This window comes from Mesoplodon bidens (assembly GCF_964165515.1).
Source record: "Mesoplodon bidens genome assembly, chromosome: 2".
Classification (NCBI taxonomy): Eukaryota; Metazoa; Chordata; class Mammalia; order Artiodactyla; family Ziphiidae; genus Mesoplodon; species Mesoplodon bidens.
In genome coordinates, this window is record NC_138177.1 from 169,503,495 (window position 1) to 169,609,109 (window position 105,615).

At 41.1% G+C, this 105,615-nt stretch overlaps 1 protein-coding gene across 3 annotated transcripts; it reads right to left on the reverse strand.

Moving 5' to 3' along the window:
- Positions 1-2,299: 2,299 nt before the first annotated feature.
- On the reverse strand, positions 2,300-85,470 carry ZBTB40 (zinc finger and BTB domain containing 40). Of its 3 annotated transcripts, XM_081226053.1 has the most exons (19): positions 85,337-85,470; positions 61,385-61,476; positions 47,421-48,190; positions 46,816-46,949; positions 32,830-33,022; positions 32,071-32,228; positions 28,263-28,455; positions 26,388-26,524; positions 25,780-25,981; positions 25,287-25,420; positions 23,503-23,671; positions 22,749-23,216; positions 21,759-21,965; positions 15,333-15,497; positions 12,538-12,752; positions 11,148-11,310; positions 10,356-10,442; positions 8,904-9,130; positions 2,300-7,098 (listed from the first exon to the last, which is right to left on the reverse strand). In XM_081226053.1, exons 3-19 carry the CDS (start codon positions 48,115-48,117, stop codon positions 6,904-6,906), a joined length of 3,744 nt encoding a protein of 1,247 aa, XP_081082179.1. In that variant the 5' UTR covers positions 48,118-48,190; positions 61,385-61,476; positions 85,337-85,470; the 3' UTR covers positions 2,300-6,903. The 3 variants fall into 3 exon arrangements, with proteins under 3 accessions (XP_081082179.1, XP_081082178.1, XP_081082180.1); XM_081226052.1 differs by lacking the exon at positions 61,385-61,476; XM_081226054.1 differs by lacking the exons at positions 61,385-61,476; positions 85,337-85,470 and adding an exon at positions 84,381-84,423.
- Positions 85,471-105,615: the final 20,145 nt, after the last annotated feature.

Consider the following 105,615-nt stretch of genomic DNA (forward strand, 5'->3'; position numbering starts at 1 on the left):
TCATCCTGTGACAATCTAATAATCCCATGCTCCCAAACCCACACGCACTCTTACCTGACATCTCTCTCACCGCCCCCCCAAGTCATGCATGCATGCACATTTCCCCTCAGTTCCCTGGGCTCACAGGTAGCTCTAGCCCTGGCCTCTCTGGAAATGCTAGCTTTGGTCTGGACCCTGCGTGGAGCACAGAGGTTTCAACCTTAAGTGGAGTGAAAAGCGATTTGGCCCCATGCCAGCCTCATGGGTCCCCTTCCCCACCCCATGCCCATTTTTATCAGACACTCCTGATGGCAGGTCTATGAAATCTCCCCTGGAGAGGGCTGTGGGTCCCTGGACTGACGTGTTTGATCAGCTGTTTCTGGTCTGCGCTGGGGGAACCAGTGCAAGAAGAGCCGGCAGGAGTGGTGTTTGATCAGAAAAGCTGGGAAGCTCTGGGCCCAGCTAGCTGCTGTTGGCCTTCTGCTACGCTCTCCTCAGAGGACAAAGAAAGGAGGATGTTCTGATGGACCAGCCCACAGGGAACTTGGGGAACCTGCTCGCTGGCCAGGGTGAGAGGTGGAAGTTGGGCTCTGCCTAAGCGCATGAGGGCTGGTGGGAGGAGCACTGCCCGCTCCTGGCTGAACGGCAGCAACACCTACCAAGCTCCCCAGGCTCACTGTCTGGTGCCAGGTATGTCAGGGAGACAAGTGTCTAGTGGACGTGGGACCTCTGCTCTGGTAGCACTGTGTGACAGAGCAGAGGACGGGACAGATGCACAAGGAAAAGCCTGGAGAACATTCACCAGAAGGTGAGCGCAGCTTCCAAGCCCACGTCCTAGATCCTCTCTTCTCAGTGAAAGCCTGAGTCCTGGAGTGTTTCCCAACAAAGGTCTAGGACGAGTCCACACTGAGCCATAAGCTATTTCTCTTTTTTCACCCAAACACACGCCTGAGTACCAGCTCATGGAGGGGAAGATAAACAATGAATCTGAGAGCTCCAGAGGCAAGGTAGGAAGGCTGGAAATCGTCACAAACGTAGTGCTTCCATTTCCCTCGCTCTCACTGGATGTGCTCCTGCCTGACATCCAGTCTGTGTCTTTCCTCAGACGTGACCCCTCAGCTGTGGCACCAAGGAGCTCTGAGAGTCCGGCTCCAACCCAGGAGGTCCTGTCCCCCCTCTTATCCCCGTCCACCCTGGCCTGGGACAGAGGCTCTGGGTTATTATATATGATGCAGCCCAGAGAGCTCCATGTGACCTTGGTCTGGGGCTCCCCTAGCCTCCACCCCAGGCCCTCTATCTTAGGGTACCTCAGGCATCCTCCTTTCCTGCCCTCTCTGCCCTCTTCCCTCAGGTTCTTTTAAAGTGTTAGAAACACTAACAGACACCATCTATGAAGCGTCTATACTGTTAGCCATTTTACAGATGTTGCCTATCCTCCTCACTGTCATCATTAGGGACGACTAACCCAAGGTCACAGTCTGCTTAGAGGGGGGCTGCGAAGCTCCCCAGCCCGTGCACCTTGCACCGCTCTGCTCTGCTCCTTGCAGCCAGCCCCCTGGCCCAGGCTTAGGATAACTACACCACCGGGGAATCACTCGGCCCACTTCCTAACTCTGCTCAATCACTCCTGACCCACAGCAGCACTTCACCCTCTGAACACACACACTTTCATGGCCGGAGCCCAGCTGCCTGGAACACTCAGGATTATTGCTCCAGATACGACCGCTCCAGCCCCTCTCTCCAAAGACACCACTTAGGCAGAAAGGCATAACTTCCTAAAGGCCCTGTGGGCTCTGGGCAAGGGTCAGGACTGTCCCAGGAGAAGTGAGCAGAGTCACCCCCAGCCCTGCCTCAGGGCGGACCTGAGCTTAGCGGCTGCAGTATATGATGCCCCCGCCCCTGGTCTTACCTGCAGGACTCTTACTGCAGAAAGTATGCACATCCTATCTGTGTGTCTGCCTCTCTTGTCTCCTTGTTGGCTGTCAGCAACATGACATTTTCAGCTGTTCACCATGAATAAGTTTCTGCTTATTTTATAGTTATCTGCTGAGCACTTTGTGCTTTGGGGGCAGTTGAGATTCAAGAGATAAATGAAAAGTGCTGTTATAAAGATCCCTAAGGATGCAGAGAGAGGAAGATGAAAGACACGTAAAGGTGCAGGAATGAACAAGACACGTAAAGGTTCAGGAATGAACAACCTTCCCAGTGCTAGAAAGTGTAGGGAATGGCTGACCTGTAGGTGAAGGACTTTGTTAATTACAACTAAAATTTTCAACACCAAATTTCAAACACCAAACATTAAACATTAAATCTAGGCTTTTAATTAGTACTACAATTCTGTGGGGTAAATACAATAATTTCCTCCATTTGTGAATGGGAGCTGGAAGGAGGGAGCTCAGAGAGGATAAGTATCTCACCAAGGTCACACAGTCATAAAGTGGCATAGCTGGGATGTACCGAGGTTGGACACCAAAGCCTGTCTCTGAAACCCTGCACCACACTTGCTCCCTGGGAACGAGGGTTTAGAAAAATGAGACTCCACACGACAGGAGAGTTTTTTTGTCCTTCCCAGGCCATGCTAACATGGCCCACAGGTACACAATAGCCCCTAGGAAACCAGGCCTATCAAGCCTGGTCCCATCTGACAGCTGCCCAGAACCAAAGAGAAAACAGGTTTATAGCATCACAGGCCATTTGAAACTCATGCGGCATAGTTTTTTTCAAAGTACATATTTTATTTACATATAGTGCAAGTTGAACACAAATAATGGTTTGTAATCCAATTTAAACAGCCACCGTGTGCTGGCTGACCTGGCCGGACATGTGCACCCTGTCCTGACCGCGGGTGGTAGCAGGTGTGACTGGCCTTTGTAAGGGAAATGATACAACATTTCCATGATTTGGAAGCAATCTAAATTAGCCGATGGGATAAAATTTTTTTTTTTTTTTTCAACAATGTAATCCCCGAAGCACAGCAGCTTCTCCCTTCCTTACAGGACAAGTCATAGGTGTAGCAAGTTTCTGAGTTCTGGCTGTGCTTCTGAGCTTTTGGCCCAAGTCCTACTAGCCCCAAGGTTTTCCATGGCAACAAAATACTCCTTTCAACCCCTAATTTTTCTTTCACTCCCACTTTCTCCCTACTTCCCAAGTATCCCTGCAATACACTAGGCCAAGCGGAGCAGGGCAGGGGCTGCTGAAGTCTTCCTTTGGGAGGACTGATTAAAGCATCCCAGGATTTTCTCCACCACTGTCCAACTTCCTAGTCCCAATTTAATAGAAATATTGCTTGTCCCCTAGAACCACGCTAGGTAAGGCTGGCAGTTCCTCCAACCCTTAGTCAATTCTTAGATCTCAGGCACATGAGAGTTAAATCCCCCACCCCATATTATTAATAAGTAATCAGCCTATGGTGACCGCAACATCACCTGGGGTAGAGAAACTCTTTGGGCCCATCTCATCTTTCTCCTCGATTTACACCATGAGCAGAGAACAGGGCCCTTGTCTCCCCCATTTACCCCTGTTTGACTGAATCTATTTCACCCTCAGTCCGCGACTCTCAGGGCTCTTCCCTGGGGGATGAAGCTGAAATACATTCCATGGCTGGTGGGAGGGGAAGAGTCAGACAGCTTCCTCAGAGAGGACTTGAATGACCAGGGAACCTGGCATTCACACTGTAGACTGTGGCACTTGCTGGACTCAGATTTTATAAAATAAACAAGTCTCTGCCCCTTTGCTGCACCTCAGGCTCTGCTCACACACTTGCAGTCCCATCTTCCCAGAGCGATCCTCGCTCTTGAGCCATCTACTTGCTGTCTGTCTCACTCACCAGGGATGGGCAAATGCCGTTCCGTAAGTGATCCCCACGGAATCAGACTCCAGCTTGGAATCTGTCTGCCCTTTCCTCCTCAGCAGGTGTTTCATAAGCTCTGGGAGCAGAGAAGAGTTGGGGTCTTACTGAATAAATATGCGTTCCAACAAGTCCACAGACCCTCTACACCACTGCCAGCGCCCCCAGGGTTCAGCCCTGAGGCCACAAGGGCAGCACCATGGCAACAAGGCAGAGACCACCACTGCCACATGAGAGCAAGTGATGTGGCCAAGGGGACCCCGATAACATGTCCTCCGTGGCAGCAATTCAGAAGGTCTCTTGGGCAGAAGTGGGAGAAAAGAATAAAATGGCCAAGTAGGGCTAGAAAAAGTCTTCCTACAATAAAATCCATGCTTGGGCGTCTCTAGGGAGCAGCACTGTAACAGCGCTGTTGATGCAGCAGCTTGCCGAGGTCCACTCAGAGCAGAGACGACATTCAGGGCGGACCTTTCGCTCACGTTGACCAGAACCAGCACAGGCCTCGTGCTCCTGCTGGCTGTGCCACAGGGTGAGGGTGCAGCCAGCAGCATTATCTCACGGCTCTGTCTGCTCTTGGCAAAGTGAGTTGTGAGTCTGGTGATGCTGAAGAAAACGAGTGTCCTGCCACGATCTGGGTCTCCAGCAGAAACCAGAGAAAGGGTGCCTCAGTACTTAAAAGGATCTGGAAGTTGGGTTTAAAGCTTATAGCTTTCTTTATTCAGAAGACTTTTTAAAAAGAAAAATCACTTTCCCCTACAGGTCCTCAGCAATTAATTTTTAAAATTTTGTTTTTTTTGGCTGGAAGAAGTTCTGATAACACTGCTTTTCCCACCCACCCATGCACTTTTTTTTTTTTTTTTTTGCTGTACGCGGGCCTCTCACTGCTGTGCCCTCTGCCGTTGCAGAGCACAGGCTCTGGACGCGCAGGCTCAGCGGCCATGGCTCACGGGCCCAGCCGCTCGGCGGCATGTGGGATCTTCCCGGACTGGGGCACGAACCCGTGTCCCCTGCATTGGCAGGCGGACTCTCAACCACTGCGCCACCAGGGAAGCCCCACCCATGCACTCTTATCTGCTGGGCTTGGCCTCCATGCCCTGTAAGCAGGGCTGCTCCACTCTTTCAATGGGTTTTATCTGGTGCCAAGGGGAGATTCGGTGCCATCTCATCACTTGCTGATCAAGAGCAATCCTGGTCCGACAGCTCACAGAACTGAAAACCCTTAAGAAGACAGAGACGGCCGTGGCAGAAGCAGTGAGGGCCTCACAGGGAGGCAAAGTCTTAAAGGTTTGAGCACCATCTTCTGGTCAGTTATTGGCCTCTGAAAACTTCATTTACTTCAGAATGGGACAATCCCTGAGCTGACAAGCTCAAATGATTTGCACATAAAATGAGCACACAACTGGTGGCGGGGTGAGCTGGCCCAGCTGCCTGCACAGAGCAGGATGGACGCCAGCAGACACACTGGCCAGTGTTAAGGTCCCACCTTCTGCCCTTCCAGCAACGTGTGATGGCGACAGAAGTAGCGACCATGACCCAGATCGACCCCTCCCCTGCTGGTACCTGGTGATGTGAAATGTGCTTAGAAAGAAGGGGTGGCCTTGTCTTCTGCCAGCCTGTATTTTGAGGGTGAGTGATCAAACTGGGCATTACCTTCCGCAGGGGGTCAACCACACGAGGTGGCAGGGAGCTGTGCTGGGTTGTGTGAACACGGCCCTAGCAGACTTCAACCTTCTGCCATCAGGGAAAGGAAGATAAATGCTAGTCATTCCCTCCACCTAATTGCACTTCATAATGGATTCCATAAACCATTAATTATCAGATTATATTTTAGGAACTGAAGATGAAAAAGCTTTGTAAAATTCAGACTCCAAAGGATCACTGACCTGCAGTCATAGTGGCAGCTGGAAAGAGCTCAGACAACAGGCTACTCACAGGCAAGGAAGACCCTGGCAGGAGGAAGACCCAGGGGCCACCATGGGCGCTACTCCACCTGGCGCTGGTTCACTGCTACGTTACATGTATCACGTGCTCCTCAGGGAGGGGATGAGGCCTCCAGGTTGGGTAGAAGCTTTAGGCTTTGATTAGGGAAAGGGGATTGAGGACACCACAGAAAAGCTATGGGAACCAGCCTCAGGTGCAGAATACCATGAAGAGTTTCCTGGAAAGGCAGAGACGGTTTGCAGCTAGATGGCCTCACACTGAACCTTCCCAGAAGAAACACTCCAGAGGCTTCGTTTTGGGAATGGCTGACTATACTGACAAAGTGGGACTCAGCACGGAAATGAAGCCTTCCTGCGTCAGCATGCTGCCACCGGTCCTACTGCCACCATGAGAGGAGGCTGGAAGGGTGACAGACGTGAGGAAGGGGCTGAGTGTGCTCAAGGCTGGGAATCCCCAGATGGCCTGATGGTGCTTTTCTTTTTTTTTTTTTTTTCAGTACGCGGGCCTCTCACTGTTGTGGCCTCTCCCGTTGCGGAGCACAGGCTCCAGACGCGCAGGCTCAGCGGCCACGGCTCACGGGCCCAGCCGCTCCGTGGCACGTGGGAGGATCCTCCCAGACCGGGGCACGAACCCGCGTCCCCTGCATCGGCAGGCGGACTCTCAACCACTGCGCCACCAGGGAAGCCCCCGATTTTCTCTCATTTTTAAATGGCCAGAAGGCACTGGCAGTGCCTGCAGCCCCACTCTGTGGGCCACTGTCTTGCACTGAACCGCTGCTCTGCATGCTGAGGGCTGCCAGCACATCACATCGCTCTGGTTACTCTGGTCACCGGCTCTTATCTCACTGCTCTTTCAGGCTCTATTTCAGAAGCTATACTCCACTTGGGGATGGACAGTGTCAGAGAAGCCACAGCAGCAGGCCTGCCTGCGACGGAGGGCGGTCGCGTTGGTGTTGATGACTCAGACTTGGTTTTATGAGAACCATGATGCTTCTGTCCGTTTCCCAAGTGAGACCACTTAGGTTGGTGCTAAGCTAAGATGCTCAATACTCAGGACATCGAGGGAGGAAGGGCAAAAGGCAAGTGCGGAGCATTCTCTCTACTGCGAACGTAGGACCCTCCACGATGAGCAGCCACTCACTTGGCCTCCCCACAGATTAGGGTCACGGTACCGTCTAGCAAGTCCTCCACCGTCACTGCCACAAGCTCAGAGCTGGTCTGGGATGTCTGTGAATCTGGCAATGTCACAAACACCTGCGAACCAGCAAGCTGGGTCTCCTCCAAAGTGATCACCTGCTCCGTCTGGGCCACCGGCTCTGGGGTTTGGATCACCTGAAAGGGAAACACCGTGAGGCTGCTCTGGGCAGTGTCCACAGTTGGCTCCCCAGAATTTACATGGTTTTCATCTCACGCTGTAATGATATTTATGTTTTCACCTGAGGAGAGCAGTTACATGTGCTTAATGGGAAGAGGCAAGTCTCACACCAGTGATGCACAAGAGAAGGCAGGCAAACAATTTAAGTAAGTCTGTGTGCCAAACTGCTATAATTTAGCTCAGTATGCCACCTCAGGGTGCCTGGACTCTGATTACACACCAGTGAACGCGGGCTCAGTTTCTCACACTGGGTTTTCCTGTCTTGAGGATTACACTGCAGAAGTAAGTGCCGTGCGAAAGGAATGCTACTGAATCAAAGTGGTTCGTGTCAAGCTTGAACCATGGAAATGGGAATGGTTTACCAGAAGCCTCGGGTTGCCAAAGGTGGCATGTCTGGACCTTGATCAGGCTAAGGGCCTTACTTGGAGGCTACGTGGCTACAGAGCTAATGGCTACAGGAAGGAGAACGGGCAGACAAAATGTGGCTTCTCTCAGCTCCCTCACGCAGCTCACCAGGCTGGAGGGCACTGGCTTCTCTCCTCCACAGCCCCCACACGCCCCTTCCAAATCTGCAGCATCTGTTAAAGATGCCTTTCCCATCTCAGGGAGAACTAGTCTGGTTAAGTACACCCAGTTCCTGCCTGAACCTCCGAGTTGATGTTTCTGAGCCATGGAGCTCGGAACAGCTGGATGTTTTCAATACAGAGCGCCCGCAGAGGGCACAGCAACCCTGGCTCTTGAGAGCTGCCGAGAGCAGCAAGCGCTTTCCACTAGACCCGAGTGGGCAGAAATGGAGACGCCAAGCTCAGCCACGTCTCTGCTGTAGGAGTGAAGAGACCAATTGTGATGTTCAGTAAAAAATCACCTAGGATAGCAGTTTTCAAACTGTTTTTCTTTCTTTTTCTTTTAGCAATGGAATCTTTTTTTTCGCCCCAAAGGACATCTTACCCAGAATCCTAATATATAAAAAAGATAAAAGCAGAGCTGTTCTCATTGAAATGGCAGCAGGGTTGGCACCCAGAGGCCTGGCCGCCTGTCTTGCCCTCTGCTCCCCACAGAGGCCTGTAAGAACACGGCTATAAGGGGCTGCTCTACGGGACAGGACAGGGGGCAGCCCAGCCAGCTCACAGTTCCTCTCCCGTCCATTCACAAATTACTGTCAATCAACAGAATGGAGTTTCTTTTCCCTTCCTGCCCACCCTCTCTGGAGAAGACGGGAAGGCAGTAATAGAACTAGAGACACAAAGAGGGGCTGGAGCAAGCGTAGCCTTGAAATATCAGAAGAGGGGGGCTGTTCACCCAGGTAAAGGTGAGAAGCCCAGACGTTCAAATGTGCCCTGTGCCCAGCCCAGAGGAGCTACCAAAGCACTTCAGCTGAAGGTGGTCTCAACAAAGAGCTCATCTACCCTCCTCCGAGGTTTCCGGCAACTCTCACCACATCCCATGGTGTTCTGCAGAAGGTGAGGGAGTGTGTGAATTGGGAGGAGAGGCCAATGTCATTCTGCTTTTGAAAATTCTTGTTCCAGCTTCCCTCTACTCAGGGGCCATTTCACATGTAGTCACCAGGAGGCTAGAATTTTCTGTTCTGTTTGGAAAGAGGTCCAGAGACTCTTCTGCAAGATCCTCCTGGTCATGAATGCATCACTCACGGGGCCCTTTGAGAGCCCCGGGGAGAAAGGCTAGCTATCGTGATGGGACTGCCTCCAGAGAAGCCTTAGGAGCCCCGTGTCAGCACCCTCATATCTGATGGCCCCAGAATCACCTGCACCATCTGTGAGGCGGCCGCTTGGCTTTCAGTGCCCGTCACCTTTGGGTGTTCAGCCTCCAAGTGACAGTCCAGCTGGGCCTGGGAGGTGAAGAGCTCCCCGCAGAGCTCACAGGGGAAGGTGCTCTCCGACTGCTTGAAGTGCTCAGTGGTGACGTGGTGCTGCAGCGCCCCGGGAAAGCGGAAAGTGGCTGCACAGTACAGACACCGGAACGGCTGTGACCCTGGAGGAGGGGGACAGAGGGAGTGACTGAGGGAAACGAGAGCAGGGAGGGGAGAGGAAGGTGCAAGGGGGGGCGAGGAGCACAGGCAGGTCCAGAGGCAACTCTTCAGCTCCTGTGGGGCCTGGAGCGTGTACAGTTTGGGGAGCCCTCTCTAGGAAAACGGATACAAAATTACACATACAGGATGAGGGGCAGATCTTTGGAAGGGTCCCGCCAAGTGAAAGGCTCCAAGGCACAGCTTCATTAGCATCGGATTCAGGCTAAATCTGCCTCTGCCAAAGCCCATTATTCATTCAACTGTAATGATGCTGACAATGTTTATTTCGTCAGTTCTAAGAAGCACGTTTTAACGTCTCTGAAATGGGATCCATGGCATCTTACTACTGTTACGGGCCACGGAGGTTGGGTGTAATTGTCAGCAAGTGCACTTGCACGGACACCTAAAAGGGCAGCATCAAGACTTGCAGAACGCACGTCCACAGTCTGAAAGAAAAGCCCTAAGACAGGAGCGCTGCATGCTTTAAACTCACAGGAAACGAATGGTTTAGGAGGGAGGAGGTGAGGGTTGGACGTTCAGCTACACTCCCAAAGCAGGAATCAGAAGACTAGTTTTGCTAATGCTCGAGACACCAAAGCCACCTTACCGTGCGCTCCATCACCAGTGCTCCTGACGGTGGAGGGCAGCACCGCGTGGAGTAACACTCACGCCAACAGTCTGAACTGAGAGCTACTTGGGAAGCTGAATTCTTATGTTAATCAACTTATTTCTTACGTTTCCTTTTTTTATGTATGCATACAAGAGTGCATAAAATCTACATCAAATTAAGCCCAAAGCAGCACTTAGGATAACCTGCAAACTCTAAGTGATAAGAAAGCATAGTTTAACTGGCAGCAGTTTTTCTTTCTTAACAGTTCATTAGAAGTGGTGCCTCTTATATAACTGGCATTTTAGATTTGGTAAGATATAGCAGGAACAATGATAATCATGGGTAACGCTTACGAGATGCTTACTGGCGCCAGGCCTTAAGTGTTTTCTGTGTACTAACATATTCAACTCTCACGGTTACCCTATGAAGTAGGTACTGCAATCGTCCCTGTTTTGTAGATGAAGAAACTGAGGCACAAGTTAGCTGTTACTTAGCCTGGGTTGCACAGCTGCAGATGGTGGAGATGAGACCCATCCCTGGGCAGTGCAGCTCAGGAGCATCTTGGAAGGGGCACTGACCTGAATGCTGGCACTTGATGTGAACCTGCAGCAAAGCTGGCGTGGGGAAGAGCTCCTTGCACTGGTCGCATTCATGGAACTTCATATCTGCGAAACACACGAGGAAAGAAGTGGTGGGAAAGAACAAAAGGAAGATTCTCTGAGCCTGGGGAGTAACAGGGCTGGGGGCGGGGTGATGGTTCACACTTAGCGAGCATCTACGAAGTGCCAGGATCCTGATACCTATGCTACATTAGTGCAATCTGTGGTAAAGAGCGCCAGATCTGGATCCAAGTGCCCGGATGCAGAGGGTTTTTGTGAGAATTAAAGGAGAAAACACACACGGGTGCTGAGCATAGCGCCATGTACTCAGGAAACACTTCATAACTGCGAGCTGTTGTGATTATCCCCCAATTTATCTGTAACACAGGTATGAATAATTGACTTTCTGAAGAAAAGGAAACAGGTTCAGAAAGAGAAATCACTTGCCAAGGTCACACAGCTAGAGTTAGGAGTCCCACCCTGGCCTGTGTGCCACGCTTCCCATGTGACACGACCAATCACCACCACCGAGGCTGGCAGGAGTCACACTGCTCTACGTCTCCAGTTGCAAGAACTACTGCTACTCAAGCTAGTGTTACTGATGGACTGACGTGGCACCTGCCGGTGTGCTGGGGAGGAAGAGGCTGTCACTGCAGCACACCACACTCTAGCACTAGAAGTCGGGATTTAGGGCTGGAACCCAGGATGCTACGTCACCAAGCCCCTTCCACTCATCAGCCCCCACTCCCAGTCCAGGGCACCCCAATTCACCTGCATGCTCTGCTTTGATGTGCTTCTTGTGTTCAATGGTGTTGGGAAAGGTTTTGTCACAGGAGCTGCACTGGAGTGACGAGAACTTGGAAGATCGATGGTTCTGAGCAGCAAACACGTCAGGGTGGTGGGTCCGATTGTGGTACCACAAACCAGACAATTGCTAAAAGGAATGTGGCAAATGTTAGGTCTTGGATGTTCTAGCAAGCTGGAGAGTTCACAAAGCCTCGTGAGAGAAAAGCGCTCCCAGGGAAGCTTATGGACCTGGAGTCACACCCTTACCCACCACAGTCAGTGCTGACATGCGAGGGGACGCTGGTGCTCATGGGAACAAGGCACCTGCGTATTTACTGAGGTCACCACAGGGCAGGGCCGGGGCCTTCAGAAACCCATTCCTCACAAGCTTAGGAGGGAGGTGTTAGGCTCTTTCCAGTGACGTGGAAGCTGAGGCACAGAGGGGTGAAGTGACTTGCCCAAGGTCACACGATTAGTAAACAGGAGGACCAGGATTCACACCCTGGCCTTCTGAATGGAGAATCTGTGCTTCACCACCGAGCTGTCTTGCTGCCTGTCAGAGGCCCAGGGCACAGCAGGGAAACCCGCTGGAGAGGGGCAGTGCTGTCCCTACTCCATAAGCCCCTTCTTCCCGGGTTCCAGAGCAGCGCTGCAACACTCTCCATACAATTCCATGGTTTCCTAGAGACCAAGCCCAGGTATTACCCAGCTCTGTAACCCTAACGTCACAGCACAAGGCTTGGAACAAAGTTAGCTCTCAATTTCTGTTGAGCTGAAATTAGCTGCTGGGTTTTTCTCTCTGTACTCAAATGCTATACATGCCAGCGAGGGCCATTCTTTTCTCTGTGGTCTTAGAGTTTCTCAAAGAAGTGGCTTCTTTTCAGATCTGTATGAGGTTTCCCTTCAATTACAAAGCAAACTCTAAGGTAAAAAAGCAGAGCTCTTCCCCAGGAGTTAAAAAAAAACCCACAAAACACCAATAATTGTGCTAAACAAGATAATTCCAGGTAGTGTTACACACCCCAGTGTCATTCTCACATCCCTCAACACATGGGATCAATAGGTTCTAAAGAATGTAAATACCCAGGGAAAATGCAGGATTCAGTTCAGGACAAGGCTGAAATCTAAGAGAAGAAGTGCAAGAACTCTTGGCTCCAACTGAAGCTCCCCCACTGACCCCACTCTGACCAGGTCACCACAGAGGATCTGAATAACCTATCAGCTGCATTCTTCATGAGAACCAGCCAAATGGTCATATCCTGGAGACAAGAGGTGTTCTGCAAGCCACAAACACGGGGACCAAGGGAGACCAAAGGGAGACCAAAGGGAGAGTGGATGAGGGCCCAGGAAAGGTGCCCGCAGAAGCTGAGCTCACCTGGTAGGCCTTGTTGCAGATCCCACAGCTGAAGGGCTTCCCTCCGACGTGGGTCACCATGTGCCGCTCCAGCATCGAAGGGGCGCTGAAGATCTTCCCACACGTGGGGCAGGGGTGGTACTCCTTGGAGTGCACCTCATGGATGTGCTTTCGGTGATCCTGCAGAGTGGGGAAGCTCATCCTGCATTTCTTGCAGTCATACGGATCTTCTATGTCTGGTTCCATGAGGGGAGGGAGGGGGACACCACAGGCAACAATCAGTGACAAGTGGTTTTCAGTGTGCAGCTCCAGAAGCAAGACTGTTTAGAGGTCATGCGGGGTGACAGACTCGAAGGACCAGAAATCACCGCATCCATCACCTAACTACCTTCTACCTTCATCCTGGGAGGTGGGGCTCCTCTGAGGCTTCTGGATTAACCACCTCTGAGCATTAGTTTACCTCAATTCCTCATCTTACATCTAACAAGTTAAATTCCATCTTACTACTTTCCAGGGAGTATCACCTTTGCTCTTCCCCTGCCTGCAGTGGGTGTTTTGGGGTTTTCTAATTCTCTATAGAGATTTCCCACATACTCCCCAAAGCATCACTATTTCTTTTGTCAGTAGTACAATGCAGAGGATGAATGCTTCCTTGATCCCCACTTTAGATTCAACAACAAAAACATTTTCGTAAGTAATGTTTATTAAGTGCTATATGACATGCGTGTTTTAAGTGCCTACATATATTAAATCACTTAAAACTTCCAATAACCCTATGTGTAGGTTCTACTACCAGTCCTATTTTATAGATTAGGAAAATCAAGGTTTAGAGAGTGCCCAATGGCACAAGTATGATATTGCTGAGCTGGGTAACAATCCCAGCTTTCACTCCCAAGGTCATGCTCTGAGCTGCATGCTGTATTGGACAAGGCAACTCCTCAGTGGGACCTCAAAAATAAGAACTAGCACTGATGAAGAATACATTTGCCATCCCTGTGGCAGGAAAGTTCAGTCTTTTTCTGAAGGTAACAGAAAGTAAAATGTTTGAATAATAAAATCCTTTGCCCACAGAAAGGCCCAGCCCATCAGCCAATCTTATGTGTGCACTGATCCAGGTTAATTCAGGGATCTGACATGCAGCAGCACTCGGCATCATTAACTAGTATCCCCATGGACGTGAGCTCTTGAGATCTCAGTTTCACATTATCTTTTAAGATACTCTGAAGGAATTCTCCGTAAGCAATGATGTGATCCTATGAAACAGGCAAGGAACAGTCAATGAGAGAGGGGCCTGGATGCGGGGCCTGCTTTGGGTGATCCACTCCAAGTCATGGCAAAGTGTTTTGGGTCTTCTCTATTCTGAAAATTGATAATGTCTTCCCCTTTCCTGACTTCATGTGATGCTACTGGGAAAAGGAGACTGAAGCGGAATGTCATTTAAAGAGATTGAGAGGACTTCAAAGTTGTGGCACTGGATCCAAGCCAAATCCCACTCACCTGGAAGTCTACTGCAACTGGATTTGCTGGACAACCTTGTAAACTCCTTGCGGTGAGTGGGGGGCAGCACTTTATGTTTTCCTGTATTGCCCAGTGCCCAGCCACATGCTGGGCACATACAAGCTCTGGCGAAGTGCCTTGTTGGCTGGCTGACAACAGGCTTGAATGTGTTGACAGAAAGCACATGTTTGTGAGATACTGTATTTGCCAACAGCTAGAAACTGGTGTGTGGGGAACAGAGGTAGGGAGGGGAAAAGGGAAGAAGGGTATGCAAGGTGCATGGCATGAAAAAAAAAAGGCAGGCTCTTATGGTGACAAGATGGCACTGGAGAAGGCTGCTCTTGTCACCAATACTCTCTGGCATTTATTCAGCATTTTCTATGTGGCAGGCATGGAGCTTCATGCTTTATGTGTGATATCTCTTTTATTCTCACAACAGCCCAATGTGGTAGTATTACTATTTTCTCTACCTTACAGAAGGGGCATGAGGCTTAAAAAGGTAAAGAAATTTGTCTAAGGCCTCAAAGAAGTAAATGGCAGAGTAATCAAGATTCAAGCCCAGGCCCGTGTGATTCCAGAGCCCAAGCTCTTAACCACCCTGCTGGGCTGTGCTGATCACACGACTGCTACAAGAGCAGCTGAAGATGATGTGACGTGACCAGCGGATGCCTCCTTGGCGATTTCCTGATGATGTGATGAGGAATCACAAAATCTCCTCTTCCTCCCCTGTGTGTGCTGAATGGAAGTGTGGTTTTGTCTGTATCAGTTCTAGTAGAAGGGGACAAAGATGGGGGCAGACCCTACTAACTGGGTGAATACAAGGCATTTGGAAGAGAATGCTGGGCAGAAGGCTTTTAAGGGAACATGACCAGGGACCACTCACAGTGGTACACATTAACTCAGAAAGTGTCCAGGCTGCTCCTATGGGGAAAGGCAGGTTATGACCATAAGATGAGAGTGGGAGTAGGAAAAAGAAGCTCAGCGGACAAATGGAAATATGCTGGTGCTCTGCGAGCCTGTCTGTTATAGAGATGCTTTCCTTCAAACATAATGGGCCTCCGTCAGCCAAAAAGAGCCAGGTGGGCTAAAATGGAAGACAAGGAAACAGCCTGGACAGAGAATCACACAATGACACGTTAAAATGGGATTCTTCTTGAAATAGGAATGAGGGACTCTGGCTTCTGCAGGAAAATAGGAGAGGGGAAGGCACTGAACGGGGCCCAGCTCTGGTGGAGTGATGACTCTGTTACGACTGCTGCACGCCTTCCCAGCGCCAGGCCTGGTGCCGAGTGCCTAATACCCACAAACTCAGTACATACTGTGAAAGGTGTGCAGGTGGATGGAGAGGCCATTGGCTTGCCGGAAGCCCTTGCCACAATCTCTGCAGACATATGGCTTGTCCCCGGTGTGGGTCCTCACGTGGCGGGACAGCTCAATGGACTGGGCAAACACAGCATCACAGTACTGGCACGCATACATTTTTCCTGGAAATATACATGAGTTTCTTAGAGGCAGCACTAAACATTTAGGGCATTCATAAAAACAAAACCACATTCTAAGGCACACAGCAGGGAAATATAATCTGGGACATGACAGTAAAACACGAGGCAATTTGTAATACACTGGGTGAGAGGTCTGAGCCATCCTATCAGATGGTACCTCACAAACACAGTTGATCACACAGAGGGGGTATCCGTGTCTCCCTACCCTGAGGGATAAGGACGGAGTTCTCATCACACAAGACCAGCCATCTGTTAACCTGGCCACTACAAGTACGTAAGAGCTCATTCCATTCCCAGGGAACAGATATATCCTTGAGCCCAGAAATACGTGAGTCTGGATCCCGTGAAAAACACACAGGGCAGAAATGCAACTGCACATAAAAATGACAGACATGGATTCAGAAAAGAATGACAGCTTTCTGCCAGTGACTTGCTATAAAGATTCTCTTGGCTTCTCTATTTTCTCATGCACTAATGAAAATACAATGACCAGACTGCCAGAGAGTATTAGAAAATACCGGTAAAGAGCAAGTCTGGAAAATCGGCATTTGTAAAAAAATGCTAGACCAAATGTACCTTCAATCTCCCTTATGGGCCAACAGAGAAATGGGAAAATCAATAAGGTGAGAGTCCAGACAGCCCAGATCCCAGGGCTGACCTCAACTAGGGCAATCTATCTCATTTTCATTTTTTATATGTTACACTTTGGAATAAGATTTTGTTAAGAAAAAAAGGGTTTCTTACCATTTCCTCTAAGATCAGAACAAGACAAGGGTGCCCACTCTCACCACTATTATTCAACATAGTTTTGAAAGTTTTAGCCACGGCAATCAGAGAAGAAAAAGAAATAAGGAATCCAAATTGGAAAAGAAGTAAAACTGTCACTGTTTGCAGATGACATGATACGATACATAGAGAATCCTGAAGATGCTACCAGAAAACTACTAGAGCTAATCAATGAACTTGGCAAAGGATACAAAATTAATGCACAGAAATCTCTTGCATTCCTATACACTAACAACGAAAAATCTGAAAGAGAAATTAAGGAAACAATCCCATTTACCATTGCAACAAAGAGAATAAAATACCTAGGAATAAACCTACCTAAGGAGACAAAAGATCTGTATTCAGAAAACTATAAGACACTGATGAAAGAAATCAAAGATGATACAAACAGATGGAGAGATATACCATGTTCTTGGATAGAAGAATCAACTTTGTGAAAATGACTATACTACCCAAAGCAATCTACAGATTCAGTGCAATTCCTATCAAACTACCAATGGCATTTTCCACAGAACTAGAACAAAAAATTTTACAATTTGTATGGAAACACAAAAGACCCCGAATAGCCAAAGCAACCCTGAGAAAGAAAAACGGAGCTGGAGGAATCAGGCTCTCTGACCTCAGATTATACTACAAAGCTACAGTAATCAAGACAGTATGGTACTGGCACAGAAACAGAAATATAGATCAATGGAACAGGACAGAAAGCCCAGAGATAAACCCACACACATATGGTCACCTTATCTTTGATAAAGGAAGCAAGAATGTACAAAGGAGAAAAGACAGCCTCTTCAATAAGTGGTGCTGGGAAAACTAGACAGCAACATGTTAAAGAATGAAACTAGAACACCCCCTAACACCATACACAAAAATAAACTCAAAATGGATTAAAGACCTAAATGTAAGGACAGACACTATAAAACTCTTAGAGGAAAACATAGGCCGAACACTCTATGACATAAATCACAGCAAGATCCTTTTTGACCCACCTTCTAGAGAAATGGAAATAAAAACAAAAATAAACAAATGGGACCTAATGAAACTTAAAAGCCTTTGCACAGCAAAGGAAACCACAAACAAGATGAAAAGACAGCCCTCAGAATAGGAGAAAATATTTGCACATGAAGCAACTGACAAAGGATTAATCTCCCAAATACACAAGCAGCTCATGAAGCTCAGTATCAAAAAAACAAACAACCCAATCCAAAAACAGGCAGAAGACTTAAGTAGACATTTCTCCAAAGAAGATATACAGATTGCCAACAAACACATGAAAGGATGCTCAGCATCACTAATCATTAAAGAAATGGGAATCAAAACCGCAACGAGGTTATCACCTCACAGCAGTCAGAATGGTCATCATCAAAACATCTACAAACAATAACTGCTGGAGAGGGTGTGGAGAAAAGGAAACCCTCTTGCACTGTTGGTGGGAATGTAAACTGATACAGCCACTATGGAGAACAGTATGGAGGTTCCTTCAAAAACTAAAACAGAACTATCATATGACCCAGCAATCCCACTATTGGGCATATACCCTGAGAAAACCATAGTTCAAAAAGAGTCATGGGGCTTCCCTGGTGGCGCAGTGGTTGAGAGTCCGCCTGCCGATGCAGGGGACACGGGTTCGTGCCCCGGTCCGGGAAGATCCCACATGCCGCGGAGCAACTAGGCCCGTGAGCCATGGCTGCTGAGCCTGCGCGTCCGGAGCCTGAGCTCCGCAATGGGAGAGGCCACAACAGTGAGAGGCCCACATACAGAAAAAAAAAAAAAAAGAGTCATGTCCCACAATGTTCATTGCAGCACTATTTACATAGCCAGGACATGGAAGCAACCTAAGTGTCCATCAACAGACGAATGGATAAAGAAGATGTGGTACATATATACAATGGAATATTACTGAGCCATAAAAAGAAACAAAACTGAGTTAGTTGTCGTGAGGTGGATGGACCTAGAGTCTGTCATACAGAGTGAAGTAAGTCAGAAGGAGAAAACAAATACCATATGGTAACACATATATATGGAATCTAAAAAAAAAAAATGGTTCTGATGAACCTAGGGGCAGGACAGGAATAAAGACACAGACGTAGAGAATGGACTTGAGGACACCAGGGGGCAGGGAGGGGAAGCTGGGACGAAGTGAGAGAGTGGCAATGGACATATATACACTACCAGATGTAAAATAGCTAGCTAGTGGGAAGCAGCCACATAGCACAGGGAGATCAGCTCGGTGCTCTGTGACCACCTAGAGGGGTGGGAAAGGGAGGGTGGGAGGGAGGGAGATGCAAGAGGGAGGGGATAGGGGGATATATGTATACATATAGCTGATTCGCCTTGTTATACAGCAGAAACTAACACAATATTGTAAAGCAATTATACTCTAATCAAGATGTAAAAAATAAATAAATAAAGTAGCAGTACAGCAGGGAAAAAAAAAAGAAAAAAGAAAAACAGGGTTTCTTGAATCAAGAGTTGAAATTATTGAGAAGCCCAGGACTCAGCCTTTGGCCTTCTTCTCTGTCTCCACTTTCTAGATGATCTTATCTCAGAGCCTTACATTCCACCTGTACATTGCTAGCTCCCACATTCTCTCTAGCTCCCACATTTACATCTCTATCTCCCAGCTGTCCCTAAAACTTCAGACTTATATCCACTGCCTATCAGCCTAGTTGTCCAGCTGGAGGTCCAAGAGTAGCTCAAATTTACCACCATGCCAAAACAGAGTTCCTGAGTCCACCGCCACCACCCCCGCAACCCACCCACCTATACATACACACACACTCCAGTTTCCCCCCTTTCAGTAATTGGCAGCATCATTTACCTGGCTGCTCATGCCAAAAGCCCCAAAGCCACCCTTAATTCCTCTCTTTCCCTCATATCCCACATCTAATCCATTATCAGTCCTGTCACTTCCACTTTCAACAACATTTCCCCAAACTTGAACATTTTTTTACAACCCCTCCAACACAGCTTCGTATGACCCATTCTGGATTTTTAACCTCCAAAGTGATGAGACAATACATTTGCGCTGTTTTAAGCCACTGTTCCTGGTAATTTTTTACAGCAGCAATAGAAACGAACACACCTCACATAAAAACCAAAGCCTTTACCTTGGCTTAGAAGATCCTATAAGATCTGGCCTTTTGGTTTCTTCTTTTAAAAATAAACTTATTTTATTTATTTATTTTTTTTGCTGTATGCGGGCCTCTCACTGTTGTGGCCTCGCCCGCTGCGGAGCACAGGCTCCGGACGCGCAGGCTCAACGGCCATGGCTCACGGGCCCAGCTGCTCCGCGGCACGTGGGATCCTCCCGGACCGGGGCACGAACCCGCGTCCCCTGCATCGGCAGGCGGACTCCCAACAACTGCGCCACCAGGGAAGCCCCAACTTGTTTATTTTTATTTATTTATTTTTGGGTCTTTGTTGCTGAGCACAGGCTTCCTCTAGTTGCGGCGAGCGGGGGCTACTCTTCATTGTGGTGCATGGGCTTCTCACTGCGGTGGCATCTCTTGTTGCAGATGACTTCTCTTGTTGCAGAGCATGGGCTCTAGGCACATGGGCTTCAGTAGTTGTGGCACGTGGGCTCAGTACTTGTGACTTGCGGGCTCTAGAGCGCAAGCTCAGTAGTTGTGGCGCACAGGCTTAGTTGCTCGGCGGCGTGTGGGATCTTCCTGGATCAGGGCTCGAACCCGTGTCCCCTGCATTGGCAGGCGGATTCTTAACCACTGCGCCACCAGGGAAGTCCCAAGATCCGCCCTTTGGTGACCTCTCTGACCTTATCTCTCAACCCTTTTCCCTCATTCACTGTGCTTTAGCCCCTTCTAGTTGTCTTCGGTCCCTCCAACAGGTAAGTCTCATTCGTTCCCACTTGGAGAGGGGGTGCTCTGCACTCATGATGTTCTCCTCCTAGATCTTCCATTGGTTCTGTCTCTCACTGTGTTCAGGTTTCTATTCAAATCTCCTCTGCTCTCTCTGATGAGACAAATATTAATAAATAGCTCCCAATCCCCACCCCTGCTGCTTATTCTGCTTTATTTTTCCTCATTGCAATGACTACTACCTGAATTTATATTACACATTTTTATATGGTCTGTTTTACCCGCTGGAAAGTTAGCTCCATGGGCTTGTGTATAGTTACACTATCCCTAGTGCCTGGAATAATGCTCAAGAAATTCATTCACTCAGTAAATGTTTATTGAGGACCTCCTATTGCTAAGTACTATTCTAAGTTCCACAGGTATAGCAGAGGGAAGGAAAACAAAAGACGAAGAGCTTTACCCTCATGGAGCTTGTATTCTAACAGGGGGAGACTAACTATAAACAAAATAAATTAACATGTAGATGACAGATCCTATGATAAGTGAGAGGGAGAAAAATAATGCAGGGGAACTGGGGCTGGGGCACTGAGATTTTACAGAGGGTGGTCAGGAAAGGCCTAACAGAGAACATGAGGTGTGTGTAAAGACTTGAAGGCAGTGAGGAAGTGAAGCCTGGAGATGTCTGAAGGGAAAGCATTCCAAGCAGAGGAACAGCAGGAACACAGGTCCTGCAGCAGGTGCCCTGCCGGTCAGAGGCCTTGCGAGGAGGCTGCAACGGGTAGAACAGGGCAAGCAAGGGGGAGAGCAGTAAGAGATAAGGTTGGAGAGGTATCGGGGACTTGATCATGCGGGGCCTGGCAGGCTACCCTTCAGATTTTACTGAATGAGGTGAAAGGCTTTTGCAGGGTTTTGAGCAGAGATGACCTAACGTGGTTTAGCTTTAGAAGGATCACTTGGGCCTGTGTACTGAGGACACTGTCCAGAGAAAGGGTGAGAGGAGGAGACCAGTTAGGAGGCTACAACAACAATCCAGGCGAGATGCTGGTGGCATTTGTACTCACACATAAATGCTCCAAATGATGTACAGAATCCTCCGAGTAGCCCTCCCTGACAACACACCGCCCCCACCAACAACTGCACTAGAAACCCCCACTTCATCCTTCCGTATCTCCCCGTAATGGTATTATTCCGTATCACACCTCTGATCAATGACCCTGACCCTGCACGGTAACTGTCTCTATCCTAGAGACACGCCGGACTGTCAGCTCTGTGATCCCAGGTATTCCAGGTAAATCATTTAGTGTCTGCCACTGCCTGATCCACAGCAGGTGCTCAACCAAGGGTTTTCTTATGCTTGAACTCCACCTCAAAGCCCAAAGAATTCCTGGCTTTATCTAAATTCTATAACTAGAAAGTCATAATATTATGTTAGCCAGCCTCTCTTCAGAAACTCTCACCAAAAGCATTTTACATGTCTGTGCACATATGTATTCCCAGCAACTGTGCACCTAGAGAGCCCACGTCTGTTTCTGTTTTTGATCTCTTTGAGATATATGTCACGCCTAATCCCAAATAGGTTTTTAGGCAGCTCACAGTGTGAAAGTTTGCAGGAAACGTGAAGAAATTCTCCACACCTTACCTTCTGAGTGCTTCTTCTTGGTGTGGTAGGCCAGGGCAGAGGCCTGGGTGAAGGTCATGAGGCAGTGCTTGCACATGAACGGACGGTCCCCAGTGTGAAGGCGAAGGTGGTTCTTCAGGGTAGAATTGGCCGCAAACTTTGCCCCACACTCTTCACAGGAGAACGGCTTCTCGTCAAAATGCTCCGTCAGTTTGTGGTACTGCATGCCTAGGGAAGCCATGCCAGGGACCAGAGATGCTAGTGATCAATGTTATGAATTCAGCAGGAGGATACACCCGAGCACTGTCTCAGGCCAGGCCTCGAGAGAAAGCACAGCGTGAGCCACAGGACGCCAGGCCATGCTGCTCATCAGCCCACCACCCAGCGCTCCAAGCCACCTTGGTCCCTTCCTGGCTGGGTCAGGCATCAAGTGTTCCGGGTTTATCTTGTCTATCTCCTCTCTCTCTCTTAAATAGGACCCAGTCACCCAGAAAGAGTGAAACAAAACTCACTTTTCTGTTTCATTAGGTTTGGGGCAACGGAAAACAATTCAAATTCTACATCCCCTGGTTTCTAGGACTCTTGTTTACTATCAAGAAACAAGTGATACATGGAAACCTAAAAGTCAGGTGTGAAATAGCTATTATTATTAATAGTTATTATTATTATTATTATGAATAATAATAGCCACAATTTACTGAGTACTAACTCTATTGAAGGCACTGTACTAGGTGTTCAGCTATATTATCTTAAATCTTCATAGCAATTCAAAAAAGTAGATGGTATCAGGGTGCCTATTTAACAGGGGGAAATTAAAATTCAGGGAGCTGATTCCAAAGCTCATGCTCTTCTCAAAACATTACCCTGCCTCTGCTCTATTTTCTAAGCCTTTCCTCTGCTCTGTTTTCTAAGCCTTTCCACAGCCCTTATTGCATACTGGAGGCAAGGCCTGGAATCCAAACTACAATATCTGAATTATCATCCTCTATTACTTCGCCTTCTTGAATGTACCTGAGGCATGAGCAAATTCTCTTCCACAGAGGTCACAGGTCACTGGAAGCCTCTTCTTCTTCTTCTTGGGGACGTCAGGCTCTCCACCTGTACCATGGGCCTCCAGCTGATGTTTCTCCAGCTCTTTCTTAGAGTCCTTGGTCTCGTTACACTCCTTACACTGCACCTGTTTGCTCTTGGCCACCCGACAGCGCTTCATGTGCACCTTGAGGCGGCAGTAGAAGTGGAAGCTCTTGTCGCAGGCCTTACAGACGAAGCTCTTCTTGGCAGAGTCTGGGGAGGCAGAAGTATCTTTCTCTTGTTGTTCTGGCAAGGAACCAGTCTCTCCTTGACCGTTCTGTTTCCCAGGCTGGCAGTTTTCTTCAGCTGGCTCAGCTGCCTTTCCATCCGCTTTGTCCTTGGCTTCAAGGTGAAATTTATTACTCACCATCCACCTTTCCTTCTCTCCCTTTTCCTGAGTAAGGAAACCTGCACAGGAGAGAGATCTGATGGCTCTGGGAATTTCCTATGTTTCTACTTTGCTTTCTAACTTTCCTTCTTCGGGGAGAATGGAGACTACTTGGGACTGTCATCTTTACTCTCTGATAAACACAGATAGCATCATTGTACATCTATGTCTGTGACTTTTCTAAGCATTTGAGAGCGTATAAAATAAAGCAGCGATGGGTGAACTCTTAAATGAACTGCCGCCTCTTCTCTCCAATAAGGAAACAACCTGGGGGCCTAAGAGGACCCCACCCACCCTGTTTCTTACCGGCATACGCCAACTCCTGCATGACAGGCTGCAGGCCTGGGAAAGATCTGTGGATGCTGCACAGGAGCTGACATATTTCAATGGCCGAGATGGATTTTTCCATGGCTCTGCTCAGCAATGCTCTCAGGGAAGCTTCAGGGCTGGCTGTCTCAGAGGAAATGCTCAGAATCTAAATGAATACCGTGAGACAAAGGTTTGCGGTTAATATCAGCAGATTTTCTCCATGGTTTTCAACGTAGAAAACAAAGCTAATTTCAGGGAGGCATTGCTCCATCTGTAACAAGTATACATTTCGTGCCATAAATATAGCGGAGAGCCCTCTTTCTCCAAGAGCAGGGAAATTAACAAAATTTTAACAAGGAGGCACATGTGAGACAAATGTGCAAATATAAAGGTGCAAGCAAGGAAGCACTGAGGATTTTCTGTGAGAAGTATCTTCTCAGAAACCAGGAGTCTCCCAAAGGACTTTTCTAGAGCTTAGTATTATATGCTTGGAAAGCTATAGGACTTGGTTGTTGGCATTTCTGTCTTGATGATCAAGATAATTTTTCATAATATATAACTGTTTCAATGTTGGGAAGTAATTCTGCATGATCACTGGCTTCACATTTTTAGATACTTAGATGTACCCTTTTAAACATCATTTTCTTTCATAAAGAAACTCGGGTTTTTAAAGAAGGTTCAAATAGGGGCTTTAAAGAGGCCAAGAATATTATTTCAATGCCATCCTCTCAGAATTTTAGAGCTATCAGCAGAAAAGAGTCAGTACACTGAGAAAATAAAGCTAAACCATCCACAGATGGCCAAATGGAATTTTCATTTTGGAAGATATTTTATTTCTGCTCTTTTCAAGTCTATCTAAATAAACCTGATGTCCCTGGAGGCAGGCTTGAGACTAATTAGCGAGGCTAAAACGGATCAACGGCAGAAGCCCCATCTCTGAAGTGCGAGGCACGCTGGAGAGAGTCTAGCAGACGAATCTCTCCTCTGAAGCCCCACAGAAATGTGTGCCATCTTCTGCCCATCTGAGAGTCAGACCAAGGTGGGGCTGTCACCTGTGTGGACAGAGTTAGGACAGCCTTTCTACACACCACCCATGCCTACTTGGATCAAAAAGCATGACAGGTGAATCTGTAGTTTAATTTTATGTTCCTTTATAATTCTTTCCCACTCAAGATGCACATGATCCCGGGATGAACATCCGTGAATTCCCCCTGCAATCCCCACCTGGTTTTTCTGGGATGCTGGCCACACTGTGAGAAGCCTTACAGAAAATGAGTTGGCACTATTTGTTATCCCATATGGGCAAAAGCTTTGTTCTTTCTATGTTTATTTTGGCTCTTTCTAGAAGCCAGAATAGAGCATGTAATAAGACCAATTTTACTTTTCTTCCTCTGAAAAAAGTTGCTTCTTAGAACATGTGAGAGACGAGTATCATGGTTCCCTTTGAGTTTTCCTAGATTTAAACAAATGGAATAAATCTGGGTTTGAGTCACTTGAACCTGAGTTCCAGTCCTGGCTGCTTCGCTGACTAGCTGGTACATCCTAGATACATCACTGACCCCTCAGAGCACAAGCTCCCTTATCTGTAAAATGTGGGTGGTATCACCTGTCACCCAGAGTTGGGAGGATTATAAGAGCAAAAGCATGACAAGTGCTGCTTAGCCTGGGCCTGCCCGCAGCAGGTGCTCCAAGGAGCTGGTTCCTCCCTTAGGAGTGAAGACAGTCCCGGGCATCAACGCTGTAAAACTCCCCCAAACACTGTGTTGTTATCCCCACCACACCTCTTTCACAGTCTCTGCCAGGCGCTCTTCCTCTGAGGCCAAGCACTTGAGTTCAGCCCTTTGCTGGATGGCCTCTAGGATCAACCTGTGATGCCTCAGGATGGTTTCGAAGGCAGCACTTTCTGGGGTCATCACTGAACAAAGAGGGATTGAAAACTCATTAGTAAAACTATGAGCACCATTTTTCCCTTTCATCTTTTCTCAACTCAGTTCTTCATAATGAGAATATACTTCATCTATCTCCCACCTGGAGTTGGGAGTGAAGAAGATGGCAAACATCACTGTAATCAGAGTATAATTAATATAAGCTTAGAAGAATTGCTGCACATTTTACTTTGAGAGGTTTACAAACTCCCATGTCCTTGAACAAAATTGCCAGTCCTTACTTCTACTGGTCAGGATGTGGAAGACTACCGTAAGAGAGCTGTTTTCTGCAAAGACTGACAATAATCTCTGGTGGGGGCAAAGCCAGCACACAGGCCAGGCAACCTACCTGCCCGGAAGAAAGCGTCTGCGCCAGGCTCCCTTCGTATCTCCTCCGTGAGCAGGTTCAATGGGCAGGCCTTTGTCTCCTGAGCCACCAGCAGCAGTTGCCAAATGGCTGCTGCAGAGAGAGTCTGCTCTTCTAGAACTGCTGACATCAAAGAACTGAAACCACCTGAACCAGAGTCACGTTTCACAAGCTTCTCCATGACCTTCAAGATGCGGCACAAACATACACATAAGGGACTTTCTAGCCACTGGCCCAGCTGCAGAGCTGCAAGTCTGAGCACTGGGTCGTAGTGAACGTATTTCTGGGGAGGAGTTTTTCAACAGCCTTCACTTCTTTCAACCTGAGAGATGTTTATACACGAGAAGGTTCTTCATTCCTCCTTTTGAATGCTTTTCCTTATCACTGCAGAAGTTACAACTATCCTTCTTGTCACTCTGCCTTAGAAACTGAATCACCTACTATCTCCTTCTCTGCTGACCCCTTAGCATTTCTCAACATGGCTGTGTGTGTGCATGTTTATATAAAATAGAAATACATTAAAAAATATATATGTTAATCTTTTTTCTTCTCTCTCAATTTTGCCCACCCTTCCTCCCTCTCTCTCTTACCTCTCTTTCTCCAGGGGCTAAATTCTTCACATGTGGGATCATTTTTTGTAACATCTGGTCGTCTGTGAAAATCTCTGAGAGGTTTTCGTTATACCGCCTCAATAGTTCAATCCCATAATCATCAGGGCTTGCTTGGACTGTAAGGATATTAGCAAAACAACAACAAAACCTCCTTAAGGCCTTTTCTACACGACCTGAGGGGAGTTACAAATGCGGACAGAAGAACAGATCAGCACAGGAGCTCTGTCTCCTCTGGAGCACAAGTGCAGCTCGTGGCTTGGGGCCTCACACGTGTGCTCACGTCTCCTCTGGTCTACACTTAATCACTCAGTGTTGCAGGGTCACAAAACCACCAACACTTTGAAAGTTAGCGCCCAGTGGTAGAAACTAGTGATTGCTCAACCAGGGGGTAATTAGAAGGCTGCACTTGTAAGAGGTGCAGATGTAGAGATTCAAGGGATGTTATCCACCAGGCCTGAGGTAAAGGATCCATGCGGCGATCCAAAGTACAGGCAGGCAGGCACGAGTCAGGACAGCGGTAGCAAAGCTGACCCATTGTTCTTCTGTTTATATGCCCTCTGAGCCAATCTGTTAGTTACTTTCTTTTAAGAGGTTATATTTATTTGAAAGTAAAGAAAAATCAAAACTATCAGGCATTCCCCTTAGCTTTGCAGATATTTAAAAATTTATTTTCCTCTCTGGCCCAGTAACCCCACTTCTGGGAATCTAGCCTTAAGAAATGATCTGAAGGTAAAAAAAAAAAATCTGTGTACAAAGGTATTTGCCACTGAGAAGCTTGTGATGATAACAACTAATATTTACTGAGTGTGTATTATGTGCTGAGCACTGTGCTCCATCTTTACATATATTATCTCACAGTAGCCACAAAAATGAAGGTGGAAGTTACCATTCTTACCAACATCTCACAGAGGAGACAATGAGGTTCAGAAGGGTTAAGTCACTTACTCAGGGTCACAGAGCTACCAAAGAAGTCAGGATGCAAATCCCAGTAATCTTGATAGTCTTAACCATTATGCTACATGTGCCCCTAGACAAGGGCATGAGTAAGACAACGTAAGTATACTTATGATAGAAACTACATAGCCCTAAAAAAATAGAATTCTAGGGAGTGTTCTGAAATGTGGAGGAGAATGTTTGTTATATTGATAAGTGGGGGAAATGGTAAAATATGGTAGAGTATCTCAACATTGTAAAAATAACGTGATAGATAAAATATGTCAATGTGTTAATACTGAAATTATCAGGTGGTGGGATTTGAGGTTTTCTTCTTTATTTTTTAAACTGTTCAAGTTTGTATAAGTACATATTATTCTTACAAGCTAGTTAGAAAGTTCTCTCATTTCCCAAATAGGCTTCTTCTGAAAACCACTTCATTCTCAAACGTCCTGGGATGGGGGATGATTGGCTAGAGTTGGGTTGTTTTTCTAAGGGATAGTCCCAAACTGGCTGGACACGAGAGGTGGTTAATTCTGGGCACTGCTGGGACCGAACAGCACTCCAGTGGGAGTGGGGACGTCAGGACCTGAGTTCCTGCTGCTCACACGTGTGAGCGCTGTGCGTCCATCTGCTCCACAGGCGTTCACAGGTGGCACGTGACAGCCCCGGGAAAGCCACACTTTTAGACCCTGAACCACGGGAACATCACGGGGGAGCTTAATGGAGAAGAAATTCTTAGATTTCCGATCCTAACTCCAGAGATATCGAGAATCACTGATTTGTGACAGCTAGTTTCTCTTTCACAATGGCCTTTCTTAACATTGTCTTATCTCCCCAGCAAGGAGCCAAAAGGGTGTTTTAAGCTATAATTTTCTGTAGGAGTGGTTCCAGTCCAGAGAGTCAATAATTAACTAATACCTGTGGTGCTCGGCAAAGCAGCTAATTTCTGCAAATTCTCCAGCAGAAGGCCCAAGTTTGGGAACGTCATCTTCATAGCCTGAAGGAGTTTTACCAAACTCTCAGCACTCAGGGTCTTCTCTTCAGCCATTCTGTGCAACAAATTTTCTATTGCCTCCTTGGGTGTTCCACCCTCACAGCAATTCAGAATCACCTGCAGTGGCAAGCAATCAACCCGACACCAGTTACTGGAAATTCTAAATGCATTTGACACACCACTGGAAAGACCAGCAAGACAGCATTACAAGCCGCCCCGACTCCAGGTCCTCTTCTGCTTGTCTCTAGCGCTAGTTTTGTCATAGTCTGTTCCTTATTCTGTTTCAATAAAAATCCAAAACATTCTCCAAACAAACAGCTCCATGAAAATCTTTCTTTCTCAATTGCGGGTCTGTGCATATTCTTTGCCTCTGACAGTTTGCATTTTGTGAAAATATTCTAACGCTAGGCCTATATGATAGAGCAAGCAGCTTACATCTAAGTTTTAGACTGAGTTTGTTCAGACACTAAGATTGCAACACTGACTGGCAACTAATAAATACAGTTACAGTGTTTTTCATCTCTGTTCAGTAAAGTACATGACAGTGGCAGAGGCTGCAAGTTCAGAGCAATTCTATTACTTTACTTCCTTTTACTTTATTTGCATTGCAATTTGAATACCCAGATACTTCATACATTTGTCTGTGGCCTCCAAAATAACAGATTTAAAGTGCACTTCAGGATCATTTTTCTAGCGGATTCCTCATTATCTAGCCCTCTCCTTCCCAGTGGCCACATGCACCAGCTCCAGTCATCATCCCACAGTTCTACCTGCTTGTTCTTCCCTGGTATGCTAGAGGGTTTTCTGAGTCAAGAGGGCACAGGCCTCCAGCAAAAGGCTGAAAAATCAAACACCTGACAGTTATTTTAAAGATATTTTCCAATTACAATAGAACTAGCCTTAATGGACTGCAACTAAATATGTATAACTCGGCTCTTGTGGATAATGCAGGGGATTATTTCAATACATGTAATCTACAGGTTCACAGTAACTGAATTTTGAACTTTCCTTTGGGAAAATGCCAGCTCTCCGGAGAAAGAGTCAAGCAGATGGTTACGGTAGCATGCCAGAGGACGCTATTATCAAATTACTTCTGTTTTAAAATAATACATTTAGCTATAAAACCAAATTGGTTTTATATACGTAAAAGAAATACCTATATTACATATATGAAAGGCATGTGTATATTATAAATTAAGTTGTCACATACCTTGTCCATACAGAATATAGTCTTTCTCTTTGTTTAAGGTCTGATATATATTAGATTTCTATTAAATGAGCCATAATTTAAAACTTAAGGGCTTGTATCTAAAAACCGTACTGATTTCTGTGCTATCTCTTAGCTCATAAACAATAACCTGATACAAAACGAGGCAGCCAGATACTGTAAAGAGTCGGTATGAACTTTAAAGCCAGACAGGCCTAGTTTGAAACCCAGTTCTAAAATGTATGGCCTGTGTGACCTTGGGCAAGTTATTGAAGTCTTTAAACCTTATTCTTCTCATCTGCAAAAGAAGATAACAATACCAGCTCTTGCACTGTCAGTATGACAGTTCTCTAAAATGAAGTTGCCATTTGTAGAGCCGACATAACTCCTAGGACATATGTGACTGTTAATAAATGATAGTGGTTATTGATATCATTAGGAAGCAGGATGCACAGTGGTTAAGAGATGGGCTTTGTTTACAAGTCTGGGTTCCAGTGCTGGCCCCAAGCAGCTGCGCCTTCGGGTATACTGCTTACCATTCTTAGCTTCTGTTTCTTCATCTTTAAAGTTAGGGTATTAACCATAACTTCATAAAGTTGCTGCGAGGGTAGGATTTAGTAATGCTTTAAAGGTCCTCAGCACGCTACTTGGCACACAGTAAACAATAAATAAATGGCAGCTATAGCAATTACTATTTTTGTATCTGTTTCCAATCCTGAAGTGAAAAAATGCCTATTTATCCCCAGAACCCAAGGTATGTTTACAGAAGGGCCATGGTACCTATGATTAGCATCATTCCATAAGAGAGAAAAAGTTCCAAAAGGCCTGAGAGCATGTTCCACATGGTGTAAAAACACTGTGCCTATGCGATCAACATTCACCTCTACACTCCTACTTTATTATTTTGCTTCAATTTTCATGAGAAAGAGTAGCCTAATGAAGCTCTGGTGGAACCCCAATCCTAAGAAGTGGTTTTGTGATTTACAACTAATTTAAGTTTTTCTGCTTCAGCCCTTTTTGTCAAGTAAACTGAAAGTGACAGAAGAAAATGACAGCATGGTCTGCCTGGCTGCAGGGAATGGGGCTGAGTTTGGGCTCTACCTATAAATGCTATTTTATCAAGATAATGAAACAGTTCAAAGGACACATTCAATCTAGCTAATAAGGAAAAAGTTTGAATGAGTAATTGAATGAAATCACTAAACAAGGAATGAGATATTTCTAGAGCTATAAGCAACTTACTTAAGCTGAGGGCCTGAAATTAAGCTTAATCTGAAGTCTAAGGAGAAAACAGGGGTTTAATCTTACTCTGTTCGTATATTATCTTTCTCAAGAAGTGCAAAGGAGTTAAACTTTTAAAAACATAATTTGCAAAATATAATTTTGAGATTAAAGGTTTTCCCATTTTATATGAAAAAAAGAGCAATATAAGATCGAGAAGAAGAAAATCTAGGATCCAGTCCTCACTATCAATCCAGTACTCAGCCATCACACCAGTGGTTTCTAAACATTTTCTCTCCTGAACGTTTAAGCCGCTTCCCACAGTTTGATACCACAAAAGTTCTCTGTCCCTGTTCCTTCCTTCCAGATATAAAAATATTTTTAGCACAAAGTTGAAATCAATAACACCAACAAATACAGTTATCTACTTGACCTGAGAAGTCATGCCAGCAGTTTTATGAGGATTTTAGCAGCTGGCTGGTGGGAGTGTAAATTGGTACAACCTTCCTGAAGGGCAATTTGGCAATATATATCAAACATTTGAAAAATTTTACTTTCTATTCCAAAATCTCACTTCTTAGAAATTATCCTGAGAAAATAATCTGAGAAGTATGCAACGATTTGTGTGTAAAATGTTCCCCTGTAACATTATTTATAATAGCAAAACACTAAGTAGCAATAACTAAGAAACAAATGCCCCAAAATAATTAATGAATTATGGTATATCCATTAGACAATACAATGCAGCTACCAAAATCCGTATGTAGGTATGGAAATATATTCACAATATATTCAATTAAAAAATAAAGTTACAAAGCTATATGATAATCCCATCCCAGGATGATTCAAACGAGAAAAAGTGGGAGCACATGTTCCAAAATGTTAGTAGTGATCATTTCTGGGTGGTGAGATGGTGGAAGATTTGGACTTTTTTCTTTCTGCTTGTTTTCCCAATTTTCTAAAGATGAACAGTGTATCATTTCTGTAAAAAGTGTCATAACAATTAGAAATGTGCCTAAACACTTTAACTCTTGGGGCAAATGTTTTATATCAAAATCCCATGGAGTCAGAGCAGGAATAGCCATCCATCCATGCATCTAAAGATGTAATGTCTGACTACAGTATGCAAGGCACTCAGCAAGCTGGTGCAGGGGATACACGGAGGTATGAAGCATGAACCTGAGCTTCAAGGTGCTTACTATGTAGTATGTGAAGAAATACTGCAAGGTAAAAAGTGCTCTGTGTCACAAAAGAGGTTTAAAACAAAGTGCTGCAGAAAGGAGGAAGAGATACTCGACGGTTACCCTTTTCTCAGAGCCAGTCAGGAATTCCTCCTCGCCTGTTTCCAGGAACTCCAAAATAGGTCTCAGCTGTGTTACACACCGGATCAGGTCCTCTTTGTGTTCCAGTAACAGAACAGACAAGGTCTTTCCCTCCTCTGTGCTCCCTGGGGGAGAAAGAGCTAGAGACGAATGAGAGAAGCTCGTCAGTTTGAAGAAAATGACAGCATGGTTTGTCAAGAGAGATCTAACAGAATAGTAAAGTGATTCTCAGCCAATTCTGAGCACCCAAATGCAGAATCTCTTTTTGGAGAGGAAAATACTTTATTATTCTGTTTAAACTCTATGAAAGGAAAAATGTTTCATGTATCTGTTGAAACACAAAGCTGTAGAGCCAGCCAGAGGTTAACCTCTGGTTGGCAAGGCCACTGCTTTGTGTCTAACCCAAATGAGAGAAACTTCAGCCTTTAAGTGCTGTCAGCAAACCAGTTCACGGTGGGCACCCAAAACACTGATTTGGATGTGTGGCTTTCTGCAGGGCAGGAGAACACTGATGGTGTTCTCCAACTAAAAGGTGTCAGATTAGTTAACTAGGGGGTAGAAATGAAGACTCAAAATCAGTTTGTATATATTAACATGCAGTCTCTGGCACTACAGGTGGAATTTATGTGAAAATCACTTTAACAATAACTAAGCCATTGAAGAAATGTATCACTGGAGCAAGCTTTACAGCATCTTCCCAGAATAAAATTCAGTCACTCAGGTGGATAGGGTTTCTCGTACCTTTTGGCTGCACTGCTTCTACAGCCTCTGGCTGTCTGTCTAACAGTGCTGTCTTTACCGCAGGATTAGAATCTTGGAACAGCCTCAAAAGGGACACGACAGTCTGAACATCCAGGCTTGAACTTCTTACTTTATCCAGGATTCTCTGGAATGCTGACTGTCCTTCTTCACCCACAAGACATCCCATTACGGTCTGTAGAACACAAGTGCCCAGAAAGACAGATTAGCCAGCCAAAAGAACTCCATGCTCCTTGGATTTGGCAAGTGGGCCCTCAACAGTTTGATCCCCACCTACTTGACCTTTCTCTGGCATTTGACGGCACTGTCACCTCTGCAGCACAATTCTCCTCTGACTTCTTGACACCGAAGCAGTTTGGGTAAGAACTCACCTTTCTGACCACTCTTTTTCTGCCTTCCTCACTGGCTCTTCTTCCAAATCCATAAGCAAAAGCAGTACCTAAGACTGATTTCAACTCTTTATTTTTTCTCACTTTATATACTCTCCTTCTGAAAAGCTCTCACACATATAGCTGTAACTATCACCTTTATGAAGACAACCCTGAAAACCAGTGCACTAATCCTGAACTCTGTCTCAATCCAGAGCCACAGTGTCTGTTAGATGTGCCTTATCCTCCAGGGGTCTCAGCACCATATGCCTAAAACCCAACTCCCTTCATGACTTTTCAAAACCTAGAGCATTAAAATATCAACAACTCCAGGGGTAAAATAAAACAACATTAGCATTCCTTTCTTCGGTCTGACAGAGCATCTCTCACACAAATGGGAGGGATGCCAACTGGAAGGCAGAATTAATATTTCTATTTCAGCAATAAGGAAAAATCTGGTAATCGAAACTTAATTTCATGAGTACAGTCTTATGTCTAATCTTCATATTTCTACTTGGCAAAACCACAACTTACCTCTGATGTTTTTTAGTGTCAATACTATAAAAGAAAATAGTTTTCTCATGAGAGTCTTTAGAGAGCAAAAAGGTTTTCTAGGCACACACATGCACACACAGCCACATACACAACACAAAAGCATCTCTTGAATATGTACACTGGCAAAGTTCACCTAGACAGTTATTATATATTCTGACAGTAATTATATGTTTAAAATTGTTGTTTAGAGGGACTTTATCTTCTTCTCTCCTCCCAAATAAACAGAATTATAAATGAGTTAGACTTTGTGTTTCTTGAGTTTGTTCTAGCTTGTTTCCTGATCAGAGAGCTAAGTTAAACTTAAAAAAAAGGTTCCTATGAATTTTGGTCATCTCCAAAAGTAGACGTAGATAAAACACAATTTAATAATCCTTATTAAGTTTTTACTGGAATAAGTAACTTCCATGAACATAAGATAAACTCATTTTGTCTCTATTTTAAAAATAATAAACAAATGAGATAAAAATGTAAGTTGAATGCTTAATTCTCTTTGGTCACATTTATTCATCCTTTCTTGCTTTTATTAGTTGGCCTAAAATCTCTTTAGAATGCCTCTTCCCTGACAGCAGTAGGGACCTGAGGTAGGCAGCCTCAGGTTCCCAGTATGCCTCCAGGTTTTCATGCCCTTGAGCTGAACCTAATGACTTGCTTCTAAGGAAAAGAATATGGTAAAAGTAATGGGACACCATTTGTGAGGCTAGGTTACTGTGACTTCCATCTTGCCCATGTGTGGACTCCCTCAGTGTCTTTCCTCTATGGGATGCAAGGTGCCATGTTGAGAGGTACCCTATAGAGAGGCCCATGTGGCAAGGAACTCACATCCCGGGTCAACAGTCAGTGAGTGAGCTTAGAAAGAGACACTCACCAGCTGAGCCTCGACATGTCTGCAGCGCAGGCTGACACCCTGAGTACAGCCCTGTGAGGGACCCTGAGCCAGGGACTCAGGTAAGCTATGCCTGGATTTCTGACCCACAGAAACTGTGAGGTCATAAACATTTGTTCTTTTAAGCTGCTAAATTTTAAGACTAATTTGTTCAACACAGGAATAGGTATCTTATAAAGACCCACTATTGCTAACGCCCTTAGTTTTAAACCTGTTTTTTCCTCTTTATTTTCCATTTCTATCCTCCCTCCCTCCCTCTTGTGCACTTAACTGATACAGCATACAGCTATCTCATTCTATCCTAGGCCAGTTTTCTTCCCCCCGAAGCTCTCCGAATACCCCAGATCCACCTTTCTCAGTATCCAATTTGTCTGGCATAATCGTTTGAGCCAGTGGGGAAGAGAAGCTTCCATCAATGGTGGCATCTGATGCGCTTCTCATTATCCTCTCTGCTGTTCCCTCCCCTGCAGAACTGCTCAGCAGTGAAATTAAAACATTTGTTAACTTCATTGCTCAGCAGTGACACCAGGGTGACCATCTGGGAAGAGAAGCAGGGGTAGGTTGATGAAAGGGCCAGGAGGGAGCAGACAGATGCCTGGAAAGCCCTGCTCTCTGCTCTTTCTTCCAGTACCTACTGGGGACCTGTACCAGAGCCAGTGCTGTAGCTTACTCCACCAGCCCCCTAAGCTGCCTGGGGCTCCACAGTGGAGTGAGCCCTTTTCTGAAATAGGGGATCTGACTAAACAGAAGGGTGTCACATATTGCAACAGGCTGGAATTCACTGATTGCTATCACGTAACAGAACTCTAAGAAATGGACAAAAACAGAGTTTTATTCTTTAACCAGACATTTGGAACTCCTTTGATTCTTAGAGTTAAAGGTACTTCAATAAATTTGTATCAATTCATGGTCACAGAAGTACTCAAAGTACTTTTATCTATGAGTGAAATATAGGTCAATATGTTTAAAGATGGGACAGTTTTCTTTCCCTCTGTTATATGTGAAAAAACCATTTAATCTTTCCCTTACACTCAGATCTTTTAATTGAATTTACTTATTTTCCCAACCATATGCCTACTGCCGCCTTTGGATTTGTCTTTGTTACACTATATTCTTGTTTGCTCATGCCTTCCTGAATGCTGAGGGCCAGGCAATGGTAATAATGAGACAGACCACAATAGCTCAATACCATCCCAGATACCGTGCATACTTGCCATCTACTTTACTCCTTACATCAGATCCTGGAGGCATTACTACGACTACTTAAAGGAGAGTCAGAGAGCTGAAGTAACTTGCCCAAGTTTGCATGGCTAGTGAGCAGAATACCCGGATGAAACACTGAACTCATTCCAATGACCTGGCACGCCTTTCACCCAGTTCCATCTCCCAAACTTTGAGTGTAACCAAATCCATTTCACTGGATTTTATTGGACTTACTAGAATCAACATCACTTGAACACTGGGTAGCATTTAGACAATCTGTACCATTCCTCCTGGTCTCACTGATTAGTGAAGAGACTGGTATAAAATAGGTACTTAATAAATGTTTGTTTAACAATGAAATTCCCTTCCCATAAGACCACTAGCCCTTCTAGCTATAGCTGCAAATCTTAGTTTAATAATTAGCAGAGAGGAGATCTGAAAAAAACAACTTAAGTTCATCTCTCATAGACCTGTAAAGTGAACCCTATCCACTCACTTCTCAAGAAGGTTACCTTATACTGTGTCAGTAAACACAGTCCACAAAACACAGACCTACAGATCTTGACAAACCTCTGAAGTAGTAACACAGATGAAAAACATCAGATTCACGTAAGAGCCTTCACTGTTGTCTGCCTTTGAAACAAAGTTGAAGGAAAAAAGGATGCTACCAGGTCTTCAGCTTTGGGAGTCTTTCTAGAACTTTAGGTGAAAAGTGGATCAAACAGCAAGGAAATCAATAGTAGAAAAAGTTATCTCCTTACTCTAGTCAAACACTCACCTTGCTATCTACACAATTAATTAAAAGCAGGGACACGGCTAGGAATAAAGCAAGTAGACAATGAAAAGTTCTAGCATAAAAGGTGAAAAAAAGTATAAGTTTGCCTTTAAATACAGGTTTTTACTCAGCTCAGCCAGAGAAGCCTCTTAGGTCGGTATCAGCTTTTTCTAATGGAAGAGATACTACACTGAGATAAAGACAAGGGGAAGCCACTTTCCCATCCCGGCACCCAGGAGACTTCTCCTTAATCAGTTTTGGTTTCACGCAATTCAAGCTGCCCAGGTTCTTCTCCTATTGCTGCAATCACTGCTCAGGGAATGGCTTTGCCACCTTTCATCATTTATCTCAGGAAAGAAAATAATCAGGACACTGGTTCATGATGTCCTCCCTTAACGCAATCCAGGCCAGGTACATACTTCATATCTGTTTTTAAGAAAAGGAACAGGCCAGTCCATCTCAGTCAGAACATGACTCACAAGCCTTAACAGGCCTCAAAATTACACACCTAAGTGTAGATTATAGTTAACGTTGAGCCATCTTTTTAATTTATGATGATGACCCAAATAACAGCCAACAACAACAAAAAACATTCAAAGCTCTCTGGGAGCTAAAGATGTATAAACAGAACAGTGACAAACAAAACCCCCAAACAACCTTTACAACTGTAGCTGAAATGCAGAATGATGTTCCAAGTGAACAGTTCTAATAAATACATTTGACACTGAAGTCTTTTGGGGATTCCTGTAGTTGGGTGACTTCTGTATATACTTCCCCAAAAATTACATACGTGGCAGGATTTCTTTGCTGTCAAGACATTCTATAAGGATAGGGGTCCAGTCTTATTTATGTTTATTTTCCTAGCAACCAGCTCAATGCCTGGCACATACCAGTTTCTCAGTAAATATTTGCTGAATCAAGGAGAAAACAAAGAATAACACTTGGGAAATGGGTATTCAGCAGCTACTCAAAACACTGAGATCTGTCAGCATAGACACTGTGACATCTGCCATCATACATTAAGAATTTTATTAAGCCATTAACTTCTCCAGCAATGCTTCTCAAAATGTAGTCTAGGGCTTCCCTGGTGGCGCAGTGGTTGAGAGTCCACCTGATGATGCAGGGGACACGGGTTCGTGCCCCGGTGTGCCCCGGTCCGGGAAGATCCCACATGCCGCGGAGCGACTGGGCCCGTGAGCCACGGCTGCTGAGCCTGCGCGTCTGGAGCCTATGCTCCGCAACGGGAGAGGCCACAACAGTGAGAGGCCCACATACCACGAGAAAAAAAAAAATGTAGTCTAGAGATACCAAAAAAGCAGTCCATGGGGAACTTGTTACAGATGGAGATTCCCAAGCTCTACCACAACGTAAGAATCAGACTCTGGAAATGCGGTCTGGAGGTGTATATTTTAACAAATCCACCATTTTAACAAGTGCATCATTTTTATATATACTGAACTGCTGTTCTAGAGACTGATGGCTTTGTACGAGACACCACACCTGCAGTTCAGGAAGCTACTTCCAAGGGTAACGGTACCTATTTGAAAGCATGACTTGCAAATTAAGCTTAAACATCAACAGCAAACCGTCTCATGTCAGAGTAAGTGACCACAGCACTAGGATATTATAAGGCATTAAGTGAAAAAGGAGTTTCAAGACTCACTGAGTCTAAAAATGATTTTTTTAATGACTTTTAATTTTTAATAATATTTTTAAAATTTTAATCACTTTATTTTATTCTTTTTTTCTTTTTTTCTTTTTTTTCTCTCTTTTCTTCTGAGCCATGTGGCTGACAGGGCCTTGGTACTCCAGCCGGGTGTCAGGCCTGAGCCTCTTAGGTGGGAGAGCTGAGTTCAGGATATTGGTCCACCAGAGACCTCCCAGCCCCATGTAATAGCAATGGCAAAAGCTCCCCCAGAGATCTCCATCTCAACGCTAAGACTCAGCTCCACTCAATGACCAGCAAGCTACAGTGCTGGAAACCCTATGCCAAACAACTAGCAAGACAGGAACACAACCCCACCCATTAGCAGAGAGGCTGCCTAAAATCATAATACGGTCACAGACACCCCAAAACACACCACCGGACATGGTCCTGCCCACCAGAAAGATCCAGTTTCACCCACCAGAACACAGGCACTAGTCCCCTCCACCAGGAAGCCTACACAACCCACTGAACCAACCTTAGCCACTGGGGGCAGACACCAAAAACAACGGGAACTACGAACCTGCAGCCTGCAAAAAGGAGACCCCAAACAGAGTAAGTTAAGCAAAATGAGAAGACAGAGAAACACGCAGCAGATGAAGGAGCAAGGTAAAAAACCACCAGACCAAACAAATGAAGAGGAAATAGGCAGTCTACCTGAAGAAGAATTCAGAGTAACGATAGTAAAGATGATCCAAAATCTTGGAAATACAATGGAGAAAATAGAAGAAACGTTTAACAAGGACCTAGAAGAACTAAAGAGCATAAAGCAATGATGAACAACACAATAAATGAAATTAAAAATTCTCTAGAAGGGATCAATAGCAGAATAACTGAGGCAGAAGAACAGATAAGTGACATGGAAGATAAAATAGTGGAAATAACTACCACAGAGCAGAATAAAGAAAAAAGAATGAAAAGAATTGAGGACAGTCTCAGAGACCTCTGGGGCAACATTAAATGCACCAACATTCGAATTATAGGGGTCACAGAAGAAGAAGAGAAAAAGAAAGGGACGAGAAAATATTTGACAAGATTATAGTTGAAAACTTCCCATATGGGAAAGGAAATAGTCAATCAAGTCCAGGAAGCACAGAGAGTCCCATACAGGATAAATCCAAGGAGAAACACGCCAAGACACATATTCATCAAACTATTAAAAATTAAATACAAAGAAAAAATATTAAAAGCAGCAAGGGAAAAACAACAAATAGCATACAAGGAAATCCCCATAAGGTTAACAGCTGACCTTTCAGCAGAAACTCTGCAAGCCAGAAGGGAGTGGCAAGACATATTTAAAGTGATGAAAGGGAAAAACTACAACCAAGATTACTCTACCCAGCAAGGATCTCATTCAGATTCGATGGAGAAATTAAAACCTTTGCAGACAAGCAAAAGCTGAGAGAGTTCAGCACCACCAAACCAGCTTTACAACAAATGCTTAAGGAACTTCTCTAGGCAGGAAACACAAGAGAAGGAAAAGACCTACAATAACAAACCCAAAACATTTAAGAAAATGGTAATAGGAACATACATATCAATAATTACCTTAAATGTAAATGGATTCAATGCTCCCACCAAAAGACACAGACTGGCTGAATGGATACAAAAACAAGACCTGTACATACGTTGTCTACAAGAGACGCACTTCAGACCTAGAGACACATACAGACTGAAAGTGAGGGGATGGAAAAGGAGATTCCATGCAAATGGAAACCAAAATAAAGCTGGAGTAGCAATCCTCTTATCAGACAAAATAGACTTTAAAACAAAGACCATTACAAGAGACAAAGGAGGACACACATAATGATCAAGGGATCAATCCAAGATGAAGATACAACAATTGTAAATATTTATGCACCCAACATAGGATCACCTCAATACATAAGGCAAATGCTAACAGCCGTAAAAGGGGAAATCAACAGTAACACAATAATAGTAACACCCCACTTTCACCAATGGACAGATCATCCAAAACGAAAATAAGGAAACACAAGCTTTAAATGACACATTCAACAAGAGGGACTTAATTGATATTTATAGGACATTTCAGCCAAAAACAACAGAATACACTTTCTTCTCAAGTGCTCATGGAACATTCTCCAGGATAGATCATATCTGGGGTCACAAATCAAGCCTTGGTAAAATTAAGAAAATTGAATCGTATCAAGTATCTTTTCCGACCACAACTCTATGAGACTAGATACCAATTACAGGGGAAAATCTGTAAAAAATACAAACACATGGAGGCTAAACAGTACACTGCTAAATAACCAAGAGATCACTGAAGAAATCAAAGAGGAAATCAAAAAGTACCTAGAGACAAATGACAATGAAAACATGATGGCCCAAAACCTATGGGATGCAGCAAAAGGAGTTCTAAGAGGGAATTTATAGCAATACAACCCTACCTCAAGAAACAAGAAACATCTCAAATAAACAACCTAACCTTACACCTAAAGCAATTAGAGAAAGAAGAACAAAAAAACCCCAAAGTTAGCAGAAGGAAAGAAATCATAAAGATCAGATCAGAAATAAATGAAAAAGAAATGAAGGAAATGATAGCAAAGATCAATAAAACTAAAAGCTGGTTCTTTGAGAAGATAAACAAAATTGATAAACCATTAGCCAGACTCATCAAGAAAAAAAGGGAGAAGTCTCAAATCAACAGAATTAGAAATGAAAAAGGAGAAATAACAACTGACACTGCAGAAATACAAAGGATCATGAGAGATTACTACAAGCAACTCTATGCCGATAAAATGGACAACCTGGAAGAAACGGACAAATTCTTAGAAAAGCACAACCTTCCGAGACTGAACCAGGAAGAAACAGAAAATATAAACAGACCAATCACAAGCACTGAAATTGAAACTGTGATTAAAAATCTTCCAACAAACAAAAGCCCAGGACCAGATGGCTTCACAGGTGAATTCTATCAAACATTTAGAGTAGAGCTGACACCTATCCTTCTCAAACTCTTCCAAAATAGAGCAGAGTGAGGAACACTCCCAAACTCATTCTACGAGGGCACCATCACCCTCATACCAAAACCAGACAAAGATGTCACAAAAAAAGAAAATTATAGGCTAATATCACTGATGAACATAGATGCAAAAATCCTCAACAAAATACTAGCAAACAGAATCCAACAGCACATTAAAAGGATCATACACCATGACCAAGCGGGGTTTATCTAAGGAATGCAAGGATTCTTCAATATATGCAAATCAATCAATGTCATAAGCCATATTAATAAACTGAAGGACAAAAATCATACGATCATCTCAAAAGATGCCAAAAAGGCTTTCGACAAAATTCAACACCCATTTATGATAAAAAACCCTCCAGAAAGTAGGCATAGAGGGAAATTACATCAACATAATAAAGGCCATATATGAGAAACCCACAGCCAGCATTGTTCTCAATGATGAAAACCTGAAATCATTTCCACGAAGATCAGGAACAAGACAATGTTATCCATTCTCACCACTATTATTCAACATAGTTTTGGCAGTTTTAGCCACAGCAATCAGAGAAGAAAAAGAAATAAAAGGAATCCAAACTGGAAAAGAAGAAGTAAAGCTTTCACTGTTCGCAGAAGACATGATACTATACATAGAGAATCCTAAAGATGCTACCAGAAAACTACTAGAGCTAATCAATGAATTTGGTAAAGAAGCAGGATACAAAATTAGTGCACAGAAATCTCTTGCATTCCTATACACTAATGATGAAAAATCTGAAAGAGAAATTAAGGAAACACTCCCATTTACCACTGCAACAAAAAGAATAAAATACCTAGGAATAAATCTACCTAAGGAGACAAAAGACCTATAACTATAAGACACTGATGAAAGAAATTAAAGATGATACAAACAGATGGAGAGATATACCATATTCTTGGATTGGAAGAATCAACATTGTGAAAATGATTCTACTATCCAAAGCAATCTACAAATCCAATGCAATCCCTATCAAACTACCAATGGCATTTTTCATAGAACTAGAACAAAAAATTTCACAATTTGTATGGAAACACAAAAGACCTGAAATAGCCATAGCAACCTTGAGAAAGAAAAACGGAGCTGGAAGAATCAGGCTCCCTGACTTCAGACTATACTACAAAGCTACAGTAATCAAGACAGTATGGTACTGGCACAAACACAGAAATACAGATTAATGGAACAAGACAGAAAGCTCAGAGATAAACCCACACACATATGGTCACCTTATCTTTGATAAACGAGGCAAGAACACACAATGGAGAAAAGACAGCCTTTCAATAAGTGGTGCTGGGAAAACTGGACAGCTACATGTAAAAGAATGAAATTAGAACACCCCCTAATACCATACACAAAAATAAACTCAAAATGGATTAAAGACCTAAATGTAAGACCAGACACTATAAAACTCTTAGAGGAAAACATAAGTAGAACACTCTATGACATAAATCACAGCAAGATTCTTTTTGATCCACCTCCTAGAGTAATGGAAATAAAAACAAAAATAAACAAATGGGACCTAATGAAACTTTAAAGCTTTTGCACAGCAAAGGAAACCACAAACAAGACGAAAAGACAACCCTCAGAATGGGAGAAAATATTTGCCAACAAAGCAACTGACAAAGGATTAATCTCCCAAATATACAACCAGCTCATGCAGCTCAATATCAAAGAAACAAATAACCCAATCCCAAAATGGGCAGAAGACCTAAACAGACATTTCTCCAAAGGAGATATACAGATTGCCAACAAACACATGAAAGGATGCTCAACATCACTAATCATTAGAGAAACGCAAATCAAAACTGCAATGAGATATCACCTCACACTGCTCAGAATGGCCATAATCAAAATATCTACAAACAATAAATGCTGGAGAGGGTGTGGAGAAAAGGAAACCCTCTTGCACTGTTGGTGGGAATGTAAATTGATACAGCCACTATGGAGAACAGTATGGAGGTTCCTTAAAAAACTAAAATCAGAACTACCATATGACCCAGCAATTCCACTACTGGGCATATACCCTGAGAAAACCATAATTCAAAAAGAGACATGCACCACAATGTTATTGCAACTCTATTTACAATAGTCAGGACATGGAAGCAACCTAAATGTCCATCGACAGATGAATGGATAAAGAAGATATGGCACATATATACAATGGAATATTACTCAGCCATAAAAAGAAACAAAATTGAGTTATTTGTAGTGAGGTGGATGGACTTAGAGACTGTCATACAGAGTGAAGTAAGTCAGAAAGAGAAAAACAAATACTGTATGGTAACACAGATATGGAATCTAAAAAAAAAAAAAAACGGTTCTGGGGTTCCCTGGTGGCACAGTGGTTGAGAGTCCGCCTGCCGAGGCAGGGGACAAGGATTCGTGCCCTGGTCTGGGAAGATCCCACATGCCACGGAGCGGCTAGGCCCGTGAGCCATGGCCGCTAAGCCTGTGCACCCGGAGCCTGTGCTCCGCAACAGGAGAGGCCACAACAGTGAGAGGCCCGCGTACTGCAAAAAAAAAAAAAAAAAAAGGTTCTGAAGAACCTACGGGCAGGACAGGAATAAAGATGCAGACATAGAGAATGAACTTGAGGACACAGGGAGGGGGAAGGGTAGGCTGGGATGAAGTAAGAGAGTGGCATGGACATATATACACTACCAAATGTAAAACAGATAGCTAGTGGGAAGTTGCCACGTAGCACAGGGAGATCAGCTCAGTGCTCTGTGACCACCTAGAGGGGTGGGATAGAGAGGGTGGGAGGGAGACCCAAGAGGGAGGTGATATGGGGATATATGTATACATACAGCTGATTCACTTTGTTATACAGCAGAAACTAACACACCATGGTAAAGCAATTATACTCCAATAGAGATGTTAAAAATAAATAAATAAAATAAATAAAATAAATAAATAAAAATTAAAAAAAAAATAAAAATACTGAGTTAATGTATCAGTCACCTACTGAGCTCCTTCTATGTGCCTGGCGTTTTAATGTGAGTCTTACATAAATCTTAATTAATTTCACAATGACCCTATGATGTAGGTGATAACACTCCCAAATTTTACAAATTAGGAAATTGAGGTTTTCAGAGATTCAGCTGCTGAAGCTAACAATACTAGTAAATGGTAGAGCTGGATAAATAAATGGTATATCCATACAATGGAACCCTGCTCAGCAATAAAAAGGAATGAACATGCAACAACTTGGGTGAACCTCAAAATAGTTATGCTGAATGCAAGAAGCCAGACTGAAAGGAATACAGATTATATGATTCCATTTATAAAATACTCTAGAAAATGCACATTCATCTAGAGAGAGAGAAAGCAGACAAGTGTTACCTGGGGAAGAGCAAGTGAGTGGAAAGGGGCAGGATGGAGGGATTACAAAGGGATGTGAAAACATTTTTAGGGGTGATGGATATGTTCACTATCGTGATTGTGATGATGATTTCAGGTTTCAAAACTTAGCAAACTATAACCTTTAAATGTGTACAGTTTGCTGTACATCAATCATACCTCAAGCTGTCTAAAATAGAGTGAGAGAGAAAGAGAGAAGTACAGGCCTACATACAAAGCAGTACCTCCCAACTCTATATTTAATTTAATCTTACGTTCTTAAAGTAGTTTTCCTTTTTTCTTTCTGTAGCTGAACAATTTATTATAGAATAAAACAGAATCAGTTTTAAATATAGCTACCAAGTGATCTGTAGTGCTCTTACTCTGACCTCTAAAACCGAGGAAGAAATAACATAAGCCTATAATGATCACCAACAGTGAATCAGTGTTATTGCAAAGTACTATTAACGTTATTGCCATCAAATGATCAGGACAAGCAGTGGGGGGGAAATGCTGAATGAATCCCTGTACAGCAAACATTTCTTGAACACCTGTTATGTGCCAGACACTTTTAGGTACCAGAGTTAGGAAAAAAAATGCATAAGACACAGTTTAAGTTAGTACAGAGGTGACACTAATAATTTGAGTATTGCTGATCTAAGGAATGATGTTGCTCCTCTGTAACCAAAGTTAAGTGGAGAGGAAGTCTTAAGAGAGAAAATGAAGAGGTGTGTCTATAAGCTATTGAGGTAACAAACTAGTGACAAAATGATGGATTGAACAGTTAAGAGAACATCCAAGTGCAAAAATATAAAACCATAATGTCCTTCAGCATAATCAGTACAAAGAGTACCAAGGATTTACCACTTGAAACCTCCCCTAAGAGAGTCATCAGGGTCAGCCCAGTCTTGTAAACAGCTTATCTCTCAAAAAAAACAATTTATAGCCAACTGTCGATAAACCATGGTTAAAGTAAACACTTGACCCTGAATTTGTTTTTTTTTTAAAGTAACCTGCTATGAATCAGGGAACTAGTTAAATAGTAGAAGGCATTTATTGCTTGGATTAATAGTAACTAACAGACACTAAATTGTCTACAGCAACATGGGAGGCCTCCCCACACTACCCCCTCAGTCAGATGAGCAAGCCTACAGGGGCAGTGCCCGCTTACTCTGCCAGCACCTCTCAGAATGGGAGGCATGGCCGGGAGAAAGGGGAAGCAAGGGGGTCCTCAGGTGGCAGGGCAGTCAACCCTGCAGCGTCCAGTGTGAGGGACTGGGTAGTGAGGGAGCCCACAGGTGGGGATGCACCTCACTGAGATAATGAAAAAAACAGAAAACGTCAGCTAAGAAATAGAGCATGATAACCATTTGACAGTTTTCTGTCAGGTGATGCCTATGTACGTTTATACATACAAGACATACACGTATCATTTTTACCCCTTTGGGAGGCAGTAACTCAATGTGTAAGAGAACAGCTCTAAAGTCAGAATGCTTAGGTTTGAATTCTTGCTCAGAGTTTAGTTTTATGAGCTCTGCAACCTTGGCCAAGTTACATCACCTCTTTGAGACAGTTCTTCTCATCCATAAAACAGTGATAAAATAAAATAGTATCCACCTCAATGATTTTTGTGAGGATTAGATAACATTTGTATTGATACCAAGTGTATCAAAGTAAGTATTCAATAAGTGTCCACCATTATTGTTTTTATGTCTGAAAATGACCACTGTATTCCTAAACACGATGCAATTTACTGTGTGAGTCCATATTAAATCCTTTTCGTACCATGTTTTGAGTATTTATTGTTGTTTGGTTTTTTGTTTTTATTACTTGATCTCTGATTTGGGGTTATCCATGACTACCTTCTGCCCCATTTTATTCCTGATTAATCAGGAGGAAATGGTAAGCCCAGTTAAGTATCCTGGATCAAAACCGATTATAAGCTGGGATCCACCTAGTGATCAAAATATAACTTCGTTTTGAAAGTCTCTTGCCTAGCACTTTTGCATGACTGTCCTTTAGGGGATAAATGTCAAAAAAAAAATTTTAAGTTTGAAAAAAATTGAGACCCTGATAACTGATCTGCTATCCTGAGAACATTAAACCAGCAAACAAATAAAACTCATGGTACCTACCTCCTTCTGTGTACCTTTAATTTCTGAACATTCTTCTAGTCTTTTTAAAACATCCTGGGTAATCAAGAGTGCATCTGAGAAGATTTTTTCATTTTCTAGAAGAAAATTCAGCTGGTAATGTTTCCCCTCATACTCTGAATGTAAAACAAAACAAAATTTTAAAAAATCAGTGATTGATTACTTGAAATGATTTTTAAAAGTTTAAGCTGTCTGAGAACCGTTAGGTCATGTACTGCGTTTGTAAATAACAGCTAATGTATCAGTTATGAGTAATAGCAAACAGCATCTCTAATAGCTTCCTCCTTTGTGCCATCATCATCCTGGTTAAAATAATGGTAAGAATCAAAGATGGTACATGCTTATTTCAATACTGCTTTTCTGCTCTGTGGTTCATCTTCAGGCTTGCAACACTTAAAACCACAGACACTTTTAAAAGAAAAATGTCCTAGTACAAGTATTGCATTGGATTTTGGTTTCCAATCTAACAGTGGTCTTTGATAAATTTATCAGTGAAACAAACAAACAAACAAAAAACTCATAAAGATCACTGAATCTAGTAACTGACAACAGGATAGATTACAAAACAACTATTAAATGAATATTACCTGGTTCTGGGCTTGCTTCCTTTGCCTCACTAAAGGTTTGTACAACAGGAGAAGGGGAAAAAACTTCAGCTGTCAGAGGAGTCTCCACTGGGGTGTCTGCATTCCCCTGAATCCCCTGGGCAGTGGAAGGATCCACACTCATTTCTTGCACAACTGTTTGGATCACTTCCCCCATCCCGGCTTTCACAGCGCTCCCTGGAGGGGTGGAAACCTCCGGGGAAGAATGAAGCTCTCCAGCACCCTCAGAGGAAAGGATTTCTACTTCAGGCTTCTCCAACTCCTTCCTGGATGACTCTGAGGATGGTGTGGAGACATCCTTCCCCACCTGACCCTGAACGGAGCAGTTTACAAGGCTAGTTAGAAGATTTTTACAGCTAACAGCCACATCAAACATCTGTAGGCTGTCGGCTAAGGAGATGATTTTGGAGAAGTTGTGCTTGCCCACAGGTAGTTTGCCAGTGTACATCATTTCTAACAAGAGGGCAAACTCCTCAGGGCTCACGACAGATGCATCGATGGAGATGGTGTCTGTGTTGTCCAGCAGGGTTTTGAACAGGAGGCTGGCAGCAGCCAGGACAAGTTTGTGGGCCCTGAAGTAAATGGTACCAATGGAAATGGTGCAGTCACAGAACTGCTGCTCCTTGCACAGCGTGTAGAGCTGCTGCAGCAGCTGCCGGCTATAGTTGGGGAGCTCCATCGCATCAGCTCTGTCTGAGGACTTCCTTTCCTCTCTTCTTGCAGAATCACTTTGTGAAGATCAGCACTAGATCCTGGAGAAACCCCAAAAATGTCATGTTAACACTTCATAAGCACATAGGGAAATGCCCTGAATGAAATATTAAAATGAACAGGCAATTCATTGGTTCATTCAGCAAATGCTGCTGAATAGGAAGGGGTACTGTGCCAGGTATACTGAATTAATCATGATAATAACTGGCATGGGTTTAACTGCATGAACAGGACTATGCTTAGTGTGTCATCTGGATGATCTCATTTGATCCTCACAAAAACTCACTGGAAAAGTACTGTATCCTCCCCGTTTTATAGATGAGACTGAAGCTCAAAGAGACTGAGAGAACCAGCTTAAGGAAAAACAGTCATTAAGTGGCATGCCCATGTCTCACTGATTTCAAAGCTGTAAGTAACTACATTGCTAAATGCATTCTGCTCTCTAGTTCTCAGCCAAATGAAGGAAACCTATATATAGAAACAGATTTATAATACAATGCCCTCCTATTACTTGACCTGTCTGCAGCACTGAATACAGGTCGGCATTCCCTCCCCTTTAAAATGGATTTTTCACTTGGTCCTGCGCTCTCTGGTTCCTTTGCTGGGTTCTCTGCATCACTTCGGCCTCTAAAGTTTGCTGTGCTCCAGGACTGTCATCTCATTTCTCTCTCACCTGCTTCCACGCCTTTGAAAGATCTAAATGTTAAGAGCTTTCAGATTTATATTTCCAGCTCAGCCCTTTCCTCTGAACTGCAGACGCACACTTCCAACTACCTACTGAACATCTCTAATTGGAGGCCTGTTAGGTTTCTTAAACTTAAATCCAAACTCCCCTGCCATCTTCCCCACTTCACAGCAATTCTGTCCCCTCTAGTTGTTCAGACCAAAAACCTAGAAATCATCCTTGACTCCTGTTTTTTCTCATATCCCTTACCTAATCCTTTACAAATCCTGTTGGCTCTACCTTCAAAATATATCCAAAACCCAATCACTTATTTACTACCTCCACTGGTTCTACTCTGGTCAGCCCAAGCCACCATCACCTTTTATTTGGATATTGCAACAATGTCCTAACTGGTCCCCCATGCCTCCATCCCTTCCTAGCCCTACCCCTACCCTACTCTATCTTTAACCCAGTAGTCAGAGTGATCTTTTTAGCACGTAGCCATATATGTCACTTTGCACAAAAGCCTCCATGGTACCTGGTCTCAGAGTAAAAGCCAAAAGCCAAAATTCTTACTCTGGCTGTCATTAGCTCTAAAACCTCATCTTCTGCCTCGCTCACCCATTCTGCTGTAAGCACCATGCCCTCCTTGCTGATTGTGGAACACGCTAAGCATATTCACCTGTAGGTTTCTTCACATGTGTGCACGGCTCACTCTCTCACTCCCATCAGGACTCTGCTCAATGGCCACATGATCAACGAGGTCTTCCCTGACCATGTTCTTTATTTTATTTATTTATTTTTTAATGATTTAGAACATTTAATCAAATCTGACCATGTTCTTTAAATAGCAACCTCCTCTCCAACCTCAGAACACTCCATCCCTCTGACTCTATTTTTTATCATAGCCTCCTGACACATATTTTTACTTACTTATCATGTACCCCCTTCACTAGAATATAAACTCCATTAGGGAAGGAACTTTTTTTTCGTCATCTGCTGCATCCCAGTGCTTAAAATTCTGCCTGACACAAACATTGTTGGTTAGTTGGTGGAATGAATAAATGAATGGCAGGAAATGTAATGATAAGAGATTTGTACTTAGAAGCCCAGTTTGGGGAACAGGGATATCCAAGAGTTAGAGTAAGGATTTTGTGGAAGAGCTAACAGCTAACCTGCCTTAATAAATGAGCAGGCACTGATGAGGTGAAAAGAGTGGGAGAAAAAGGCACTCCAAGCAGGGAAGTCTGCGTGAGGCACACAGATAAGAAAACATCACATGGCAGGAAGGAGGCTTAGGAGGGGGGGATTATAAGGAGTTCAGTGCTACTAGAACATATAGAAAGGGACAGGGAGTGTCAGGAGATGAATCTGGAGAGGCAGGCAGAGGTTCTGGCCACAGAAAGATGCATGGGCCATGCTTAGGAGCTTGGATTTATCCTAAAGACAATGAGGAGTCAATGAAGGGTTTGAGGGGCTTTAAGCAGGAAAGTCACATGGTCTTTGACATTTGTCAAAATAACACTGGTTGCCTTTGTTACCTTTCCACTCCACCACTATTCCTTATTTTCCCATATTTGAAACTGACAAATAAAAATAAAAATGAAAATATTTCCGAGTTCTGGTTTCCAGGTTTCTGGTCTGGCATGGAAGGAGCTTAAAAGTCACCATTCTAACTTGGTAAAAAGGTAAACAGATGGAAAAATCAACAACTCTTCTTAGCTCTGTCAGAGAAGTGAGGTCACAGGGCAAAACTACTGCTCCCAAAATTGGAGCAACAGGCAGAGAATCACAACTTCTCAGAGCAGAAACCCACCAAGAGAAATCCATGGGAAGCAGTGCCAGAATAGGAAAACTAAACCTAAGTTAACGAACTGATGGAGGGTCAGGGTGGACAAGTCTGAGAGTTAAAAACTCCAGAGGGACAGAGTCATAATTTTGTGAGTTTTAACTCCAGGAGCTCTACTGGGTACTCACAGTGAATACTGGGGGAAAATTCCCTCCTGCTTCTGGCAGGAGGAAGGAGAAAGTAACCATTTTAAAATATGATAGAGGATTCTGTTCTTCTCAACAAGGCCTAGAATCAGAAGAAACTATTTTACCAGAGTCTAACCTAACTGGAGGAAAGGAAATACCCAACGTCAGCCCACTCTAGCCATCCTGTAGCACTTAAGGAGGTGGGGAGGGGGAGACTGAAAAGTATCAGTGAAGTTCACAGTCCAGGGGCACAGACTTACCAAAAGACTGAGACCTAATAATAGGTCTATAAAACACACTTCCTCCCTTCACACCTTACCACTCCATCACTATAGGCATATTTACCACAGTTCCTTTTACCCAGTACTTTATGTCTACCTCTAAAGAAAAAACTACAAGGCATATATTAAAAGGCAAAAAACACACTTCAAAGAGACTGAACAAGCATCAGAACCACAGTCAGATATGTCAGGAATTATCAGACAAGGAATTTTTAAAAAATGATTAATAAGATAAGGGATTTAAAGGAAAAAGTAGACAACATGCAAAAACAGATGGCAATGTAAGCAGAGAGGTGGAAATTCTAAGAAAGAATGAAAAAGAAAAGCTAGAGGTTAAGAACACTGTAACAGAAATAAAGAATGCCTTTGATGCACTTACTAGTAGACTAGATATGGTTGAGTGAAGAATCTCTGACCTTGAGGATATAACAATAAGAAACTTCCAAAACTGAAAAGCAAAGTGAAAAAGGTATGAAAAGAACAGAACCAAATATCCAAGAACTGTGAGACAACCACAAAAGGTAAAACATATGTGCAATGGGAATATCTGAAGGAGAAGAGAAAAAGAAATAGAAGCAATATTTGAAGCAATAATGACTAAGAATTTCTCCAAATTAATGTTAGACACCAAACCACAGGTCTAAGAAGCTCAGAACCCCAAGCAGGATAAATGCTCTTAATAACTATACTTAAGCATTCAAACTATAGAAAAATCAAAGTTTAAAAAACAAATCTTGGGCTTCCCTGGTGGCACAGTGGTTGAGAGTCTGCCTGCCAATGCAGGGGACACAGGTTCGTGCCCTGGTCCAGGAAGATCCCACATGCCACGGAGCGGCTGGGCCCATGAGCCGTGGCTGCTGAGCCTGCGCGTCTGGAGCCTGTGCTCTGCAACGGGAGAGGCCACAACAGTGAGAGGCCCGTGTACCGCAAAAAAAAAACCAAAACCAAAAACAAATCTTGAAAAAAGCCAAAGGATAAAGCACCTTTCCTTCAGAGAAGCAGATAGGAATTACATCTAATTTCTCCTCAGAAACCATGCAGGCAAGAGAAGAGTGGAGTGAAATATTCAAAATGTTGAGAGAAGAAAACAAACAAACTACCAACCTAGAATTCTACCCTGAAATTTTTTCCTTTAACAGTGAATGTAAAATAAAGACTTTCTCAGACCAGCAAGATTGAGGGACTTGCTTGCCAGTAGACCTGCCTTCCAAGTAATGTTAAAGAAGTTACTCAGAGAGAAGGAAATGATAAAATACAGAAATATGGATCTACATAAACTAATGAATAGCACTGAAGAATGAATAGGTGAAGGTAAAACAAAAACTGACATAGATAGCAGTTTTATTTTTTATTCTTAACTGACATAGATAGCAGTTTGTTCAAAATAATAACAGCAACAATGTATGTGATTATGTATGCTTATGTTTATACAGGTAACCCTTGAACAACACAGGTTTGAGCTGTGAAGATCCACTTACATGTGGATTTTTTCAATACTAAATACTACAGTACCATGAAATCTGCAGTTGGTTGAATCCACAGATACAGAGGGCTCACTACAAAGTTATATGCAGATTTTTGCCTGTGCCAGGGGTCAGTGTCCCTAACCCCTGCATTGTTCAAGGGTCAATTCTATATGCTTATGTATAAATGAAATGAATGACAGCAATGATACAAGGGAGAGAAGGGAAGGATTAAGATTACGTTATTATTATAAGGTACTTTTAATACATGTGAAGTGGTACAGTGTCATTTGAAAGTGGATTTAGATTAGTTGTAAATCTATTGCAAACTATAGGACACCACTAAAATAAGTTTTAAAAAGAAGTATAACTGATATGGTAAAAAGAAGTGAAAATGGAATCACGTCAACTGCTCAATTAAAACTACAAAAGAATGAAACAGTATGTTAGACAAAAGTAGGGACAAAGAACAAGGGCAACATATAGACAACATTAACAACTATGGTAGATCAATGCTCTAAATATACTAATTAAAAGACAGATTGTCAGAGTGGATCAGAAAACAAGACCCACTCTCATGTTGTCTATAAGAAACCCACCTAAAGATGTATATAGATGAAAAATAAATGCATGGAGAATGATATACCATGTTAACAGTAATCAAAAGAAAGCAGGGGAGCTATATTAGTTTCAGATAGAGCAGACTTCAAGTAAGGAAAGATATTAGGGATAAAGGGGAGTTACTTAATGAAAAAGGGGTCAATACTCTAACAAGACATAATAATCCTTATTGTGTAGGCAACTAACAAAAGAACATCAAAACATGTAAGGCAAACTGAAAGAAATACAAAGAGAAATAGGTGCATCGCTATTATAGTTGGAGACTTTAAACACCTCTCTATCAGAAATGTATAGAGCCTGAAGGCAGAAAATCAGTAAGGACACCGGTGAAGTTAATAGCACCATCAATTAATTGACTATAGATTACTTCATCTATAGCAGATTACATATTCTTCTTAATATCACATGGAACATTCAACAAGATAGACCACATTCTGGGCCATAAGTTACCTTTCACAAATTGAAAAGAATAGAAACCATACACTCTGTTCTCAGACCAGGATGGAATTAAACTAGAAATCAATGACAAAAAGATAGCTGGAAAAATCTCCAAATACTTGGAGATTAAACAACACACTTCTAAATAACACATAAGAAGAAATCTTAAGACAAATTCAAAAATATCCTAAACTAAATGAAAATGTAAATACAACTTATCAAAATTTATGGGATGCAGCAAAAGCAGTGCTTAGAGGGAAACTTATAGCACTGAATGCATACATTAGAAAAGAAGAAAGATCTAAAACCAATAATTTAAGCCTCTGCTTTGGGATACTAAAACAAGAACAAAGTAAATCCAAAGTAAGCAGGAGAAAAAGAAAATAGTGGACAAATAAATGAAACTGAGAAAAGGAAATCAAGAGAAAAAAAAAACGAACCTAAAAGCTGGTTCTTTGAGAAGATCAATAAAATCAATAAGCCTCTACCAGGCTAACTAAGAAAAAAGAGAGAACACAGATTTCTAATATCAGAAATGAGAAAGGGGACATTAGTACAGATCCCATGCACAATAAAAAGATAAAAAAGGAATAATATAATAATATGCCCACAAATTTGGTAACTTTAATGAAATGGATCAATTACTTGAAAGACACAATCTGCCAAAACTCACACAAGGAGAACTAGACATCTGAATAGGCCTAATCTATCAAAGATACTGAGTCAATAATTAATAACTTTCCAACACTTGAAGCAGCAGGCCCAGATAGGTTCACTGGTAAATTCTATGAAACCGTTTAGGAAGAAATTATACCAAATATCCACACTCTCTTCCAGAAAACAGAAGCAGAGAGAATACTTCCTAACTCATTCTATGAGCCTAGCGTTACACTAACAGCAAAACCAGACAAAGACATTATAAGAAAAACACAGACCAAAATACAAAAATCTTCAACAAAATATTAGGAAATCAAATTCAACAATAATAAAAAGAATTTAACACCATGACCAAGTGGGATTTATCCCAGGTACTCAAGGCTGGTTCAACCTTTGAAAATCAGTAAATGTAATCCATTATAACAACAGGCTAAAAAAGAAAAATCGTATGTTCGTATCAATAGATGCAGAAAAAGCATTTGACAAAATCCACAAAATTCATGATAAAAACTCTCAGCTAACTAGGAATAGAGGGGAACCTCCTCAACCTGATAAAGAACAGCTACAAAAACCAACAGCTAACATTAGAATCGAAGCTTTCTGCCTAAGATCAGGAACAAGGCAGGGATGTCTCATTTCACCACTGCTTTTCAATATCATTCTGGAATTCCTAGCTAAAAGGTATACAGACTGGGAAGGAAGGTGCAAAATGGTCTTTGTTCACAGATGATATGACTGTGATGAGATATGTAGAAAATCCAAAAGAACTGACAAAAAATTTAATAATAATAACAAGCAATAGCAGCAAGGTTGCAGGATACAAGGTAAATATGAAAAACTTAATCGCTCTCCTGTCTATCAGCAATGAATAAGTCGAATTTGAAATGAAAACATTACCTTTTAATTGGCACCCCCAAAAAAGAAATTAAAAATGTGAAAATAGGGCTTCCCTGGTGGTGCAGTGGTTGAGAGTCCACCTGCCGATGCAGGTGACACGGGTTTGTGCCCCGGTCCGGGAGGATCCCACATGCCGCGGAGCGGCTGGGCCCGTGAGCCATGGCCACTGAGCCTGTGCGTCCAGAGCCTGTGCTCCGCAATGGGAGAGGCCACAGCAGTGAGAGGTCTGCATACCGCAAAGAAAAACAAAAACAAAAACAAAAAACAAAAAAAATTGTGAAAATACTTGAGGATAAGTCTAACAAAATACATACAAGATGTATATGAGAAAAACTACAAAACTCTAATGAAAGATATCAAAGAAAAACTAAGTAAATGGAGGGATATTCCATGTTCATGGATAGGAAGACTCAGTAGTGTCAAAATTTCAGTTCTTCCCAAATAGATCTATAAATTCAACACAATCCTAATCAAAATCCCAGCGAGTTATTTTGTGGATACTAACGAACTGATTCTAAAGTTTATATGGAGAGGCAAAAGATTCAGAATAGTCAAATCAATATCAGGGTAGAGGAATGAAGTAGGAGGACTGACACTACTCAATACTCAACTTCAATACTTACCTACAAAGCTACAGTAACCAAAACAGTGTGGTACTGGTGAAAGAATAGATAAATAGACCCACAAAAGTACAGTCAACTGATCTTTGATAATGGAGCAAAGACAGTATTTTCAACAAATGGTGCTGGAACAACAGAACATCCACATGTAGAAAAATGAATCTAGACACAGACCTCATAGCCTTCACAAATTTAGCTCAAGTTGGATCACAGACTTAAATGTGACTTAAAAACACAACACTATAAAACCTCTAGAAAATACAAAGAAGAAAACCTAGGTGACCTTGGGTATAGCAATGACTTTTTAGATACACCTCCAAAGGCATGATCCCTGAAAGAAATAATGGATAAGCTGGACTTCATTAAACTTAAAGAACTTCTGCTCTATGAATGATAATGTCAAGAGACTGAGAAGACAAGTCATAGACTGGGAGAAAATATTTGCAAGAGATATATCTGTTAAATGACTATTATCCAAAACATACAAGGAATTCTTGAAACTCAACAATAAGAAAACCACCTGATTAAAAAATGCACCAAAGACCTTAACAGACATCCCACCAAGGAAGAGACGCAGATAGCAAGTAAGCATACAAAAAGATGTTCAACGTCATATGTCATATGGGAATTGCAAATAAAACCTATTAGAAATGACAAAACCCAAATCACTAACAACACCAAATGCAGGTGAGGATGTATAGCAACAGGAACTGCTATTCATTGCTGGTGAGAATGCAAAATGGTACAGCACTTTATAAGACAGATTAGGAGTTTCTTATAAAACTAAGCATATCCTTATCATACGATCCTGCAATTGTGCTCCTTGATATTTACCTAAAAAAACTGAAAACTTACGTCCACACAAAAACCTGCATGCAGATGTTTATAGCAGCTCTATTCATAATTGCTGAAATGTCTTTCACCAGATAAATGGATAAACAAACTGTGGTACATCCAGACAATAGAATATTATTTAGTGCAAAAAGAAATGAGCTATCAAGCAATGGGAAGACACGGAGAACACTTAAATGCATATTAGTAAGTGAAAGAATCCAATATAAAAAGTCTCTATATTGTATGAATACAACAATATGACATTCTGGAAAAGGCAAAACGATGGAGATAGTCAAAAGATCAGTGGTTGCCAGTGGTTGGGAGTAAGGAGGGATGAATAGGTGAAACATGGAGGATCTTTAGGGCAGTGAAATTATCGTGTATAAAACTACAATGGTGAATTCATGTATCATATACATGTCAAATTCCAGAGACTGCATGAAACCAAAAGTGTACCCTAATGAAAACTATGGACTTTGGGTGACAATTACGTATCCATGTAGGTTCACTGATTGTAACAAATGTATCACTGTGTTGTGGGACAGTGGGAGAGGTTGTGTGGGGACAAGATTATATGGGAACTCTGCACTTTACTCTCAATTTTGCAGTGAACCTAAAACTGCTATAAAAAATAAAGTTCATCTATTAAAAAATTTTTCCTTTTAGGAATGTAAATTTTCAGTACTAATCACCCCAAACCCTATCTATACCATGGTATAGATACTAAAAACATGGTTATAAACTTGAGCAATAAAAGGAGAATGGGGATAGTTAAGGCAGAATAAAGGTTACTTAATGAATGTAAGCTGGTAAAGTTGAAACTTGAAATTTTACTGAGATTAATAGGAATACTAATTAAAGGAAAGACTTTTGGCAAAATGGCACACTGAACTGATGTAAATGGACCTTTTCCTCCTACTTCACACACAGAAATGCTGGATAAAATGTAACAAAAATGCTTTAAAAATATACAGTCAAGCTAGGGCTTCCCTGGTGGCGCAGTGGTTAAGAAGAATCCTCCTGCCAATGCAAGGGACATGGGTTCGAGCCCTGGTCTGGGAAGATCCCACATGCTGCGGAGCAACTAAGCCCGTGCGCCACAACTACTGAGCCTGTGCTCTACAGCCCGCGAGCCACAACTACTGAAGCCCACGTGCCTAGAGCCCATGCTCTGCAACAAGAGAAGCCACCGCAATGAGAAGCCTGAGCACCACAACGAAGAGTCACTCACGACAACTAGAGAAAGCCCGCGGGCAGCAACAAGACCTAACGCAGCCAAAGATAAATAAAATAAATTTAAAAAATATATATATATATAGACAAGCAAAAAAAAAAAAAAAGGGAATCCCCAGGTACCTGAAATGGAAGTGACATCAAAATCAAAGCTGAAACAGTAAAGTGGGCGTTCAGACCATGATGGCCCATAGGGGTTTCAAACTCCAATACAGGCCCTAGGCTTGGAGGAGAAAGCATTAATGCTCACATGGAGACTGGAAATATAGCTTCAGGCAGGTAGAAGGTGGGAGAGTTGGAACTGAGACCCTTGCACAAAGCACAGAGCCTCAAACAACTATCCCTCCTTTATATGCAGTCTGAAAAATCTCTGCTCACTGGCTCAGGGAAACAGAATAAAAGTTGCTAATTATCTGGGCCTTGAGTAGAAGAAATGGCACCCACAAGAAATCTAAAATGTAGGCTTATGACATACAGAGGTGAAGGATCCAAATTTATATATTATATCATATAAGAATCTTGGGCTGAGAAATTAACATAAAAATTGGTCTTTGACATGCAGGAGGAAAAAACAGAATACTTTCAAAACCCAAGGCACAGAGACTCTCACAGGAAAAAAGAAAAACATAGAAAGAAATGAGCTCACTATTACAAACCATATGAGGAAGACCTGAATGTGAAAGGTAAATTTATAAAAGCTAACAGTAGAAAATGTCAGAGGGTATCTTTGAAGCAGGGGTTGGGAAACTTCTTAAACATTGCCCCAAAAGCTTAAAAAAAGAAAAGATGAATATGATTATACTGATATTAAAGGTTTCTGTCAAAGAACTCTATAGTCTATAGATATGATTAACAGACAATGGACAAATGGTAGAACCAGGAGATATTTATAAAGTTTAAAGACAACAAGGAGTTAATATCTAGAATACATAAGAAATTCCTGGAAACCTTAGGGAAAAAAATCCAATGGGGAGAAAAATGGGCAAATGACGTAACTAGGCAATTCAAAGAAGGAGAAGCTCACTTAACTGGCTAACAAGTAAGAGGAGTTGTTACAATAGCAGTAAAAGCAGCTAACATTTATTATATATTCAGGAAGTGCTTATTATATCCAGGAATATGCTTTACATATATTAACTCATTTCATTCTCTTAACAACTTGATGATGCAGGTGCTGTTATTATTCCCTTTTACTGATGGGGAGACTAAGGCCCAGAGAGGTTAAGTAATTTCTCTAAGGTCTTACAGTAAAATGTGGTAGAACATAAATTTGAATCTAGAGTAAAACTGGTGGTATATAAATTGATATAGCTATTCTGGAAAAACACTCTGGTAATATTTAGTGAAATTTTCTGTGCATATATGCCTTGTGGCCTGAGAATCATATTTCTGTGTACATTTCCCAGAAAAGTTCTCACATAGGTTCATAAGGACACATGGCCAGAAAGATCATTGGGCCATTGTTTTTGGTAGCAGGGAAATGAGAGGTAATTTAGATATCCGTCACAAAAAGAATTTAAGTAAATATGCAGAATGTATCCTATAGAATATAGTGCATTAGAAAGAAGCAACAACTGACTATTCAGACAGAAACAGGGACAGATCTTAAATACCCAGTTGAGTGAAAAAATAACAACCAGAATGAGATCTAGAGCATAATGCCATTTATGTAAGTTAAAAACACAAAAACAAAACAATGAATAACAATAAGGTAAAGCTACATTGTAGCAAAACACATTTTATCAAATACATTAGAGTAAGTGCTGTAAAGGGGAGGGGAATAGGAGTAGGGGTCGGAGGTGAAGGAGGAAAAAAAATCAAACAAGAAGGGCCTTGCCAAGATAGATGCTAGAGTGTCTCAGATGAGGAGGATTCCTGTGCCACCCCCAAAAGGCAAACAGTAAAAACAAAAAGTCACATGAAGAAATGAATCACCACAACGGAAAGACATTAGATGCAAGAAAGAGCACAAATAGCATCTACAAGATTGAAAACCCTAAAAATTATAGAATACTATGAAAAATGCTACAAATTAATTGTTTCATTTTAATAAACAGGCAAAATGAAGGGAAGCCATAATCAAAGAAAAAGATAATATGAAAAAAGAATAGGCAGATGTGAAAAAGAACCAAAAGAACTTCTAGGAATAAAAGTTAAGTCACTGAAATTCATCTATCAATGAATTAAACAGATTAGATACAGCTAAAGAGAAAATGATTGATTAGGAAAAGAAGTCTGAGAAAATTACTCAGAAGGTAGCAGAGAGGTAAAAAAACAAAACAAAACCCAAAAACAGAAATATGAAAGAGAGGTTAAAGGACATGGAAAACAGAATATGAAGGTTTCACATGCATCTAAATAGGTGTTCTGGATAGAGATAATGAAGAACATGTGGGAGAAGCAATTTGAAGATATAATATCTGAGAATGTTCTAGGATTAAAGTCAGACATGAGTCTTCAGAATAAAAACTTTGAGGTATCAACAACACTGAGAAAAAGAAATTGTAAGCAAACCAAAAGAAAAGATTATTACTTAATCAAAGAAGACGGTTTGACTGGTACAGACTTCTCATTAATAACAATAGATATCAGAAGAAAATGGAGTAACAGTTTTCAAATATTAAGGAAAATAACAATCAACCATGTATCTATATACAAGTTGAAACAAAATCACCTTCAAACAAAGATAAGAGGCTCAGAGACTGTCACTGAAAGAATTACTATAAGAAGCAAATTGAACCAGAAAGAAAGGATAGAATGTAAGAAAAAATAGCAAGTAGCAAGCAAAGAAACTCCTAAACATATCCACTAGAAAAGTTAAAATCAGAAAAACTGATAATACCAAATGTTGGTGAGGATGTGGAATGACTAGAACTTGCATACATTACTGCTGAAAGTGCAAAATGGTACAACTACTTTGAAGAACTGTGTGGAGGTTTCTTATAATAAAAGATTAACCATCGATACAAGCAACAACATGGATAAACCCTAAAAACGGTATGTTAGGTCAAAGAAGCCAGGCACAAAAGAGTACATATATATGACTAAATCTATAGGAAAGAGACCTACAGAAAAAACTAATCTATAGTGATAGCAACCAGGTACTGTAGTGGTTGTGGAGGCTGTGGGGTGGTGTGGGGGAAGGGAATTAAACAGGAAGAGACACAAGGAAACCTTCTCGGGGAATAGAAATGTTCTGTGCCTTATTTTGGATGGTGGTTGAAGAGTAGATATCTGTCAAAACTCTTCAAATAGAATTCATTGAACTGTATGTTAATTATATCTTAATAAAAAAGAAATTAAGAAATGTGTTTTAAAATGCACTGGCTATTTTAAAATGGATATGGGAAGTGGAGGTTAAAAACAAAGTAGAATAATGACAACCATAGTAGCTACCACTTATTTAATGCTTACTATGTGCCAGGCACTGTTCTAAATGCTTTGCATCTATTAACCATTTAATCTTTTCAACAACCCTGTGAAGTAGGTACTCTTATCATCCCCATTTTACATATAAGAAAATGTGGCACAGAGAGGTTATATAACTTACCTAAGGTCACACAAGTAGTGTGTGGCAGACCTGGGCTCCAAACTCAGGCAGTCTGGCTCTGAGGTCTATATTCTTAAAAATCCACTGCCTCTCTGAAATTAAAAATCAACAAGAACATGGAAGATGAGAGAAGGAGAACTAGAGTTAGGATGTTCTAAGAGTCAAGGGGATGACAAAAATAATGATTAACTTTAGCTTTTAGCCTAAGTGAAGTATGTATGTTAACAGGTAAGGATATAAGGGAACAGAAACTGAACAAATATTTGCAAACAAGAGGTATAAAAGGGAATTAAGAAAATGCGATTAATACAATAGCAAGTGGAAAAGGGGGAAAAGAAAGGCAAAGAAAGTGTGGTAAATAGAAAAAAACTTAAGACAGTAGAAATAAGTCCAAATGTATTAGTAATCACAATAAAGAAGCAGATTAAACTTTCCTGTTAAATGGCAGAGATTCTCTGATTGGATTCTTAAAACAAACAGCCATATGCTACTTATAAGAGAATTAACGTGTAGGTGTGTTTACACTTAAAACAGTGCCTAGCACATAGTAAATACTATATGTGCTAGCTGTATTATTATTACCAAGAAAGACTGAATTTTCCTCATTAAATGGTTTTGAAACTAGCCATCTGACATGACAGCTAAAGTACCTACCTGTAAATAAACAGTTAAACTATATAATCTTTGTAGACCACTCTCAGGTACAGAATACTGTTATTAAATAAATCTAATATATAATCATGAGGGCTACCTTAGTGACTTGGGGGCTACTGAAATGTACTATAGAGGCTAAACTACACTTTGTTGATCGCACAACTAAAATGTAAAAGACTAACATATATTTTACTGTTTCCCCCTAACTCCCTTTGTAAGGAAGTTAAATGGAGGGGAGAGAATATAGCACTAAATATAACGTCACAAAAGCATGCTTTTCAGAGTTAAGAAACTATAGTGGAACACAGCATGTTGGAATCTTTAAGTGAAGTCCTGTAGATTCCTGTATAGAGGCAACCTAAATTATGTTATTAAGCACTTAACTGAAATCACTAGGCTTGGGAAAACTGTCAAAGGTCCCAAGGGAAGAACATTTAAACAACAAAAGAGCACCAGAAAGATGGATGTTCCTCAAAGCAACAATATTTTTTTTATTAGTTTCTTCTTTATAACAAAGTGAATCAGTCATACATATACATCTGTTCCCACATCCCTTCCCTCTTGCGTCTCCCTCCCTCCCACCCTCCCTATCCCACCCCTCCAGGCGGTCACAAAGCACCGAGCTGATCTCCCTGAAAGCAACAATATTAAAGCCTCAAGAAAAGACTATACTGATATAGAATAAAGATACTTAGAAAGAAAAAACTTAATTGGCTGAACCAAGTGCTGCATAATGACCCAAAACAAAATGGGAATTCAACACAAAGTGGAAACTAGGCCAGCTTTCTAAAAGAAGCACAAAGCTTTTATTTATTTATTTAAAATTTTATTTTGTCTACTTCCAAAAAGAATCTGAAAGTTTGAGGATTCTTTAAGTTACAAAGAAACAACAGTTACACACAGGGGGAAAAAACAAAACAAAACCAAAAAAACAGAAAAAGCACAAGTGAGAACTTAAGTCAGAGCTGGTAAGAAACATGGAATCCCTTCCATGAACAAGAAGGAAAGTAACACTAAAGACTTACAGTCTCTTATATACATCAGTTAATTAAATAAAGTAGATGTTCTGAAATCCACAACTGCTGGCAATGTCCTCAGCAAGACACTCAAACAAAAGACTTTGCTGCCACTGGTGAAGGGTAAGAAACTTTTTTCTGGGCCTCAGGAACTGGACCTGCCATTCCCCAATTTACTGTACTTATTTCCCCATAAGTCTTCAGCCAGCAATACACACATGTCAATTAACAACTATTTATGGGTCAACTGCCTACCAATTACTCAGCCCACTGCTAGGTGCTGTGTGGGAGCCAAGTGAAATATAAAACAAGGTCCTTGTTCACAGAGAGCTTGCAATAAAGTTGACTCAACTTATTTCAACTGGAATGACTGAAAACAGAAGTCTTAGAAGGACTCAATACACAAGAGCAAGAAGAGGGAAAGGAAGAAGAGAGAAGGGAAAAAAACAGATTGATCCCAGTGAGTGGAAAGGAAAAGGGAAGGACTGGAGTTGGTAAATGCAAGTTAGGTACAATTTCAACAGGTAAGGGTGAAAAGGGAGGGAGAGTGCTCTGGAATCATGTATGTGCACAGGCAGTTAGCACTGGACCCACTGGAAAGGCACTGGAAAGCCCTCCAGTAAGTTGCTGCCATCATTATTATGGACACTGGGCTGGCTAGGGTGGGTCTCCAAAAATACCCATGTAAGAGGAAATGTGGAACACTAGGCTGCCTAGGTTAGGGAGGCCAGAAAATGAGCAGAGGAATTTAAGCTGCTTTGAGGGAGGAGCTTCTGAAATACAGCACAATTAAAGCAGAGCTATTCCAGTGACAGATGGCATGGTCTAATAGAGAAAAGTGACTAGCAATGGGAAGGAAGAACAAGCATCCTATATATATTGTCTAATAATAAATAAAGCTCCATAGGAGCAGAAGTTGGACACACATCTGCCTAGATTTCTATATCCCAATACCCAAGAAAGAAAAGCCATCCTAATACTTGATCAAGGGTCCTCCATTCCAGTTCTCCTAACAATTCTGCACTCTCCTTTGGGCACATCTATCTCATAGTCTGAGACATCTCTCATATGGCCTGGCTCAATGCAACCTTATCTGCTTAAAGTCTGTTTTGTATTTACTGTTGCTATTGATAATCCCTATCTCCAGAATATAATCTTTACTTCTGTCTTGATTTCTGGGCTCTGCTGGAACCAGAGAGCTGGGAGGGACCTTGGAGAGCCCTATTCATTGCTTTCAGCAAACCGAAGTTCATTACTTTATCACGTACTCTTGTCGAATGACCAAATGACCTTAGTCCAATCCCTCCCTTTTTTAACAGAGGAAACTGAGGTCCTGAGAGGCTGAGTTGCTCTTTGATCCGAGTCAGCTTTAACCCCATGGCTATTTAGTATCTCACAAACAACCAGAATCAGGTGAAATAACAGGCACTCTCAACATAATTAGAGCAAAGATCACACACTCAGAGACAAGAAATGGGGCATTTGCTACACACAAAAAGATGATTTAAAATGTAACATATCTAAGGAATCAGCTAAGTTAAAAGAGAACCACTAGCAATTATTTCTGAGAATGCAAGGAGGATTGGTGAGGTTAGAAAAGGGTGACCGTAGCTTTTAGCAGGCCCACATTGCTCAAGTTCAAAAGCAGCTGTCATTTGGTTTTTTCTCTTACACTGCGGGCCTGAAAGGCAGCAATATATAGTGTAAGGGATGGAGATTTTTGTATTTGATACTCCTGGGTTCATGGTAGTACCTTTTTATATGTATTATCATTGTTGTTTCTAATATTATTATCATCACTATCATCATCATTCCATCCCAAATGTTAGTCTACTACTGTTCCAATCTTTGAGATTTGTAGCAATACCTGAACGGCCTGTGTGCTTTCCTAAGGTACGTTCTGGTCACTGGGAAATCCAGGTAGCCAGAGCAGCTCTGAAGAATTTCAGATTCTAAGAGTCACCTTTGGGGATTTAGGAAGCTGTCTACCGAGCTCTATGGTACATATCAAGTAGGGATAATACCTTGCTATATTCTGGGATTTACACCTCATCCTTCCATTTACCTTTGTTTTACAGATGAAGACTAAGGCTCAGGGATGTTAAATGGCTTGTTAAGGGCCACAGAGCTAACAAGGGGCATAACTCAGCCCACGTCTCAATTCTCAAGCCATAGTTCTTTTCTCTATAATATGAAGGCCTCACTGGAGGCCAAGACTTAGCTACCACTTCTGCAGATTATTCTCCCTTCCAAGAGCTCAGTAGCCATTAAGAAGTATAGCTGTCAACTCTTGGTTACTTTACAAGTACACTTACAGTCTCACCCTGAGGGGAACTGTTTAGTGAGGCAACCACATCCACTGGCCCATCGGCTCAGGAGACTGTACTTCTCTCAATTACCAATTCATGTCTCGTGAACAGAGTTAGCTGTAATGGTATCCTGCTCTCTCTTTTCCTATTCTATCAAGGATATTATTTATCAAATAATCACAAATAAGAGCTACTAATAAGCACATTTTACATGTCACCCCCTTTAATACTAATAACCCAGCAAGATAGTTAAACCCAATTTATAATTAAGTCCCAATAGTGGAGAGGTTAAGGAACAGGCCCAAGATCACATACAAAATCAGTAGAGGAACTGAGATTTTAATCCAGTCTAACTGAGTCTTTTAAAGCTCATGCCCTTTTACCCACTAGAACAATTTCTCATACTTTAGTGTGCATAAGAATCACCTGGGGATCTTGTCAAAGAAAAGATTCTGACCCAGAAGGTCTGCAGTGGGATCTGAATTCTGCATTTCTAATAAGCTCTGGGTTGATTCAGATGTTGATAGTCCAAGGAATCCTCTCTGAATAGCAAAGCACTATACAACATTGCCTGTTCTCAAATCACATTTTTTCACATCTAATTATTATCAAATATGTTTTAAGCAACCCTTCACCTCTAAAAAGTTCCAAGTCATCCTCAAAACCTTCCCTTTTGCACCTGCCCTTGCTCCAGTCAGAACAGCTTTAAGAATAAAATCTACAAAATACGGAAGATTCTAATAACCAGGCCTTAGGTGAATAGCTCTGTGGCCTGGCACCAACCAAAACTCCTTTAGAATGCATTCCAGCAACCCGGACTTCCAGGGCTAGACAAGCTTCCCTGGCTGCTGCCAAAGTAAATGGAGGTCAAACTGTTCCTGATCTAGAGTAAAGTGGTCACCTGAACCTGGTTAAGCCTTGGCAGGTCCTAGGATGGTACAGCCAATCAATAAATGTATGCTGAACTGGACACAGTGAAGAGATCTGGGCTCATGACACTATATATGACCTACTGTGACATTTCCATTCTAACTACTATGCCCATCTGTCTTCCCCCACAGAACAGGACAACTCTGCTTGTCTTCCATAGCCTTCCATACCCAGATCCCCTAAAAGCCGTATCGAACAGCATTTCAAGGCCTATATTCTCTTTTGTGGTATAAAGTCTAAATAAAGATTAAGGCTTAATATTATGTGCTGCCTTGACAGCTGGTAAAATCAAGAAGGCCTCAAATGTCCTAACCACAAATTCCAGTACCCACTCTGCTCCCGTGGACAAGGTCCCCTAGCCAAACAATCCTCCTTATCAGAGGGGCCAGGAACTGTTCCTGTTTATTCCTGGGTAGTGGGTTTCAGTTCCCTGCCAGCCCCCAAAATTATTCAAACAAGCCAATCACATCCTCTGGCATAAACCAGAAAGCACCCACCTTCTTGATACTACAAGCCTGCCTCCCACAGCCCCTGGCTGTTAACTCTGCTCCTGTGTCCTCCTCTGGGGCTGTGAGTATAAACCGCTTTCAGTCTCATCTGCCAGTGTCCAGTGTTGTGTGCTTAGCCATCCCCACAACCCTAGGGTAGGAATCCCTCCCTCATCAACGAGGTGAAGAGGAGGTGATTAAAACATCGTTTTTTGCCCAATCCACTGATCTCTGCTCCTTTTCCTATCCTTGAATCTCCTGAATGCCTTTAGTAAGGTCATTAACTACTCTATGATGGTAATGATGTCCAGCATTTGTTCTAAGCTCTGTCCATACATTTTCCCACTTAATTCCCCAAACATCCCTATGAGGTAGACACCATTATTATCCCTAATACACAGATGAGGAAACGAATGTCCAACAAGGTTATGCAACTTGCCCAAGACCATACAAGTATTGAGTGAGAGCAAAGCTCAAATGCAGATCTACCTGGCTCCCTGTTCTTAATTACTACCTTAGTCTTGAGAGGATTTCGGGGCTCAGTGCTATCATTCCTCAACTCCTCTCACAGACAGAGATGTGTGGCTAGATGCCCTGACAGGATCACCTGCATTTGAGATGCCATGTCTTTTGCTGGTCTCTGCTAAAAGATGGATGGAAATGCATATCTGGGAAACAGTGCTATTGGAACAGGCCAGCTGGCTTGCCAGGAAGAGACTGGCAAGAGACTTCCCTCGACGGCTTGACCTTAATTTACTAAAGGTCTAGTCTGGTTATCAACCTCATAGATACAAACACCCTATCCTGTAAAAGTCTCAAAATTAATCAGACTTGGGGAGTTTGGATAGTACTGTCTAAACTTATTGTATAAGAGAAGAAATATAAATCAGAAAGTCAATTTATTAGTTCATTTATTAGTGAAATATGCCTACTCTCTGCAGTCATCTGTGAAAAAATTCCAGCAGCAAGGTCAAGTATAATCAGAAAGCCTTTTAGGAATCACAGAAGAGACTACATCTCTCAACATTCAGTGGTGGCCTGGTGCATCTATTTTTGTCATGGAAGTAAATGCTTGGGCCCCAGACTGGGCAGGTAGAGTCTGAGGGTCAATGTCCACTGCATGGGCACTGCCAACTGACATTCTGTCTTGTCCCTTCCAATACCAAGTTCCTGGACTCTTCTGCGGCTCCAGCCTCTCTTCTGATACAGTTAAACTTAGCTCTGTCTTTGAGGTGACCTTGTGCACTTCACTAATAGCACTGACCACATGCTAATTTTTCAGTCTCTCAGAATGTAAGGAGTGCCCTCTGGTCGCTCCCGCCCTCAGGCTTTTCTTCCCGTGCTCCAAACCTCTATCCATAGCAGATCAGAACTATTCCTCCTTCAAGGAGCCTAAGCCCAATGAAGCGCTCAACTCCGAACTTATCCACCTTCTAACTTCCATCTGGGTCATCTGCCTGACACCATGGTACCAGATTCAGTCCTTACTCCTTTTCCCTTGGTCCGCTCACTTCCTCCTTCCTTCCTCCCATGCACTTCTTTCACCTATTACTCTGCATCCCTTCAGGTCACTCTGCCACAGATCACTAAAACTTAAAAAAAAAAAATTATTTATCAATCACAAACATGAATGATTCCTGATCAGAAGGATAATAAAAATCCGAGAATTTTGCAACTAGAATTATCTGTGGAGACTATGTAATTCAGCCCACTCATTTTCCAGATGAAGAAGCTGATAGAAATTCAGTGACATGGCAAGTCACGTATCTAGGCAATGGTAGGGCCAGACCCAGGACCCAGGTTTCTGGCCTTTCAAGCTAGCACCTGAACCAAAGTACCAAACTCCTAAGTATATACAACAGGCCGTCAGTAGGGAGGGCTTCCTATGTACCTGACAGACTGGCAGCCACTAGCACCAGGCGTGTTATATAGTTTACTATCTTTTTCTTTGAATGTTGATTAAATATCAGTCATTGATAGATCTTTCAATGAGAAAATATTTATCCTCAAGCCATAAAACTGCCCAAAAGTATCTTAGGGAATATATATGATGGCAAATTTCCCAATCCACTGTCATTAGTAGAACTGTAAGGGAGGTTTGTGACTTAACAAAAACAACAAAAACAAGGGACTTCCCTGGCGGCCCAGTGGTTAAGATTTCACCTTCCAGGGCAGGGGGTATGGTTTGATCCCTGGTTGGGGAGCTAAGATCCCACATGCCTCCCAGCCAAAAAACCAAAACACAAAACAGATGCAATATTGTAACAAACTCAATAAAGACTTTAAAAATGGTCCACATCAAAAAAAAAAAAAACAATTTAAGTAACTATTTAAGATATTTAAAAGATAATATATTCACGAATAACTTAACTGAGGTCAGGATGGAGAAGGCCTTTCTATGCATAAAGGAAACAATACATTTACAAGTGATCAATAGATTTGACTACATATAAATGAAAACTTCCCAAAAAACCACCACTAACAAAATTAAAAGATAAATGATAAACCAGTGAACACTTCATGTCATATGAAGTGAAAAATAAGCAGTTAATATTAGAATAGAAAGATGATACAAAAATAAGACAAAAATTAACATTTAAATTTTTTAATGGACAAAGAAAAACAGATAATTCATAAAAGAAATAAACAGTCAATAATCCAATAAAAAGTTCACCCTGATGAATAAAGAAATGCAAATTAAAACATTAATACTATTTAGGGGCAAGCAAATTGGAAAAGTTTTCAATGACAATATTTCATTGGGAAACAGTGGTTTTAGACCATGGATTCTGATTTAGCAGACTTTGGTTTGAAGCCTAACTTGGACATTTACTCAGTGACCCTGGGCAGGTCACTTTAATCACCGTGAGCCTTAACGTCTTTACAGTTTTGGTGTGAAGATGAAATGAGATAATGCATCTTAAATGTTTTAGCAAAGTGCCTGTCAACAGCAAATGCTCAATTAAGTGTTAGCTATTATGATAAAAATATTTGCATTAATAAGGCAGGGAAGGGAGCAATGAGGTACCTACACAGTGCTGATGGGAGTGTAAACTGGTAAAAATCATTCAGGGAAGTAATCTAGTAAGTAATCTGCTCATGTAGAGCTATAAAAAATGTCCTTGGAGAGGGACATGAGAATTTGGGGGGATTGAGGAGGATATACTTTACGTGCACTGTTTGAATGTTTTACCAGGATGTGTTTTACAGAATATATCTGTAATATATATCAGTTGTATAATTAAAAATTAAAAAAAGAATGAGACTCCTATGATATTAGAAGAAAAAAATTGTTAATGTTTACTCCTTTAGACCCACTTCTAAGTATCTATCTATAAAGAGATAATAATTAGAGATATAATATTTATGTACACTGTATTCAGAGCAATAGATTTAATGGTAAAAAACTGGAAACTTAGATGTATAATATGAGATTTTTAAAGTAAACATGGTATATGGACATATTATAGAATATCATGTAACCATTAAAACTCAGGCTCTCTATATGGTACCTACAGCACAAGTAACCAAAGGAAAAAAAATAAATTGGACTTCATCAAATTTAAAAACTTCTGTGTATCAAAGGACACTATCATGAAAGTAAAAAGACAATCCACAAAATGGGTACAAATATTCACAAATCATATATCTGATAAGGGTCTGGTATCCAGAATATATAAACACAGTGTATCAAAATAAGGTATTCAGAACTCTTACAACTCAAAAATAAAAGGACAAATATGCCCATTTTAAAATGGGCAAAGGATCTGCACAGATATCTCTCCAAAGAAGATATAAAAAAATGGCAAATAAGCACATGAAAAATGCTCAACATCAGTAGTCACTGGGGAAATGCAGATCAAAACCACAATGAGATATCACTCCACACCTACTAGGATGCTATAATAAAACAAACAAACAAACAAAAAATACAAGCATTGCTGAGGATGTGGAGACACTGGAAATCCTATACGTCGCTGGTAGGAATGTAAAATGGTAGCCCCACTGTGAAAAAAAGTTTGTCAGTTCCTCAAAAAGTTAAATACAGATGCAGCAATTCCACTCCTAGGTATATACCCAAGAGAAATGAAAACATATGTCTACACAAAAACTTGTACACTAATGTTCACTGCAGCATTATACATTAACAGCCAAAAAGTGGAAACAACTCAAGCATCCATCAACTGATAAATGGACAAACAAAATCGTGTTTATCCATACAATGGAATATTATTCAGTCATAAAAAGGAATGAAATAATGATAGTGCTACAAACATGGGTAAACCTTGAAAACATGCTAAGTTAAAGAAGCCAGACACAAAAGGCCACATAGGGTATGATCCCCTTTATATAAAATGTCTAGAATAGGCAAATCCATAGAGACAGAAAGATTAGTGATTGCTAGAGGTTGGGAGGAGGACTGGGGAGTGAATGCTAATGAGTATGGGGTATTTTTTTGGAGTGATGAAAATGATCTAGAATTAGAAAGTGGTGATAGTTACACAGAGTTTGAATTGTATACTTTAAAACAGTAAATTGTATAGTATGTGAATTATATCTAAATAAAAAAATTTTAATTAGGCTCTTGAAGATTTTTAACAATGTGGTGAAATGCTCTCAACATACTAAAAGGAAAAAAAAACAGGATGCAACTGTATATATAATTTCAACTTGGTTTAAAAATATATGTACATGCATACATACATTTGCATTGAAAAAGACAGAAAATATATTAAAATGCTAATGGTGGTTATCCCTAGGTAGTATCACTATGGGGGACTTATTTTCTTCTTCATATATTTCAAATTTTTTCTACAGTAAACATGCATTATGTTTATAACCTGCAAATTAAAAAACCCAGGTAGGTTTGTTTGGCTTCAAAGCTAGTGTCATTTCCAACATACTATATACTCATAAGACATTTATTTAGCTCCTACCATGTACCAAGCAAAGTTAAATAAGACATAATCTCTGCCCACAAGGAATTTACATAACTCTAGGGTGGGCTCTGAACCCAAGTCCATGGACTGGGAAGGGGAAGAGGCATCTATAATGCTCTTTAAATTACTGGACACACAGTGTTATTCAACTGCACACTTTCTGGGAGACAGGTCATGAGCAGCAGTGTAGCTCAGTGGTTAAAGGCCGGAGCTAGAGCCAGACTACCTGAGTGTGAAGCTTAAATGCCCAATTACAAAGTGTGACCTTGGGAAAATCGCCTAAACTCCATGGGGCATAGTTTCCTCATCTACAAAATAGGGGTAATAATAGTACCTCTCTCACTGGGTTGTTGGAAGATTAAATGAATTAACACAGCTAAAGCACCAGCATTATATGCTGGGGACACAGCAAGTGCTCAATAAACTGATTAGCTGCTAGCTGCCAGCATCAGCGTCAGCGTCAGCGTCATCATGATCAGCACTACCACCACCTCACCACCATATTCTCAAGGAGGTAGAGACAGGAGATTAAGGACCACTAGAAACGTTGATTTTCACGTCTCAAAACTGGCAGCTAGCATCTGATTCTTGATAAGCCTATAATAACCATTACATTCAACTCATTTCTTTTTCCAGATTCTCTCAATCTCTAATGAAACTCTTCTTTTGAGGTGTTCAAAACAATGAGGCAAAACATCAAACTGTTTGGCATAACAAACTGCTTGTGTCCTCTTATCTTTTGTCTAATTCAGAGAAACAAGCAAGTTTTCAAGGCTATTATAATGGAAGGAGGCTTTGAGAGACTTATCTGCCTTTCCCCTGCCTTTCCGGGCCATGCTGCTTTGATCCAGTAGTTCATCAACGATGACTCTTCACAGGCCAAACTGCAAAATCTCCTGAGCAACATATTCATCTAATGAGTGGCTGGGGATTGTGACTGCGTTACACCTAAGGCCGACTCTTCCATCCTGCAGTCAAGACTCTCAACAAGCAATCATCACTTCAGTGCTTTCACATTCAACCTCTTAGGTGTTACAAAAGACCCTTGGCTTCATCACTGACACTTCTGTCCTGACCTGAAAATGTGGATGAGTTCTGCGTTTTCACCAATCTGATTATGATAATACACTTTTCTTCAGGGGGGAATAAATCTCAACCACACAGTAGCAAATTCCAAAATCAAAGATACCCATCTAATGTAAAAGTAAAGAGCTCAAGCAACTGAAGAATACCAAAACAGGCCTTGTGACTCCGGAGGCTGTGTGTTTAACAGTAAAGGTTTAGGGCACAGGCTGTAGAGACAGCTCGCCCGCGGGTGAATCACAGCTCTGCCTCTCTTACCAGCTATACAACTTGAGGCAAGTTGCTTAACTCTCTGGGCCTCAGTTTCCTCATATGTAAAATGAGGATAATATTAGTTTTATCTCATGGGGTAGCTGTAAGCATTAATAAGCCTCTGTTAGTGAGTCAATGCACATGAAAGGCATTTCCTATAACATTGTAAATATTCATTAAATGTTAACAGGAAGCATAAAAATACACCTGCCAAAATATTTGTTTTTACAGTTTTGGGCTGTGTGATCAGTTCACAGATATACTGTTTTTCATTTTTTTAAATATTTATTTATTTATGGCTGTGTTGGGTCTTCGTTGCTGCACATAGGTTTTCTCTAGTTGCAGCGAGCGGGGACTACTTTTTGCTGCAGTGTGCAGGCTTCTCATTGCAGCGGCTTCTCACTGTGGAGCACGGGCTCTAGGTGCGTGGGCTTCAGTAGTTGTGACACACGGGCTCAGGAGTTCTGGCTCGCAGGCTCTAGAGCACAGGCTCAGTAGTTGTGGCGCACAGGCTTAGCTGCTCTGCAGCATGTGGGATCTTCCGGATCAGGGATCGAACCCGTGTTCCCTGCATTGGCAGGCGGATTCTTAACCACTGACCACCAGGGAAGTCCGATATACTTGTTTTTAATCACTCTGCCTCATCACTTATATAAGTTACATATGTATCTTCTATATACTGTATGTCAAATATTACATAATTTTTAAAAAAGAATTTATAGACAATCACATTGCAAGTTTCACAGCTGAGTCAAGCTAGGAAAGGGAGAGGGTTAAGCCTCTCATAACAGCATGCTGGACTATATAATCTGAGAGATTTCACACAAAGCCTTTAACTCACTGAAATTTAATAGGAGATACAAAGAACTTTTGAAATCACCTGCTCCAATTCCCTCATTTGTAGATGAAGAAACTGAGGCCCCGAGAAGTGTTACAAGATCTTCCAGTTCACTAATAACAGAAATCAGACTCTTCTGTTAACTATGACTCAGATATATACTTTTTAAGTGGAAAGTAATGAGGAAGACATTATGGAAAGGGGGGAAAGAAAGACATAGTTTGGAAGGGTTAAGGTAGCAACCTAACAATGGGAGCTAACATTTTATGAAGATTTATTATATCCCCGACACTGTGACAAACATTTTGCATGGGTGCGCCTATATAATTTTTGCAAAATCTGGGAGGTAGTTAATATTATTAACTCCACTTTAACTGAGAAAGTGGAGACCTAGAGAGATTAAATGACTTGCCCCAAATCATAAAGCCAGTGAGCAGCAGTCAATAAATGAACCCATGCTGTCTGACTCTGGAGCCGGAACCTTTACCACTGGATATTGCCCAAGCTTAAGAATTTAAAAAGCAGTGAAGCGCTTGATCCTTGAGTCTTTCTCCTACATTTTTGGTAACTTCTCTGTTCAGAGGCAGTGCAAAGATACACAGTAAATGAAGTAGTTTTTAAGGAAGAACAGATGACCTTGATTTAGAGCCTACTTATTCCCCGCTATATGAGGCACCATACACACATTACTCTGGCCCCCTGACTTGTCCAAGGCCATACAGCTGCTAATAGTGCCACTGGGGGATATGGAGCCCATGCCGTCCCAGCAAACCTCCAAGACCCATTTCCCAGCCTAGTCAGTGGACAGTGTGTGCTTGTCTGTCCAGCAGATCTTTACTGAGCTCAGCCAAATGGCCTTAACTGACTTGAAACTACACAGAGAAGAAATCAGCATACTCCCTGCTCTCAAGGAGTTTATGGCACAGCTGGGAAGGAGAGACCACTTTCAGCTTAAAATCCTTCTTTTCTTCTACATTGTAGTTAAGCAGCAGAAGCACTGAAGAGTCTATGGAGCCCCAACTTCCTGTGAGACTGTCCTATGACCCTACTCAGATCACCCAGCCTTCAGGACACTTCTGTGTATATTTCATACATGAACTCCATTCTCTTCTCCCCTTAGTACTGTAAGCTTTTCCTCTTGCCTTTGAAGTGGGAATTATTTTCATCTCTATCTTTCTCCCATCCATCACCAGGGATTATGACAAGAGGGTTAACTTAAGAAACTAACATCAAAAAAAAAAAAAAGCAAAAGATGATAACTTCTCTATTGTCTTTAACGTTTGGAAAGAGCCTATGGGATTCCATAGTATTTGCTCAAAAATGTTCAAAGAAATACATGGAAAACTTCATTTTCTGCCGCCCAGGAAAAAAAAATCCAGAACTCTAGGGACCAATTATTCTGCTGTCTTGGACTTTGACCTTAGAAAGTCTCCCTCTGGTTTAAATCTGACTGGAACTGAGGGCAGTTGACAGCAGAGTACCAGCTAGAAGAGCAGCTTGTGTCTAGGTGGCCAAATTTAATGACTGCCAGGGCTCCTGAGCATGATTCAGAAGTTATAGTACCGTACCAAACCTACGGGCTAAATGAATAAGAGCAGCAAGCTTCACTGTTGTTTAAATTTATACGTTCTTACTACTTTCCCAACATCATGCTAGGAGCTGGGTACTCAAAACAGTGACAGGCCTTTAAAAATGAACTAAGATCAGATTGCACTAACAAAACTCTAAGACAAAGAGAAAGCAGAGCAAAAGCAAAGAACATAAGAGAAGCAATAAAGAGGGAGAGAGAGGAGGGTTTACTGTTTGCAAACGGCAGAAGTGAGGGAAATATTTGTGATGTGAATTAGAAGGGAAGACTTATATAATACTACTACCAGTTACAGTTTAGAAGAGTAGCTCTTGACCATCTCCCTTGCTTCTGCTTTTCCCTGGCCAGTTTAAAATTTTAAAAACAGGGGCTTCCCTGGTGGCGCAGTGGTTGTGAGTCCACCTGCCGATGCAGGGGACGCGAGTTCCTGCCCCAGTCCGGGAAGATCCCACATGCCGCAGAGCGGCTGGGCCCGTGAGCCATGGCCGCTGAGCCTGCGTGTCTGGAGCCTGTGCTCCGCAACAGGAAAGGCCACAGCAGTGAGAGGCCCGCATACCGCAGAAATAAATAAATAAATAGATAGATAGATAGATAGATAGATAGATAAATAAATAAATAAATAAAATTAAAAAAAAATTTTTTTTAAACAATCTTAATAAGGAGCTAAAAAGAGTTGGGTTCTACACCTGACTTTAGCTCTGTAACCTTGAGTTACTTAATCTTTCAAAACCTGTTTTCTCAAGTGCAAAATGAGTGAACATGTATATGGGAGCTCATAATGCTATTCTCACTTTTATGTTTGAAATTTCCATAACAATTTTTTAAATGGGGATAATAGTATCTATTGCTTAGTTGCTGTGAGGATTACAAGAAATTGTGTAAAACACTTAGTACAGTGCGTGGCACTTTTAAGGTGTTCATTAAATGCTAACTATTATTATCAACATGGTATTTTTTAAGTTCTGGGATGGGGATAAGGAGGAGAGCAAAATGCTATGTACCAGTGAATTAAGGCTACAGACTGCAGACTGAGGAACAACTGTGCAAGGAAAACCTTCCCAAATATACTCTTATAGGCTTCTCACTCTTTTATTCACTTTTTCCCCTTACTGCTTTATTCATTCCATTCAACAAACATGTACTGACTGCCTACAGTATGCAGGACACAGAGCTAGGTATTGAGAATGGGAAAGAGAGGGAGACAGACAACAGAAGGGGTTTGGAGGGGACAATATAATGGGATGGGCTTTTGGAGGAGGGTATCTATGAACCACCAGAAACCATATGCAAAAATTTTTGAGTACGTGGGTGTATATAACTTCTCTGAGAAGTTCTGGAGGGATTCTTAAAGGAATTATTTATTTTTTAAAAAGTTAAGAATGAAAGTCTAATAAACTGAGCAAGAAGCAAACAAACTTTATATAAGGAAAAACATAAAATACTCTTGAAAAATCACAAAAGTAGCCTTGAGCAAATGGAAAGACAGACCATGATCTTGGATAGAAATATTCAACATCATAAAGATGTCAGTTCTCCCTAAGCTAATTTATAAATTTAGCATAATCTCAATAAAAATACCATCAAGTTGTTTCATCCGGAAATTAGACAAATTTATTACAAAGCTCATATGGCAGAATAAACAAGCAAAACAGCCAGGAAAACTCTTAAAAGGAGCAATATGAAAAAACTAGCCCCTCCAGACAGTAAAACAAATTACAAAGCCTCTAAAATTAAGATAGTTTTGTAATGGCATATGAATTGACAATCAATGGAACAAAACAGAAAATCCAGTAGGAAACCCAAATGCACATAAGAGGTTAGTATCTGCTAAAGACAGCATCTCAAATCAGTGGAGAAAAGATAAGAGCTTTTAATAAGTAGTGCTGGGACACCTGGCTGGCCACTAGAAAAAAGATAAAATTGGATCCTTCCTCAAACCAAATGCCAAGATAAATTCCAAATGGATCAGAGTCTTAGATACTAAAAAAAAAAAAGAAAAAAAAAAGTGAAACCATATAGGTACTAGAAGAAAACACTAATGAATTCCTCATAAATTGAGAGTGGCGCAAACTTCCTAACTCTGACTCAAAATCTAAAGTAATACACTGAAAGACTGATCATTATGACTATGTAAAGATGTAAATTTCTGTACAGCAATAACACTACATATGTAAAGTCAGACACGTGACAAACTGGAAAAAATATTTTTGTAACTTATACCACAGACATTGGGCAGATATTCTGTAACTCATAAAAGGAGAAAATAAAATTAAACTATACTGAAATATTATTTCTTACCTAACAGACTGACAAAACCCCAAAACTCTGGCAGCAAGACTCAAGAGAAACAGAAAAGAAGGGTCAGGCATGAAATAAAAACTTCTATGAATACACCTTGCTGTACAGTTTTGATTTTGGAACCATGTAAATGGTTTTCATAGTTAAAAAAACAAAATTAGATTTTTAAAATCAATTCTTAAGTTTTAAAACAAATGGGTCTGTTTATCAAGTTGGTGGCATAACCACATAGAGAAAATAATTACATGAAGTGACTTTGGGACAATGTTTGACTATACAACTCAAATAGCATATATTCTAAGGACAAAAGGAACCACATAGAAAACTAAAACAACATTCAGTAATCTAATGGTCAGGACAGACAGCAGCATTGCTACTTGCCTGGTTAATAACATGGCCAGGGAAATCCAGAGAGAAGGAACAGCCCGGAAGCCCCAGAGCATGGCCCACAGTCCAGGAAGGGTGAAGTTCCATGTTGCCCATGGAGTGTTAATGACTGACGCTCAAGTAGAAGGGTAAGAGGGGAGTGGAGAAAGCGCTAAGAGTTGAGGCTTGAGGTGGGCACAGCCAGGGCTTGAGGGCAGCCCAAGCCATGCCAAGGAACCACACAGAGGGCAGGCAAGCCATCTTGGCGTTTTAGCCTGGAGAGTACCGTGTTCCCATCTGTGCTTTATAAAGATCACTGGCGACAGTGTACAAAATAGATTGGATCGGAACAAAGGTGGAAAGCTGGCTGGCCAGCTACAGACTGCTGCGCAGTAATCCAAAACAAGAGATTACAGCGGCTTTAGCCAAAAGAGAAAGGGGACATCAACAGGCTTGCAGTCTAAAAAATGTGTGCCATTTGTGGGTGGGGAGTGGAAGGGGGTGGAGAGTTGAGAGAAGGGGAAGAACACTGGATGACTCCCGGGTTTCTGCCTCTGGCAGCTCCGTGGTGCCATCCACTGAGACCAGGAACCCAAGAGAAGTACCAGATGGAAGAAAACTGCTAAGTTCACTGCTGCCAGAGCCCCTCGTGGGGGCAGGGAGCTAAGGGAGTCAAGAAGGAAGACCCAACTGTCAGGCCACAGTCCCAGAAAGTTGAGAAACAGATGAAACTGCAGAGTTAGATTACCTCTTGTAAGATTTTCTCAAAGTCAGAAATAGAATCATATACTGTTCATTTTTGTTTTTTATATTAAAAAAAGTCAAGTAACCAGTATTTGGAGCCTCAAAAGCTATTATTCACACTTATAATCCTTTGTTTCTAACCTCCCTCAACCTAGTTGGGCCCTTTCCTTCATAAAACATGCCCTATTGTATGTCCCAAAACCAGATTCTAGAGCTTATAGCAGAAGTCACTCATGCAAACACCTTCAGGGGTCAGACAGATGTAAAATCTCTCATGTTTAAATGTAAGCAACTAATTGGTAAACACAACACGGGCCAAACTCTGGCCTAAGCCATTTTCTATTGAGGTCCCATTTTTACAAAATATCCTAACATAAAGATTTAAAAGATATTTCCTTCCTTTTTTTTTTCCTTTTGGGTACTAATAAAACCAGAAATTATATCACAAACTGACTTTTTCAGAGGTCCTAATATTAGACAAGTTCTGAGATAAGTTTGGTTTCACAATAGCAGCTCTACTGTCACAGATACAGAGGGTCTCCAGGACAAATGCAGGGGAAGCATCCTTGCCTCCTGTCTCTGCTTCCTTGAATCTATCCCTCTCCTCCTCTCTCCCTTTTAACCCTACTTTCCTAACCCTGAGGAACTGACTCCACCTGCAAAAAGTTGATGCCTAGAGCCAAAGTACTGAGCTTCTACTACTCTTCCTTTCACCTGTCAGAAGAAACAAATACGTTCATCTGCTAACCAGGTTGTCAAGACAACACGTCCCCATTTCACCAGTCTCATGTAAAATAATGACAATGATCTCTAAGGTATCCCTGAAGCACCTCACTGGGTGAATGCCCATGTTATACACAAACATTCAACTATGTTTGACCAGTTTAGACAGGAAACAAAGCAAGAAAATATACTTTTACATCTTTGAGGTCATGGTCCCAGAACAACAGAAAGTACTAGTTTTAGGGGGATTCTCCTCACTGTTTCGGGTCAGTGGTGTTACATATTCATTGTTGGCTCAGTACCTTTTGAAGGGTCAAGGACCCCTCTGAGACCTGACTACAGTACAAGCATACCTCATTTTATTGCGCTTTGAAGATAGTGCACAATTTTTACAAATTAAAGGTTTGTGGCAACCATGTGTTGTCAGATGATGGTTAGCATTTTTTAGCAATAAAGTATTTTCTACGTGACTCGCTTTATTACAATATTCACTTTACTGCAGTGGTCTGGAACTGAACCTGCCACATCTCCAAGCTATGCCTGTAATGGGCTCTCTTCCCAGAAAAAAAAATGGCATTCACACACAAATCTGCAGGCAAATTCAAAGGATTCATGGATCCCTTGCAACTTGACCATTTACCCCAGATTAACAAGCTAATGTGGATCAGCAATAACATATTTACTTTATCTATGGAAGAAATGAAATACTTGATGTCATGATTTTGAGGATATGGAGTTAAATTACAACATTAGGGAAATGTAAGGAAAGATAGCTTTCTTTCCCTACCTTTCTCTCCCTTGAGAGCTGTAGGAGTCTTACAACTGCACACTCTCTGCGAATGAAATACCGCACCCTCTGCATGACTTAAAGTGACAACCTCATCTCTGAATTTAAATGCCCTTAATATTTAATTATTTCCTCTATAGGTTATAGCTTGCTTTCTCCACATTATCAAGATGATGGCTTTAGAAGGCAGGCTATTGGAGATCCAGAAAACAATATATCCCAATTCATTTTCCTTGTTAAAATCAAAGAGCTCACTCTCTTGAAGAGTTGAAAGAGGCTGAAGGGTCACCGCTTCCCCCCAGGGTGCTGGTACAGGCAGTACTCCAGAAGGGTAATGTAAATACTCAGTATGAGGCAACAGGGCATACCAATTTGCTTTTCAATCTGTTTTATTTCAGCTCAAAGCACCTTTGCAGATAGATAGTCCAGGAAAATAAGCCACACTTTGGTTACACTCAGTCTTCCTCAATCTCCAAAAGCAGGTGAGTATTGCCAAAGTGTGGCTTGTTTCCCTGCGCTGCCTGTCTGCAATGATGCTTTGAACTGAAATAAAATAGACTGAAAAACAAATTGGTATGCCCTGGCTCTTCCTGCAGTTTTATATTATCCTTCAAAGCTAGTGTTACCACCTACTCTTTACTGGAATCCAACAGACCCAAATCACAGAGTAAAACTGCAATACTTTAAATGTGAAAGTCCCACCCAAACCTAAAATAGCAATTTAATTCAGGGCTTGTTGGTTAACATTGCATTAACATGCCACTCTCCGTCCAGTTCCTTGCTCCATTTGCTGGTCTGGATTACATCTTCTGATGACATGTGCAATATGGTTACTGGATACAGTTTAAAACAAAACTTGACATTGCTGATCTTCCTATATGGTTTGCTCAATTTATTACTGCCTCTGTAATTTTTCATGTTCATGAGCCCAAACATCATTTATTTTTACCTATTCAAAAAGTCTACCGGCTTTAAAGCATTCAACATTCTGCTTAAAGTATGCAACATTATTTTGAAAACTTTTAGAGGAAACCCCAAATCATTTGCAAACAAATTCTAAAATTACTACCAACTAGAAGAAGCCTATCATTTTCTTAGAATGAAGGAATGCAAATAGTTTCAAGCTTAAAACACTAAAATGATGAAAAACGCTCTCCACAGACAGTTGTATAATTTTGTTTAAAAAATTAAATCCTATTTGGAAAAGATCCTCTCTTAACAAAACATTAAGAAAAAAAATAAGATCTGTTCTCCTCCCCCCAAAGACAGAAACACACACACACATACCCATGCACACACACCCCACACACACACACGCTCATCTGTAACATACTTCTGAATTTTTGTCATTATTTATCACTTTAAGTAAGTTTCCATTTGGGGTCAAATTTGGTTAGTTTTCTCTAATTGGAATTCAGCAATATGTGTGTAACAAAAAGAAAACACACAACAATCCTTTGAGAAGGTACCATTATCCACATTTGACAAATTAGACAATAACCTGTAACTGGCCCAAGAGCATGCAGCTCTATCAGCAGTAAAGCTGGGTACAGGGCTGGGACTCAGAGCACAAGACTGTGAATCACAACACATTCACTGGCTTCTTCCAGTTCTGTAACTCTCCAAGTTCTTGCCATCTCACAGTCTCTGAACCTACCGAAAAGTTCTTCCTCTCCAATTCTCTCCCCTTTCCCTTCCTTTGGACTGGATCCTTGTCACTCAACAAGTTTCAGCTTAAACTACCCAGAAGAGAGGTCTTTGGGGACTATCCTGGTAATAATAGGTGGTCTCCCAGGTCAACACTGTTTTGTTTGCTTTATAGCAGTTGCCACAATCTGGAGTAACTTGTTACCTCTTTACCGTGTTAAGACACTCGGTTTTGGGTCCATGTTTCACCCTGATAATCATAGCCACAGTGGTGCCTGGTAAATAGCAGACACTCAAATATTTGTTCAGTGAATAGCCCGGCTTTATTTACTATTTACCAAATACCAGGTTGTGGGCACTGGCTAGCAGCTGATACAAGAAAAGGTGAAGTGTGGTCCCTGCCCTTCAAGACCTCCCAAGTTAGTAGGAAAGATAACAAACAGATGGAATAATTCAGGGTGGTCAGTGTGATCAGTTTAGGTTCAGATCGCAGCTCCCTTATGCATTAGCTATGTAACCTTGGTCATCTCTCCTGACTCTGTTTCCTCATCTTTAAAATGGGAATATTAATACTACCTATGTCATAGTGTTGGTGTGAGGATTAAAAGATAAACCATGGAAATAACGCACATAGTGAAGTCCTTAGCACACAGGAATCACTCAGTAAATATTAACTACTGATTTTATTATTATGATGCAATGACAGCTATATATGAAATTATCTTTGTTTACCTGTATGCCACCTGTCCAAGCCCCTACAGAATTTAAATTGCATGGAAGGGCAGAGATTACATTGATCTTGTTCACCACTGTATTTTCAGGGATTTGAATCATCGCTAGTATATTCTAGGTGCTCGACAAATACTGAATGATAAACAAATGTATGCATGCAAGCATGGGTGCTCTGAATCTATTTGTTAGTTAAACTAGTGATGAATAGTTAGGTTTGGGAACAACTCTTATAAAAGAACAACGTCTACTAAGTAGACATGTCTCCAAAGAAGATATACAGATTGCCAACAAACACATGAAAGGATGCTCAACATCATTAATCATTAGAGACACACAAATCAAAACTACAATGAGGTATCACCTCACACCGGTCAGAATGGCCATCATCAAAAAGTCTACAAACAATAAATGCTGGAGAGGGTGTGGAGAAAAGGGAACCCTCTTGCACTGTTGGTGGGAATGTAAATTGATACAGCCACTATGGAGAACCGTATGGAGGTTTCTTAAAAAACTAAAAACAGAACTACCATATGACCCAGCAATCCCACTACTGGGCATATACCCTGAGAAAACCATAATTCAAAAAGAGTCATGTACCACAATGTTCATTGCATCACTATTTACAATAACCAGGACATGGAAGCAACCTAAGTGTCCATAGACAGATGAATGGATAAAAAAGATATGGCACATATATACAATGGAATATTACTCAGCCATAAAAAGAAACGAAATTTGGAACTATTTGTAGTGAGGTGGATGGACCTAGAGTCTGTCATACACAGTGAAGTAAGTCAGAAAGAGAAAAACAAATACCGTATGCTGACCCATATATATGGAATGTAAAAAAAAAAGTGGTTCTGAAGAACCTAGGGGCAGGACAGGAATAAAGATGCAGATGTAGAGAACGGACGTGAGGACACGGGAGGGGGAAGGGTAATCTGGGACGAAGTGAGAGAGTGGCATGGACATATATACACTACCACATGTAAAACAGATAGCTAGTGGGAAGCAGCCACATAGCACAGGGAGATCAGCTCAGTGCTTTGTGACCACCTAGAGGGGTGGGATAGAGAGGGTGGGAGGGAGGGAGACGCAAGAGGGAGGAGATACAGGGATATATGTATACGTATAACTGATTCACTTTGTGATACAGCAGAAACTAACACACCATTGTAAAGCAATTATACTCCAATAAAGATGTTAAAAATAAAAAATAAAAATAAAAACAACGTCTAAATTAGAAAGTGGGGAGTGGCAGAAGTTTGATGATTTAGCCAAGTAGAGAAAATTTTCAGTTGAGGCTGTAATTAAATCTCCACAAGCCATACAAAGATTTGGATTCGATTCCAAGGAAGAACCAATAGTCCCAGTTTGAGAGATGTGAAAGAATGAAGTCCAAGCAGAACAACATGGGTCCCCAGGCAGGGCGCTCCCAGGGAAGAGCTCGATTTGCCAGACCTATACTCTATTACACTCTTAGACAGCTTAACCTCTCAGAACCTGGGCTTCCTCCTCTTACACAAAACAGACACGGACACTTCTAAAAAGTTGTTGGTACAAAAAACCTGTGTATGAAAATAAATAAGCAACTGGCTTACCGTAGGCGCTCGGTAGAACGGTATTATTGTTATTCAAAGTAGGAGAAACAATTCCATTTTGAATAATACACCAATAAGACCGGAAAAGGTAATGGAAGCCAGAGTGGTTGGTCAAATAAAGAGCTCTGGGTGCACAGGGCAGTTGTAACTCGAGTTTCCCACTCCGTGAGAAGGGACCTGAGGAATCCCTGAAGGACAACACTGACCCGGTCTACTTGCGTCTAGAGCTGGGGCCGCCACAGTTTTTCTGTGAAAGGCCAAAAACATTTTCGGCTTCGTGCGCCAAGGGATCAAAGCCATCAGATATCTGTTGCAACTACTCAACTTTGCTCTTGTAGAAGGAAAGCAGTCATAGGCAATACATAAACCATGAACACGGCTGTGTTCCAATAAAACTTCATTTACGGACATGAGAATCTAATTTCATACAACTGTCACAAATTATGTGAAATATTCTTCACAGCCACTGAAAAAAATGTAAAACCTTCTTAGCTCCCGGCTGACAAAAGCGGGGGAGGGAGGAGGGGCGGATTTAGCCCAAGACTCTAACTTGCTGGGGCCCGGGGTCGGGATTTGGCGGGAGGGGAGGAGGGATGAGAGTGCGAGAAGCAGCTGCGAGGAGTGGCCTCCGATCGCGCCGAGGAGCAGGCGGCGAGGGTTGAGGGCAGGTCCCAGGCGGAGAACAGGCCCCAAGCGGGGACTAGGCCCGGCCGAGCGTCCCGGCCGGGACCCCGTGGCCTCTCCCCGCCACAGACGACAGCGGAGCCTGCGCTCAGGGTGTAGGCCGCCCCAGGGCTCCACGTCCCGGGGCGGGGAGAGACGGCCGGGACTTGGCAGAGCGCAGCGGACTTCGCCACGCCGAGGGGTCTCTGTTCGCCCCTCATTCGGGGCGCCTCTTAGGCCACAGCTGCCAAAGGGGTCTCCACGCTGAGTCCCAGCCCCGTTTCTATGGTTACCTGTTCAGCACCGATTCAAACTGCGGTTCTTTATTGACAGCGCCATAAAGGACACGAACACTCCTGCCCGAAGGGAACAATAAAGCTTTCTCCATTCAACAGCGCCAGAGACGCCAGCAGGCGGCCATTTTAAGGCCGGCGCGGAAGAGGTATAAGCAAGGAAGCGGCAGCCCGGCCTGCCCCGCGCGCCACAGTCACGTGCTGGGGGCGGGCCTCACGGGGGCGGGGCACGAGCTCTACACCAATGCTAGCACGCTGGGATAAACCCATTGCTAGCCGCTTCTCTGACCTCTGACCCTTGACCACTCCTTACCCTCCCCACACTCCCTTAGAAAAGTTCTAATCGGTTTCTAACGTCCCTCGCCCGGGCAGCACTAAAGTTGAGATCTTATCTCAAACAACGGCAGAGAATTAGGCACAAAAGATTTCTTTCCATTTTTCCAAAACAAGTTCACGTGCAAGGCGGAGACGTGACGTGAGCCGCGCCCCAGACGCATTCTCATTGGCGGAGAGGCTTGGCTCGGACGTAATAGGCTAACAGACCCGTATCAACCAATCGTGGCATCTTGAAGGCATTTTGGTCCCGCCTCTCCTTCCTCCCCATTTTGCGATGTAGAGGCTTGTGGGTAAAAGCGTTAGTTTTGGTTGTGCTCGGTTTTCTTGTCACGCACTCTCGCACCCTGTGCGTTCCATGTTGGAATTCCTCTTGCCACCTTCACACAGCCAAACAAATGAAGTCATATCCATACAGTATCAAATTAAGTCACATCGGCTCTGGCCCACTGAGCCTCACAATGTCTGTCTGTCCCTGACAGTCATGCCGCCCAAATCCAGTTGTCTCAGTACAAAGACAGGTTCCCTCTTTGGTTACAGCTGTTGCATCCACAGGGTCGATAGTGAGTCGTTCTGAGGGATGTCATTGTCGGACTGACTCCCATCACCGTTTTAATCACAAATTCAACCTACTGGGCAAAACTGTCATTTGCATTGTTGCGGTCATCCAGTTCATAATTTTTTTTACTGTCACTGTCCAGTATGCGACCCCTCTCCATAACCACAAATTTCAAACAGTTCTGTACAATATAGCAGTTGGAATGTGTGCACAGCTGTCACCCTTTCAGTTGTTTTCACCATCATTATCACTCAACTACTTTCACTGCCACAAAATCAAGTCAATATTAGTAGACCCTAACAGGGTAAACAGCTGTCCTTGTTACTGACCATTTAGTCACTTTCACTATTATACTCACATGTCACTGTCACATTCAGGGTCAAATTTACTGTCGGTAACAGTCACTTATGTAGTCACTAGAGTCACACCTACAGCTATTGTGTCTCCTAATCACTCATTTCCACCATCTCTGCATTCTCCTTTAGTGGGAGCCCTCAATACCGTCTTGACAGATTTAACAAACAAACACATAGAATGGTGCTTGGTACATAGTAGGTGCTCAGGAAATATTTATCCAATCAGTGGATTTTTGAAAAGCAGTATTATTGCCAATGTACTGTATGGGAATGTGGACGGCTTGATGCTTATCATTCTTAAACAACAGGAATAAGTGCAGACACCATCTGTCCTCCCTATTTAATTTAACAAGACTCTGCATCTTATAGGGACGAGAAGGAGAAAGCAGGAGAAATGTGGATATGCTGAATTCCTGGGACCATGGTTATAAAGAATTGGATGGTTTTTTTGAAGTTTTCATTTCTTACTTTAAAAGGAATATATGTTTGTTGTAGAGTATTTAGAAAATATAGGAAGGACTTTTTCCTTCTAAAGGATTGTTTTATTTTTTTTAATTTTATTGAAATATAGTTGATTTACAATGTTGTGTTAATTTCTGCTGTACAGCAAAGAGATTCAGTTATATATATATATCTTTTTCATATTCTTTTCCATTATGGTTTATTACAGGATATTGAATATAGTTCCCTGTGCTATACAGTAGGACCTTGTTGTTTATCCATTCTACACATAATAGTTTGCATCTGCTAATCCCAAACTCCCAATCCATCCTTCCCCTACCCCCACCGCACCCCTTGGCAACCACATATCTGTTCTCTACATCTGTGAGTCTGTTTCTGTTGTACATAAGTTCATTTGTGTCATATTTTAGATTCCACATATGAGTGATATCATATGGTATTTGTCTTTCTCTTTCTGACTTACTCTACTTAGTATGCTAATCTCTAGTTCCATCCATGTTACTGCAAATGGCATTATTTCATTCTTTTTATGGCTGAGTAGTATTCCATTACATATATATATATATATACATATATATATATATATATATACATATATATATATACACACACACATATGCCACATCTTCTTTATCCACTCATCTGTCAATGGACAGTTAGGTTGCTTCCATGTCCTGGCTATAGTAAATAGTGCTGCTATGAACATAAGGGTGCATGTATCTTTTCAAATTATTGTTTTTTCCAGATATATGCCCATAAGTGGAATTGCTGGATTACATGGCAACTATATTTTTAGTTTTTTGAGGAACCTCCATAGTGTTTTTCATAGTGGCTGCACCAATTTATTCAATACATTCCCACCAACAGTGTAGGAGGGTCCCCTTTTCTCCACACCCTCTCCCGCATTTATTATTTGTAGACTTTTTAATCATGGCCATTCTGACCGGTGTGAGGTGATACCTCATTATAGTTTTGATTCGCATTTCTCTAATAATTACCGATGATGAGCAAGCATCTTCTCATGTGCCTATTTGTCATCTGTATGTTGAAGGATTGTTTTAGACATAACAAAGAATGTCATTCCCCAACACACTCACACACAGTCAATGGAAAATGGCTGCAGTTCCCTTGTAATTGTTCACCTGAGGTTTTACATTATTAGAAATTCTCCTGGAAATGACTTGCCTACAGTCCATGAAGAACAGCAGAAGGTGATGGAGAGCAATGGCCCTGGCTTCTGGCTAGCCATCATATGGAAGAGTAAGAAACCAATGGTGAGATGCAAGAGGGAGGAGATATGGGGATATACGTATACGTATAGCTGATTCACTTTGTTATAAAGCAGAAACTAACACACCATTGTAAAGCAATTATACTCCAATAAAGATGTTTAAAAAAATCGAAGGAAAAAAAAGAAACCAATGATGGACCCTCTAAGCACCTCATCTCTTGGGAGAGTCTCAAGAGTTTTGGAGAAATAACTTGTGCTTCCCAATCACCAAAAGGAAGGACCCAACCCTTGACCACGACGGGGAAGGTGCTTGAGGTCTTTTCACTCTTTTTTCTACCTTGACAAAGAATATTCCCAGGCTGATGCCTGAGGTGGCCCCAGCTAAACTACCAACTGTTTCCAGAGTGACTACTACATGCCAAGAACACTGAAGTAAATAGAACATGATCCTTGCCCAAGAAGGAAATAACACAGCCAGGACCACTTCTACTGCTAGTAGTAACAGTCATTATTTATCTCAGTCTTACTCTCTGCCAGGTACCATGCCAAGCTCTACCTAGATTATCTCATTTAATTCCCATAACCACCAAATGAGGTAAGTAACATTATTACCCCCTTCTATACAGGAGAAAACAGACTCAGAGGAGGTAAATAATTTGCTCAGGGTCACATAGCTATTAATCAGTGGAGTTGGGGTGAAACCTAGGAAGTCTGACTCCAGAGCCTTCACTTTTCCCCCCATAATAATGACTTGTGGTTTTTACAAAATATTTGTGCTCATTATAAAGAATTCAAGGATTACAGAAAAATACAAAGAAGAGAGTTAAAAACATACTCACTATAAATCCGACCACTTAGCAATAACATATCATTATAGATGAGCATTTCTCCATCTCTGGGCAAATATATGTAGGTAGGTAGATTGGGAGATAATGATGGTAATAATGACAGTTTCCCTTCAATAAGCACTATGAGCTGGATACTGTTCCAAGCGCTTTCCATGAATTAACACACTTAATTTACTCAGAGAGAGATGGTTAGACATATTTTTATTAAAATGAACTCATTTAACATATTCAGTGTTCATATCAGCAGCTAACCACCTGGTGATGTTTTTCCCCAAATCTGGTTCTTTCGTCAGTCTTTGCTGTCTTGACTCTGCCTTCCAATCAAATCCTAAGCCTGGAGTCCTTGGGCTGCAAAAGCTGAGTCTTTAAATAGCACTCTCTGCACAGCTGCTGCCTGGTCAAATGTCTCTGCTGTTCCCCAAGGCGGTGGTGTTATTTGTAGAAGTGAAGTTTGCTAGAGGCTCAGCATATGCTTTTCATCTGCTAGGGTAGGTATCTGGGCCTTAGCATTCTTCTTCCTGGCTTTCTAAGTGTTAGACTTTCCCTACCCTTTTCTCCAATCCAAATGAAGCTTGGTCTTCAGATCTTGCCCAGTGGAGGCCAGAGAGTCTCAGATGAGGATGTTGTTGGAATTTGCTAAATGACTCAGAAAGGTCAGCTTGCTCATCCATCTGAGATGGCAAAAGACCAGGAGAGACTGCCTCGCTCCGAAGGGGCTCCCAACCAATCAGAGTCTCGGGTACTTCCGTGGGGTCTGGTCCTACCAATATCTTGTACTGTGAATGAATCTCTTGCCCCAGTTTCCCCTGAGACAAAAGGCTCTGCTGGATTCAGAATGACAAAATCAACATCTTTGGAGATGGCTCACAGCCCATCATAACCATCTAATCCAAAACAGAAGCTGTAATTTTCCGGCCAAACCTGCTTCTCCCCTCCAGCTCCTCAGCTCAGAGAGGACAGCCCACCCACCACTCTGCCTGATTGCTGCAGTTAGACAGCTGGGAGCTGTCCTTGACACTTCTGTCACTCGTCCTCGACTAGTCACCAAGTCTTGTTGATTTTACCTCTAAATATACTCTATTTCCACAGCCAAAGTGCAAATGACTTTTATCCCTCACCTACTGTATATCCTCCTCCTGAAGTCTCTTTTATTATCCTTTACTTTGTTCTGCAAACAGCAGGCCAGTGTAATCTTTCATCTCATTTAGAATCAACTTTATTAAATATAATTTACATAAAAGAAAATGTACTAATTTAAAGTGCATTTTGGCAAATTCATACACCCATGTAACCACCACCATAACAAGATATAGAATATTTTTACTTTTTAGATCAGTTTTAGGTTCACAGCAAAATTGAGAGGAAGGTATATAGATTTCCTGTGATCCCCTGCCCCAGCAGTCCCCACCACAATGGTGCATTTGTTACAATTGATATACCTACATTCACAGATCCTTATCACCCAAAGTCCATAGTTTATGTTAGGGTTCACTCTTGGTGTTGTACATTCTGTGGGTTTGGTCAAATGTGTAACATGTATCCACCACTATAGCATTATACAAAGTAGTTTCGCTGCTCTAAAAATCCTTTGCTGTACACCTGAAACTAACACAACATTGTTAATCACCTATACTCCAATGTAAAATAGAAAGTTAAAAAAAAACACGAATAGGGTCTTCCCTGGTGGCGCAGTGGTTGAGAGTCCGCCTACCGATGCAGAGAACGCGGGTTCGTGCCCCTGTCCGGGAAGATCCCACATGCCGCGGGGCGGCTGGGCCCGTGAGCCATGGCCACTGAGCCTGCGCGTCCGGAGCCTGTGCTCCGCAACGGGAGAGGCCACAACAGTGAGAGGCCCGCATAACGAAAAAAAAAAAAAAAAACCCACAAATATATGTACTGTTAATAGGATTTTCTTCAAGGGAAAGGAATTTAATTGCTGGAAACAGGGAAGGAAAGAGACAATTTTCCCTATAAACTACTTGGTAACTTTTGAATTTTGAACTATTTGCATATATTTCCTACTCAAAAGTTATTATAAAAATGAAAAATTATAAACCCATTAAAGTGCTTAACAAGCTATATATAAGGCAGAGAATGAGATTTGGGGATGTCTTTTCACTTTTCTGCTATATATTTGGTGATATTTGAATTTTTCTAACAAATGTGTTCACATGCTATGTTTATAATTTAAAATTAAAGCTAAAAAATCACTTGACCAAAAAAATAAATAAAAATCCTCTGTGTTCTGCCTATTCATCCTCCCTACACCCAAATCCCTGGAGGTTACTGACCTTTTGACTGTCTCCATAGTTTTGCCTTTTCCAGAATGTCACATAGTTGGAGTCATACAGTATGTAGCCTTTTGAGATTGGCTTATTTCACCTAGTAATATGCATTTATTTCTTCCTGGTCTTCTCATGGCTTGATAGCTCATTTCTTTTTAGCACTGAATAATATTCCATCCTCTGAATATACCACAGTTTATTCATCCATTCACTTACTGAAAAACATCTTAGTTGCTTCCAAGTTTTGGAAATTATGAATAGAGGTGTTATAAACATCTGTATGCAGGCTTTTGTGTAGGTGTAGCTTTTCAATTTGTTTGGGTAAATACCAAGGAGCACAATTATTGGAGCATATGGTAAGAATATGTTTAGTTTTGTAAGAACCTGCTAAACTATTTTCCAAAGTAGCTGTACCATTTTTCATTCCCAGCAGCAATGCAAGAGAGTTCCTGTGGCTTCACATCCTCACCAGCATTTGGTGTTGCCAGTGTTCTGGATTTTGGCCATTCTAATAGGTGTATATCAGTATGTCATTATTTTAATATGCATTTCTCTGATGATGTATGATGTGGAGCATATTTTGGTATGCTTACTTGCCATCTGTATATCCTCTTTGGTGAGGTGTCTGTTAAGGTCTTTGGCCCATTTTAAAATCAGGTTGCTTTCTTATTGTTGAGTTTTAAGAATTCTTTGTATAATTTGGATAATAGTCCTTTATCAGATATGTCTCATGCAAATATTTTCTCCCAGTTTGTGGCTTGTCTTCTCATTCTCTTGACTTTGTGTTTTGCAGAGCAGAAAAGTTTAATTTTAATGAGCCCAGCTTATTGATTCATTCTTTCAGGGATTCTGCATTTGGTGTTGTATCTAAAAATTCATCACCATGCCCAAGGGCATCTAGATTTTCTCCTATGTCTTGCATTTTACATTTGGGTCTGTGATCAATTTTGAATTAATTTTGTGAAGAGTAAGGTCTGTGTCTAGATTCATTTATTTGCATGGGAATGTCCAGTTGTTCCAGCATCACTTGTTGAAGCTATCTTTACTCCATTGTATTGCCTTTGCTACTTTAGTCAAATATCAGTCAACTTTATGTGGGTTTATTTCTGGGATCTTTATTCTGTTCTATTGATCTATTCTTTTGCCAATACCATAGTCTTAATTACTGTAGCTTTATGGTAAGTCTTGAAGTTGGGTAGTATCAGTCCTCCTACTTTGTTCTTCTCCTTCAATATTGCATTGGCTATTTGGTCTTTTGCCTCTCCATAAAAACTTTAGAATCAGTTTGTCAAAATCCACAAAATTATTTGCTGGGATTTTCATTGGGATTGCATAGAACCTATAGATATGTTGGGAAGAACTGATATCTTGACAATATTAAATCTTCATATCCATGAACATGGAATATCCCTCCATTTATTTAGTTTTTACTTTTTATTCACTATTAGTGGGTGAGTTTATTTTTTTTAATTTTTATTGGAGTATAATTGCTTTACAATGTTGTGTAGTTTCCACGGTATAGCAAAGTGAATCAGCTATACATATACATATATCCCCTCTTTTTTGGATTTCCTTCCCATTCAGGTCACCACAGAGCACTGAGTAGAGTTCCCTGTGCTATACAGTAGGTTCCCATTTGTTATCTATTTTATACATAGTATCAATAGTTTATATATGTAAATCCCAATCTTTCAATTCATCCTACCCCTCCCCTTCCCCCTTGATATCCATACGTTTGTTCTTTACATCTGCGTCTCTATTTCTGCTTTGTAAATAAGATCATATATTTATTTAGTTTTATGATTTCTTTTACCAGAGTCTTGTAGTTTTCTTCTTATAGATCTTGTACATATTCTGTTAGGCTTATATTTAACTATTTCATTTTGTGGGGTGTTAAGATAAATAATATTGCATTTTTAATTTCAAAATTTACTTTTCATTGATGGCATGTTGAAAAGTATTGACATTTTTGTATTAATTTTGTATCCTGCAACCTTAATATAATTGCTTATTAGTTCTAGGAGGTTTTTATTGGTTGATTCTTTCAGAGTTTCTGAATAGACAATCATGCCATCTGTAAACAAAGACAGCTATATTTCTTCCTTCCTGATCACTATACCTTATATGCCCTTTTCTTTTCTTATTGCATAGCTAGAATTTCCAGTATGATGTAGAAAAGCATTAGTGAGAGGGGAAATCCTTGCTTTGTTCCTGATCTTAGTGGGAAATCTTCAAGTTTCTCACCATTAATTATGATGTTAGCTGTAGGATTTTTGTTGATGTTCTTTATCAAGTTGAGGAAGTTCCCCTCTGTTCCTAGTTTGCTGAGAATTTTTATCATAAATGGATGTTAGATTTTGTCAAATGCTTTTCCTGCATCTATTTTTATAAGCTTTTTAAAAAAATTTATTTATCTTTGGCTGTGTTGGGTCTTTGTGGCTGTGTGTGGGCTTTCTCTAGTTGCAGCAAGCAGGGGCTACTCTTCATTGCAGTGCACTGGTTTCTCATTGTGGTGGCTTCTGTTGTTGCAGGGCATGGGCTTTAGGCGCATGGGCTTCAGTAGTTGTGGTGCATGGGCTTAGTTGCTCCACAGCATGTGGGATCTTCCCGGACCAGGGCTCGAACACATGTCCCCTACATAGGCAGGCGGATTCTTAACCACTGTGCCACCAGGGAAGCCCTCCTGCATCTATTGATGTGATCATGTGATTTTTCTTCTTTAACCTGTTGATGTGATGGATTACATTGATTGATTTTCAAATATTGAACCAGCCCTGCATACCTGGGATAAATCCCCCTTGGTTACGGTGTATAATTATTTTTATTCATTGTTTGATTTCATTTGATAATATTTTAGTAAGGATTTTTGCATTTATGTTCATGAGAGATATTGATCTGTAGTTTTCTTTTCTTGTAATGTCTTTTTTTTTTTTTTGGTATTAATGTAATGCTGGTCTCAAAGAACAAATTAGGGAGTATTCCCTCTGCTTCTATCTTTGGAAGAGATTGTAGATACTTGGTATAATTTCTTCCTTAGATGTCTGGTAGAATTCATGAGTGAAACCACCTGGGTCTGGTGCTTTCTGTTTTGGAAGGTTTCTAAGTATTGATTCAATTTCTCTAATAGATACAGACCTATTCATTTTGTCTATTTCTTCTTATTTGAGTTTTGGTAGATTGTGTCTTTCAAGGAATTGATCCATTTCACTTAAGTTATCAAATTTGTGTGCGTAGAATTGTTCATAATATTCCTTTATTATCCTTTTATTGTCCGTGAGACCTGTAGTGATCACTTTCATTTTTGATATTAGAAATTTGTGTCCTCTCTCTTTCTGTCTTAGCCTGGCTCAAAGCTTATCAATTGTATTGAAGTTTTTCCCAAAGAACCAGCTTTGGGTTTTGTTAATTTTCTCTATTGATTTCCTCTTTTCAAGTTCATTGGTTACTAATCTAATTTTTATTATTTCTTTTCTTCTGCTTACTTTGGAATTAATTTATTCTTCTTCTTCTAATTTCCCAAGGTGGAAGCTTATATTATTGGTGTTTAACTCATTCTTCTTTTCTAATATATGCATTCAATGCTATACATTTCCTTCTAAGCCCTGCTTTTGCTGCATCCCCAAATTTTTGATAAGTTGTATTTACATTTTCATTTCATTTAAAACGTCTTTACATTTCTCTAGAGATTTCTTCCTTGGCCTATGCGTTATTTAGAAGTGTGTTGTTGGGGTTTCCCTGGTGGCACAGTGGTTGGGAGTCCACCTGCCGATGCAGGGGACACGGGTTCGTGCCCCAGTCCGGGAGGATCCCGCATGCTGCAGAGCGGCTGGGCCTGTGAGCCATGGCCCCTGGGCCTGCACGTCCGGGGCCTGTGCTCCGCAACGGGAGAGACCACAGCAGTGAGAGGCCCGCGTACCACAAAAAAAAAAAAAAAAAAAGTGTGTTGTTTAATCTCCTAGTATTGGGGGATTTTCCAGCTATGTTTTTTTTTTTTTGTCATTGATTTCTTTTTTGATTCCATTGTTATCTGAGAGCAGAGATTGTATGATTTCTATTCTTTTCAATTTGTTAAGGTCTGTTTTATGGCCCAGAAATGTGGTCTATCTTGGTGAACTTTCCATGTAAACTTGAGAAGAATGTGTCATCTGCTGCTGTTGGATGAAGTAGTCTATAGATGTCAATTATATCCAGTTGATTGATGGTGCTGTTGATTTCAACTATGTCCTTACTGATTTTCTGCCTGCTGAATCTGTTCATTTCTGATAGAGGGCTGCTTAAAATCTCCAACTATAATAATAAATTCATCTATTTCTCTTTGCATTTCTTTCAGTTTGCCTTACATATTTTGATGCTCTGTTGTTAGGTGTGCACACATTAAGGATGATTATGTCTTCTTGGAGTATTGACCTTTTCTTCATTATGTAATGCCTCTCTTTATCACTGATAATATTCCTTACTTTGAAGTCTGCTCTGTCTGAAATTAATATAGCTTCCTCTGCATACTTTTAACTAGTGTTAGCATGGTATATCTTTCTTCATCCATTTACTTTGATTTATATGTGTCTATTTAAAGTGGGTTTTTTGCAGACAACATAGTCATGCCTTGTCTTTTGATACACTCTGAGAATCTATTTTTAAGAAAAGCCACTTTATTGAGGTATGGTTGACACAAAAGCTGTGCATATTTAATGTATACGATTTGATGAGTTTGGAGATAAGTATACAGCTGTGAAACCATCACCACAGTCAATGCCATACACACATTCATCACTAACAAAAGTTTTCTCCTACTCTCTTTTATTATTATTGTTGTTATTATTATTTTGTGATAAGAATACTTAACATAAGAGCTATCCTCTTAGTGAATTTTTAAGAATACAATACAATATTGTTAACTATAGTATAACTACTATGCTGTACAGTAGATCTCTAGGAGTTATTAATCTTGCATAACTGAAATTTTGTACCCTTTGACCAATCCTCCCTTATTTCCTTTTCCTCCAGTCCCTGGCAACCACCACTCTACTCTCTGCTTCTGAGTTTGGCTATTTAGATTCCCCATATAAGTGCAATCATATGTCATTTGTCTTTTTGCATACAGCTTATTTCACTTACCTTATATCCTCTAGGTTCATCCATGTTGCTTCAAATGGCAGAATTTCTTTCTTTTTAAAGGCTGAATAACATTTCATTGTATGTATATACCACATTTTGTATCAAATTAAATGTTTGATACAAATATTTACCTGTTTATGGACATTTGCACTACTTCTACATCTTGGCTATTGTGAATAATGATATAATGTACAGAGGAACGCAGGTATCTCTTCAGAATCCTGATTTCAATTCCTTTGGATATAAACCCAGAGTGGGATTACTGGAGCATATGGTAGTTCTATTTAATTTTTTGAGGAACCTCCATACTGTTTTCCATAGCGGCTGCACTAATTTACATTCCTCCCAAGAATGCACAGGGGTTTCATTTTCTTCACATCTTTACCAACACTTGTTATCTCTTGGTTTTGTTTTGTTTTGTTTTTTGTTTATAATAGCTATCCCAAGAGGTGTGAGGTGATCTTTCATTGTGGAGTTGAGCACATTTTTCATGTATCAGTTGGCCATTTTTATATCTTCTTTGGAGAAATGTCTGTTCATTTCCTTTGTGTATTTTAAAATCAGATGATGATGATGACTACTACTACCACCACTATTGTTACTATTATTGTTGTTGTTATTTTACTATTGAGTTGTAGGAGTTCCTTACATATTTTAGATATTAAGCCCTTATCAGATATATAGTTTGCAAATATTTTCTCATTTTACAATCAGGTTATTATTTTGCTATTGAGTTGTAGGAGTTCCTTATATGTTTTAGATATTAACCCTTTATCAGATATATGGTTTGTAAATGTTTTCTCCCATTCTGTAGGTTGTCTTTCACTCTGTTAATTTTTCTTTTGCTCTAGAGAGCTTTTTAGTTTGATGCAGTCCCACATGTGTACTTTCACTTTTGTTGTCTGTGCTTTTGGTGTTGTATCCAAGAAATCATTGCTAAGACCAATTTCAAGTAGATTTTTTCCTCTATGTTTTTCTTTTTTTCTAGGAGTTTCATGGTTTCAGGTCTTGTATGTAAGTCTTGAGTTCACTTTGAGTTGGTTTTTGTGTATGGTGTAAGACAGGATTCAATTTCATTCTTTTGCATGTGAAAATGCAGTTTGTCCAAAATCATTTATTGAAGAGACTCTCATTTCTGTGCTCTCAATTCTGTTTTATTTGTCTATATGTTTTTTTTTATGCCAGTACCATACTGTTTGTTTACTGTAGCTTTGTAATATATTTTGAAATCGGGAAGTATGATGCCTCCAGTTTTGTTTTTTGCTCAAAATTGTTTTGGGTCTTTGAGGACTTTTGTGCTTTCACATGAATTTTAGGATTGTTTTTCTGTTTCTGAAAAAAATGGCAGTGGGATTTTATAGGGGTTACATCGAACCTATAGATTGTCTTGAATAGTATGGACATTTTAACAATATTAATTCTTCCAATTCATGAACACAAGATGTCTTTCCATTTATTTGTGTCTGCTTTAATTTCTTTCATCAGTGTTTTATAGTTTTCAGTGTATAAGTCTTTTACCTTCTTGAATAAGTTTATTCCTAAGCATTTTATTCTTTTTGATGCTCTTGTAAATCAGATTGTTTTCTTAATTTCCTTTTTGAATAGTTTCTTGTTAGTGTTTAGACACACAACTAATTTTTGTAGGTTGTTTTGATCTCTTTTAGTTGGTGCATTTAAATCATTGATATTCAAAGTTATTATTATGTAGTGGGATTAATATCTTTCATATCTGTTACTGTTTTCTATTTGTTGTCATTTTTCTTTTTTCTTAACTTTGTCTTCTACACCTTTTCATTCTTTTTGTTGTTTTAATTGAACATTTTATATTATTCCATTTTCTTTTCTTTTTTGGCATATCAGTTATACTTCTTCTTTTTTTTTTTTTTTTTTGTGGTACGTGGGCCTCTCACTGTTGTGGTCTCTCCCGTTGTGGAGCACAGGCTCCGGACGTGCAGGCTCAGCAGCCATGGCTCAATGGGCCCAGCTGCTCTGCGGTATGTGGGATCATCCCAGACCGGGGCACAAACCCATGTACCCTGCATCGGCAGGCAGACTCTCAACCACTGCGCCACCAGGGAAGCCCTCAGTTATACTTCTTATTGTACTTTTGTTAGTGATTGCCTTAGGTTTGTAATATACATTTATAACTAATCCAAGTTCATTTTCAAATAATACTATACCACTTCACAGGTAGTGTCAGTACCTTATAATAACAAAATAATCTTAATTCCTCCTTCCTATTCCTTGTATCATTTCAGTCATCAATTTCATTTATACATAAGCATATATAAATATATATGTACTTATATATATTTATATATATTATATACTTATATAATCAAACACATTGTTGACATTATTATTGTGAACAAACCATTATCTGTTAACTCAATATGAATAAGAAAAATAAAAGTTTTATTTTACCTTCGCTTATTTCTTCTTTGATGCTCTTTGTTTTTTCATGTATATTCAGTTTTCTGACCTATATAATTTTCCTCCTTTCTAAAGAACTTTTAACATTTCTTGCAAGGTAGGTCTACTGGCAACCAATTCCTTAAATTTTTGCTTGTCTGAGAAAGTCTTTATTTCTTCTTCACTTTCAAAGGATAAGTTTTCAGGGTACATAATTCTAGCTTGGTGGGTTTCTTCTGCAATACTTTAAAGATTTCACTCCACTCTCTTTTTGCTTGCATGGTTTCTGAGAAGTATGATGAAATTCTTATCTTTGCTCCTCTAGAAGTAAGGTGGGTTTTTTTTCCCCTCTTACTTCTTTCAAGATTTTTTTCTTTATATTTAATTTTTTGAAGTTTCTATATAATATACATAGGTTTGTTTGTTTGTTTGTTTGTTTTAGTATTTATCATGCTTGGCATTCTTTTAGATTCCTGGATCTGTGGTTTGGTATCTGTCATTAAATAGGGGACGTTCTCTCATTGTAGCTTCAAATATTGCTTTTGTTACTTTCTCTGTTTCTTCTACTTCTGGTATTTCCATTATATATCTGTTACCCCTTTTGTGGTTGTCCCACAGTTCTTAGATATTCTGACTATTTTTTTCAATTTTTTTTTTCTCTTTGCTTTTCAGTTCTGGAGGTTTTATTGAGATAGCCTCAAGCTCAGAAATTCTTTCCTCAGCCATGTCCAGTCAACTAATATGCCCATATAAAAGGCATTAGTCATTTCTGTTACATTGTTTATGATCTCTAGCATTTTGGACATTCTTTCTTATGATTTCCATCTCTCTGTTTGCATTGCTGATCCATTCTTGCATGCTGCCTACTTTATTCATTGAGCCCTTAGCATGTTAGTCATAGTTGTTTCAAATTCTCAGTCTGATAATTCCAATGTCTCTGGTGTACCTAACTCTGTTTTTGATGCTTGCTTATCTCTTCAAACTGTGGTTTTGCTTTTTATTATGCCTTGTAATTTTTTTGTTGAAAGGTGGACATGATGTACTAGGTAAAGGAGTTGTTGCAAATAGGCCTTTACTGATGGGGTGGTAAGGTATAGGGGGAGGGAAAGTGTTTTGTAGTCCTATGATTAGGTCTCAGATTTTTGACGAGCCTGTGCCTCTGGACTATGAACTTCACCAGTGCTTCTCATCCCCTAAACATCTTAGGTGGGACAGGATGGCTAGAGTGGGCTGGAGTTGGGTATTTACCTTCCTCCATGTCAATTAGGCTGTGACAAAACCCCAGCAGGTTAGACTCTGGTTAAATGGCTTCCTGTGATGGAAGACCTTATTCTTAAAAAGAATAGAATGCTCTGGTGTATTACAGAATGGTTCCTTTCCTCCTCCCCTTGCCAGAAGCACTAGGGGATTTTTCTCTGTTATTCACTGTGAGAACCTAGTAGAGCTCCAGGAGATAAAACTCACAAAAGTGTGGTGTTTCCCCCTTTACCACCCACCCCCTATGACTCGGTCCCTCTGGAGTTTTTAACTCTCAGACTTGTCCACACTAAGCCTCTAGCAATGCATCAATTTCAGTTTAGTTTTCATATTCTGGTACTGGTTCCCATGGAGGTTTCTGTTGGTGGGTTTCTACTTAGATGAGTTGTGATTCTCTGTATGAGCCTATCTGTCTCTTCAATTTTGGGAGCAGCAGTTTGACCTGTGACCTCACTTCTCTGATGGATCTAAGAAGAGTTATTGATCTTTCAGCTTGTTAAACCTTTTACTTCTTGTTAGAATGGAGTGGTGACCTCCAAGTTTCTTACGTGGCAGACTAGAAACCAGAAGTTCTAGAACATGTTCATCACCTGAAGAAGTTCCCTTGTGCCCCTTCCCAGTTCAACTCCTCTTTTCCCCCTCCCAGTCCCCCAGCAACCACTGATCTACTTTCTGTCAGTATAGATGACTTTTTATCTGTTCTAGAATTTCATATATTGGAATTATGTAATAGGTAATATTTTGGGCCTGGCTTCTTTCACTTAGCATAATTTAGTAGAGTTTCATCCATGTTGTTGAATTTATCAGTACTTTATCCCTTTTCTTTGCTGGGCCCATGGTTATAGATATACTACAATTTGTGTATTAATTCACCTGTTAATTTGGATATTTTTAATTTTAGGATATTAGGAATAATGTTGCTATAGATATTTGTGTGCAAGTCTTTGTTTGGACATATGCTTTCATTTCTCTTAGGAATGCAACAGCTGGGTCATATGGTGGCTATTTACATACCTTTATAAGAAACTTCCAAACAGTTCTCCAAAGTGATTGTACCATTGACACTCCCAACGTCAGTGAATGAGAGTTCTAGTTGCTCTGCATCCTCATTAACATTTGGTATTGTCAGTTATTTTATCCTTTTTTTTTTTTTGTGTGGTACATGGGCCTCTCAGTGTTGTGGCCTCTCCCGTTGCAGAGCACAGGTTCCGGACGCTCAGGCTCAGTGGCCATGGCTCACGGGCCCAGCCGCTCCACCACATGTGGGATCTTCCTGGACTGGGGCACGAACCCGTGTCCCCTGCATTGGCAGGCAGACTCTGAACCACTGCACCACCAGGGAAGCCCATGTCAGTTATTTTAAATGTAGTCATTTTAATGAGTGTGAAGTGGTATCTTATTTTGATTTTCTTTTGCATTTCCCTTTGCATGTTTATTGACCATTAATATTTTGGGAGAGGGAGAAGTTTCCAAATATTTTAACATTGCTTTTGGTTGAGTTGTTTTTCTTCTTATTATTGAGTTATAAAAATCTTAAAATATATTTTGGATACAAGTCCTGTATCAGATATATGTATTATGAATTGTGGGAAACGGTCAGCCTTGAGAGCAAGCTGCGGACATGCCAGGCATGCCGCCGCTGCTCGAAGGGACTGTGCCTACTTGTTCCCCTCCTTGTTTCATTCCATGGGAGATAACTTACCAGGGCCCAGAGATCAGAAAGAATGTAAAATGAGACAAGCAAAGCTGTCTTCCCCCTGCACGTGCAGGTTATTTTGGATGATTCTGGGTTTATGAGTTTTCTCCCAGGGAAGTTAACCTTGAGCCGAGACAGTCTGTAGATAATGTAAACCATCAATTAGCAACCTTCCTTTTTCTAGTCTATATAATCTGCAACAGTAGCATAATAAAATTTGCCTTGCAACCATCAGTTGTCTTGGTCCTTCTGACCCCATTTGTCGGTGCTACATCAGTTCCTTACCCCTTCCCTTCTGTCCCTGGGCAGCGAAATCCTCTTTCTCCGGCTGGTCTGTGGCAATGAATATTTCAATCTATGGCTTGCCTTTTCGTTTTCTTGGTGGTGTCATTCAAAGAGCAGAAGTTTTGAATTTTATGAAAACCAATTTATTGGTTTTTAAGAGGAAAACTGTTAGCATGGTGCATCTATTAAACAGGGAAACCCTGATACATTCCTTCTAAAAGTTAGGAACAACACAATCATGGCCGCTTCACCACTATTTTTTTTAAACATTAAATTAGATATATTACTCAACACAATAAGATAAGAGAAAAGAGAGATAATAGAATTATATACCTGGAAAACCCTAAAGATTTGATTGAATAACCTATTAGGAGAGAAAGAAGAGAGAGAAGGATGGTGGGGAGAGGGAGGAGAAGGTGATAAAGCAAGGTGGTGCCAGGGAATTAAACAAATATACAGGAAGCAGTTAGTATATAAAGGCCCCAGGACTTGGGCTGGGAGATCCAGCTCAACTCCCCCAGTTCTCATGCCTTTGGATTCAGACTGAATTATACCATCGGCTTTCCTGGTTCTTCAGCTTACAGATGGCAGATCATGGCAGATCTGTACCTATAATTGCAAGCACAAATTCCCATAATAAACCTTTTTTGTAGCTATATGTATCCTTTTGGTTCTGTTTCTCTGGAGAACTTGACTAATACACCAATGTATAAACTTTATACAGAAACCGGGTAGAGGAGATAATGGAAGAAAAGACCATATATACAATAGCAACAAAAAATAATCAATAAAATTTAAGTATAAACTTAAAATATTGGTGAAGAACACAACAGAAAACTTGAGTGGAAAGACATATCATTTCTTAAATATCAAGAAGACTAAACATCATAAAAATGTTAATTCTCAGCAAACACACTAACAGAATTTTTTCTGCAACTGGAGAAGCTGATTTGTAAAGTTCAAATGGAAAAATAAACAACAAAGAATGTGGAGAATCAGACCTATCAGATATTAAACTGTATTCTAAAACCTCAACAATTAAAATAGTAATTAACACATAAACAGACAAACCAATGGAACGAAATAGAAAGTCCAAGAATAGACCAAAATTCATACAGAAATTTAATATATTCTAAAGGTGTGAGAGTAAAGATAAACTTTATAATTAATGGTTTGGGGATAACTGGGTTATCATTTGAAAAAGGAGTTTTATCTATACCTCATATGTTATGCTGGGATAAACTAAAAGTAGATCAAAGATCTAAAGCTAAAAAATTGTAGACATTAAAGTACTAGGAAAAAATGAGCAAATTTCTTTATAACCTTGAGGTGGTGAAGGACTTTCTAATTGACTCAAAATCTAAAAACCGAAAAAGAAAAGATTGATCAATTTAACCACATTTAAAAAAAACCCATAAACAAAGTTTAAATACAAATGGCAACCTGGGAGGATTTATTTGCCACACATATTATAGACAAAGGACTAATTTCCCTAATACATGAAAACCTTCTAGAAATTAATAAGAACAAGACCAAAAGTCTTCTGAAAATCAAAGAAAAAAGAGCAAAGACATGAAGAGGCAGTTCACACACACATAAAAAGGCATGAAAGGACTTCCCTGGTGGTCCAGTGGTTAAAACTCTGCCTTCCAATACAGGAGGTGTGGGTTCAATCCCTGGTTGGGGAACCAAGATCCCACATGCTGTGGGGTGCAGCCAGAAACTTAAAAAAAAAAAAAAGACATGAAGATGACCTATAAACACACAAAAATATGCTCAGTCCATTCATGATATGAGCAGTGTGAATTAAAACTACACTGAAATATCTTTTTTTCAACCTATCAAATTTCAAAAAATTTTGGAAGTTGGACAATGAGATGGTAAACAGGCACTCCATTGCTTATTGGAATGTAAATTAGTACAATCCCTATGTAGATTAACAATTTTTATCAAAATTAAAAAATGCTTTTTCCCTTTGATCAATAATTTCACTTCCAGGTATTTATTTTGTATATATACCTGCAGATGTACAAAATGGTACATATACAAGGTTATTCACTGAAATAATCCTTGAAATAGGAAAAAAATGGAATTTAAACCAAAGGAACAAACTTAAGTATATTGTGATGTGTCCGTTCAATGGAATATTATACAGCTTCAAAAAAAGCAGAATGAGGAAGCGCTAACATTCTTATAGGGAAAGAACTCCTATATATATTGCTAAATTTAAAAAGCAAGATATAAAACAGGGATCAACAAAACTTTTTTTGTAAAGGACCAGACAGTAAGTATTTTCAGCTTTGCAAGCCATGCAGTCTCTGTTGCAACTGCTTGACTTTCACCTTGCCATTGTGGCATGAAAGCAATCAGACAACATATGGCTGTGGACAGATTTAGCTATATTTGGTCTGCTAGCAGTAGTCAAACTTCTGCTCTGTATACATAGTTTGTTATTTTTGTGTAAATAAGTGTGTGTACTGTGACGGGGGCAGGGGGGTAGAGATAAGAATATATATTTGTATTTGCTTATACTTGCATAAAAACATTGGAAAGATACGTATGAAAAATGGAATGTGTATCATTCACAGGTCAATCGGGAGACAGAAACCATGGAAATTAGAATAAGAAATAATATAATTATTAACTAGTAATGTAACTAGTATATTAATTTATACAATGTAAAGAATTATTCACTAATAAAGGAGACTAACTCCTAAGAGAAATAGAGAGGTTGCTAAAGCAGCACTGTCCAATAGAACATTCTGCAATGATAGACATATTCTACATCTGCACTGTCCAATGCAGTAGTCACTAGCCACATGTGCCTACTGAACACTTGAAATGTAGCTAGAATGACTGAGGAACTGAATTTTAAAACTGACTTTATTTTAATTAATTTATATTTGAATCTAAGTAACCATATTTCTAGAGTGTCTACCACATAAGACACAGATGTAGCGAGTAGCTGCTACCTCTAAGGCTGAGGAAGTATACTCAAGGAAGAATAAACTTTGAAGAGTCCCTCACCCCAAAGCTGAGATTCACACTTCACTGGAGAAGGTATGGCTATAGGCCATGGGATGCTGGAATGTGTGTACTACTGGGTTTCCTGCACATCTTTGACAGAGAAGCCACCTGCTAGCAAGGAAGCCATCTGCTGGCAACCACACTATAGAAGCCAGAAAGAAAAGCACCAGAATCAAAAGATAAGCCCTTTCTTCTTGCAGCTTCCTTCAGCCCTCTCTACTTGACAAGGTCTAGTATTATACCATCTGCCAAAGGAGATATGTTGACAGGGTCTAGTTCCAGTATCACAAAGCAACATAAAGAGGGTGAATTTAGAACTGGGAGGTGATAAATTGATGACGGGCATACAGTGGATGGAAACTGGGTAGGACCACAACCTCTCACTGTATACCTTTACACATCATTTCAGGTTT

Excerpts from the sequence above, each read along its gene's own strand:
- ZBTB40 (XM_081226052.1), bottom strand. The coding sequence starts at position 48,117 with ATGGAGCTCCCCAACTATAGCCGGCAGCTGCTGCAGCAGCTCTACACG. Across the intron at positions 28,456-32,070 it reads TGACTGGCTCTGAGAAAAGG|GTGATTCTGAATTGCTGTGA; the intron begins GTAACCGTCGAG and ends TTGCCACTGCAG. Across the intron at positions 11,311-12,537 it reads TCTGCAACAAGGCCTACCAG|CAATTGTCTGGTTTGTGGTA; the intron begins GTGAGCTCAGCT and ends CATTCCTTTTAG.